The sequence below is a fragment of the Somniosus microcephalus genome, chromosome 5 (genome assembly GCF_052327205.1).
Source record: "Somniosus microcephalus isolate GS21.2 chromosome 5, FLI_Smic_1.0, whole genome shotgun sequence".
In the NCBI taxonomy this organism is placed as follows: domain Eukaryota; kingdom Metazoa; phylum Chordata; class Chondrichthyes; order Squaliformes; family Somniosidae; genus Somniosus; species Somniosus microcephalus.
In genome coordinates this window covers 274,744,167-274,866,439 of record NC_140991.1, presented here as the reverse complement: position 1 = coordinate 274,866,439, position 122,273 = coordinate 274,744,167, and the positions used below count along the sequence as shown (strand labels likewise).

General features: G+C 44.7%; 1 protein-coding gene and 1 long non-coding RNA gene across 4 annotated transcripts; one reads left to right on the top strand and one right to left on the bottom strand.

Moving 5' to 3' along the window:
* Nucleotides 1-4,006: 4,006 nt before the first annotated feature.
* Nucleotides 4,007-102,603, bottom strand: LOC147117741 (acidic amino acid decarboxylase GADL1-like). Of its 3 annotated transcripts, XM_085988982.1 has the most exons (15): nt 102,346-102,603; nt 85,596-85,762; nt 84,026-84,152; nt 76,355-76,445; nt 68,371-68,477; nt 61,706-61,821; nt 59,548-59,627; nt 53,716-53,770; nt 50,729-50,845; nt 49,756-49,820; nt 46,784-46,865; nt 42,204-42,403; nt 23,309-23,363; nt 21,468-21,557; nt 4,007-8,862 (listed from the first exon to the last, which is right to left on the bottom strand). In XM_085988982.1, exons 1-15 carry the CDS (start codon nt 102,407-102,409, stop codon nt 8,689-8,691), a joined length of 1,590 nt encoding a protein of 529 aa, XP_085845108.1. In that variant the 5' UTR covers nt 102,410-102,603; the 3' UTR covers nt 4,007-8,688. The 3 variants fall into 3 exon arrangements, with proteins under 3 accessions (XP_085845108.1, XP_085845109.1, XP_085845110.1); XM_085988983.1 differs by lacking the exons at nt 85,596-85,762; nt 102,346-102,603 and adding an exon at nt 80,513-80,658 and having other exon boundaries at nt 84,026-84,142; XM_085988984.1 differs by lacking the exons at nt 85,596-85,762; nt 102,346-102,603 and adding an exon at nt 80,513-80,618 and having other exon boundaries at nt 84,026-84,087.
* Nucleotides 9,104-17,899, top strand: LOC147117742 (uncharacterized). The gene is made up of 2 exons (XR_015078525.1): nt 9,104-14,248; nt 14,784-17,899. It is a non-coding gene; the product is annotated as an uncharacterized LOC147117742 (long non-coding RNA).
* Nucleotides 102,604-122,273: the final 19,670 nt, after the last annotated feature.

Below are 122,273 nucleotides of genomic sequence, written 5' to 3'. Positions count from 1 at the left end.
ACCTGCAACAAGATTTTCATTTATTTACAGTAGCGTGTTTAACAGAAACATATCCCAAGGTGCTGTATAGTTGGGTGTAAGGCCACCAGCAGCAACAAGAGGGAGATATGACCATAATCCCCGTCAAAGAATTACATTTTAAGGAGGCTTCAAAAGGTGGGCAAATGATGCAGCAAGACATAAGGGTTTAGGGAGGGAGTTCCACAGTGCTGGGGGCAGACCGAACGATGGTAGAGCAGAAAAAGGGGGAGAATGTACAGTGAGCCGAGTTGGAAGAACAGAGGGTGTGCATGGGTTGGAGGAGGCAGCAGAGATAGAGTCAGGTGAGATCATGGAGAACATAAGAATGTAAGAAATAAGAGCAGGAGTAGGCCATTCGGCCCCTCGAACCTGCTCCGCCATTCAATAAGATCACAGCTGATCTTCTACCTCATCTCCACTTTCCTGCTCTATCTCCATATCCATTGAATCCCTTAATACCCCAAAATCTATCGATCTCTGTGTTGAATATACTCAACGACTGAGCCTCCACAGCCCTCTGCGGTAGAGAATTCCAAAGGTTCACCACCCTCTGAGTGAAGAAATTTCTCTTCACCTCAGTCCTAAATGGCTGACCCCTTATTCTGAGACTGTGACCCCTGGTTCTGGACTCCCCAGCCAGGGAAAACATCCTCCCTACATCTACCCTGTAAGAATTTTGTATGTTTCAATGAGATCATTGCTCATTCTTCTAAACTCTAGAGAATATAGGCCTAGTCTACTCAATCTCTCCTCACAGGACAATCCCCCTATCCCAGGAACCAGTCTGGTGAACCTTTGTTGCACTCCCTCTATGGCAAGTATATCTTTCCTTAGGTAAGGAGACCAAAACTGTACACAATACTCCAGGTGTGGTCTCACCAGTGCCCTATATAATTGCAGTAAGACCTCTTATACTCAAATTCTCTTGTAATAAAGGCCAACATACCATTTGATTTCCTAATTGCTTGCTGTACCTGCATGTTAACTTTCAGTGATTCGTGTACAAGGACACCTGGGTCTCTGAATATCAACATTTCCCAATCTCTCACCATTTAAAAAATACTCTGCTTTTCTATTTTTCCTACCAAAGTGGATAACTTCACATTTCTCCACATTATATTCCATTTGCCATGTCCTTGCTCACTCACTTAGTCTGTCTATATCCCCTTGAAGCCTCTTTGCATCCTCCTCACAACTTACATTCCCACCTAGCTTTGTATCATCAGCAAACTTACATTTGGTCCCCTCATCCAAATCATTGATGTAGATTGTGAATAGCTGAGGCCCAAGCACTGATCCTTGCGGTACCCCACTAGTTACAGCCTGCCAACCCGAAAATGACCTGTTTATTCCTACTCTCTGTTTTCTGTCCGTTAACCAATCCTCAATCCATGCTAGTACATTACCCCCAATCCCATGAGCCATAATTTTGTTTGATAACCTCTTGTGTGGCACCTTATCGAATGCCTTCTGAAAATCCAAATACACCACATCCACTGGTTACCCCTTATCTATTGTTAGTTACAACCTCAAAAAACTCTAACAGATTCGTCAAACATGATTTCCCTTTCATAAACCTATGTTGACTCTGCCCAATCCTATTATTTTCTAAGTGCTCTGGTACCACGTCCTTAATAAAATATTCTAGCATTTTCCCTACTACTGATGTCAGGCTAGCTGGTCTGTAGTTCCCTGTTTTCTCTCTCCCTCTTTTCTTAAATAGTGGGGTTACATTTGCTACCTTCCAGCCCACGGGAACCATTCTCGAATCAATGGAATTTTGGAAAATGACAACCAATGCATCCACTATCTCTATAGCCACCTCTTTCAAAACTCTAGGATGTAGACCATCAGGTCCAGGGGATTTATTGGCTCAGTCCCATTAATTTCTCCAGTACTATTTTTTTTTACAAATACTAATTTCTTTCAGTTCCTCATTCTCGCCATATCCTTGGTTCTCCACTATTTCCAGGAGGGTTTTTGAGTCTTCTTCCATGAAGACAGACACAAAGGGCTGGATTTTGCCGGCGGTCAGTGAGTGGGTTTGGAGGCGGCTCCGCTGTCAATATCACAAAGATTTACAGTGGGTCGGTATCCCGCTGTAAACCCGCCTCCTTGTCAGTTTCCCAAGTGTCGGGCCTGTCATCCATGAACAGACCCAATACCAAGCGGCAGGTCAGCCAATTGAGATTGTTAGAATCTTATTAAAAGGTAGTTAAGAACCATTTTCCCATGTACTTACCATTTTCCCAGGTTTTCAACGAGGTTCCTGGAGAGTGGCTATCACGTCAGGTAAGTGTGTCAGGTCCTCAACGACTGTGGATTGCTGCGAATAGGTGAAAGCTGCAAAAGTGGTCTAAAACCTACCATTTCACAGCTGTTTACTTCCCAATCTTAGAAGCTGGAGCATTAATGATTTGGAATCCACTTTTGAATTTTATGCACTTTTGAAGTGTTTGGGGTAATCTCTCCATCCACTGTCACCTCCTTGGAACAACCTATCTCAACGTTGGCAAGTTACTTCTGTCATCTCAACCTCACCTGCCATCTATTCCATCAGCATCCTTACAGTGTCCAAGCCATTCCTTTCACACTCATCACTATTGTGAGGGTGGGGGGGACGTTATGTCTCACCATTCACTGGAACTCATTAACACACTTTCAAAGGTGCACACAAATCTGTTCAAGAAGGCAGTGGTGACAATAAGGATTTCAATGCTTGACAACACATTAACAGAAAGTTTACACGAACATTGGCTAAAACAGCCAAGTGCCTACCCTTGTGTGTTGTTAGTTGGTACGATTGGACAAGGATGAGAGTGAGTGTGAGAGGTGGCTAGTGAGATGGGGAAGTGATAATGTAGATAGAGAGGGATGGGTGGAGGTGCAAGGTAAGTTGGTGTAAGGATGTGCAGGAGTAGGGTAGGGAAGGCAGTGATGGGGATGTGATGAGTGGCACAGCAGGATGAGGTTGAGTGTGCCGTTTCATGATCTACTGAGATCATTGAAAGGTTTGCGCCACTGCAGCCTGATCCTCCTGACGACATCCCTGCTTGTGCCCTTCTGTGCAATGTGCAACCAGGCTGCGTTGTGTCCTGGGAGGTGTCTTCTGTCCATGGGAAGGGAAGAGAACCTCCCTGCATGCTGTGACTCCCTCCATAAGCATGTGGAGGGAGTCATGGGAGAGCCTGGGTGCAGCTATGCACCTCAATGCTGCAGAACACTGATAGCACAACTGTCAAAATCAATTTGGACATGGACCCTTTAAGGAAACCAGCTGATGACGCGTCATCAGACCCGCTTCCTATTAATTGGTCAGGAATCTCGCAGGGCGGGCTTAAGAAGCTCAATTAATGTAAAATCTTGTTGGAGGCCGGGATCGAGACAGATGCAAGGTCCTCACACGCCATGGACGTCGCCCGTCACGGACCCGCTGAGGTGGGAAAACCCAGCCCAAAGTATTTGTGAAATTCCCTGCCATTTCCTTTTTCCCCATTATTTCTCCTGTCTCAGTCTGTAAGGGACCCACATTTACTTTCGCTAATCTTTTCCTTTTTACATACCTATAGAAGCTTTTACAGTCTGTTTTTATATCTCTCGCTAGTTTACTCTCATATTCTAGTTTCCTTTTCTTTATCAATTTCTTGGTCCTCCTTTGCTGAATTCTTAAATTCTTCCAATCCTCCCAAGCTTACTGCTCTTTTTGGCAACATTATATGCCTCTTCCTTTGATCTAATACTATCTTTAACTTCTCTAGAAGGAGGAATTTGAAAACGAGGACAAGAATTGGGAAATCGATGTGCTGTGGGATGAGAAACCGATGGCGATTGGTGAGGAATGGACTGCAGACACGGGAGGAGGGACCTTTGCAGGAGATACGTTGCCCAGCTCAGAACGATAGGCATCTCTCAAACCCCAAAGATATAAAACGCGACAATTTCTCTGCACAAAACAGAAGACACGAGTGAATGTGAACTAATTGGATTATTGTTTGATTTTTTATTTCACTGCATTAAATACAGAAAACTTACTTTTTTACGTCGAAACATAACAGTTATCACCTCAAGTCTAATTCAAGTACATTCAGCCCAATAAGTTAAGTGTAAAAAAATCTATTACAGTTACATTTTGATGTCTCGGTTCTACTTTAGATTAAATGGTCAAAAACACCCACAACGCTGCATTATGTAAAATAATGCTGAAACTCCACTGCATATAGGAAAGTCACTGTAAGGTTTCGCTCTTGCCATGTCACTAGAGTAGCTCAGTGTAGTCCGGCATCACATGGCAGACAATTAAAGATTGATACCACTGGTAATAGCACAACGTAACTAGGAGATAAGTAGCACTGCAATACAGGTAACAATCACTTCATAAGCAGCTTGACTTTCAAATGCAGTGTCGTCTACTAGCAAATGTTTGTACTTTTTTCAGTGACTCCATATCAAGTGTAAAAGCAGCACACTACACAACACATACTTGGAGTGTTAGAGAAAAGAAATCAAGTGACCTCGTTTGTTCTGTAAAATTCAACTCTCAGATTTGTTTTTTTTCGGTTGATGATTTTTCAGTTTTATTTGTTACCATAAATGTATTTTTCCCCATTAAACTGAAGGTCAGTAAATTTATTGAAGGTTAGCAACACCACATAAAATTGCTGACCTAATTGGTAGGGAAGGGACTAGGGTTGCCAACTCTGGTTGGACATATTCCTGGAGGTGTCATCACATGACCTCCTGCCTCCAACCGCCCCGCCCCCACCCCCACACTCCTGCCATTGGCTGCCCAACACGCCATACTCGCGGTGCACCACCTTCCCAACCAATTGGAAAGTGAACTGACTCTTCGTTACCCGATTGGATAATTCTTGACTGTCAGTCAAACAGCCTTTATTCCCGTATTTAATATTTTTAGAAATAGTAAACAAAAGTGTTCAAAGAATTTTTAATTTTAAAAACATCGCTTTTTATTGCCTCTATGATTTTTCTCCTGGGTTGCTCGCAGCAGTGCCCTGGAGATTAATCTTTAATTCCTGGAGACTCCAGGGCAATCCTGGAGGGTTGGCAACCCGAGAGGGGGCTGACCAATCACAGACTCTATTGACATGGTGTTGGCTGATGTGGTCCAAACTTTGCTAATTTTCCCAACTTTTTCCAGCATCAAGGACGAAGATTTCCCTGTTTGTTGCTTGTGGCGGAATCATAAACATGTTCTTGGACTTGCATTTACAATTTTAGCTATAAACAGCAATCAATTAAAATCCTCCCGCTCTTCTTAAGAAGCCAAATCAACTGATTTATCGGTAAGTTCTGTCAAAAATGTTGTCAACAAATTCTACCATAAAAGTTACCAATCAATTGTTCTTTTTCCCCCGTTGCCATGGATAAGCGGGCAACCATATTATTACCAATAAACCCTGTGTGCTATTTAACTAGCAGTTATCACAATTTCTCAACAGGATAACAACAAAAGCAATTCAACATGCCTGTCAATAAGGACAGAATAATTTCATGTAAATAGAACCACTGATGGCTGTTAAAGTTCAGAATAAAAACAAATGGACAGTGGAGATTTATACTTCACCAGACGTCTGTATCCCTCTCTCATATTATCTTAGCAGTTTCTGCCCATGGCAAAAAAAAAACCCTCTCTCACTGTTGAAATGTGATTTATTTTTTGGTGGAATGGGTAAAAGAGACTTTAAGAGGATTTTTTTTCTCTCATAAAAGGTCAGAAGAGATGGAATCTAATCTCTCCAGTGCAAATAATCTTGAGCTAGTATTTTAGAGTGAAAAATAATAGGAATGTTAGATCAAGGCTGAGGTACTTAAAGAGATAAAAAAAAATACAAAGAAGTTTGTACCTTGGCATTCTGTAATCAATTATCTGACAAAATCTACACACAAACATTGCAGAACTTTCACCTACAAATTCACCCACTGGCGGTTCTGCTGCTTGTGCTGAAATGAACTTCACTGACTGAATAGTTTGAGGTATAAAAGATAACTTTACTAATTCGTTCCCATTACATTTTCCTGTTAGTATACTGAAATCACATCATACATCTTGACATCCCCATACTGTTTGTTTCTAATGGAAGACTTCCTTGTCCTTAGAACTAATGACCATTGTGGCAACTTCTATTTAATAATAATTTTATATTTGCGACCAACAATTGTGTGTGTGTGTGTTGAAGTATCACATATACACTCCACCCTTATAATGCCATTTCTAAAGAGCCCTGAATGTTGCGGATTAAAGGGAATATCCCATAAGCATGGAATTGAATATCTGTGGGGCAGAGAATCATCGGCCTTATAACAGAGTGTTCTCACGAATGATTTCATACAATAATGGTGAGGTGTATATAACATATTACACATATAAATAAATACACACACACACATTACATGCATGGGTAATATACTGCTTAAATTACCAGGCTGCAAGTAAATACATTCTTCAATTTTTTTCCATTAATTTGTTCGCTGCCACCCCCCAAACCCCCCAAGTCTTTTGCCTTTCCCATCTCCACCGACACCCACACATATCTCCAACGCAGACTACAGTACATTCAACAATTGAACACTCCAGAATACCTTTTTTTTTAAATAAAAAAAGGAACCCCCCTCCACAGAGTATATTGTAATAAATAGAACAAACCCCATGAAAAATAAATGTACTGTTTAAATAAAACAAAGAACTCTTAAAAAAAATAATGCTGAAAGAAAATGTCTACGTGAGATTTTGTCTTTTCTCAGCCAGCCCTATCGTCGCTGGGAAGGCCTTTAACTTCATTCAGGAATAGAAGCCAACCGTAGGAGTAAGATTGCGGGGAAAATTTCCTCATCTTTATCCTGACCCATCGCTGTCCTGACCTGTATACTTATCCGCAGAATTCGATATAATCTCACACCTCTAGAATGATCTTAGCAGATCAAAGTAAGAAATGTATAGCCTAGCACTAGGCCAATAAAAAACAGTTTATATTACACAGATAAAATGACTGTTTTAAAGGAGCTCGGTTGTCTTATGGAAAGGGTGAGCCATCATGGTATAATGATACCTTATTACAGGCAACGCATTTCACTAATAAGAAACAGCATAATCTAGCATAGCAGCGCTCTTAGTCTGGAGTGATCTTTTCAATAAAAAGCTACTTTTGAAAGTTTTGAAATAAAAATTCTAGGTAAAAAGCATGCAGGTCAAAACCTTCAGAAGTCCCATTATTGGAATCTCAGTCAGGCACTTAGATACCTGTACGTTTGGATGACCATCAGCCTGGAGAGGGGTGTTTAGAAACAGAAATTCCAGCCTTGCTGGCCAGAAAGTGTCCCTTTAAGAGATATTTTATATCACTCCTTAAAAATGTACATGTGCAAAGCAAATTGTTTCTCTGTAAAATATCTAGTAAGCTGCAGGGATAACTCCAAGAATTAACTGAAGCGACCTTGCATTTTTGCTTAATGTGACAACTACCTCACTGCTACTATCAGTGCAGTGGCAATATACTATGTGCCATATTAACTACACAAAGCTGTACCTATTTAATATTGCACAGTTGGCGTACTGTAGTAGCCCTAGCTGTCTTCTTCACATAAGGAACGCAAGTTGACAAGCTTATAATTGTTCTTGTGACTGATAACACACATTATGCTAAGCAATAATTTTTACTTTTCTCAAACGCTAAACTGATATTCCGACCAAATGAATGACTGTTTTTTTTCCCGTGCCAGTAATATTTGAGACATATTTGCCTCATCTTCCTTCTTACTGCTGGATGATGGCCCTTGGCCTTGCGTTCTGGTTTTTCCATAAAATAAAGCATAAATTTTGTTCAGATCTCCCATGTATGTTACGTGAGTTGCTTATCTGCACTCTCCCAAACTAGCCACCACTTGGAAAATTTCCACAGTCGGGAAGAACAACAAAATCGACTGTGTTTTCTTGGCCCCACAATTAAATTTATTCCATTGCCAAGTCACAGAGGTAGGATGGGAATTTAGCTTCACAACTAAATAGAAAAGCAAACTAAGTTAAGTACTATTTTGAATTGGAGCCTGGCCACTGTACAGAATTAAAATTTGAAGTCCATAGGACAATGAAAAAAAAAATACTTCAAAATAATTCAAGCTTTTGGAGTTAAGGCCTCATCCTTTCTCCATGACTCAACGCTGGAATTAACTATATTTTGGGTTAAGATGGCTCCAGCAACAAAACAACTGTTTCTGGTAAAGGAGCCGATCAAGGCGGGAGCCATAGAGCTACAGTGAGATGATTTCATAAGCAGTAGGTAAATTCAATAGGTGGTCAGTTTTTCTTTCTAAGTTCAGGCACACACAGGATAGCAAAGATGTACACAAAAATGTCTTCATGGACATTTATACTATAACACGAGCTAACAGTAACTGAATATAAATATAGGTCAGAAATATTTCAGCAAAAGTCCACTAAGCCTCATCATTTGTTCTGCAAAATAAGCATGTATATGTGTTCTGAAGGGCGAAGACTGCTTCATCAAAGTTAATTTTCTTCATGCTAAAATGAGTACAGTACAAGTTAGTTCTGCCCTGTTTTCTAAACTAAACCCTGAACAATTTCAAACTCTTTCTAGTAAACATACTGTAACAGTAAACATATCTTATCATCTACGCCTTAAACCCAAATTACAAGTCCTTCCCCAGGCTGTCGATCTCATTGAGAATAAAGTCCATATCCTCACGGCTGACCAGGGGGCTGATGATGATTTGACGGAAGAAGTTGACTTTGTCGCGATGAGGCTGGTAGCCCACCATCATACTGCCTTTCTTCATCATCCTCTCCTTAATTACTGGTGCAACCTGTAATATTGAAAGAAAGTAAGTACAGTAACAGGCAATATGGTTGAGATCTGCCTTCCCTTATTTTAAAAAATAAGAAATTGGAGTTTTATTTTTTTTAAAGAAGGGAAACATTCATCCCATTATTTTTGGTTTCTTTGCTGAGCAAAGTCAAGGCGCATGAACACAAGGGAGAAGCAGCCCTGAGATTCAGAATCCAAGGAGTGCGGACAGCCCTCTATAGAGAACAGAATGTTGTGACTGCACTTCGAAATCTGTGTTCCCCACCTCCAATAGCAAGTTATATACTTCAACTTGAGAAAAATCTCAGGGTAGTGCTCGAATATTGGGAGCTGGCTTTCCATACATATTACATAGAATTTACAGCACAGAAACAAGCCATTTGCCCCAACTGGTCTATGCTGGTCTTAATGCTCCACACAAGTCTCCTCCAACCCTTCTTCATTTAACCCTATCAGCATATCTTTCTATTCCTTTCTCCCTAATGTACTTATGTAACTGCTCCTTAAATGCATCTATGATATTCTTCTCAACTATTCCCTGTGGCAACGAGTTTCACATTCTAACCACTCTCTGAGTAAAGAAGTTTCTCCTGAATTCCCTACTGGAATTATTAGTGACTATCATGTATTTGCTGTTTATCCAAACCAATCATTTAATCCTTATTTAACAAGCGATCATCAATAGTTTTTTGCAATTCTGTTTTATGGTTGTTACTTGCACCTCCTCCCACTCACTGAAGTGCACAGCAAAATGAATCAAATCAAACGATTACTATGGTATTCCCCTCCGGTGTATTCCAGTTCTGATGAGATGTTACTATGCCATTCTAAGATTAAATAATATAGTAGTCCTATGCTATTCGCAGATAGAACATGGAATTTGTGTGAAAAGTGCAGTGTGATGCGTTAACATACGGTTCTCGGGTTGAAAAACTTATACTATTGCCAGTTATTAAAATTGGGTGACATCACTGTGCTGTTTACAGGTGGAATGATGGCCCAGTGTGACACCAGTGTGTTGTTTACTGTGCACAGACAGAGTACCAGACCAGTAAGTACATTGAGAACAGGGATGGAATATGTGGATGAGATTTGATTAATTGTACATGGAGTGGTTATCTGGGAAGGAATGTATGAATGGGATTTGATTAAATGTACATGGAGGTTTTTTTTGCGTTCATGGGATGTGGGCATCACTGGCAAGGCCAGCATTATTGCCTATCCCTAATTGCCCTTGAGAAGATGGTGGTGAGCTGCCTTCTTGAAACGCTTCAGTCCACGTGGTGAAAGTACTCCCACAGTGCTGTTCGGGAGGGAGTTCCAGGATTTTGACCCAGCGACAATGAAGGAACGGTGATATATTTCCAAGTTAGGATGGTGTGTGACTTGGAGGAGAACTTGGAGGTGATAGTGTTCCCATGCACCTGGTGCCCTGGTCCTTCTAGGTAGTAGAGGTCGCGGGTTTGAGAGGTGCTGTCGGAGAAGCCTTGGTGAGTTGCTGCAGTGCTTCTTGTAGATGGTACACACTGCAGCCACGGTACGCCGGTGGTGGAGGGAGTGAATGTTTAAGGTGGTGGATGGGGTGCCAATCAAGCGGGCTGCTTCGTGCTGGATGGTGTCGAGCTTCTTGAGTGTTGTTGGAGCTGCCGTCACCCAGGTAAGTGGAGAGTATTCGGTCACACTCCTGACTTGTGCCTTATAGATGGTGGAAAGGCTTTGGGGAGTCAGGAGGTAAGACATTCGCCGCAGAATACCTAGCCTCTGACCTGCTCTTGTGGCCACAGTATGTGGCTGATCCAGTTAAGTTTCTGGTCAATGGTGACCCCCTGGATGTTGATGGTGGGGGATTCGGTGATGGTAATTCCGTTGAATGTCAAGGGCGGTGGTTAGGCTCTTGCTTGTTGGAGATAATCATTGCCTGGCACTTGTGTGGCACAAATGTTACTTGCCAATTATCAGCCCAAGCCTGAATGCCGTCCAGGTTTTGATGCATGCGGGCACAGACTGCTTCATTATCTGAGGAGTTGCGAATGGAACTGAACACTACGCATTCATCAGTGAGCATCCCTGTTTCTGACCCTATGCTGGAGGGAAGGTCATTGATGAAGCAGCTGAAGATGGCTGGGCCTAGGACACTGCCCTGAGGAACTCCTGCAGCGATGTCCTGGGGCTGAGATGATTAGCCTCCAACAACCACAACCATCTTTCTTTGTGCTAGGTATGACTCCAGCTAGTGGAGAGTATTCCCCTGATTCCCATTGTCTTCAATTTTACTAGGGCTCCTTAATGCCACACTCGGTCAAATGCTGCCTTGATGTCAAGGGCAGTCACTCTCACCTAACCTCTGGAATTCAGCTCTTTTGTCCATGTTTGGACCAAGGCTGTAATGACGTCGGCAGCTGAGTGGTCCTGGCGGAACCCAAACTGGGCATCGGTGAGCAGGTTATTGGTGAGCAAGTGCCATTTGAAAGCACCGTCAGCGACACCTTCCAAAACTTTGCTGATTGAGAGTAGACTGATGGGGCAGTAATTGGCCAGATTGGATTTGTCCTGTTTTTTGTGGACAGGACATATCTGAGCAGTATTCCACATTGTCGGGAAGATGCCAATGTTGTAGCTGCACTGGAACAGCTTGGCTAGAGGCGTGACTAGTTCTGGAGCGTAAGTCAGCCAGGATGCTGTCGGGCCCCATAGCCTTTGCTGTATCCATTGCGCTCAGCCGTTTCTTGATATCACGTGGAGTGAATCAAATTGGCTGAAGTCTGGCTTCTGTGATGGTGGGGGCCTCAGGAGGAGGCTGAGTGGTTAACTGGGAAGGAGTATATGGATGAGATTTAATTAATTATACACGGACTGGTTATCTGGGAAGGAGTATATGGATAGGATTTGCTTAATTGTACATGAAATTGATCTAGCCAATGCTGTGTAATGGATTTATTAGAGAAATTATGCACAGTTGGATTGAAGCGTATTAACGCAGGGGTCTACATTTATTACTCTGCGATTTGGTGATAATAAATTTCAGTACTCTTAAACCTTTCCAGTAATTTGTACTGCACTTTTGTCTATGCCTCATCTTTTAACAATGCAAGTTTGCAACATTCCTCCAAGCTAAAGGTTAGAATTCCCAGAGCACAGCTCACACATGGACTGAACATTCACATTCACAATGTCACAAACAGTGAAATAAGCCACATGCAAAGTAACCAGGGACAATTTAACAAGCATAATTACTCATCGGTCCTTTTACCACCTAGAAGGTGACACCATATTAGCAACACTCCACACACTGAACGTAACAACTGTCCATCTTTTTAAAGTACTTAACCCTGATAGAAATGGAGATTTTCCATATCATTAGAATCCAACCCGAAGCCCGGCATTAAATTAGTTCCAGAATACGTTCCAAAGCTCGCAGTAACATCCGCCGCTGGTGGCGAATTACAGTCACATTTGGGCAGATTTGAACTGCTGCGCTGATTGTACGACATCCCAACGGGTCGTATAACAATGCCAGATGTTATTACTGTTATGCGAGCTTTATTCTGAAGGCCAAGATTCTCTAGCTCTCTCTCTGGCAAAACAAAATACACCCAAACAAAATTTTCTTTTACTGTTTAAAAGTTGTTCTAGGATTCTTTACTTAAACCAATATTATAATATGACTGCTCATGATTGGGTAGGAATGCGTTTTAATAAATAAGAATGGGCTTGAAGTGTTCAAGCAGACTTTATAGTCTTAATTTTTTTCCAGTAAATGTGAAAAGGCTGTGTTAGCAATAAATTATGTTTCTTTAACCCAAGGGTGGTCTCTGTACAAAGCAACTTCGTGTCTTCAGGCAAACAAGTCACTGGAGTCTTGGATCTCATCCTGAGGAGCTGGAACATGGAATACGGTCAGACATAACTGCTGGTGCAGATAAGCACGTATGCACACAGTGCAATGTGTAACCCACAGTGTGATGCGGATTTTGTCAGCTGTGCTTCATATTGTGCAGTTACTGGTCTCAAATTTGTTATGTAGCTTTCAGCCTTGCGATTCCTACTTTTGAATAATTTTGGATCAAAATCAATGATTTAAAATGACTGTTATAATCATACAATTAAAAAAAAATAGAAAATAGGAGACCGTTTTATCAAGTCCTGTGTTGTGTTATCATAAAGACTCTAATTATTATTCCAGTTTAGGATCAATGGCAGCCTTGTCCAACATCATAAGTTCAAAGAACATGGAAAGAAGATAAACTGACTTGAAACGTAGGTTTCAACCAAGAACCATAGGGAAATAGAAGATGTTCAAGAAGGTGAAGGGGCAGAAGATAGCATCAGTTGATTTAGCTTGATGCAGCTGGTCAAAACATTTGAGTTACTCAATTTCGTGGAAGAACAACAACAAGAACAGACAGCACTATCAAAGTTCAAGTATTTGGACATTGCCAATGTCGGGATGTCAATATTCGAGACTCTGATTGGGATACGTGTCCTGCTCCTGACACAATAGGTTGCATCTCTAACGAAGATATTACTGCAGCTCAGAAAGATCCAGGAACATATTGTTTGGGTCAGTCTAATATTCACAATAGGATTTTCGTCCACTGCCTACTGATCTTCATTAGGCTGTAGAGTGATCAAAGGGAAGGATGAGAAGACAAACAGGAACTTCTTATTCCATGATATGAAGAGACTATCTACAGCAAACAAGTCTAGGTGAGGGAACCTAGTGGAAAACTGGGGGAGTTCTCCAACCATACAAAAATATCGGAGAACATCCAAGAACCAAATCTCCTGAAAGTCCACACCAAATCCGAGTGGAAACTCAATCTTGACAAGAACTTCTGAACCACATATAGCAACAAGTATGTGAATGATGGTAGGTGCTCAAAAGCCTAACCTGACCCAAATATTAGCAGTAATATCTTCAGATTCTCAACACAAGATGGCAGGCAGCCTTCTACTGAGCCATAATTTGTTTCTTGGATCTACCTCTCTAAGTCAGTTGGTCTTGTGACTTTCACTGGAAGAGGCAAATTTCTTTTTAAAGTAATGGCCAGACCAAAATGTGGATCCAGGTCATACACCACTAAAAGCTAGACTGTTATTTTCCACTATGACAATAAGAAAGTGCGCTGCATCATCTCTTGAAAATACTTTGGAGACCAAAGGAAGCCCAGTTCTGCCAAGGGTGCTGAGAAAGAGAGCAAGCTGCAGAGTCTTCTCTTGATGGAGGAGAGAGACCCTGACCATAGATATCCCTCTCAAAGGACACACCAGTAGCTCAGTCTGAATGCTGGGATGGTGAATGTTTCCAGTACCAAGAGAGTGAAGGCACCCTGGGCCTTGGTGCCAAACCCAGGGACTCCCTCGTGGTGAAATATCTAATAAAGGTAATATTGGGGAAATTCTCCAAGCTTTAAGATTTTGGTATTATAAAAGTTCTCTCCCTACCTCACTACTATTTCCACCCTCTGTCTGTTCACCTGTCTCTCCCTCCACACCCCTTCTTTCTTTGTCTCTTCCTTCCCCTACGCACCCCCCCCTCCGTCCCCCACAATGTTGCAAGCTGATGTAGGAGGGAGCAGGACCTGAGCAGGAAGGAAGTTGTAATGGGGAGGGGACTGGGTGGGAGAGAGGGGATTAAACATAGTAAAGCCTGCGGCCTGTAAATTAAATTAAATAAGTTATCAAAGTCTAAAAAGAAATCCTAATGATGTATTCCAATCATATAGCTAGAGGTTAGCTATTACTTACGATGGGCACATACCAAAACCATGTCTGTAAGCTGAGCATTACTTAAACATAACCTTAATTCTCATTTGACAGGTTTATTTCTGAATGAATGCCTTGAAACAGATGTACATGACAAATCTGAATAGGCAGGTATATACTATTTTTTATATATACATATTTTTTCAAAACTAGGTAAGAATGGTTTGTTTAAAAACCTGCGGGTTAAAGTCAGATGCCATTCACATCAAGAAATTGCCTCCTTGGATTCAGATACAAGTGAGAGTTGCTGGATCTTCAATGCTGGTGTCTCTGCTGTTTCTATGCCAACAACCCCAAGGGAAGCTGGAATGGTTCCCAGAGTTAAATAACGTGCTGAGGTTTGCATTATGTACTGCTAGATTGTGTGTTTGCAAGTACCTACATGTAGGTAATACATCTGCCAGATAATATAAAGTTATGAAAAGCTATGGCTGTGTGGACAGTTTCCTGTTTCTGATTAGTATTTTATTTGTCTCTGAAGTTTGTAATGTTTTGACTATGTACAATTTATGTCTTTCTGACACATGTATGCGTTTATTATTATTAAGTACTGAAAGAAGGGGGTAAAAATCCATTATTTGCTGGAGTGTGAGATCTCACGGTGAGCACCATAAGTTAGGTGCTTTTCCTCACCCTTCAACTCCAATTACTTTGGTGCTGCAATTTGCTGGAAAAAGGGCATCTGGGGCCTCCTGAACGACAGGACCAACAGTCTATCTCTTTAACCAATTAAATTTAAGGATAGAGAAAGAAACAGAGCGAGCGACGGAGAAGGAAATATGGCAAATTAGAGTCAAATTAGATACAGATAGAGAAATAAAAAGAGGGAAAGAAAGATTGGATTAAGAGAGAGAGAAAAGAGACAGAAAGGAAAATAAGATTTAAAAAAAAATATTACATTTTAAAAACCTATAGGAACAATTTACTACCTGCAGGAGTGAGAATCTAGTTTCAATTGTTCCCTTTCTGGGCCTCTAAGGTTGAGTGCCATAAATCACCCCATTAACAGGGTCCTTATGAAATGAAATACCAGCCCTAACTTTCTGCGGCGAGTTTAATTCGTATTTACAGCGCAAATCCAACAATTTCTTGACACCTAAGGGGAGGTTGATGGCGAGCTCCGGTTTTCACGAGGCAAACGGCAGATCGTCCAGCAACTTGGGGCGATTCGCAACTCGCAGTGTATCTCTTCCTCGTCACAAACTGCTGGTGCACTAATAACGGCGGGTGCCATGAACTCACCATTATTTTTCCAGCAAATTCCGGGCCACAGGCAACACTGAATATTAATGGGGACACTGGCACCTTGATGGGATGATTTCCGACAGACTAAACTGCAGATAAAGCCAGGACTAACATGTTTAAAAACCCCACTATAACCCATCAAGTAATCTGCTCCATTGTGAAATTTTGCAAATCAAGTTTGTGTTAACACTTTTTAATAATTGTTTTAGTGGCACACATGATTGTGAATGCAATGTTAATCTCATATTAACAAGCTTGTCTTTCCACTCTCTTCATTATAATAAACCTAGTCAATTGCTCAAGATGGCAAGATTCTTTTATTGGGCCTTCAGTTTGCTTTTATTTTCAACCGTCTTTCTCACAGATTACAAAGTGAGGTTGGTTGGAAATCCACCGTGAGGTAGGGCCCCACAAACAGCAGAGTGATCTGTTTTTTATTGATGTAGTTTGAGAGATAAATATTGGTCAGGACACCGTGGAGAACTACCCTGTTCTTCTTCAAAATAGTGCCATGGGATCTTTTATGTCCACCTGAGGGGGCAAACGAGGCCTTGGTTAACGTCTCATTCGATAGGTGGCACTTCTGACAATGCTGCACTCCCTCAGTGCTGGAGTGTCAGCCTGGATTGTGTGCTCAAGTCCCTGCAGTAGGACTTCAACCCATGATGCAGAGGTGAGTCAGAGGGTTGTGGGTTCAAGCCTCATTCTAGGAAAGAACAAGTCCAAAGGACATAAGAATTTTTTTTTAAATGCATTAAGCGAGAAAGGCCATTTGGTCAATCAATCTCACTCTTTCCGTAGACCAAATACATCTCAGGATTTCTACCTGACTAATTACGTCAGGTTGCCATGACGAACGGCACAGGATCACTCCTCACAATTACGAGATATAAACATTTATAAAGGAAATGTCAGCCATGGCACAGTTGGTAGCAACTCGTCTCTGAGTCAGTAGATCGTGGGTTCAAGTCCCACTCCACAGACTTGAGCACATAATATTGGCTGACACCCGGTGCAGTACTGAGGGAGAGAAATGCTGTCTTTCAGGTGGGCGTAGAAGATCCCATGGCACTATTCGAAGAAGGGCAGGGGAGTTCTCTCTGGTTTCCTGGCCAGTATTTATCCTTCAAACAACATTACTGAAAAAATAACCAAAGGTATTAAGGGATATGGGGCAAAGGCGGGTATATGGAGTTAGATCACAGATCAGCCAAGATCTCATTGAATGGAGGAACATGCTCGTGGGGCTAAATGGCCTACTCCTGTTCCTAAAAATAGATTATCTGTTCATTATCACATTGCTGTTTGTGGGAGCTTGCGGTGCGCATTTTGGCTGCCCATTTCCCACACTGCAACAGTGACTTCACTTCAAAAGTACTTCATTGGCTGTAAAGCAATTTGAGATGTCCTGAGGTCATGAAAGGCGCTATATAAATGCAAGTTCTTTCTTTCTGTCTGTGTAACATAAAATGAGGAGGCACTTTACACTTTGCTCCAGAGGTTCTTTGCCCCAGAGTACCTGCCCCTTTGTTTTAACACAATTATTTTGAGGTGCGTGACTATGACGACAGTGCTTTAGTAGTATTGAATGGGTTACGAAATGGCCACAATTGAATTTGCTTCGAGTTTAATTCATGGTAGGTTTAAGTAGAAGAGTTGTATGTGGATAGCAAAAAGAAAACTTGTTTTTAACTATCTGTCTATATTTTAAAAAAATTAAGAAATAACAATTGCTTTTAAAAAATAAAATTACATTTTCAGTTGCTAATTAAAGAGTCTTTAAATCTAGCAGTGGTGCTGCATAATCTGCTGTTACTTAAAGAGTGCGGTTTAATGCAGTCCCAAAAGTTAAGTCTCTTCCCTCAAACTTTAAAAGAGGCACTCTCTTCATTATAGGGAGGGCAAGGAGGTAGAATAGCTGCATGGCATAACTGTGTGTTCACACAGCACAAACTGTAGTAAGTGTTGAACATGTTTTAATCCTTAACTAGCAATTCCCAATTAAAGCACCTTCTTATGTGTCAGTGTGTATTACTCTTGTGCTTTATTTCAGGTATACATGTGGCACGTACAATACACTATCTGCGTACTGTGTGCACAAATCTATTTCCCCGTGTTTCCCACTGCTGCCTCTTGCTTACTGGACCGCGTTCCCTGGGATGTAATGTGCCTTTCAAGTCTTAAGTATGGGGTTGTAAAGCTTAAGTTAATTACTGGACATTTGAAAGCTCAGTAACCGTTTGCTTTTGGTTGCTAAAATCCTCATTAAACTTTGAAAAAAAGTACTATTATTAACTAAAATTGGCACTTGCATATTTCAAAGGAACAGATGAAAAGCATTTTAGGAGATTGTTTATGGTAGTACTTTATTTTCTCAGAAGTTTCCTTCCCCCCCCCCACCCCCCATATCTTCCTGGTTCCACCCACCCAGCCAGATGACAAGAGGTCTAGAATGGATGCATAAACGCGAGTTCCAATCTCCTCCACTCTCCCGAGGTAATGGTGGCACAACTGATTGACTGGCGTGTCTGCAGCTCGGGAAGGATAGAAAGATCTTGCACTTATACAGCACCTTTCATGAGCTCAGGATGTCCCAAAGCACTTTACAGCCAATGAAGTACTTTTGAAGTGTAGTCACTGTTGTAATAGAGGATTAAAAGGAAATGCTTCCAATTGAACTCGACAAACTTTCCACCAGCTCTTTCCTTGTCCCACACTGATCGTTGTGATGTCACCATGAAGAGCTGCTTTTTTATATATAAAAGGAGCGCTGTCCCTACGCAGTGTTTGGCAAACACTCTAACACGACGACATAATTTGCATTAACAACAACAACTTGGCCCAAGGTGCTTCACAGGAGCATTACCGAACAAAATTTAGCACAGAGCCACATAAGGAGATATTAGGACAGATGACCAAAATCCTTTAGGTCAGTTTAAGGTAGATTTTAAGGAGTGTCTTAAAGGAGGACAGCGAGGTGGGGAGGCAGAGAGGTTTAAACAAGGAATTCCAAAGCTTAGGACCTAGGCAGTTGAAAGAGCGCCTGCCAATGGTTGAGCGATTAAAATCGGGGATGCACAAGAGGTCAAAATTGGAGGAGCGCAGAGATCTCGGAGGGATGTAGGGTTGAAGGACATTACAGAGATAGGGTGGGACGAGGCCATGGGGGGATTTGAAAACAAGGATGAGAATTTTAAAACTGAGGCGATGCCGGACCGGGAGCCACTGTAGGTCAGCGAGCACATGGATGATGGGTGAATGGGATTTGGTGCGAGTTAGGATACGGGCAGCAGAGTTTTGGATGAGCTCAAGTTTATGGAGGGTGGAAGATTAAAACACATTATCGCATCTCCCGTGCAGGACATCCCTGCGACAAATATCACACACACAGCTGCCCTGCCTCTCCTCCCTCCCCGGACAAATTTTTAAAAAAGGTTTGTTGAAAAGCCTACAACAGGGAGGGATATCAGTCGTAGATTCATTTTGTGCCAACAAAGGACTGTTAGTGCCATCTGCTGGTAGCAGGAAAGCCTGTCATGATGTAGCGTTGGGGCCAGATTAATCAAGAGTAGTCAGTTCGGAGGGGGAGGAGGGGTGGGGGCGGGAGGTGGTCCTCATTGCTAAAGAGCAACAGAGAGTGACTGAGGACATAGAAGGGGTATGGAGCCATCTCTGGAAGTCCTCCAAATCTCCCAAAATTTCTGGGATGCCTCCAAATTTCCCCATCAGTCTCCCAGCTTCCAATTGCCTTTTTCCAGGCCACCATCCTAGATGGGTTGATTTTTTTCCAGCCACTGGATTGGTAGCTGCAATCGTGTCCACTGCTTCTTAGTCAATAATTGGAGACAGCGGCGGTCTACTGAATTCTGTCAGCCACATTTTTTTTGAAGTGTTCGAAGAAAAGACAAAGAACTTGTATTTCACAACCTCAGGATGTCCCAAAGCGCTTTACAGCCAATGAAGTACTTTTGAAGTGTAGTCACTGTTGTAATGTAGGAAACGCAGCAGCCAATTTGCGCACAGCAAGCTCGCACAATCAGAAACGTGAGGTAGGCGGGGGTGAGAGTGAGGTGGAGCGGGGGTGAGATGGCGTGCGAGTGAGGTGGGGCGAGTGATGTGCGGCGAGAGTGAGGTGCGGCGGGGGGGGGGAGGTGCGCCGGAGGGGAGGCGGGGCGGGAGTAAAGTGGGTGGGAGTGAGGTGAAGCAGGGGTGAGGTGGAGTGGGGGTGAGGTGCGCCGGATTTGAGGTGGGGCAGGGGTAAGGTGCAGCGGGGTAAGGTGCGCCAGGTGTGAGGTGGGGCGGGGGGAGGTGGGGCGGGGCAGCGGTGAGGTGGAGCAGGAGCTGTTTAATTTGGTTAAAAATAACTGTCCGTTGGTTCGAGTGGCATTTATTAAATTAATGGAGTGCAGCTGATGGTAGATGTATGGTACTCCATCCCTTGACACCACTGTGCAGTATAAATGACCAGAACCCAGAGAGCCAATGGCATTAGAGGCCGAGGTATTGGTGAGACCAGCAAGCTCTTGTCTTGTCGCCAGGTAAAAGCAGGGGGTCTAATTCCTTCCCTATTAGCAGTCACCAGGTCTGATTGGAATAGGCAGCTGGAGGAAAAGGGGCATGTGGAGGTCATGGGTCACTCCCCAGGGACCAATCTATACAACATCAAGGAGCTATTAGTCTGGGAGATCAAAGAGAGACCTGGAGCAGTGGTCAAAGGCAGCCTGGCTTTACATCTGTTATATGATCTGCATGTCTTTATAAATATTATAGAACTACAATGAATTTGCTGCCCCCTAGTTGATTTGTTTTACCTAGGCCCTTTATTTATAATTCTGAACTTAAAATCAAATTTTACAGGCATGGAAAGGGAGGGTTAATGGCTCATGAGACAGAGCGCGTAGCAAATCCTGACGTGTGGGATGCCCACCCGCCTTGTGTGCATCACGTTGTTTTACCGATTACATTGTCCCGCTGAAGCCAAGAAAAGCATTTGACACCTTAACTAGGTTCCTGAAGGTTTCATCAGATGACCTCCGGTCTCCAACCATCCTGCCCAGTCAAACAGTCTTTTTTCCCCCCCATCTCCAATATTTTTATAACTAATAAACAGAAGTGTTCAAAGAAAATGGAAACAAAAACAATGGCAGTAACTTTGGCTTTGGGCAAGACTGTAAAACAGGCAATATCAGATCAGCCACCCATTATGCATCTGTCGCGATTTTCGTTCCTGTCGACTTCACTATCGCCCAAAGTCCAAATTACCCACAATAGATTTACAACATGAAAAAGTGGAAAAAGTCAGCCATTCACTGAAAGCTAATTTCTCAATTACACCAAGCACCATTCATCCCATGACGACGTCACATGCAGTCACTTCAGCGATGAGTTCTGAAGTGATTTAAACCATAAAGTTTGTTTTGCGAGTAAACCAAAAATCAGCTCTGCCAATCAATTTTTCTAAAGACACCGTCCCTTTAACAGTCCAGTCTCACCTGAGATTACGCCAATCTCGGATGGTATTTCTGATATATATAAAACCAGGTTTAAGTATCACTAAGGTCTACGGCGACCTTTCGATTCGTAGCCACTCACCATGTGAAGCTTCTTCCAGAAATCCTGGTCCTCAGGCACGTCTCTAAGGCTGGGTGGTATGTACCAAAAGCAGACGTTTGTGTACTCCGGCTAGGGATACAACAAGATGTGCACGAAATTATTACCTCACTCAGCAACAAATAATAATTGGACACATCATTCAAGAGGTTTTTGAAACCACACATAAGAAACAGATATTCGACTCTGAAATTCCCGATGTTATGCGCCAATCATTGAAGGGGCAGGGGACCTTTTGAGAGGTCACTTTAACTTTGGTCCATGATGTAAAATGGGCGAAGCTGAATTAGCCTCCCATTATACAGTCAATGGAAAGGAACATCAGGCATGGTGTATAATGGGCGGTCAGTTTGATATCGCCCGTTTTAGGGTTGCCAACTTGGTTGGATGTATATCTGGAGATTTCATCATATGATCTCCTGCAAGTCAAGCTGCCTTTTTCCTAACTCCAATCTTTTGATGACTAATAAACAAAAGTGTTCAAAAGGAAATGAAACAGAAACACAATTTTTTTAATGATTTTTCTCCTGGGTTGCTCACTACTCTCTGAGGAAAGAAGAACTGCCTAACATCCAGTCTGTTCCTACTGTTGCATAGTTTAAACTCTGGTCCTCCCCAATCAATTAACCTGGAATAATCTATCAATAGGCATGCTTTCCAGCCCTTTCATTATTTTATAAACCTCGATCGGGTCGCCTCTAAGTCTGCGCTGCTCTAAAGTAAATAGACCCAGCTCCTTAAACCTCTACTGAGCCGGCTGCTCGCCTCAATTTCAGGCTGCCTTCTGATACTAGATGGTATAACAAGGTGCAGAGAATAGGAACGGGGACAGATATCTAACTCTGAGAATCACTGGGAGGTGTGGGGGAGATGAGGTACAGGCCTGTTTTGGGTCATTCAAATGTCATGAACTTTTGGCTCTTTGGCGAATGGAAAACCCAGCCTGTAAGTGAATCAGAGACACAGACTTTTGTCTACTGCTAAGAAAGACAGAAAACAGTAAAAGGTAAACTGGAACAGCAACAAACCACAAACTTTGGTCTGCTGTTAAGAAAACAGCAGAAAATAGACACAGAACAGGAAACTTATTTACCCAGAGAGTGGTGAGAATGTGGAACTCGCTACCACAGGGAGTAGTTGAGGCAAAGAGTACGGACACATTTAAAGGGAAGCTAGATAAGCATATGAGGGAGAAGGGAATAGAGGGTTATGCTGTTGGAGTTAGATGAGGGAGAAGGGAATAGAGGGTTATGCTGTTGGAGTTAGATGAGGGAGAAGGGAATAGAGGGTTATGCTGTTGGAGTTAGATGAGGAAGGATGGCAGGAGGCTCGAGTGGAGTATAAACAGCAGCATGGATTTGTTGTGTTCTGTATTCTATGTAATTCTATGAAAGGTCGGGACTTTGGATACGGCAACAGAAAGTAACGATGACAGAGGAGCCCCTTTTATAGGAGTCGGAAACCAGAAGGCAAAACCTCAAAAAACTGTATAAAAGAGAGGGAGCAGAGGCAACATGAAGAAGACAAGGAAGAATCGATTCGGTAGACACTCCTGGCCCTCCCCAGAACAACAGTCTGGTCAATCTGCGTTCTGAACCGTGTTCCCAGTTGTGAGTATTATTTAGAGCCGTTGTTTATCGTTGTTCGACAATCGAATAAAGTGTTTAGTAATCTTTTTACCAATTTCTGCGGTTGTTGTCTCCACTCAAGGTTAGACCCAGTAAGGTTATGTCCCTAAACATAGGGACAAATTAATAATCATCCCACAGGGACGATCTCCACAGGAGAAGTCAAAGGTCAAAGATTTGCATAACATTGCTTACCTCCAAAATCAGCCTGTATTCCTTCTTCTTCTTCTTAATTTCATCAGCCAAATACCTGCAATTAGAATCAAACACTGTTTTGTTCCATGGGTACCAAGTTATAACCATCAATGTATTTCCACTTTTAAAAATTGTCCCAAACCATACATCACGGCAAGCTCGACAAGCCAAATACCAGGTCTAATGCTGTCTCTGTGAGTAGAGTCACCAATGTATTGTACTTGATTTGCAAGGCAGAAATTCTTAAGAGTTATAGGCAGCCTGTATGTTCCAATCCATTCTAATCCAGTACACGTCTTTCCTTAGTCACCACTGTTCCAGGCTGGTAAGTGGTACATGAAGATTTATTGAAAACAGTGTGAGAACTATTACCATTTAGATTAAATTAGGGCAAAATGACATGCGCCTTAGATATATAGACTTACAACCACTGCACTGGTACAGGTCTTATCGTGTTATTCCCAATACCCGCTGTGGTTATTAAAGCTAGCATATTTTTTTTAATGACCATGCAGAGGCAGACGTGACCTGTGAAATGAACTCTGCCATGCCAATTGCATTACTGCTTTCCCTTCTGTATCAAACTATGGAGTAGGGTCTTGTAGGGCTCCTTTCAAACTGTCCTGGAAGCAACCTGCACAAATGTATTGCAGGCACCAGTACAGATGGAAGAACTTTACTGTTGCAGGAGGGATCAGTCAAACCAAGCCTGAACCAGGGGAATGGCATCTATGATATGACATATAATAATGCCTAGTGGTAAGAGTGGTATTAAGAAAGAACTTGCATTTATATAGCGCATTTCATGGCCTTACGACATCCCAAAGCACTTTACATTCAATGAAGTACTTTTTGATGTGTAGTCACTGTTGTAATGTAGGAAACAAGGCAGCCAATTTGCGCAAGCAAGCTCCCACAAACAGCAATGTGATAATGACCAGATAATCTATTTTAGCGATGTTGGTTGAGGGATAAATATTGGCCAGGACACCACGGAGAACTCCCCTGCTCTTCTTCAAAATTGTGCCACAAGAACTTTTGCGCCCACCTGAGAGGGCAGTCGGAGCCGCGATTTAGCGTCTCATCCGAAAGACGCCACCTCCAACAACGCAGCACTCCCTCAGTACCGCACTGGAGCGTCAGCCTTTTCTGCTCAAGTCCCTGGAGTGGAGCTTGAACCCACAACCTTCTGACTCCAAGGCGAGAGGGCTACCACTGAGCTACAGCTGACACCTATCCTACCTGTGCCAGATGAACTACCAGTTTTGATATGGGTACCTTATTATCTATACATAGAAACATAGAAGATAGGAGCAGGAGTAGGCCATTCGGCCCCTCGAGCCTGCTCCGCCATTCAATGTGATCATGGCTGATCATCCAATTTCAGTACCCGGTCCCTGCTTTCTCCCATACCCCTGGATCCCTTTAGCCTTAAGATATATATCCAACTCCTTCTTGAATATATTTAATGAATTGGCTTCTACTGCCTTCTGTGGTAGAGAATTTCACAGGTTCACCACTCTCTGGGTGAAGAAATTCCTTCTCATTTCTGTCCTAAATGGCCTACCCCTTATCCTTAGACTGTGACCCCTGGTTCTGGACTCCTCGACCATTGGGAACATCCTTCCTGCATCTAGTCTGTCCAGTCCTGTCAGAATTTTATAAGTTTCAATGAGATCCCCTCTCATTCTTCTAAACTCCAGCGAGTACAAGCCCAATCGTCCCAATCTCTCCTCATACTTCATTCCTGCCATCCCAGGTATCAGCCTGGTGAATCTTCGCTGAACTCCTTCCATGGCAAGAACATCCTTCCTCAGATAAGGCGACCAAAACTGCACACAATACTCAAGATGTGGTCTCACCAAGGCCCTGTACAACTGCAGCAAGACATCCTCTCGTTACGAAGGCCAACATACCATTTGCCTTCTTAACCACCTGCTGCACCTGCATGCTTACCTTCAGCGACTGGTGCACAAGGACACCCAGGTCTCGTTGCACTTCTCCTTCTCCCAATCTATTGCCATTCAGATAATAATCTGCCTTCCTGTTTTTGCCACCAAAGTGGATAACCTCACATTTATCCACGTTATATTGCATCTGCCATGCTTTTTCCCAATCACCCAACCTGTCCAAATCATACTGGAGTTTCTCGGCATCCTCCTCACAGCACACACGCCCACCCAGCTTTGTGTCATCTGCAAATTTGGAGATATTGGCCTAGAAATTCATTAAGGCGCTGCCAGCTTTGCGCCCAGTTAACGCCTAAAGGGTGATTTTGCGCCAAAAATGAGTTTGCGCAGACATTCAGTGCAGCGGTATTGGCGGCGGTAGCCGTTAGCGCTGCGCCGGCACCGATGACGTCATCGGTGTGCGCAGTGCCCCGGTTCCGCCCCGAAACCGCGCCGATCCCCATATTTAGTTGCGGCCGCCTCCTCCGAAGCGGCCGCAAACAGCGACCAGAAAACGAGGCCGTCCTGCTGCCTTAGTGGGGCGCTTTAAAGCGGAAGGTGCGGCCGGCCGCTTTTGCGGCGGCCGCCTGCCCGCACCTCCTTCCCCGGCCTCCTCCACCCACCCCCCCCCGCCGCGGCATTGCCGGCTGCTTTCCGCGAGCCTGGCACTTCTCCGTGGTGCCGGGCTCATTTGCCGGCACTATCCAGCGGCGATCTCCCTGTTGCAGGCAGCTCCCCCTTAAGAGAAGGAGGAGGCCTGCAGTACCGCAGCCTGCCGCTGCGCAGCGCCTGGCGCAGCGGCGCCAAGAGCGCTGATATTCAGTGTCAGCACACCAAGCGGAGGCGGGCACACCCTGGTATAGCGCCCGCTTCCGAATTGGGGCGCTAACAATGACTATCTGACGATCGCTATAGGCTTCCCGCCCAGCGCTAACTTTTGGGCACTAGCCAGCTGGCGGGGCCATAGTGAATTTCTAGGCCATTACATCTAGTTCCCTTATCTAGATCATTAATATATATCGTGAATAGCTGGGGTTCAAGGACCGATCCCTGCGGTACCCCACTAGTCTCTGCCTGCCACTCGGAAAAAGACCCGTTTATTCCAACTCTTTGCTTTCTGTCTCCCAACCAGTTCTCTATCCAAGTCAATACCTTGCCCCCAATCCCATGTGCCTTAACTTTACACGCTAATCTCTTATGCGGGACCTTGTCAAAAGCCTTCTGAAAGTCCACTGGTTCTCCCTTATCTATTTTACCAGTTACATCCTCAAAAAATTCCAGTAGATTAGTCAGGCATGATTTACCTTTTGTAAATCCATGTTGACTTTGTCCGATCCTGTCACTGTTTTCCAAGTGCTCTGCTATTACATCTTTTATAATGGACTCTAGCATTTTCCCCACTACCGATGTCAAGCTTACCAGTCTGTAATTCCCTGTTTTTTCTCTCTACCACCTTTTTTGAACAGTGGGGTAACATTAGCTACCCTCCAATCCATGGGTACTGTTCCAGATTCCATCGAATGTTGGAAGATGATCAGCAATGCATCTACTATTTCTAGGGCCACTTCCTTAAGTACCCTAGGATGTAGATTATCAGGCCCTGGGGATTTATCCGCCTTCAATCCCATCAATTTCCCTAACACCATTTCCCTACAAATACTGATTTATTTCAGTTCCTCCCTTTCATCAGACCCTATGTTCCCCGACATCTCTGGGAGGTTATTTGTGTCCTCCTTTGTGAAGACAGAACCAAAATATGTATTTAATTGGTCTGCCATTTCTTTGTTCCCCATTATAAATTCCCCTGATTCTGACTGCAAGGGACCTACGCTTGACTTCACCAATCTTTTTCTCTTCACATATCTATAAAAGCTTTTACAGTCAGTTTTTATGTTCCCTGCAAGCTTACTCTCATATTCAATTTTCCCCTTCTTAATTAATCCCTTTGTCCTCCTTTGTTGAATCCTAAACTGCTCCCAATCCTCAGGTTTACTGCTTTTTCTGGCCAATTTATATGTCCTCTCCTTGGATCTTATGCTATCCCTAATTTCCCTTGTTAGCCACGGTTGAGTCACCTTTTTTGTTTTATTTTTATGCCAAACTAGGATGAACAAATTCTGTAGTTCATCCATGCAGTCTGTACAGCCTGAAATCAAACAATATGCTCCCTCCACCACCCCATGCTCTTACCAATTCTATTGCAATCAGATCGGTGTCTGTTGGTCTCTGGACTGTGAGCTCTTTTCACAGCTCACAGCTGCCACCTGTCAAGAATATGTGCTGCTCCTGTCAGTTATCGCTGAGCCAGATTTCAACCCATGATTCTGAGCTTGTGTACAGAATAAGTAAGACTCCATCGATCAGTGTCAGGGTCCAAGTGATGTATATTACATTAATATGCTTAAAGGGGTCAAAGAGGAATTTCCCAGATTTTTTTTCACTTATTGGCCTGGGTATCTATCTGTTTTTTCATCTCTCCCAGGAGATTTCATGGCTCGGGGTTGGTAAAGAGTGTCTGTATCATGGTGCATAAGGCACCTCGGCCTAGAAATTCAGTATAGCCACTTTTGGGGCGGTAAAGTCGGGCGGGCGCTAAAGTTAGCGCCCGCCGGAAAGTGGAGGCCACTTCGCCGAAATTCAGTAGCTTTGGCCAAGGAGTTTGGGCGAGCGCTGAAACTGGCGTTGCACTCCTATCTTTAGGCGCTAAGCCGGCGGTGCGGACTGATAACGCCGAGGCCGGGCGCAGCGCAGGTGCGATCATGTTTTGATTGACAGCAGACACCCTGACGCCGGCCAGCTCTTAAAGGGGGAAGGGTCGACTTTGTCTGCAGCCACGCCCTGGATAGTGGAGCCCTGCAGCTAGGCCTGAACACTGCTGGTGGACCCAAATAGCGCCTGAAGCCATGCAGAAGGCCCGTGAACGAGCGCAGCGCTTCTCAGAGCATGCTTTGAGGGTGCTGCTTAGGGGGTTGGAAAAGAACAGAGAGATCTTGTGCCCGGACAGTGGCAAGAAGGCTCCCAGGAGGCAGTACAGGAGAGCCTGGAGGGAAATCGCCCTGAGGGTGTCAGCCAACAGCGATGTCCCCAGGACTGCTGACCAATGCCGCAAGAAGTTCAACGACCTCAGTCGGTTGGTCAGGGTGAGTACCCTTTCCAGTGTCCTCCTCATCCTTGCATGTGCACCTCACATTATGGGCAAAGGGACCTCAAAGACCTAATGGCCAGCCCTCCTCCCGCAGCTATGGCACTGGCATGATCATCAATAGCACTCTCTGCACTTAACACACTGGCCAAGCTATTCGACCATGGGAGGCAGTGCACACAACAACAGGGCACCACACTGTACTTAGAGGCCGTCCTTTCTCTTGCAGGCCAAGCTGGCGCGGAATTTGAAGAGCCAGACTGTCACCGGGGGAGGCCGTCCCCAGTTCCAGCAGCTCAGTCAGCTGGAGGAGAGCGTGGCTTGACTCGTGCGTGGCCGGGTGACTGGCCCCGTTGCTATTGGAGATGCCGACCCTGTGCTGGGACCCAATGGTAAGGACATGACCGTTTGGACCTCTCTGGTTCCCCTTGCGCTTCAGATCTACATCCTTTGCCACTGTCCCACCAATGCGCATAATGGCACTACTCATGCCTCCCTCGCTGACGCCCTGTCCTCACTCTAAAGCTACTCTTGTGCCTTCCTGCTTTCAGCTGGTGAGGAGGAGGTCCCTGAAGCTGAGAGTGCCAGTCCCTCGGAAGAGGAGGACGACGAGGACCAAAAGGAAGGCGGCACATCGGGGGAACCCTCATCCGCGCCAGGGGATGGCAATGGAGGGGACACGTCTTGCCTGGAGGAGAGCCAGGGGGAAGTGTTGCAGGGGGGTGTAGCTCCTGGGCCCAGTGGCGTCCAGGCACGCGGGAAGGGTCGGGCAGCACGGCTGCCTTCTCCCCAGAGGGGGGAAGTGTTGCAGAGGAGGGCAGTTGCTGGGCCCAGTGGCGTCCAGGCACGCGGGAAGGGTCGGGCAGCTCGGCGGCCTTCTCCCCAGAGGGAGAGTCCGCCCTCCAGTCCGGAGACGGTCCTCGCCCAGGAGGTGCGCCTCCTTGATGAAATGTCCGCAGCCTCGGAGCGGCGCCACAACGAGTTCATGGGGGTTGTGGGACAGTTGCCTCAGGCCATTGAGTCCCTGGCTCATAGTGTGGCCAATTTCGGGGACTCACAGGCCAGGGGTGTCGAGCAACTCGTGGCAGCACAGGCCAGGGGTGTCGAGCAACTCGCGGCAGCACAGGCCAGGGGTGTCGACCAACTCGCGGCAGCACAGGACGCGAGTCGCGAGTTCATGAGTGGTGCCGTCCAGACACTGGCTGATCTGATGCGGGCACAGACCAGGGCAGTTCGCGCACTCACTTCTGCCACACTCGCTGTGTCACGGAAGCATCGCCAGGGCACCCAGCGGTCTGGCCTTCACCAGATTGCTGCGCTTGCTGCAGTGCCAGGCCGGCCGAGTGCCAGTGTCTCTGGCGACCAGCAAGCGCCTGGCATCAGCCAGCTTGCCCCCATTGCTGCAGCTGCCACTGCCACTCCCCCAGCCAAGGTGCGACGAGCTGCTGGAGAGACTGATGCTGGCCAGCCACAGCTGCAGCAGTCAGCAGCCGGCCCCTCCAGGGCCGGACCTCGTCTAGGCCGACCCCCAAGGGCATCTGCTGTCACGCATTGTGCCCCTCAGGAGCCTTCCCCCAGCCTTGCAACACCCACAGGGCCCAGGTTGAGGCGGAGCAACAGGTCGGGCAGGGGCCGGAGAAGCCTGCACAAGGACTCGCCCTCTCGGCACACCAAGTAGAGTGTGTTGCCAACTGTTTTTTTTATATGGGGGTGTTTGTGTTCTGGAGGGGGGGGGGGCTTATTTTGGTAAGGCCGAAGATGAAGGCAAATGTTTTTTTATATGGGGGTGTTTGTGTTCTGGAGGGGGGGGGCTTATTTTGGTAAGGCCGAGGATGAAGGCCAATTGGAAGGACAATTTTTGTTATTCCTCCCCAGGTTGTGGGAGTGAGATATGTTTTTGACTGTTTTTTGGGGGTCTTGTCTGTTTTTCTGTTTCATGTGGGAAGGGCCCGGAGTTTGTTAAATAAAGCTTTTTATTTTTTCAGCTTGTCCAGGTGTCATGTTTCAAGTGGTTGTTGCGTTAACCGGCTGAGGGCTTGCGGAGCGGCTGCATTCAGGTGCGTTCATTGCCACAAGCCATTCCCTGACAGGGGGCCTAGAAGTGTCGTTCAATAAGCCACCGGCGGACGGCCCTTGGACCTTGTGGCTCCCTCCTGGACTGGTACTCCTCCTCCTCCTCATGGTCCTCCTGCTCGTCCTCCTGAGGTGGTGGTCCAACGCGAGGTGGCAGTGCCTGAGTCCTGCGGATAGCCAGGTTGTGCAGCATGCAGCAAACGACGACGAACTGGGAGACTCTATCCGGCGAATACTGTAGAGATCCGCCGGAACGATCCAGGCAGCGGAACCGTTGCTTGAGGACGCCAATCGTTTGCTCTATGATGTTCCTTGTGGCTTGATTGCTTTCGTTGTATGCCTCCTCCGCAGGGGTCCTGGGCGCGCGGAGCGGGGTCATGAGCCATGTACACAAAGGGTAGCCCTTGTCCCCAATAAGCCATCCCCTTGGTGGAGGCTGTGCCTGGAACATGTCAGCCACAGTAGTCTGGCGCAGGATAAATGCATCGTGGCTGCTTCCTGGAAAGCGGGCATTGACAGCTAGGATGCGCTGCCTGTGGTCACACACCAGCTGTACATTGAGGGAATGGTAGCCCTTCCGGTTGCGGTAATCCTCGGCATTGTCGATAGGTGCCCGCATAGCCACATGCGTGCAGTCAATGGCGCCCTGCACCATGGGGAAGTCGGCGATCCTGGCAAATCCGACTGCACGCTGCTCCTGCCTCTCTAGGGTCATGGGGAAGGAGATGAATTGGTGTCTCCTTGCGAAAAGGGCATCGGTGACCTGCCGGATGCAGCGATGCACGGCGAACTGGGAGATGTTCGCTATGTCCCCAGCAGCGGCTTGGAAGGAGCCGCTTGCATAAAAGTTCAGAGCCACCGTGACCTTCACTTCCACCGACAGAGACGTCCTGCACATCAGCTGTGGATGCAGATCTCTGTGAAGCAGCTGGCAGATCTCTGCAACCACCTCCCTTCTGAAGCGCAGCCTCTTAACACAATGCGCGGCAGTCATGGTGAGATAGGACACCTGCTGCCGGTATTCCCTGAGTGGGTAAGGCCTACGTTGCCAACGCCTGATGGCCCCTCTGCGTCTAGGCATGGCTGGCCCTCTTACACAGCGTCTGCGAGCCCTTCGCACATAATGCTGGAACTGAGGGTTGGAACCCCATGCAGCCCCCATAATAAACTTGCAAACAGTGAAATCACAATGAGTCTAATTTCCAAGCTCTGGCCAGAATCCAAAAATACCTCTCCTATGTTGTCCCAAATCAGTAAGGTCTGTTCCTTGGTCTCTGTCCAGAAATCCAAAGCACTAAAGTCATGGCAGCAAAATGGCTGGCCTTTATAGTTCAGTCTAAGTGCCCTTTAATTAGCGCTCCCCGAGGCCCGCAGGGCCTCTGCTGCGTTCCAGTTCACAGTTCTTAACAGCGCCACGCCCACATTGGGCGGGCGCCACTGAATTTCCGGTTTGGGGCGCACAAACAACGTTGCACGACGAAATGACGTCATAAGCTGCGCGCGCAGCTGAGCGGGCGCAAACACTTTGCGCCGGCGCTAAATGTCAACTGAAGTTGGGCGTAGGCGCAGTTCGGACTGCGCCCGGGCGCTAAGTGCCTAGCGCTGGAAATCTACCCCTCTTAAGGCGTTAACGGCTGGCGAACGCTACTGAATTTCTAGGCCCTCCACTATATGGGACAGGCCGGATGGACCAGTTGGTCACTTCCTGTCTGACATTTTTACATGATCCTGTTGAAAGTTATTCCGATTGCAATAGTCCGTTTACTGCTTACTATACTTCAGGGAGTTTGGGAGCTGGCTCATCACCTATTCACCCAAGTCACTCTGTAGTTGCAAAATATCCTGTTGACCAATTCAGTGACAATGTTTCCTTCTAGAGGTTATAACCATCAGGAAAGACCGAACAGGCTGGGGCTCTTTTCTCTAGAAAACAGAAGGTTGAGAGGCGACCTGATAGAGGTCTTTAAAATTTTGAAGGGGTTTGCTAGGGTAGACAGAGAAGATGTTTGTGGAGGAGTCCAAAACTAGGGGCCATATAAGATGGTCACCAACAAATCCAATAGGAAATTCAGGAGAAATTTCTTTACCCAGAGATTGGTTAGAATGTGGAACCTGCTACCACATGAAGTAGTTGAGGCAAATAGCATAGATGCCTTTAAGGGGAATCTAGCTAAGTGCATGTGGAAGAAAGAGATAGAAGATAGAGTCAGATCAAGTAAGGTGGGAGGAGGCTCGTGTGGAGCATAAACATCAACATAGACCAGTTGGGCCGAATGGCCTGTTTCTGTGTTGTAAATTCTATGTAAGATAACTGCGCAAATTTTACGGTACAATGGCATAAAGAGCCTTCATCTCTCAACTGTATCTGGAAAAACACTTGCCAAGTTAGTTCTTGAAAATCTGTAGAGCAGTATTGGTAATTTGTATTTTACAAAGTACCACCAAATCCTGGAAACTAATCACTAAACTGATCGACAAATCATGTTTGTGGCTGACATTAGTCATTAGATTTGCTGGTTTTTATCCAAGTTGGGAAATTCCAGAACATTCTGAAATTCATTTGTAAATCTTTTGATGATGATAGTGATTATACCGACCTGATCTCAATTCTTCATATTGCTCAACAAGACTTCATTAAAAAGCGTTGGCCCAAACCTGTTTCTGCTTATTTATAAATGTACGGCTCAATGATATAAAACTATATTGAAACACAGCATCATTCGACTTCTTGCGATATTGTTGTAATGTAGGTGAGCCATAACTCTTTTGGCTTTTCTCCCTGCCCAAAGGACAAAGGGGGGAAAATTCGGTTGCTTTGCGCCTCCCGTTAGCGCCCGCAGATCGAGACGCCAGTCGAGTATACAACGCCCCGGACCGGATATTGTGTGGCGCCCCCTGCCTTACCGCCTGCCGCTAGCAACAACAGGCTGAGGAGAGCGTTTTGCAGTCAGAAAGGGACTGGGGGAGCACTATTTAAAGGCGACCGCTTCCTGCCTTTTTTTCCGGCGACATTTTTGCACCACGCATTCTGAGTGAGAGAGAGAGACTTCTGGAGAGATTCAATGCTGTGTGAAGGAGTTTTGGGTACTGAGCAGCACTTTGCAGATTCATTTTGATTTGACCTTCCTTGCATCGATTTAGAAGAGACTGTGGGGGCTGCACTCTGAGCTTTTTCCCTCGGCCTCTCCATTGTTCTTTCCAACAGATTTGATGTACAGGTCTCGCCAGGCCGAGATTCAAGGCTGCAATGAGCAGGGTGTGGATGGAGAGCAAGATCGACCCTCCCCTTTAAGAACTGGCCGGCGCCAGTGTGTCTGTGTTCCATTGCTGACTGACATCACATGAGCTTCGTCAGTGCTCTGAGGTAGCACCTCGCTCCTTGGTGTTAGCGCCTTAAGAGAGGTGTGTAGCGTCTGATTTAGCGCTCCAATCACCTCCAGGGGCGATAGAAGCCAAGTCTGCAGTCGGAGGCGATAATTAGCGCCAGGCGCTAAACTTTGCGCCCGGCCGATAATTGCACCCCAAGCGGGGCAATACCGAATTTCTCCCCCAAAATATTTGCTAAACACTTTCTTGAAAACAGTGCCCCTTTAAAGGTCATAGCCACTTAAATTCGAGTCTTGGGCCCTAAAATGTCTGAGCACTAGCAGGATGGAATGGAAGATTTCCACTTGGGAGGGGGCAGGGGCAAGAATTTGGGATGGAACATGGTTCTACCAGGACTCTACCCCATATCCGGAGGCTCTTTAAATTTCAATGGGGAGGGGGCAGAGCTTGTGTGTGAATCTTTCAAACTCAGGCCAGCTGAGAGACTTGGGCAGGCTCCAAACCTTTGGCAGGGAAAGACAATCAATCTGGGATGGTCTCGCCACCATCAGAGCAGCATGGTTCCACTCTGACCAGCAGTCTAGGGCGGGCATCACTGAAGCACTCTTGTACATGCAATGCGAATAACTCCCCCCACAGCCCCCCCCCCCCCATTTCCGCCCTCAGACCCCTCCGTTTGCAGTGGGGAGGTCTGGATCTTTGGGCACAAGCAGATGGAAGTTCAGCTGATGGAGTGGAACTGCAGAACCTTTGCGTTTCATCAGAAAGCGTGGGCAGTGCACTTAATAAAAGAAAAACCACCAACCATCAACTAAATTGCTAAAACCTTAGCAGTTTGATGCCTGGACCCTGCAAGTACAATCTGTACAATATTTTATCAGTGTTTCTTTATGGGGGTGGGGGGAAATCGATTTATTTTGATTGCATCTTTCCTGGGGATTGATAGAACTGCCATTTGGGAATTAAAACTTCTACTAGCCAGGTTATCTCAACATGTATTTAGTGTAGCACTGCAGCACTGATCTCATGTAACTGGGGCCACGGAGTTCAGCACCTACTCTGCTGGGCAAAGGCAGATTTTAGCTTTAAGCAGTCTGTCCGACACCTCCCACAGAGTGGCCTTTTAGGTTTCGTGCTTCAAGGAAGAGATCCCAAACCCAGTGATCCTCCGCAAGGCTGAAAGAAGCGGACAATCTCCTAAGAGTGCAGTCCAAACTATGCCGACTGGAAAATGGCCCAGTCTCGCATATATCCCGCGCTGTATCGCGGGAACTGTCATTAACAATTACCCGACAGAGGGTTTGGCACCTTAGCAGCCACATACAGCTAAAAGCAAATCCCCAGAGACCAAAAGCATTAAGTCATCAGATCAATCTGTTGTGTGGAAAAAAAGGGACGACAGCAAGAAAAATGGCCATCTTGCTTTAACTGTTTGAAGATAATGGTAGCAAACAAGAGTTGTGCTTATTTTGTAATGATGCCTCAAGAAGTGTTATGGGAATGTGATTTATGTCATCGTGTCCTATACTTGTAACGAAACAGGAGTAGGTTTGTCATCATTAATGTCATGTTCATGAGGGAGAAAGGAACAGAACGATATGCTGATGGGGCGAGATGAAGTAGGGTGGGAGGAGGCTTGTGCGGAGCATAAACACCAGCATAGACCAGTTGGGCCGAATGGCCTGTTTCTGTGTTGTAAATTCTATGTAATATCTAATTCTCTCTGTATTGCATATTTGGCTGAATCTTAAAGATGAAGACACAATGGCCTAGAAATTCGATAAGGTCCGAGGACGGGCGGTGAAACGCGGGCCGAGATTTGCTTGCGCCAGTAAAAAGATCGCAGGGGGCACCATTATCTTGGTGCTGCCTGCTGATTTGAATGATTTCAGCAAACAGCCGAGCAACCAACGCGCTGTTTCAGGCTGTGCACTCAGCACGAGGACCAATGCCGCGTCCCTGGAGCGAGGATGCCTTTTCTTAAAGTAAGGCTGTCATTTTAGAAAGCAGTCTCGAGCCCTTAAAGGGGAACTTACTTTTAAAAAAAAATTTGAAATCATGTAAAAAAAAGGCAGTCTCTAGCCCTTAAAGCTCAACTGCCTTCTGAAAAAAACCCGTTAAAAATCATTCCAAACTAGGCAGTCTTCAGCTCCTAAAGCTGAACTGCCTTCTGCATGTAAAAAATGATAAGTGCTTCAGCACTAACACGAATGGCTCAACAGGCCAGTGAAAGAGCACCCAGGGTCTCGCATGCAGCACTCCAGCTTTGTGCAGGGGGTCAAAAGTGGAAGAGAGGTCCTTTACCCACAGGGGGCCAGGAGGCCCTCCAGAATGAAGGATGTGGGACCAGATCGCCGAGGCTGTCACTGCCAGCAGTGCCGCCCCCATAACCTGGCTCCAGTGCCCAAAGGAGTTTCATGGCCTCAGACCAGTAGTCAAGGTCAGTGAGTGCATCATCAAAAGCCGTCTCCTGCCAGCTGCCGTACTAGCCTCACACACTGCTCAATGCATGACTCCGCCCCCAACCATCACTCACCGACCAACAATCTCTACCAAACAAGAGGCACTCCTCGCATTCCTAGCTTCACCTCACCCCCCTTGGAAGAGATGATTGGCAGGGGCGGGGCTGAAAGAATATAAGATGCTGGTATCCTCATACGTTATCCTCCTTCTCACATCCCACTTCCCCCTCATCCCACAATATCTTCTGATGTACAAGCTGCACATGGTGTAAGCATGCATCGCTTGCTTTCCTGCCCTCCCCTCACCACAAACATACTCTTGTGCCTTCCTCATTTCAGACACTCAAGAAATCCAGTCTGCCCAGCCAGTGGTTCACCAAGCAGAGGGAGAGGAGAGCGAAGAAGAAAAAGAAATACCGTCACTCGATTTCACACTCCCAGCCACCAGCTCCTTGAGGTCGTCCTGCAAGGCCATCTGCAGTGTCCCCCACTGAAAGTCAGCAGCACTTCCACCAGCCATGCTGCAGCCACTGGGGTAGCACTGCATGATATCACTAGGATAGGCAAAGGCAGATGCAAAACAGTCACTAAGGGAATACACAAGGGTGATTAGTTGATTCCTTGATGTCATATTGGATGCATATATGGATAAAGTTGCATTGGAAAGTTTGCTTTGTGGTGGCTTTTATTTCAGCATTGTGACCAAGAGGACGCTGTGATGGTCAGTAACAGATGGAAGGTAAGTGTAGGACTAATGTTGAAAGGGGAATTGGGGTTGTGGTCACTGGTACTGCAGGCGGATGATTCGATCCCGGATATCCCGGCCAGAAAGGGGCTGTCTGAGTTGCAACCTTCCGTCTGATTCCTCCTCTTTGGCATCTTCCTCTTGCCTCTGTGCAGCTTGTTCCCCTTTGCTGCCTCTGCTTCATCTCCATGTGCCCCCCAGCACTGTGAGCCAGTGGTCTTCTCAGGGGCAAAATACTGTGGATGCTGGAAATCTGAAATGCTGGAAATACTCAGCAGGTCAAGCAGTATCTTGACCTGAAACGCTAACTCTGTTTCTCTCTCCACAGATGCTGCCTGACCTGCTGAGTATTTCTAACATTTTTTGTCTTCCCAGAGGCCTTCATTTACCATCCAAAGCCTTGCAAGCGTCCAGCAGCACCCCTGCACACTTTAACAACTTTTTAAATGTATTGCACCAAGCCACTGCTTCAATAAGATATTTAAAAAATCTCCTAAAGCTAAAATCGAAACTTACCTGAAAGATGTTATGTGTCCCTTTAAGAAGTGCTGACAGCATCTCTGCAGTACTGCTGCAGGCACGTTCTTCCTAACCATGGTCAGGAGAGTGTGTTATGGTGTGCAGCGATGTCCAAAATCACAGCCATCTGTCAAATCAGGCGTTGCACGCCGATTGACATCACGATCTGCATATTTGCATTTGAGAGGCCAGCGCTGGCAACGGCAGCGCTATCGACCTCTCCAATATGGCAGCCGCCGTGTCCCACGCCAGAAGCGGGCGGAAGCGAGGTGGCCGCCTTTTTGGAAGAAATATGGCGTTAACATTCGGCAGTAAGGTATGACATTTCCCGGCCAATGTATTTCACACCCTTCCTTCAGCCATCTGGATTCCGCCAGGCTATTGCACAGTGAGATTCTGGTTTGCAGTTAAGGTGTCCATTTAAGGGCATCCCTGTTCAGTCTACGGTGGCAATGAACTGATTTATCAAAGTCAGTAACTACAGCAGATTCTGTGGTGTCAGTAGAACAAGACCTGTGGTGTCTAATAAAGAAATACTAGGGATGAGCTGGACAGTCACATTTCGAGTAACATTTTCTCTGATTTGAACTTCAGGGCACACCTCAAAATGGCACTAGCTCAATGAAAGAAAGAAGAAAGGCTTGCAATTATATAGCACCTGTCGCGACCACCGGATGTCTCAAAGCACTTTACAGCCAATGAAGTACTTTTGGAGTGGAGTCACTGTTGTAATGTGGGAAACGCAGCAGCAATGTGATAATGACCAGATACAGGAAACTTTCGTTTAACCGGAGGTTAAATGTCCGGAAAGCTCTATCTACCGGCAAAATTCAGGAGCCGTTTCCTATAAGTTTTTTTACTTCTCGTTGCTTTTTTTTCCCCCAGTCAGGCTCTGCAAGGTCTAGCTGAAGCTGTTGCTTAGCTAGAGACGCTTTTAAGCTGCGGTCGACTGTTTTGAAGCTAAGCAACAGGGTTTGTTGATTCACACGGAGCTCAAAAGCTCCGTATGTTTTAACATTAGCGCTGGTTTCTACGGCAGTTTTGATGGTACGGCACCAGCTCGGTCCCGTCAGTGCCGGATACCAGAAAGTTTCCTGTAATCTGTTTTTGTTCTGTTGATTGAGGGATAAATATTGGCCAGGACACCGGGGATAACTCCCCTGCTCTTCTTCGAAATAGTGCCTTGGGATCAGATTACAGGCACAGACTTCACCCTCTTTAATCTTTCATAACTCAAATTATACATCACTGAGACTGCAGTTTCTGATCAATTTAAAAGATGAGGGAGCCGGGAGTTAGCTAGTAAAAAACATGTTTGACAGATATTTAGAAGCACTCAAAGCAAAAAGCAAAGGCTTGCAAATGCTGGAAATCTGTAATAAAAAAGAGAAAGTTCTGGAGAGAAGCAGCAGGTGGGTCAGCACCTGTAAACAGTAAAGACAAGTTGTGATGTTACGGGTGTGCAACCCATCATCAAACGGACATCTGATCCCTTAGCCTTCAGTCCGATCACGTCCAAAACATTATACACTGCTTTCTCTCTCTTTACAGAGGCTGACTGCCATGCTGCGTATTCCCATTATTTTCTGCTTTTATTTAGATATAAGCCCTTGTTCTAATGGGCAGCCACGTACTGAAACTTAGGACGCGAATTTGCTGACGCTCAGAGGTTGGCTTTGGAGGCAGGTCTGCTGTCAAAATAGCAAAGATTGACAGCAGGTAGGAAACCCGCTGTCAACCCGCTTCCACACGAGTCTCCCAGGTGTCGGGCCTGTCAGCGGAGAACTGACCCAACACCAAGCGGCAGGGGATACAATTGAGCTCATTAAATGGCTTGAGGGTTGGGTGGAGGTGCAAGGCAAGTTGGTGTGAGTAAAGATGTGCAGGAGAAGGGTATGGAAGGCAGAGTGATGGGGATGTGTTGAGTGGCACAGCAGGGTGAGTTTGAGTGTGGCTTTGCAGTAACATTTCGTGATCCACTGAGATCATTGAAAAGTTTGCGCCACTGCAGCCTGATCCTCCTGATAACATCCCGGCTTGTGCCCTCCTGTGCAATGTGCAACCAGGCTGCGTTGATCTCCTGGGGAAGTCTCTTCCGCCCTTGGAAGGGAAGAGAACGTCCCTGCGTGCTGTGACTCACAGTAATACAGCGGGACCACAGTAATACAGGGGGACCACAGTAATACAGGGGGACCACAGTAATACAGGGGGACCACAGTAATACAGGGGGACCACAGTAATACAGGGGGACCACAGTAATACAGCGGGACCACAGTAATACAGGGGGACCACAGTAATACAGGGGGACCACAGTAATACAGGGGGACCACAGTAATACAGCGGGACCACAGTAATACAGGGGGACCACAGTAATACAGCGGGACCACAGTAATACAGGGGGACCACAGTAATACAGCGGGACCACAGTAATACAGGGGGACCACAGTAATACAGGGGGACCACAGTAATACAGGGGGACCACAGTAATACAGCGGGACCACAGTAATACAGGGGGACCACAGTAATACAGCGGGACCACAGTAATACAGGGGGACCACAGTAATACAGCGGGACCACAGTAATACAGGGGGACCACAGTAATACAGGGGGACCACAGTAATACAGCGGGACCACAGTAATACAGCGGGACCACAGTAATACAGGGGGACCACAGTAATACAGCGGGACCACAGTAATACAGCGGGACCACAGTAATACAGCGGGACCACAGTAATACAGGGGGACCACAGTAATACAGGGGGACCACAGTAATACAGCGGGACCACAGTAATACAGGGGGACCACAGTAATACAGGGGGACCACAGTAATACAGGGGGACCACAGTAATACAGGGGGACCACAGTAATACAGGGGGACCACAGTAATACAGGGGGACCACAGTAATACAGGGGGACCACAGTAATACAGCGGGACCACAGTAATACAGCGGGACCACAGTAATACAGGGGGACCACAGTAATACAGCGGGACCACAGTAATACAGCGGGACCACAGTAATACAGCGGGACCACAGTAATACAGCGGGACCACAGTAATACAGCGGGACCACAGTAATACAGGGGGACCACAGTAATACAGCGGGACCACAGTAATACAGGGGGACCACAGTAATACAGCGGGACCACAGTAATACAGGGGGACCACAGTAATACAGCGGGACCACAGTAATACAGCGGGACCACAGTAATACAGGGGGACCACAGTAATACAGGGGGACCACAGTAATACAGCGGGACCACAGTAATACAGGGGGACCACAGTAATACAGCGGGACCACAGTAATACAGCGGGACCACAGTAATACAGGGGGACCACAGTAATACAGGGGGACCACAGTAATACAGGGGGACCACAGTAATACAGCGGGACCACAGTAATACAGGGGGACCACAGTAATACAGCGGGACCACAGTAATACAGGGGGACCACAGTAATACAGGGGGACCACAGTAATACAGCGGGACCACAGTAATACAGCGGGACCACAGTAATACAGCGGGACCACAGTAATACAGCGGGACCACAGTAATACAGCGGGACCACAGTAATACAGGGGGACCACAGTAATACAGGGGGACCACAGTAATACAGCGGGACCACAGTAATACAGCGGGACCACAGTAATACAGGGGGACCACAGTAATACAGGGGGACCACAGTAATACAGGGGGACCACAGTAATACAGCGGGACCACAGTAATACAGCGGGACCACAGTAATACAGCGGGACCACAGGAGCTTGCAGCTGGTACAAAGATATGCATTCGTGAAATTTAATGGCTAGAGTTTTGTCACACCTAATGCAAAGAAACCAGTCCCCTCCATTCATTGGTTGGTTTTACTGGGTACTCCTCCACTTTTGTCGTCTTGTGTTTTTAATTCCTATTTTTTTCTGCTTACATGGTCTTACAACATCTTGTCCTTATCCATATTTGACTTATAGGCTCGTTCTCTCTTTAACATGAGCACTATTGTCTACTTGTACCCATTGATTAGCAATAACCATTGTTGTTTTGCAAAGTACTAGTCCCTTCCATCTCCGAATCCAGTTCCAATTACGGATATATTTTGCACCCTGTATGGGATGGACTGTATGAAAGGGTGGTGGAAGCAGATTCAATGGTAACTTTCAAAAGGGAACTGGGTAAATACCTGAAAAGGAAAAATTTGCAGGGCTGTGGGGTAAGAGCAGGGGAGTGGGACTAATTGGATAGCTCTTTCAAAGAGCCGGCACAGGCATGATGGACCGAATGGCCTCCTTCTGTGCTGTATGATTCTATGAAGAGGTCTAAGTATTGTTTTAGGTTTCATATTTACATAGTAAGACTACATATATTAGACTTTCCTACATTTATCTGTGAGAATGGTTCAAAGGATACACTCAGTGCAATGACTCGTGCAGAATTAGAGAGTATTGGGCTCAGCTGAGATGTCCCTTACCCCGATGCTCCCTACCCCCTCACCCAATCTAAGCTGGCACAGGCACGATGGGCCGAACGGTCTCCTTCTGTGCTGTATGATTTTAGGTACAGATGTTCTTCCTGTATAAGCTCTTTCAAGTTTGGCAGGATGCCACAACAAGGACATGAATCAGCAATGCCATTTCAGTCAAACATGTTACTGTCGAGACTCAGCTAGTCATGGTTAATGTCCTACCTGGCAGATGCAAAAGCTCGGTTGACTCTCTCCTCCAGTCCGCTTGATCCAACAGCTTTCCATGTCAACCAGAATTTGAAAGAATCAGCCCTCCGGCTGCACTGGATCGACTTGTCACCTTTATCATAATCAACGTTGTAGAACTTATCCTGTTGGAAGAGGTAGATAGCCTGACCAGCGTGGCATCTGTCTATCAAGCCCTGAAAAGGAGAAGCCAGAGATGAATAAATATATGTGATACTGATGACACTATTGAAAAGGTCAACGCACTTGAAAATACACCAAGCTTTTTAGTAATTCAAGAGTTTGTTGGTGCTCTCCTGACACTCTAGGTAGCACTGGTGTTCCCTTTATAACTTCCACTGGCAAAATCCCCAGTTCTACGCTTGCTTCTAGAGTATGAATCCTTCTAGCTTCTCCCCAGTCCTATTGGTTTCCATGGTCCACTTATGGACCGCAGGGCAGATAATTTCCTCATCAAGCCTTTACCAGTTCTGTTCTAAACCATTCACTGCAGGCAAGTGCTGAGCCTCTGCATCTCTCAGTATCTCCTAAAGCAACACAGCCGAGATTGAGAACTCAACAGAATGTTGCCCATTCTGTGGTGACAACATTTGGTGCTCCCATCTCTTGGATTCTCAGCACATTATCAAATTTAGGCAGAGACTTCATAAATGTTTTATTTTTGTTCAATTTAAAGAGAAATGCTCTATCCATATCTTCAAGCTTGTCTTCTCATGCCATAACCTATCTTCTCAGATCCCTGCCAATGATCTACTGTAACAGAGTGAAGAAAGAGCGGTCAGGAGATCCCTTCTCAAGCTTATCTTAGTTGTTTGACTAGGCTCCATAAAATGCCACCAGTGACTGGGTGGCACAGTACAGTATCACTTCACCTCTGCAACCCTGGTTAGAATTCATACCAGGCTGATAGGATTAAAGTCTCCTCGCCTTGCTGGCTGTAAGGGTCCTTTAAGAAATGAGTTGGGGCAATCTCAATTCACTTTACAACTTCATGCACATTGCTGCCTACAATTCAGCACATATTGGGACTAAAGAACAATCTCAGTCAGGGAAGTATGGATATTGGGGAAAAACCTCATTTAGTAGGCATTCTACTCTGAGGCGGGGTTTAAAGTACGCTGTTAGGCAAAGAGTAAAGGAGCCGTACTCTGCATCTATGTGTGACTTGGAAGCATTCTAGGTTTGCACTAGATACAAAAAAGAGAGAGCATTCCATTTCCCCAGGATTGACAGCTCCAGAGTGATGATCACAAATAAAATCATCAGAAGGCAGACATTGATGTGATGGATTATACTACAAACCCAGGAGAGTGCTGGATGGGGAAATAAAAGAAAAATATATCAGACACGCCAACCCCACCGGCTCATAAATCAAGAGACAAACTCTTAAAAATCAGGAGATTTGGTATAAAAATTATGAGATGCTATCTTCTTCAAAACGCTCTTTTCAGCCGCTCCACTCTCGGCCTCGTCTTTTCAATCCACTAGTACAGGGGTGCTCAAATAATTTGCTTCTGAGGCCCCCTCCCATGTTATGAAAATTCCACAGGCCCCCCTGTAACACAACACAAGTGTGTTTTCTGTATAAAAAGTTATATACATTTAAATATATATATTTATTATTATTGTTTTATTTAATATGAAACTTGTTGCTGGTGCTGAGCAACAATTCTGCCAAGACGTGGAGGTATCTTAGAAAAGCACACGCGCATGTCATGGTCAATGTTCATCCTGGCTCGGTATGTACTGTCCCTCTAAATAAAAGATGGCTGCAGCTGCCAGCCATTCTGGGATGGCTAACTTGTAAGGTGCTTTTAATTTGTTCCTGCCTCAGGAGATTCACCTATATGTCCCACTCTTCCGCCCTTTAATATTTCTATCGGATATTGACCCCAGTGTGAGATGCAATTGAACAGAGAGTGCAAACACCTGCTCTTTCTGCACTTGAGAAAGAATAAAGTGTCAGTTGGCGGGACTGGTTAGAAGCACGAGGCCCTGGCGGGACTCCGGGCTGAGTTATGATGAGTGTCCGCTCCGAGTGGTAAAATCCTGAAGAAAATCCCGACTCTGACATTCCTCACTTGATCAAACAACTGATGCATATAAATTGCACTGCTGTTAACAGGTCCACTTTACTTAATGAACTAGGTGCTTAGAGCAACTTGGTACATTCATGTACCTCATTATAAGGAATAGAAGCTTCATCTGTAGAAACCATTACAACTGTCAAAAAAATGCCAAAAAAAGGGTTGTAATTTTGACTTTGGGTGACAGTGTACAACAGGCGATATCAATTAACCGCCCAGTATACATCTCTCTCAAAGTCAAGCAGACACTATTTTCATGAAGCCATGCAGTGAGAAAATTGCTGACTTGTCAATGGAAATCGGGGAGAGATGTATAACGGGTGGCTGATCCGATATTTCCCGTTTTACACTATCGGCCAAAGTCAAAATTGCCAACACTCGGCCATTTCCCTGTGAAGTCACACAACCACTCTCAGAACAGCACCGAGTTCTGATGATTGCAAAACTGCCTCAGGCTGTTGCCAGTGATGCACTGTTCTAGGCACTGTCTGATGCAGTGCGTTCACAGACTGTCTCTTGACTGCTGAGATCTGGAACTGCATCCACTCCAGGAAAGAAAGTTTCCTTCCTCTGATGGCTCTAAGTTCTAAAGGACTTAACATGGAACGAGTTTGAAGGGAGCCCTAGTTCCTAGTGGGCAAACATCAATAGCACAAAATTGCACTAAAATTCAGGAGGCGGTCTCACTCAGACAGCACAAGTATGTCGACTGTAGGAAATGGAAAGGTCAAATTGATCTAAAAGGTGACATTCCTCAAAGGTTGGTGGTTAAGCTGTGGCAACATCTGGGTTGCGTTTATTTGCTGAGTGCAAAATATAAAGTTTGAGGGGAGCTCAATTCCTTCATTTGGCATCGCTGTGGTTGTTGCCATGTCTAATGTTTTTCTGCCACTGCAAAAAGACATCTTTAAAAATTGTTTGTACTTGCTTTTACCTTCATTCACCTCAGGCAGAGTAGCACCCCTGCAACCCGCTCCTCTCTTCCCCACATTGCCATAAGATGTCAGCCGTGGCTCAGTAGGTAGCACTTTTACCTCCGAGTCAGCGGGTTGTGGGATCATGTCCCACTCCACAGACTTGACCACAAAAATCCAGGCTGTCACTCCCAGTGCAGTACTGAGGGAGTGCTAAACTGTCAGAGGTGCCGTCTTTCGGATGAGACATTAAACCGAGGCCTCGTCAGCCCTCTTAGGTGGATGTAAAAGATCCCATGGCACTATTTTGAAGAAGAGCAGGGAAGTTCTCCCTGGTGTCCTGGCCAATATTTATCGCTCAATCTAAAGATCACTAAAAAACAGATTGTCTGGTCCTTATCATGTTGCTATTTATGGGAGCTTGCTGTGCACAAATTGGCTGCCGCGTTTCCCTACATTACAACACACGCCTTCTGGGAGGAATTGCTGGATAAGGGATCAGGAGCACAAACTTGATCTTTTCCTTCCTAGCAGAAGGGGTGAACTATCTTTACATGAAGTCAACAATATGGCTCTGATCAGTTGAACCTTGAAGCAAATTTGGAGTACAGGAAACTCTGGTTTATCCAGAGGTTGTATGTCCGGAAACCTCGATCTACCGGCAGAAATCAGGAGCCGTTTTGTTAGGTTTTTTTCTTCTCGTGGCTTTTTTTTCAACAGTCAGGCTCTGCAAAGTCTCTCTGAAGCTGTTGCTAAGCTACAGAGACGCTTCTAAGGTACGGCCGACTGTTTAGAAGCTGTTGCTAAGCAACAGTGTTTGTTGCCAGATACGGAGCTGCAAATCTCCGTATGCTTCAACATTAACGCTGGTATGTCCGGCAGTTTTGATAGATCGGCAACAGCTCGGTCCCGTCGGTGCCGGATATCACAAAGTTTCCTGTAAGCAGTTCCAGAATTTCCCAACATCTGGGGTGCAGATGAAGTAGGAGAACCCAACACATGCCGGTGATCAGTGATTAGGTTCCGTGATTTGTTGACACTGTGTGAATGCAATCAGTAACTTGGACCAATTTCCAGCACTGGTCTGTACAAATTCTCCAATCTTGGTAACTAAACAGTGAAAGCATCACATTACCATTGCAGAAATGCAGTGAACTAGCTGTTAAAGTACCAAAACTAGTGGACAAACAAATCAACAACTTTTTCGCTTGCCTAGCTTCATGTAAATAGTGTGTGCTTGACTGGCTCTGGTGGGAATACCCTGAATGCTGACATCAGTTCTTTCTCTGCAAAACTAGTTGAAAAATTCTCATTGGTTCCAGTAACCAAATGTTTAATACGGTCACTTCACACAAGTGTGTGAAAATGAGTAAGAACAGTCCCGTAAATCCCTACACATGTGTCCCACGCTGAAGAAAGTTGACACTTTCGAAAGGATTTGACAAGTAGAGGCATGTGTCAGCTCATTAAAATTTCCTTTTGGGCTGGATTGAGTTCTAATTGTTTTCCTTCAGCCTCAGTGTCTGATTGACTGCAAGCAATAATGAATACTCACTGTGTTGTCCTTCAGAAGAAAAGCGCAGCACTGGATACCAGCCATCAGCATCTTGTGTGGATTCCAGGCAACCGAGTCAGCCCTGAAGAAGAAGAATAAACAGGTAGTGTGCCATTCAAATAGAGGGAATATTCAAAAACTGCTCTTACTGTGTAATGACTAGAAAGGGCCAGAACCATCTGAAATGGATGAGGCGTCATCTCATTGTTAGTCAGTGGCTCACGGTCCAGCAACACCTCGATATTAAAATTCTCATTTTTGTTCTCAAATCCCTCCATGGCCTCGCGCCCCTCCCTATCTTTGTAACCTCCTCCAGCCCTACAACCCTCCGAGAACTCTGCGCTCCTCCAATTCTGCCCTCTTTCGCATCCCCAATTTTCAGCGACCACCATTGGCGGCTGCGTCTTCAACTACCTAGGCCCTACGCTTTGGAATTCCCTCCCTAAACCTCTCCGCCTCGCTCTCCTTCCTTTAAGACACTCCTTAAAACCTACCCCATTAACCAAACGGTCCCAATATGTCCTTATGTGACTCAATGTCAAATTTTGTTTGATAACGCTCCTGCGAAGCACCTTGGGGTGTTTTACTACGTTAAAGGTGCTATATAAATGCAAGTTGTTGTTATGAGGAGAAACAAGTTAAATTGGGGCTTTTAGTAGAAGAAGGTTAAGAGGAGATCCAAACTTAGAGAGGTTTTGATGAAGTAAATCGGGAAAAACTCTCTCTGCTGACGAGTGAGTTGGTTAGTAGAGGGCATAAATTTAAGATCAACACCAAAAAATGAAAGGTCAGAATTTTTTTTTTTTTTTTTATACAGAGGGTTGTTGGAATGCCCTACCAGATACGTTCAGAGAAGCAGTAGCTTTTAAATAGGAAGCGAATAAGTACTTGAAAAATATGGCCATGGAGAAAGGCCAAGGGAATGGGGCTAGGTGGAGAGCTCTTTCAGCGAGTCGGCACCGGCTGTAAAGTTCTATGATTCTAGTAAATTGCCCCTCTAAAATACAATGGCGAGGCCTAACATTATAAAAACTAGTGACATAAAAAAGTGTGAGGAATCAAAGGCGGTGAAATTCCACTTTGTTGGGGGCGCAAACAGGGGCATTATACATCCCGCCTGATTTTCCAGATGCAGCTGCATTTCTGTCAAAGCTGGTGGTAAAAAGGAGTATGGCATTGTTTCTGCACTGCAGGATGATCTTGGAGTAGCAAGCGATTTTGGCCAAAAAACAAGACAGCCTGGACTTGAGAAAACCCTGTCACCGGACAGTCAGGGTAGTAGATCACCAAGTACCTTAAAACTTACAATCCACTGATTTGAGGTGGCGAAGGTGGTTGTTGTACCAGAGAAAGTGGTGGATGTGGAAGGCCATCCAGAATCTGATGGGCCCAAAACGTGAGGGTGGTGGAGGTAAGGCAGTTGTAGAGGAGATCAATGGAGGTGTCACCATCACCGTGAGTGACAGCCCAGAAGAAAAGGCAGTCAGGTTTAGAGAGGGCACTAGAGAGCGAGTGGGCAGAAGGTTTTTGTTTGTGGGTGGAAAGTGGCAATGAAGGGACTGGGTGTTGTCAGGAGGATGTGTAGGAGATATGGATTTGAAGAGGTGGCTGAAGAGAGCTCTGTCAATGATAAGAGACCTCAAAGGTATCAAAGCCACATGTGATGATGAGATTGGGGGGGTGGCCATGTATAGGTGGGGCAGTCGATGTGGAGGGAAAGGTTGAGAAAGGAGAGCAGGGCAAGGAAGTCAACGCAGGTGAGGGAGAGTGAACAGGTGAAGATTAAAGTCACTGAGGATGAAGAATCGCTTAGTGTAGAGGCTGTGGTGGGCTGGAGGGAGGAAATTTCAGTGAAGAATGTGCATAGGAAGGTGGTTAGATGAGAAGGATCTTAAAAGGACAATAAGAACATAAGAAATTGGAGCAGGAGTAGGCCATACGGCCCCTCGACCCTGCTCCGCAATTCATTAAGATCATGGCTGATCTTCTACCTCAACTCCGCTTTCCCGCCCTGTCCCCATATCCCTCGATTCCCTTAGTGTCCAAAAACCTAGCGATCTCTGTCTTGAATATAACTCAACAACTGAGAATCCACAGTCCTCTGGGGTACAGAATTCCAAAGATTCATGAACCTCTGAGGGAAGAAATTTTTCCTCGTCTCAGTCCTAAATGGCCGACCCCTTATCGTGAGACTATGACCCCTAGTTCTAGACTCTTCAGCCAGGGGAAACAGCCGCTCAGCATCTACCCTGTCGAGCCCTCTAAGAATTTTATACATTTCAATGAGATCACCTCTCATTCTTCCAAACTCCAGAGAGTATAGGCCCATTCTACTCAATCTCTCCTCATAGGACAGCCCTCTCATCCCAGGAATCAATCTAGTGAACCTTCGTTGCAGTGTTCGAGTTCTCCTGACAACACCCAGCCCCTCATGCGACTTTCCACCCAGAGTGCAGAGATGAAGTGGAAAGAAGCCAGTTAGGGAGATAGATCCTGAGATGCCATCTTGATACAATTCTAATACCATATCGTTTATTGAACTGACAAACGCTGCAAGTATATATAAAATACAATACTTTTTAATCATGAATGCAAACATGTTGAGTTTGGAAGGGTGGGGAGGGCCAAATTTAATCTGTTCGTTCTAATCACCTCACAATTTACCAAAACCTGAGAAGCAAATTGTGCTCAGTTTACCAAAGTTCTTGTCAGAAGAAACTGAGGCAGGTCATAGAGTTACTGCTGAAACTGTTGTGTCTGCATGTGTGTACATGTGCGTGGAGTGGGGGGGAGGGGGACCTCCCAAACTGATTAGTAATTCCTGTTTTGGTACTTTGCAGAAAACAGTAGAAGGGGCGGTTAAAAGTGAAAGTTCTCACACTTACAGGCAAGAACTCCTACAGTGCTGTTTTGCATGTTACAGAGATCAGTTATAACTTTTAGTCGTGACGAGATACCCATGTTGCATTTACCTGTGGATACCATTCAGAAGAGAACGATGTTTTCTGGATATCAAAGCACTGCCTCCCCATGATGCCTGGAGAAAAACAATGAAAGATATACACCGCATTATAAGATGAACACTACATTACAAGACATACACTACATTATAAGATGTTCAACAATGTTAAAGGTGCAGAGGGATCAAGAGAGGTTACAGCCTTGAACTCACTCCCATGTATCTGTTAGTGTTTTTATGAGTCCACGGATAGATACATGCTCTAATGTTTAAAAATAAACTTTGAGCTATTGATATGTGTCATTATTGTTTAAGATGTTGCAACTGTTATAAAAATGAATTCCTTTTGTTAAGAATATCAACACTTCAAAGCAAATCCACCTGCTAATGGTGGCCTCTAGGATGTATTTTCCATATCCGTTCACTCCAATATATTTACCAAGACCCACTTGTGGGTTGTCAGACTCATTTGTGGGCTGTCAGACTCAGGTGGGTTGCAAGTATTTTCTACGCTGGTCAGGCTTTCACAAGCAGTGAAAAAATACATAACTGAAAGTTGCAGGTATCCTACTTTTTCTGAAATAAATTCAGTTTTGCAGGAAATAAATGGGGTCAAGTCTAACCTCATAAGCATGTAAGGGAGATCAGGGTTGGAAAAGGCCAGTCTACCAAACCCATTCCCTCCGCTTTGGTTAAGGAACACTAATAAGTTCCTTCGCATACTTCTCCTGAAATAAAAATCAAGTAGCGCAATTAACATCTGTGCAGCCCCCAATGCTCCTTCCCGACGGAATCTACCTCTCGCACAACAGCTTCTCCCTCTTTCCTCTCTTTCCCCACAGCCTCACGCATTTTGTAGCCCGAACCTTTGGGGATCACATGAGTAGCATAATGGGAAATGGCACATCTTTATCATCCTTATGGAAACAGCCCACGTGCGGTTTGTAGATCTCCTAACCATCAGTTCAAATACATTGGACACTCACATCAACGTGGAACCAGATCCCATGTGCTTCACAGATGTCTGCAATCTCATTCAGAGGGTCAAACGCTCCCAGTACCGTGGTTCCTGCAGTGGCGATAATGATAAAAGGCAAAGCCCCCTGTGGAGTGACCGCAAGAAAAAGAGCATTCATTCCAGATGTTAGCTGCGATAGGCCAAAGAGAAAAGAAAGCCTTGCATTTACATAGATCCTTATAATGGCCCTTAAATTCCACTGGGATTCTCCTCGGTCTTCCGCCATAACTCTGGCAGTAGTCCGGCGGAGATCCAGGTTACCAGGTTATGCCAGGTCTCTGCCGTTTCCCCATAGGCTCCGCCATCCCCTGTCGGCATTACGATGTGGAGTAGGGGAGGACTCTTGCGGAACTTCCGGGCCAATGTCTCTTCTCAGCATCTCAAAAGCACTTCACATATAGGCCCAGAAATTCGGGTCGCCACGGGTGAGTACGCATGGGGTACTCACCCGTAAGCCCAATGGAAGTGCCGGTTTCATGCATGCACTGCGCATGCGCGGGAAACCGGCACTTCCGTTCCCCTGAAAGAAGGGGTTCAGAGGTGGAACGCGTGCGCAGGAGAGGCAGCGCGTGCGCATCGAACTTACGTTTTTTTTGCAGGTTTTCCCAGGAGGGTAAGTCTCCAGCAGTTCCACTTTTAAAAAGCAGGCGCAAGGCCTGCTTTTTACAAGGTAAGTGGTGAATTAATTAAAATTAAAACATTTTTTCCACAGGTTTATTATTTTTAAATACTTTAAAGAAAGGTAAGTTTATTTTTAGCCCCGTTAGAAAATGTAATTAATTTTTTCAAAAATTTAAATTATTGTTTAAAATAGTTATTTCATGTAATTTATAGTTTATTTTAAAAATGTGATTTAAAAAAAAAATTATTTGAAGATTTAGTGCTGTTTTGGGGCTTATAGTATTTATAGGTTTGACAGCTCTTCCTGTCAAACTTATGAATGAAGCATTCCCTGCTACCATTGGCTCTCCATGGCCCACGTGATCCCAGGGGACGCATCGAACTAACTGCGCCCCGGGATACGCAAGCACTGCGCGCCGGCATTGGAGGAGGCCCAGGATCGGAATCCCACGTGGGCCCACAGCACAATGGCCGGTGCGCAAGGTAAGTGCAGGTCGGGGGCTTGCACCCGCGGGAAGCCCCCGACCCGAATTTCTGGGCCATTATGAATTACTTTGAACTGCATTGGTCCTTCATGCGTAGGCAAGTGCAGCAACAATTTTGCGCACAGCAAGGTCCCCCCAAAAAAGCATCGAGATGAATCACAATATAAACATTTATAATGCTACCTGTACCAGCCAACCATGGGCACTTTAAAAAGCAGGCATAGCTTGTCGGAAGAAAAATACAACAATTTGCCACCAGGACCAAGAATTTCCCGAGCCGCTTCCACTCCGCTGCTGTAACTTTGCCGGAAGTGCATCGTAAACCCTAAATCATCTGTAGTGGCTTATCAGGGGTGAACTTCACAAGCCCGCACTCTCCACATGAGCTCCGGGCCAGAAATGCAAATTCATAAAATGACTCCTATAATGAAAATTAATCTTATCCTCATTTTTTTTTATATTGAAATTCTTCTTTGTTTAGGTTCTTGTCCAGGTCACATAAGTATGTCACAAGATTTGAATATGGAAAAGCTAATCGGCATACTGAAACATTTCAGAAATATTTTCCTGATACTTTTCGTAAACCTGAGCCACTGCCACCGCTGTAGGACTTCCTCTCCCCCGGGTTCTCACACTGAAACATAGCCAGATAGGAGCGCCTGGAAGCACATTACACAGCTCCAGTGAGCGCAGCAATTGGTTACGGTGCCTGGATCCATCGGCGCTAGTTTTAGTGTTTCTGGGCAGACATTAGATGTAGGGAATTTAACTGATGATCAAACTGTTTAAGAAAAAAAGATAAGAACAGGTTTTGAGGTGGGCAGGCAGGTGTCTCTGTATAGATCTCTCACGTCAGGTGATGAATCATAGAAGCTGACAGCACAGAAGGAGGCCCTTCATGCCTGTGCTGGCTCTTTGAAAGAGCTATCCAATTAGTCCCACTCCCCTGCTCTTTCCCCAACAGCCCTGCATTTTTTTTCCTTTTCAGGTATATATCCAATTCCCTTTTAAAAGTTACTATTGACTGGGCTTCCAACGCCCTTTCTGGCAGTGCAGTTCAGATGCTAACAACACACGGCGTAAAAAAAAATTCTCATCTCCCCTCTGCTTCTTTTGATGGTAGAGGTTTTTCCAACAAAGGCACCAGCAGAAACCTTCACTCCCGCCCAATCAGGATTTCCCCCTTCTCATTGCCATAATTTCAATTATGTAAATAAATGTTTAGCCTGGGAGACATAAGGGATTGCAACATATGTATTTCTACTGTTCCAAAATGCTGCTCCACTGCTCATTCCTGAAGGGTAAGATCCAAGTTGATCCTTCTTACAGGCGCTTCATGACTGTTACAGGAACATAGGATCAGGAGCAGGCCATTCAGCCCCTCGAACCTGATTCAATTAGATCATGGTTGATCTGTATCTTAAACTCCATCTAACTGCCCTGGTTCCGTAAACCGTGATGCCCTTAACTAACAAAAATCTGTCAATCTCAGTTTGAAATTTTCAATTGATCTAGCCTCAACAGCTTTTTGGGGCACAGAGTTCCAGATTTCCACTACCCTGTGTGTGAAGACAGCTTTATCAAAAGCTTTTTCTCAGGCTGCAAAATAGTTTCAGTGTAAAATAGTTTCGCTTCATAACAACATTAAATTGTAGTGCAAGTACAAATTTAGCACCTAACCGGAGGTCCAGATTTACAAGACTACTCTGGACTGCTTTAGTGTGAATACATCTTCAGTAGTTTCTTGCTAATAAATTCCACACAAACACACTCCTCCTCCCCTTCAAAAGAAACATTCAGCAATTTGCAAGCGATGGCACGATTTCCATTAAATCCCTAAGACACTCACTTCTTTCTTGGCTCTTTGGATTTCTTTCTTCAGCTCTTCCGGTATCATCTTCCCTCTGAAAAAACAAAGATTACTTAGTTCAGGCAATGGTAGCATCAGTGCGAAAATGGTTTCACTTCACAACAACAACAAATTATATTTATATAGCATCTTTAACGTAGTATAATGTCCCAAGCCACTTCACAGGAGTGTTACCAAACAAAATTTGACACCGAGCCACGTAAGGAGATATCAAAGAGTTAGGTTGTAAGTAGCGTCTTAAAGGAGGAGAGAGAGGTAGGGAGGCAGAGTGGTTTAAGGAGGGAATTTCAGAGCTTAGGGCCTTAGGCAGCTGAAGGCACGGCCGCCAATGGTGGATCACTAAAAATTGGTAATGCGCAAGAGGCCAGAATTGGAGGAGCACAGAGATCTCGGAAGTTTGTAGGAGAAGGTTACAAGCAGTCTCTCGATCTCATGCGTGAGGAAATACAGCCCACACCAGTCTATGGATGCGAATGGACTCCCTGTTAATACCAACCATTTAATGAAAGCTTACACTCAGATACGCCTCCTCCCCAAGTTAATTCTCCACTTATTACACATTATATATGAGGTTTTGCTTTAACAAGAATACTTGGATAATTTTCTCAGTACATCAGTTGAGAGGCCTCTGCCATATTAAACCCCCAATAGTTGTTAAACACCAACCAGTTACCGAATGGCAAAACGAGATTTGTCTGGAGTGCATGATCCCATTTAAAACTTTACTTGTTCACTTTTTTTTTTAAGTTCTTGTTATCATTGCAAAATATGTAATATTTTAGCGTACATTTTCTCAGAACATGTAGTTTTTTTTTAAATTCTCTCCTTTTTGCAATTTTTCTCTCTGTGTCTGCATGAGCTAACTTTATCAAGGGCTCCTCACTCTGCTATAAAAAAATACCAGAAACCTAAGCATGAAGAAGTTGGGCTTCTCCTATTGTGCAAGAGTGAAAGTGAGAGAGAGAGAGAGAGAGATTGAGTGTGCATATTTGTTTTTGGGAAGTGAGGTACATAAAAGGTTCAAACTAGGACAGGTTTAACTGTGGCGCAGCATTAGCTTAAGGGGATGGGTTTATTTATCGTATAAACAGGCTCTTAATTTGATCTCATTAAATATCAATCTGTGCTCTTTTTGACCAAGTCACCATATCAGGAATTATTGCTCTTTCTGATGCATGGGTGGATTATTTGCGAATACTTTGCTTTAAAACTTGAACAAATAGTATAGACCACAAAGACCAAAAGTGGAAGGGGAGAAAATATCTTTACTTTTAATAAAAGGAAAAATAATAGAGGGGATGGGTTTCACCTTCTGATACTTTTTTCTGCTTGTGAGCTGATGCCTGAGCTCCTGCTCGGCCTGGCAATGCACTCAATTTGTTACGAAGAGATGATCAGAATTGGTTGCGGTTAAATAAGCAATGGGGATAAAAGTGGATTTAATTTCTCATATGACTGACTTTCAGAGTTGCACACCACCATCAAGAGGCAGAAACAAAGACCCAGCAAGAAATGCAGGAGATGCTGCTCCTGTCGGGCAATGCTGTCACCAGAAATACCTTTGTGCCCATGAAGTCATTAGCGTCTGATGCGTAACATAAGATATACGGCACAGAAACAGGCCTTTCGGCCCAACCCATCCATGCTGGCGTTTATGCGCCACACGAGCCTCCTCCTGTCTTTCCTTATCTAAATCTATCAGCATAACCTCTATTCCCTTCTCCCTCATATGCTTGTCTAGCCTCCCCTTAAATGCATCTATACTATTCACTTCAACCACTCCCTGTGGTAGCAAGTTCCACATTCTCACCACTCTTTGGGTAAAGACATTTCTTCTGAATTCCCTATTAGATTTCTTGGTGACTATCTTATATTGATGGCCTCTATTTATGCTCTTCCCCACAAGTGGAAACAGTCTCCCTGTATCCACTCTATCAAAATTATTCATAATTTTAAAGACCTCTATTAGGTCACCCCTCAGCCACTAGTAAGTATGTGCACAAATTGATAGCAGCTCCCAGAGTACAATGGTAAGACTACTGGGACTAAATAGGACTGCCAACCCATTCCATTTTATATTTTTATTGCTGGGAGAAAGATAGCAACGTAACAATAGTTTCAGACAGGAGAAGACTTTCGGCCCATCTAGCTCACCCAGCCATAGTGTTCCCGTGGTGCACTTCTAGTAACCCTGAGGGACATTTGATGACAAGAACCTGTCTAGTTCCAACTTGAAACCCATTAAACTTTCTTGGTCCACCAAGTCCACATATTTACCACCCATCTCACATGCATTTGCATGTCATTTACACCGCAGCACTTCCTTCGGGCACGGTCAGCTGTAGCCACCAGAAAAAACACAGAGGAAGTTCAGGCACAGTATTCTTCAGGAGCAGAATGGGGAGGGAATGGTTCAGCGACTATTTTTCTTCTGTGTTGCACCCATTTTCGGGAGTTATTTGGGATCAGGGCAGAGGAAAATCTACCCTTCTGTCACTCTCTACCTCTCTCTGTATCTCTGTCTGTTTCTAGCTCTCTCTCTTTCTATCTCTCTCTTCTTCTCCCTCTCTTTCTATCTCTAACTCCTTCTCACTGCCTCTTGTGTTTTTCTTTTCTATTTCTGGACTCAAATCCCCAATCATGGAAATCTGCTCGGAGGAGCATTATCTTCCTGCAGAAGTGTTGTGATAGTGAGGGAAACAGCTGCACGTTATTTTGATCCAGTAGACAACACATACAAATGAACTATGGAGCATTTCATATTTAAAACATCAGGGGGGAAAAATTCGGTTGCTTTGCGCCTCCCGTTAGCGTGGGGCGCAAAGCAACTAGCGCCCAGGCGTGGCGATGTTTGCGCCGCTCGCAAAATTGACCAGTTTGCGGCGGCGCTAAACACTACCGCCACGATCTCCTGTGCCCACAGATCATGACGTCAGTCAAGCGTGCAACGCCCCAGTAGCGGCCTGGACCACATATTGAGTGGCGCCCCCTGCCTTACCGCCTGCCGCTAGCAACGACAGGTTGAGGGGAGCATTTTGCAGTCGGGAAGGGACTGGGGGAAGAGCTATTTAAAGGCAACCGCTTCCTGCCTTTTTTTGTCGGCGATATTTTTGCACCACGCATTCTGAGAGAGAGAGAGAGAGAGAGAGAGAGAGAGACTGAGACTTCTGGAGAGATTCAACGCTGTGTGAAGGAGTTTTGGGTACTGAGCAGTACTTTGCAGGTTCATTTTGATTTGACCTTCCTTGCATCGATTTAGAAGAGACTATGGGGGCAGCACATCTTTCCCTGGGTCTCTTCATTGTTCTTTCCAGCAGATTTGATGTACAGGTCTCTCCAGGCCGAGATTCAAGATTGCAATGAGCAGGGTGTGGATGGAGAGCAAGATCGACCCTCCCCTTTAAGAAGTAGCCAGCGCCAGTGTGTCTGTGTTCCATTGCTGACTGACATCACATGAGCTTCGCCAGCGCTCTGAGGTAGCGCCTCGCTCCTCTGCGTTAGTGCCTTGAGAGAGGTGTGTAGCGCCTGATTTAGCGCTTCATTCACCTCCAGGGGCGATAGAAGCCAAGTTTGCCGTTGGAGGCGATAATTAGCGCCAAGCACTAAACTTTGCGCCCGGCTGATAATTGCGCGCCAAACGGGACGATACCGAATTTCTACCCCCAGGCAATTATAAACAGACCAAAAAAGAAAGTTTTTGTCAAACATGTTTGGGAGAAAAACCCTGCTCCTTTGCTGTCATACTACTGCTGAGCTGTAACTCTTCCTAGCTACAAAATGAAATGATTTCCTATTCGTTAACACCATTTCCAAGAAGCACTTGCACGCTTGGCAGCCTGCAGCCCTGTAGCTGTGTCCAAGTCAACGCTGTAGAAGTGGAGCCAGGCCAATCCAAAATCAACTTAACACCTTCTGAGGGCGCAATTGAGTCATTTCAAGCTTACCTACTGCAAGGAGATGAGAGCAAGAAGATGAAGGCTTGGAACACAATCATTACCACACCGAATAGGTCTTTTCAAAAGCTTTAGACAAGTCTTATCCCATGAACACTGAAAGACCATCTCAAATTCTCTGTTACACACCCTCTGTTGCAGTGATGGGTCAGATAGTTCAAAGGTTACAACGTCACAAACACACCTGTGTCTCTTTTTTTGTCACTAATGGTGGTTCAGGCAGTTTTGCACCTGGAATGGGTTTTCCATTCCAAAGGTGTTACCATTTCCAAACAATGCAACAACAAAAAAATACTTGCTCACTACTCCACTTCTACAGCGTTGACTTGGGCACAGCTCTGTGCTTTATTTTCAGATTTTTGGGGGGCTTAAGAAGGTTTGTAAATCACAGACATTCAGCAAAATAGGTTTAAGCCTTTTTATTCAGAACCTGTGTTAAAACAGTCATAAGTGTAGTTAGGTCAGCAGCCAAGTGAATGATGAGGACTGCTAGAGACATTTTACAGAGTAACGCAAAATATAATTGAAGGCAGTAACTTCAATAGTTTACTAATGGGCACGATCCTATTTTCCCCAAGTGTTCTAAGCCATGGTGACTTTTTGTACTGTTGTAATGCAGGGAATGCAGCAGCCAATTTGCGCACAGCAAGGTCCCACAAACAGCAATGAGATAATGACCAGATCAACTGTTTTAGTGACGTTGGCTAAGGGTTAAATATTGGCCTAGAACTCCCCTGCTCTCCTTCGAATAGTGCCATGGGATCGTTTATGTCCACCTGAGAGGGCAGACAGGGCCTTGGTTTAACGTCTGTGTTACTGCACTGGGAGTGTCAGCTCAAGTCTCTGGAGTGGAACTTGAACCCAGAACCTTCTGACTCAGCGATGAGACTGGCACCTCTGAGCCGTGGCTAGCACTGAAATATAAAAGTGCCTGGCCTAACTTATAGGCTCTTTTATTTGCCAGAAACATATGGTAAGTGTAGTATGCCTGGGAGGAACAGGTGACTTTGGACCTATGGTTCTGCTCTGGGGGGGTTTTCCTCACCTCATGTCTGGGTCTGTTGTAGACTGATCGCTAGAGATTGATTGCCGTGATTAGTCAATAACTCCATTATCGTTGTATCATGTGACTAACAGGTTGGTAGAAGGCCAACTAGATGGAGCATGAAATAACAACAGAGAATGCTGGAAAAACTCAGCAGGCCAGGCAACATCCGTGGAGAGAAAATAGAGTCAACGTTTCGGGTCAAACCCTTTGTCAAGACTGAAAAAGCACAGGAAATGAAATAGATTAAGAGGCCGGGCTGGGAGAGAACAAAAGAGAAGTGAAGAGACATTAAGAGGTATTCAAAATGAGACGAGATGGTGATAGGACTAGTGGAGACAAAAGACGGCTCTAGATTAGGTGTGAAATGCGCTGGCAGAATGGGAGACAGCTGCCATGTGGGAGAGAAAAAAAGGGGGGGGGAAATGGGCCAAAACAAAGGTGTGGATAAAAAATAAGTAAAAATGTAATGTGGGGCCGAGGTTATGATCTGAAATTGTTGAACTCGATGGAGCGTGATCTTTTTTCATCTAGCAATTCCTCTGTTCCCATGTAAAAGACTAAACTGGGAGCAAGAGTCGCACTTCATTTCCAAACATGCGAGAGGGGTTGAAATTTTACGACGCGTTCTCAGATGTACGGTTTGAACGAATGTATTGCCGATGTTAGGAGTGCCCATGTTTAATCAGGAAACTCATTATCATGGAAGATATTGGCCTTGTTATTGGGTAGTGGACCAAGAATGCTGGGTGCCATCAGCTGCTACTAGCACAAGCAATTTGCTCTCTCACTAAACACTGTTGTTTCTCCTACCTTTTGTCAGCTTTCACCACATAGACATTGCGGGTGCCGATTCCAAGGAAGGCAGCAGCTTTCTTCACAGAGTAGTGGCACTACGGAACAAAGAGACCGCTTAAATAACTTTAATCAGCCTGGGCTGCATCATATTGCTTTTTAGAGACACAACTAAATGACTTAGACCGTTATTCTCTTCCTTACTATGGGAAAATCTTGTTCTATCCAAAAAGTCCAAAGAAAATAATGCAACCAAGCTTGGGTGAGGTTTAAAAAAGGTGCTGGAAATCTGAAGAAAATGTCGTGTGCAAGTCTGTCAGCACCTTTAAAGAGAAAAAGACAGGTTAGCTTAGAAACAGGATTAGGCCATTCAGTCCCTCGAGCCATTCAATTAGATCATGGCTGATCTACACCTCAACTCTATTTACCTGCCTTTTGCTCCATATCCCTTGATACCCTTACCCAACAAAAATCTACCAATCTCAGTCTTAAAAACTCAGATTGTCCTAGCAACCACAGCCTTTTAGGGGTGGGGGAAAAGAGTGTTCCACATTTCTACTATCCTTTGTGTGAAGAAGTGCTTCCTGATTTTACTCCTGAATGACCTAGCTCGAATCTTAAGATTCTATTCTCTTGTTCTGGATTCCCCCACCAGAGGAAATCGTTCTTCCAACGTTTCAAGTAGGGGCCCTTTACCAGAGCTGCCTCTACCTGAAACGTTAAACTATCCTTTCTTTTTTCCAGACGCTCACTGAGATCCTGTGCATTTATAATGTTCCCTTTCCTTGTTTTGGCTGCTACAGGAATGGTTTTTATCAATAGCAAATACGCACCCAACAATAGCATTCCACACAGGATAATAATATAAAAGAATTCAAGAAGCAAGCTAGGTTTTTGTTTTGCACAGCAGTTGGAATAACAGTAAGATGCAGGGGAGGGAACAATAACAAGGTCATGGAAAAATTCTCACAGTCTCTTTCTCTGAACTAATTCTTTCCCAGGGTCTCAGAACTGTGGAATTCCTTATCTCCCTCAGTCTTCCCATCCTCCCACAAATTACAAGCTCGTAAAAACCCAAGCATCACCTAACAACTACTTCTTAATTTATCTCCTCCTCTATCCTCCTCTTTGCAACCTTGGTGATGTCAAGGCCATGGAAACAGTACAGAAGAGATTCAAGGGATGATACCGGGGATGAGAGGCTTTAGTTATGAGGAGTGACTAGAAAAACTGGGTCCCTTTTCACTGGAACAGAGAGTTTAAGAGGAGGTCTGATGGAGGTGTTCAAAATTATGAGGGATTTTCATAAGATAAATTGGGAAAAACTATTTCTGCTAGTTGGCAATAAGAGGGCATAAATTTAGAATCATCATCAAAAGGATGATGGGAGCGGTTAGGAGATTTTTTTGTTGTTAAGAGGTGGAATGCCCTACAAGTAACAATAGTGGAAGCAGAATCCATAATAGCTTTCAAAAGGGAAGTGGATAAATATTTGAAGAAGAAAAATTTTAATTGGCATATGTGAAAAAGCTAGAGGAGTGAGGCTAAGTGACTCTTTCAGAGAGCCGACACAGGCACGATGAGACGAATACTTCTCTGCTGTAAAATTCTATGATTCCAAGTATAATGCTTTTGAGGCCTTGTTCCTTCGCCTAGGTTTCTTAGTAAGAAAGTATTTTTCTCCCATTGTATTAATATACGTACGCCTGAGCTTTGCACTGAGCGGCAAGGTTATCACAGGACTTGTGAGTGATTGTTATCTCATGACGGAAGTTAAATAATTTCCTGTGCTGTTGTCAGGCACAGGATCACTTCCATATTGATACCCTGTCTTTTTTCCTTTATGTTTGGAGGGTTTCCATCTATATGAGATCGATAGGTTTTTTTTGGGTAAGGATATCAAGGATATGAAGCAAAGGCGGCCATGATCTAATTGAATGGCAGAAGAGACTGGAGGGGCTGAATGGTCTACTCCTGTTCCTATTGTTCCAATGTTCCTAGTTCAGATCCACCCCCACCCCCCAATAAAACTTGAACCCGTTCGCCATTCCAGCGGGCTTAATCCAATAAACTGCAGTAAGTGCCTCCAATCTTCCTAGAACACTAAAGCCAACATAACCCATCAAGACCTCTGAACATAGACCATTTAGTCAAATTCTAATATGCCGCCACGTACCTCCTCAGATGTGAACATCGCCATAGGGGGTGCACCTGAAAGACCAGTCTCCTTTAACTCTGGACAGCACTTGTACCGGGCTAGATTTACAGCATACATGTTGGAAACAGAGCCGCCTGTTTAGAGTGGAGAACATGCAAAGTCATTATTTGGCTGGCAAATGTTAAGAGGTAAAAAGTTGGAAGAATAAGCACTGTTTCAATCACAGCAGCATGCTTGCATTTGTTGTGGTTGGTAGAAGGCTCAGGGGAACCTCTGTCACCCTGGGCTGACCAGCTTTACTTCTCTTCAGCTCACAAGCAGTACAACAACAACTTGCTTTATGTAGCGCCTTTAACGTAGTAAAATGTCCCAAGGTGCTTCACAGGAGCATTATCAAACAAAATTTGACACTGAGCCACATAGGGAGATATTAGGGTAGATGACCAAAAGGTTGGTCAAAGAGGTAGGTTTTAAGGAGCGCCTTAAAGGAGGAAAGAGAGGTAGAGAGGGAATTCCAGAGCTTAGGGCCTTGGCAGCTGCAGGCACGGCCACCAATGGTGGAGCGATTAAAATCAGGGATACTCAAGAAGCCAGAATTAGAGGAGCGCAGAGATCTCGGAGGGTTGTAGTGCTGGAGGAGATTACAGAGATAATACAGAATAACATAATTATACATTAAAATTTTAAAAAGTGAAACTCGTTACCTCAAGGTTTTGTTTCTATTCTTTCTGTCCTTTCTCCCTATTTTAACTTGTGCTCTTTTTTCTCTAACCAAAGTGCCTGATTCATTTTTTGTTTGCCTGATCTCAGCGTCAATTTTGGCATTGGGAGTGTGTTTTTTTAAAGACATTTTCATTGGCTAAAAACTAACGTTAAAGGACAATCAAAGGCCCGAGAATTAACACAGTTGGTGCGACCAGGTAAATCATTAATATAAAAAATCACCTCCAATCCCCGAAGTGCTGCCGGTGAGAAGTACAATCGCCTTCTCAGCCTGATGCCATTGAATGAATAATCTTTCCCATGGCACTTGCCTATTTAATAAGAGTCACTGTGCTTCAGAAGTAATTCACTGCATGAAGCGCTTTGAGACATTTCGATTATACGGTGCTGTATAAATGCAAGTATTATTCATTACTATTATTAATAATGGTGAATACATACAGGAGTGTGAAAGTCCAGAAAAGAGTGGACCTATTTTCATTAAAATTCTCTCATCCTATCAGCTGAATTGATTACAGACTTTAGTCAAGTCAAATTCTTGTAAGTACTAAAATTCTTTTAGATGTGGGATCGTAAGCCAATTGGGTAAAATTTGACATCAGTTAGTAGCAGTGAGAAAAAAGGACCAATAACAGCAGAAGACAGACTCATATCAATGGTCAAATGGAAAATCCCATTCCCTAACGAAGGGAAATAGGGGCTTGTATTTATCTATAATATATTACAAATCTTACATCTGCATATACCTCCTGCCAACTGTTCCATTATACATTCCTATTTCTACATTTATAATTGAAACTGCCCATGTAAGCTTGCCACACTGTAATTACACGCTCCTGCCAGTGGAAGTACTGCATTGATAGGAGAGTAGAATTACAGCGTGACGAGTTTACATAGGCAGTTTCCATTATAATGACATAGAATTTACAGCACAGAAACAGGCCATTCAGCCCAACTGTGTTTATGCTCCACACGAGCCTCCCACCCTACTTCATCTCACACTATCTGCATATCCTTCTATTCCTTTGTCCCTCATGTACTTATCTAGCTTCTCCTTAAATGCATCTATGCTATTCACCTCAACTACTCCATATGGCAGCAAGTTTGACATTATAACCCCTGCCCTTTTACCCCACTTCACCTGACAATTGCACTTGGACTTGAGTCCTCATGTGCAGTGTCACAGAAGTTTGATTTGTATAATATAATGAATAAAATAACAGTAGAAAGTATGGTTAAAGGCACGGTATACTTCCTGGCTTGAGTAAAGTCCATGAACTGCTCAAGCTTTGTTCTTATAGTTTTTGATCTCCCTTAAGCGTGCCTATTTTGTTTGGAATTGTGACCCTAATAATGCGACAATTTGGAAGATATTGCTGTGTGGTCTAGCTAGGATCAGCTGTTCATTTCTAGTGTAGTGTAGATGATGAAGGAGTTTGAGAGTAGGATGAAGCAGATGTCAGCTTGATAATACAAGGGAGAGTCAGGCTGAATTTAAAAAGTACAGAGGAGAAGTGAAAAAGGAAATAAGAGAAGCAGAGAGACAGAATGAGAATAGATTGTCGGCTAACAAAGGGGAATCGAAAGGTCTTCTATAGGCATATTAACAGTAAAAGGGTTGTCAGAGGAGCGGTGGAGCCGATTAGGGACCAAAATGGAGAACGATTGGTGGAGCCAGAAGGCATGGCTGAGGTACTAAATGTGTACTTTGCATCTTTCCTTTTTACCAAGGAAAAGGACTTTGCCAAAGCTATGGTAAACAAGGGCGTTGCTGGGATACTGGATGAGATAAAAATAGATAAAGAGGAGGTACTAGACAGGCTGGTGGTAATTAAAGTGAAAGTCACCCAGTCCGGATGGGATGCACCATAGGTTGCTGAAGGAAGTAAGGGTCGAAATTGCGGCGGTGCTGGCCACAATCTTCCAATCCTCCTTAGACACAGGGGTAGTGCCAAAGGACTGGAGGATTGCAAATGTTACACCCTTGTTCAAAAAAGGAGAGAAGGATAAACCTGGCAATTACAGGCTAGTCAGTTTAACGTCAGTTGTGGGGAAGCTTTTGGAAACAATAATCTGGAAGAAAATTAACAGCCACTTGGACAAGCATGGATTAATAAAGGAGAGCCAACAGGGATTTCTTACGGGCAAATTGTGTTTGACTAACTTGACTGTTTTTTGATGAGGTAACAGAGAGGGTGGATGAGGGCAGTGCAGTTGATGTTGTGTATATGGACTTTCAAAAGTTGTTTGATAAAGTACCACATACTAGGCTTGTTAGCAAAATTGATGCCTATGGGATAAAAGGGGCAGTAGCAGTATGGACACAAAATTGGCTAAGGGATAGAAAGCAGAGAGTTGTGGTGAATGGCTATTTTTCAGACTGGAGGGAGGCATATCAAAAACAGCAGTGGTCCTAGTGGCGTTCCCCAAGGTTCAGTACTAGGACCACTGCTCTTTTTGATATACATTAAAGACTTGGACTTGGGGGTACAGGACACAATTTCAAAATCTGCAGATGACACAAAACTTGGAAGTGTAGTAAACAGTGAGGAAGATAGTAATAGACTTCAAGAAGACATCGACAGACTGGTGGAATGGGCGGACACATGGCAGATGAAATTCAATGCAGAGAAGTGTGAGGTGATGCATTTTGGTGGGAAGAATGAGGAGAGACCATACACACTAAATGGTACAATTTTAAAGGGGGTGCAAGAACAGAGAGACCTGGGGGTGTTTGTGCACAAATCTTTCAAGGTGGCAGGACAGGTTAACAAAGCAGTTAATAAAGCAAATGGGATCCTGGGCTTTATAAATAGAGGCATAGGGCTCGAATTTCATCGGGCCATTGAGGCGAGATTGGAGGCGTGTGGGGGGGTTAAAAAAAACAAAAAAAACCCGCAAAATCTGGGGGTACGAACCCATCCTGCCCCCAACCCGCCTCCATGGCCCGTTTCCCAGGAGGCGGGTACCCGACCTGTGCTGGGAGCCGCCTCCCTGAGGCGGGCAGGGGATTAGTGCCAATTAACTGCCTGTTAACAGGTAGTTAACAGGCAGTTTTTAGCCTAATCCCTATTTTTATCCCTGAAATGTGGGCTGCCCGACGGCTCCAAACCACGCCAAGTTAGCGAGGCGGACCGTCGGGCTGAAGGACTTGGAGGGTTCGAGATGTCCGGTGTTCAGGTGAGTGATGGGTGCATGAGTGCAGAGGTAAGTGTGTTTGGTGTGTGTAAAGTGTTTAAAGAAGTTTTACTTACATTTACTTACTAATGCAGGCTTCCTTCCTTCAGGTCTCAGGAGTCCCTCATCGCACCGGCACAGAAAGCAGAATGGCCGCGAGCTGTCAAAAGTTGCAGCATTCAGCTTTCTGTTCTGGAGAGATCTCTAAATCAGCCTGAGAGGAAGGAATTAACTTGGAGTACAGATTGTCAATGTTTGACAGCTTCAAAGAGCTGTCAAATGCTGATATTTCATCTGTCAAAAGCTCTTGACAGATGAAATGTCAATCTGTGACGTCACCTGTTGCCGGGTGGCCCTTAATTGGCCTGCTGAGCCTGCTGGGCGGGCTCAACAAGGTCAATCAAGGGAAAATCGAGTGGGTTGGCCACAACTCGATGGAGGCGGGGCTACAACCCCAAAAGTGGGAGTCACGCCTCCTACTCACCACCATTGATAAAATCCAGCCCATAGAGTACAAAAGCCAGGAAATTATGCTAAAGCTATATAAAACACTAGTTCGGTCCCAGCTTGAGTATTGAGTCCAATTCTGGGCCTCACACTTTAGGAGAAACGTGAAGGCTTTGGAGAGGGTACAGAGGGGATTTACTAGAATGGTTCCAGGGATGAGGGAATACAGTTACGTGGATAGACTAGAGAAGCTGAGGAGTGCAGCGCAGATTCACCAGAATGTTACCAGGGCTCCAAGGTTATAAGGAAATATTACAGAAACTAGGCCTTTACTCCCTAGAATAAAGAAAGTTAAGGGGTGATTTGATTGAGGATTTTGTAAGGAATTGATAAGGTTGAGAGAAACTTTTTCTGCTGGTGGGGGAGTCTAGGACAAGGGGACGTAACCTTAAAATCAGAGCCAGGCCATTCAGGAGAGAAGATAAGAAATACTTCTTCACACAAAGGGTGGTAGAAGTGTGGAACTCTCTCCCACAAAAAGCAGTAGGTGCTCGCTCCATTAATAATTTTAAATCTGAGATTGATAGATTTTTGCTAACCAAGGGTATTAAGGGATATGGAGCTAAGGCGGGTGGATGGAGTTAGGATGCAGTTCAGCCATGATCTCAGTGAATGGCAGATCAGGCTCGAGGGCCTGAATGGCCTACTTCTGTTCCTATGTTCCTGAACAAGAAACACAACTTTTGGAATATAGAAAAGTACAGCGCAAATAAATATCTGGAGCGTTACATCAAATGACGACAGCACGTGGGATGCAAGCATAAAGTTAGAGAGATGGAAAGGTATTCAATTATATTTTCTGAACTATTTCAAGCAGACTACAATAGGAAGTGAAATAGTGTTTTATGGAAGTGAACTCAATGGAAAAATACACACTACAGGATACAGGTGCAGCAGTAAAGGACTGATTAATTACTGACAGTGGAAGAGTCTGTGGTTAATCAGAAGAGAAGAAAATACACAAAGGATTTGGGGAAAGGCTATTTATCATTTCAGTGCAATAGGAGCAGATCAAATCTAAATGCCATAGACAGGACCGGGCAGCGTCAGCGACATCACAGATGAGATCACCAAACAGTAGCGACAGGCGGCAGTAGGAAGGGCAGAAGAGACGAGACGCTTACTATAGAGTGCAGCAGCAAGCATATTGGAGATATGGTGGGAGATGAAGGCAAATTCTTCATTAGATTATGTTTAATACAATGATTTCTTTGAAGGACTGGAACAAATTGTCGCATATGGGCTGATCAAGTGTCCTGTAAGGATGGGAGGTTATAAGCGACCAGGCTCTTCGTGACAAATAGACTGAGCAATTAGCCTTGAACCTGCTTTCATAAGGCCACAACCTCTAATAGGAGTAAATAGGCAAAAACTGAGATCAATTAAAAGCTAATAGCTGTTGATGTTTGGCTTTAGATTCACAGCTGCTTGTAAATCCCTGGCATCTCCCTGAATAAAGGCTATCAAGATCATAATTGACATTTGTTTTTCTTCATACTCCCTTGTAATTCATACTCCATTGTAATTTGTTTTATGGAATATAGGAAAGTACAGGGCCTGAAAAGAGCCTGCAGTTATACGGCTGCTGTCAATCGCTCACTTCCTCGATTATCTAACACATTCTCCTTAAATGTATCCACACTATCAGCCTTCACTGCTTCACTGAATAGATTGGACTCAATCGGGTGTAAGTGGTTGCATTCATAACACTTTCAGTGTAATGGATGTGCTAAACAAGACTTTTATATATGTAAAGATTCATAGATTTCTTCCTAAAAGGATAAGAAACAGGATCCCAATACTGTACTTCCTCTCTCAGCCTGGAGGGCAGAATAACCTCATTCCATAATTCACCAACAGTGGGTCTGGCCTGGCTCTGTGGGTTGGGAATGGTACCACCAATTTTTCCTTCCACTCCTCCTTCTCTCCCTCACCAGATGGAGTACTCTAGTGGTTCAGCAACTTCAAGAGCTATCGGGCTACCTCGGGAGAGAGGGATGATCTGAATTTCAATACAAAATCCCACTACATTAAAGATATACTCATGCAAAGAGCCGGCACAGACACAATGGGCCGAATGGTCTCCTTCTGTGCTGCAAGATTCTACATAACATTACAATAAGCACAACAAATAAAGTTGGCATCTATTTTAAAGACTGCAAATCCAAATAGTCACTGCAAACAATAGTGACCGAATGCCTTGGAAAGGTTAATGGCAGGGAACTTATTTCAGTAGAGTTCAACTAAAGCAAATAATGGAAGGATTTGTTTCTTACCAGGGCTGAAGATACCATCTCCTTGTGTCCAGCCTATAAGCTCCCTCATCTTCTTCAAAACAGCTTCCTCCATGAGCACAAACACCGGTGCAACCTCATACGTGTAGCTGCAGTGGAGATAATGGATAATAAGATAAAACAGAGCAGTAAAAGGAAGAAAGGCTTGCATTTATATAGCGCCTTTCACAACCTCAGGACATCCCAAAGCGTTTTACAGCTAATTAAGTACTTTTGAAGTGTAGTCAGTGTTGTAATGTAGGAAACGTGGCAGCCAATTTGCTCACAGCAAGGTCCCACAAACAGCAATGCGAGAACAGATAATCTGTTTTAGTGATGTTGCTTGGGGGATAAATATTGTCCAGAACACTGGGGCGAACTCCCCTTCTCTTCTTCAAAATACTGTAGTGGGATATTTTACATCCACCCGAGAGGGCAGGTTTAATGTCTCATCCGAAAGACACTACCTCTGACAGTGTAGCACTTCCTCAGTACTGCACTGAAGTGTCAGCCTAGATTTTGTCCTCATGTCTCTGGAGTGGGACTTGAACCCTTCTGGCTCTGAGGCAAGAGTGCTACCACTGACCCATGGCTGACACCAATATACTCAGTAAGGGATAGGACACTTAGGTTCATCAATCTCCTCAACTCACACTGCTACTAACGGTTATGTTGTCTTCTGGTAAAAAATAAATTTAAAACGTCTTGCCCATCATTTTGCCAAGTTTGTAAACACGGGAAAGCGATCCAAGCTGACTGACCCCTTTCACCCCGCTGAACTGACTTCTTTAGAAAGTACTGTACAAGGTGCTGCAGGAATTCATAACAGCTGTTGCAGTGAGTAGTTGCTACTCATGTTCAACCTGGCAAACTTTCAGCAGGGTATTCAGAATGGGATAGTCCCTGCTTATCCAGGACCTGAGCCAGTTTGGGACATCTGATGTAGCAGACTCAATATTGCACACTGGACAATTTGGTTCTGTGCTCATTAATCCTTATCTGATTATCTCCATATTACACCAGTCACTGCGACTGTATTTTATCAGCTGTGCCAAACATAAACCCAACAAAATCGGACTGGATTCCACTCACGTACAACAGCAACAAGAAAGGCAACAAAAAATAAGCCACCTGTGACGGGACCTGCTGCTAGTTCATCACTAAATAGAACGGCAATGCTAATTGCCGTATTGCAACAGTTCCAGATGAATTGACTTCAATTCCAAACACTAGCTTCTTTCACAGCTTGCAGCTGCAACCTGTAAATTAAGATCCGGGGAGTGGAAAAGTGGAAATCTGGCCTTTATCTCACTTTCGTCCCTTTGAAAAATGGGCACGCGAGTGGAACAAGGGTGACATTAAATATCCGCATATAAATATAGATATATTTATAGAAGTAGATATACAAAAGAACTAAAAAAAACAAAACCAGGAATATGGTCACTTCGCTGTACAAATTGTTCACCCAACTCATTCAAAATGAGGCCAGAGGAAAAGAACTCGAGCTTTAAAAATGTATTTAAAAAGATCTTCCTTTTTTCTGAAGACTGAGCAATCAGCAAAATGGTTATTGACTTGACTGAACCTAACAACGGCTTTTGAGGTGCAGCTTGGTTGACCCTGACATTGCCTTGGATCCCTGGGATATGATATTGTTTGCTTGATATGGAAAATTCAGGGCCCAGTGTATTGATTTGTATTTGTGGGTTCAATGACGACACATTCATGAAAGAGAATGACTTTTTATCTAAAGTATGTTCAACTCAGTTAACAGCATTTACAGGAGACACCATCTTAGGGATCCATCTAAAACGAAACCAAAACTAAACTCAACTGCTTGTCTCTCACATGACCTCTGCTGGTCAGGCATAAGTAATCAATGCATGCAAACATGCTGGTAAGGCAGCATAATCAAACAGGCAAATACCATCACTATTTGCTGATATCATTACATCTCCTTTTCTTAAAAGAAAAGTATTTTACTTTTAACTAACAACATGTTTTCTTTGTATTAATCTGCATTTTAACTGTAACACTTAATGAACTTACATTATCATGATCAAGGTTTTTTAACCTTGCTTTGTGTGTTCACATGAAATATGTAAATACACTAGAACTTGAAGAAAGAATAAGATAACATTACTTCCTTCTATAACAATAGTCCTTAAATTTGCTCAATGAGTCTCCCAGGAGGCTTCACGTGTCTTGAGGATTTTCTGATTGATTGTCCTTGAATCTGAGTTGTTGCCTCAGATGATGGTTTCTCAGCTGTGTGATCAGGTTGTTCAACAGTATCAGTCTTTTGACCTGCTGTGTGATCAGGTTGTTCAACAGTATCAGTCTTTTGACTTGCTGTGGCTGGTCCCATGAGAAGATCTCGACGATTTCTTCTCAGAACAGCACCCTCATCTGTCTGAATGGTGTATGATCTTGGTTGAACTTCACTCAGGACAGTTCCCTTCTGAGTCCATGTGTTTGTTTTGTCTTTGAACCTTACTTGGTCACCAGTGTGGAGTTCAGGTAGGTTTTGTGTTCCTCTGTCATAGTAGTACTTTTGCTTTTCTTTCTGTTGCTCTTTGAACTTCCTCACTTTCTCCCTCTCTTTTGTTTTCAGGAGGTTCTCCGGGATGGGTAGGTTTGACCTTAGCCGACGTCCCATAAGGAGTTGGGCTGGTGATTTACCACACTCGAGCAGCGTTGTGCGGTATACAAGCATGCTCTGGTAGAAGTCAGTTCCACTGTCTTTTGCCTTGTACATCAGTCTTTTCACTGTCTGGACCGATTTTTCCACTAGTCCATTGGACTGTGGATAGTGAGGACTTGACGTTGTGTGGACAAAGTCCCACTCTTTGGCAAAGTGTCGGAAACTTGCATTGTAAAACTGGGGTCCGTTGTCTGTGAAGACCTCGCTTGCCACGCCATGTCTGGAGAATATGGCTTTCATACATCTTATCACAGCATCTGCAGTGGTGGTGTACAGTCTACAAACCTCTGGATACAGGGAGTAATAGTCTGTGACTACAAGATAGTCCTTCCCTTGACATACGAATAGGTCAGCGCCTACCTTCTGGTAAGGTCTGTCTGGTGCTGGGTGTGGCTTTAGTGGTTCTACTGGATTGCTTGCTCGATATTTCAGGCATATTGTGCAGTTTGACACCTCATTTGTCACATCTTGGTTCATTCGTGGCCAGTACATCACCTCTCGTGCTCTTTTCTTACACTTTTCGATTCCCAGATGTCCTCCATGGATCCTTTTTAGCATCTCTTTTCTCAGACTCTTTGGGATAACTATTTTACTTCCTTTGTAGATGATGTCTTCGACCACTGATAGTTCCGCCCTGCCGTTCCAGTACTCTGCCATGTCAGGTGAGCAGTCTTGCTTCATGTTGGGCCATCCATCCAAGATGCTTTTTCTCAGTCGTCTCATTGTTTCATCTTTGTTCGTCTCAGTCTTTATGAGCTCCGTTTTTGCATCTGCTATGGGCAGTGCACTTGTGACCATGTCCACATAGGCGTTCACTTTTTCATCCATTTTGGTGTTTGCGGGCTCACTTGGGTCAACAGCTCTGGACAACGTGTCTGCTGTATACATCAGCTTACCCGGTGTGTACGCAACATTCAGTGTATAGCGTTGCAGCCTGATCATCATTCTTTGTATTCTAAGCGGACAGCTATTTAGTGGCTTTTGGAACAATGCAATCAAGGGCTTATGGCCAGTCTCTACACTGATTGCTTGTCCTGCCACAAACTGGTGAAATCTTTCACAGGCGTATGTGATGCTGAGCCGCTCCTTTTCTATTTGAGCATATCGCGTCTCCGCGTCTGTCATTGAGCGCGATGCATATGCAATAGGTTGCCAGTAGTCATATTTTTGCAGAAGAACGGCACCGAGCCCACTCTGTGATGCATCTGATGATATCTTGATGGGTCTCGCTGGGTCATAAAACCTCAGAACTGGTTCCTCTGTGAGCAGTTTCTTTAGCTCGCTCCATGACTTCTCATGCTCATGATTCCATTCCCATTCTATGTTCTTTTCAGTTAGTCTTCTCAGTGGCGCCATCTTTTCTGAGAGGTTGGATATGAATTTACCCATGTAGTTGATCATTCCATTAAACCTCTGCACGTCCTTTTTGCATTGTGGCTTTGGCATATTCTCAATGGCGGACACCTTTCTGGGATCTGGTCTGATGCCCTCACTGCTAAGGATATCTCCCACGAATGTCAGTTCTGTCACCCCGAGCTGGCATTTCTCTCTATTCAGCTTCAGGTTTGTTTTCCTTGTTGCTTCCAGCACTTTTTTCAGTCTCTCGTCATGCTCAGTTCTCGTGGTTCCCCATACTATGATGTCATCCATTGATGTATCAACTCCCTCCAGGTGCTCATAGATCATATGGATAGTTTTGTGATACACTTCAGGAGCTGAGGCAATGCCAAATGGTAACCGTAGGAATCTGTATCTGCCAAATGGACTGTTGAACGTGCACAGTCTTGAACTTGCCTCGTCCAATTTCATCTGCCAAAATCCTGATGATGCATCTAACTTGCTGAAATACTTTGCATTTGCAAACTGTGCCATGATTTCCTCACGTGTAGGAAGCTTGAAGTGCTCTCTCTTTATTGCTCTGTTTAGATCTCTTGGATCCAGGCAAATTCTGAGCTTTCCATTCTTTTTGTCCACAACGACGAGGGAATTCACCCACTCAGTTGGCTCATCTATCTTCTGAATCACGTTCAGGCTTTCCATCCTGTCCAACTCTGCCTTCAGTTGCTTTTGAAGAGCAAACGGAACTTTTCTGCATGGATGTATGACCGTTGGCATACTTTTATCTACTCTGATCGTGTGTTCTCCTGGCAGGCAGCCTAGACCCTTAAATAGGTCGTTGTACTCTTTCATGAGTTCATCATAGACTGTCTCTCCTTCGCTTTCCACAATGAGGACTCTCTTTACCAGGTTCAGTCTCTCACAGGCTTTTAAACCTAGTATGGCTTGCACATCCTTTGGCACCACGATCAATGCTAGCGTGTGCTCTCTGTCCTTGTGTGTTACTTTGACAATGCATCTTCCTTTCACTGGTATATCAGTACCTGAGTATCCTGTCACTTTCATTCCATGTATCTTTGGTCTGGGTCTAATTTTCTTAAAATCAGTCTCTGATATCACATTAACTTGTGCTCCAGCATCCAATTTAAATGGAATGTGTATGTCATTCACTTTTAGTGTCAACATCCAGTCTCTTTCTTCTTTTTTGTTTTCAGACACAACATCTACATTGAACTCCTCTATCTCGCTTTCATCTACTGCATGGACCTTGCTTTGTTGCGCTTGGTTCTTACAGCAACGGGCATAATGGTTGTTTTTGTTGCAACTATTGCATGTTTTACCATATGCTGGACACTTTCTTGGTGGATGCTGTGTACCGCATCGACTACATGACTTTCGATTGTCCCTTTCATTTTCGTTCGCTGGCCACGCCTTTTTCACATTGGCGCTTTTTGTTAAACGGAGTGTGTCCGTTCTTACTCACTGCATCCACGTTGCAGCTACTGTCACTGAACAGCTCCTTTGCCTGCGACTTCACAGTCTCTGTAGCCCTACACAGTGCTATGGCTTTTCCCAGGTCTAGATCTTGCTCTCTTAGCAGTCTTTCCCTTAGACCATTATCTGGAATACCACACACCAGTCTGTCTTTTATCAGCGAGTCTGTCAGTCCCCCAAATTCTCATGTTTTGCTTCGGTTTCTCAGTTCAGTCACATACTGATCAATAGTCTCACCCGTTTTCTGTACACATGTGAAAAATCTGTGCCTCTCAAACGTCACGTTACATTTAGGTATGCAGTAGGCCTCAAACTGTTCCATTATTCTATCTAGCTTCATTTTGTCTCCATCAGCAGCGAATGTGAAGTTATTATACACCTCCAGCACTTCATCACCCACGACATGTAAGAACACTGACGCTTTCATTTTATCACCTTTCTCGTCAGCTCCGATTGCTGATAAAAGCAACTCCAAACGTTGTTTGAATCTCCTCCAATTTTCAGCCACATTACCTGTCAACTGAAGCTTTGCCGGTGGGTGTAAACCTTCCATTTTTTCCACTTTGTTTGCTATTCTCCAATGGTAAGCAACGATGTTCTCTTTTGGTTTGCTAATTTGTGGAGAGCTGATTTAACTTCAGATTTTTTCTCTTCATCTCTTTCAGCCACTTCTGACACCATGTATTGATTTCTTTGTGGGTTCAATGACGAGACATTTATGAAAGAGAATGTCTTTTAATCTAAAGTTTGTTCAACTCTTTTAACAGCCTTACAGGAGACACCATGCAGAAATCCATCTAAAACGAAACTAAAACTAAACTCAACTGCTTGTCTCTCACATGACCTCTGCTGGTCAGGCATAAGTAATCAATACATGCAAACATGCTGGTAAGGCATCATAATCAAACAGGCAAATACCATCACTATTTGCTGATATCATTACACCCAGTACTTCCCAGTCCTGCCCAATAAAAAGCAAAGTAGCCATGAGCACAGAGGAGCTCTGTGTGTCTTCCCCCATCTGGCAGTTATTTCAGTTAGCCTGGGAAAAGCCACATAAAGCTGGTACTGTACTGTGGGTTGCAGTGACGGCTACTCATACGAGCTGGAAAACTGGAACTCATTCTCCCAGGTGTGATAGGCTCTAATCAAACTTCTTGCTCTGCACAACATCTAGACAACATTTAGCCATAATTCACAGACCAGAGGTATCAGGATAAAAAAACCTGGACAGCACCCCTCATTGCTGAAGATATTCAACTGGATGGAGTAAGGGCATCCTTTTTTTTGCCACACTGAACAAGAGCTACCTTTTACAAACTCAACCCGAATCCATGCATCCTTAGCTTCCAACTCACTCACCCTGTGATAAATGTCAGCCCTTGAACAGTAATTATATCCACATGCCTTGCGACTGTCCCGTCACTACAAATTTTCTAACTAAAGATCTCCCCCATTGGTTTATCGTCCAATAGGTGTCTTTTGGGTTGGATGGAGAAGTATATTTAAAGTGCCATCTGTACAAGAGGACAGACCTACTATTATTAACTGCTTGTAAATGTATATTACAGTGCTCAAGTGGAACTGGAAACTCCTGCCATACTGCCAATATGGGTCAGCTCTATTTTGGGAAGTATTCCTGTTGGAAGACAGAAATATAATTGCTAATCTGGGGCACGGGAAATGACCTATACACATGGCTCTCAGAATTCCCAGTGACTATGCAAGAATTACACAGCTATCATGCTTTTCTTGAGAGTGCATAAAGTACCAAGTATTGCAGTTAGTACTTATTGTTCGAGTATTACACTTGGTACACTCTCTCCAATTAACTCAGGCCTATCTTTACGCTCCTACATTGTTCCGTCTTTCTTTTTGACTTATGACTTTTGACTGCACAATGAAAAATTCTCGGAATAAACAAAAAGTAAGAGAAAGCTCCCCAGCTGTGACAATGCTTGATTTAAAATATCTGGGTGCACAATACCATCTCTGGATTTTAGAGTATTTTATTATTTTCATATCTATGTAATCCCAGTGAAGTGATTCAGGTACACGAGGACCTGGCTTACCACAGCGGATTAGAGCACCAATGTGCTGCCACATGCACGGAGTTGTAGGTTTGCACCCATGGCCCCAGTTCATTGAGTTACCAATCTCGGCTCAGGAAGTTGCTGAGCAGAGGGCGGATTGCTCTACAAGGAGAGGGGGAAGTCAGTCGAGTGCTTGTCACAATACAATCCTTGTGCATAACCCAGCTATCGACTTAAGAAGAGCATAGAAGGCAACCTGGCTATGAGCCTCCCACTCTTATTGTTGCTGAATAGTCTGGGGCGGCCAGAAAAAGGGGAGGAGGTAAAATATGAGAGAGAGAAAAAAAGATGGACACATTCAATATTGACTACACAAAAAAGAACTGTGCAATAAAGAAGTGTTAAGAAAATTACTCACAGGCTGGGATTGAGAGCTTCGGTGATAAAGCGGGCAACAAGAGAATAATGATCCATCCCAGCATACAGCTGGTTATAGAATCTTGGATGACCTGCGGGAAACAAAAGCAAAGAATGCTGCTCACAGATTTGTACTCATTGGCTTCTTGCTCCTGTTCACTGCTGATGATGGCCAAAAGAAGAGCAGGTTATTTTAAATATAATGCCTCTAACATTGTACCCAAGGCCTGGAAACATGGAAGAGGCCAGCATGACGTCAAGCTGAGGCGATGGAAAGAAAAGCATGTTATTTTCAATGCAGTGAAAGGTGTTGAGGCTGAGGCCTGTGAGCGAGAAAGAGACCAGTGAGAGATCATGACGCCAGGGCTAAGGTTGCTGGTTGTGTCTCTTTTTAAAATGGCAGGCCTAGGCCGAGGTTTAGTCGGGTCAGGGCCTGTCAGTGCAGCTGTATCCCATTTTTTTCTACAATGATTGGTCAGGAAGAAGAAACTTATTTTTGGTAGAATGTGATTGGTTGGTTTTGGTGATTTTTTTAAAATTCAATTGGCGGACACCCAATTAGAAAGCAAAAAAGAAATACAGACACTTAACCAATCATAGAGAAAATTACAGACACAAAACATTTTATTATAAAGATTGTCTTCAGGTACTTTAGGCAGTGACATTCTTGTGGATTTTCTGAAAGCTTTGATTTATCCAGAATTGTATCTTAGGGACTGATTTAAAAATGCGTACAGGGTTGTTGCTAGGAGCTGTTGTTACTGTCTCTTCAGCTGAGAGTAATAGCTCTTGGAAAATTACAAATTTAAGCCCTAGGCTTCTCAGAGAGGCACAGATCTCTAATACAAAACATTCTGAAGACAGTTTACACAAATGGTACTTATAGCCATGTAAGCTTAATCAGTTTTTTGCAAAATTTGTAATTTTTCATATCTTTATTATGTTACAGACTTTTTTTCCAGTGCTACATTTCTCAGCCAGCGAGAGTTCGAGGTGGTGACCAAAAGGTGGGGCAGCACGGTGGCATAGTGGTTAGCACTGTTGCCTCACAGCGCCAGGGACCCGGGTTCGAATCCGGCTTCGGGTGACTGTCTGTGTGGAGTTTGCACATTCTCCCCGTGTTTGCGTGGGTTTTCTCCGGGTGCTCCGGTTTCCTCCCACAGTCCAAAGATGTGCAGGTTAGGTTGATTGGCTATGATAAATTGACCCTTAGTGTTAGGGGGATTAAATACATGGGGTTACGGGGATAGGGTGGGATATGTGTTGGTGGAGGGGTTACGGGGATCGGGTGGGATATGTGTCGGTGCAGGCTCGATGGGCCGAAATGGCCTCTATCTGCACTGTGGGGTTTCTGTGATTCTGTGAAAAGGATTTACAAACATTATTCCGAGCGATTTGACTGGTTCTCTTTTCATCTTTTTTTTTATTAGTTACTGTTGCTGACTGCTGAATTTTGATTGATAGCTTTTTACAAATTCAGGACTGGTGGTTTTCACTGCTTGCTATTTGCTAAATAGTATCATCCCTGACTATTTGGTTCTGAGGTATTGCTGTTTTAGATGGCCAGATGTATGGAATAGGATCCAAACAAAAGTCATTAATCCTGTGTAAATGAGCTCCTTGAGGAAAGAGCTGGAAAAATAGTTGGTTAAGTAATTCCTATGATAGCACAACTGGGTAAGTGCATCGTGCCTCGTGGTACTGAGCTATACAGAACAGGAAAGTCCCGGGTTTGGTTTGTGCTGATTTAGCCGCTCTCAGCGGTAGTGGGATTGCTACAATTGCCCTCAGTGTCCCTGGTCTAGGGAGGAGTTGGCGGGGGGGGGGGGGGAAAGAAAGGCCAGGATTCCAAGTCTTGATCACGATTCCTACTGGAATGCAGATGAGAACAAGATTGGGGGCCAGCTGTGATGTCTCCTGCCCCCCCCCAAAGTCAGTTAGTCCCCAAGGTCCACTGTGAAGACTCACACATGACGAGTGGTCATTTGGGTCGAGTATTGGAGAGCCGCTACTGCCTGTAACCCAGCTTGATGCAGTGCAGAGAAGATCCACGAGGCTCATCTTCAGTGTCAGGGGTCGGAGTTATGGGGAAAGATTGGAGAGACTTGGGTTTTTCAGCCTAGAAAGGAGGCCCATTGAGAGGTGATTGTTAAGGATACAGAAAAAGTTAACCTAGAAAGTAAATTAAACTGTGAGGATAGAACTAGGGGACACGGGTTCAAAACTAGTAAAAGTTAATTTTTGAACTGGTATCAGGAAATTCTTCTTCATACAATAGGTGGAATAAACTTATGCCACAGTAGTGGAGACAAAAACCCTGAAATCATTTGAGATAAAATTGGAGGCGGCAATGGGGAGATGTTAGGATCTCGGGATGAATGATGGATGGACATATGTAATTATCTTGTGATGGGTTCTCACTTCTAGGACAGCAGGCGAAAGGGTTGAGAAAATGCAAGCAGGAAATATAATTTGGAATGAAAAAATTGATCCACTAGAATCTTCAGCTTAATGCAGAAAGGTCAATATTCTTTAGTGTTTCAGTCGCAGTGCGTAATAAATTATTTAATTATCGTGCATGGATTGCAGGATTAGGTCTATTTTTATCTTTCTCTTATGTTCAGTAAACATCGGCAAGTGGATAGCATCACGCCACTGGTTCCCAGGGCAGCAGATGTTGCTGTCACATCCCATGGGTAATCTGAAGTGAGTGCAGGAACATGCGGCAACCACTGATGGTAATTGCTATATAGCACTCCCAAAGCCAATGTGCTTATTTTTCATTACTTGGCACCAGTCCACACTGCCAGTGCAGGTGGTTCCATGAACCAGCATTGTGGTGCATAAAAGGTGGAAACTTTCCCCCCACTCGCAGATGTTCTCCCTTCTTCTCCTGAAGGCGCTGATTCATGCTGGGATAAGCTTCCATACAGGTTGCTAGCCCTCCAGACTCTCTCAGTCATTTTTCTTCATGTGTGAGTCCCATGAGTGCCAGCTGGCAATTCGACCATAGGATCACAGCCAAGCCTGTCCACACCTCATGAGGGGGTTCAAGGATGCTGATCAAGAGCGGGATTTTGTGCTGGATTTTTCCTCCCTTGCTCAAGGGCACGGAGGTCAATTGAGAGTCCTTACTGGCACCCTGGCTGAGATCAGCTTACTCAGTGCAGACCATTATTTTCTTACAGCACACAGCTGTGCAAACAGACCTTTTTTGAGAAGCATGCAATGACAAATCCATTTTCTTTAATTTGTCAACAATCACATTGGCATCAATGCAAAAAATAACATACAAACAGATTGCAGCACACCCAATAGAGAAAGTGAACAGAGTAACCAAGAGAAGAGTGTCGGGACTGGGTGAAAATAATATGCTAACTCAGATTTGGAGAGATGTGCTCACTACACATCGGTATGCGTGGAACTAAATCCATGGAAGAACCAACACTTCAGGATGGTATTGGTATGTGTGGAACTGAATCCATGGAAGAACCAACACTTCAGGATGGTGTCTGTATGTGTGGAACTGAATCCATGGAAGAACCAACACTTCAGGATGGTGTCTGTATGTGTGGAACTGAATCCTAGGGAGGAACCAACACTTCAGGATGGTGTCTGTATGTGTGGAACTGAATCCATGGAAGAACCAACACTTCAAGATGGTGTTGGTATGTGTGGAACTGAATCCATGGAAGAACCAACACTTCAGGATGGTATTGGTATGTGTGGAACTGAATCCTAGGGAGGAAGCAACACTTCAGGATGGTATTGGTATGTGTGGAACTGAATCCATGGAAGAACCAACACTTCAAGATGGTGTTGGTATGTGTGGAACTGAATCCTAGGGAGGAACCAACACTTCAGGATGGTATTGGTATGTGTGGAACTGAATCCATGGAAGAACCAACACTTCAAGATGGTGTTGGTATGGGTGGAACTGAATCCTAGGGAGGAACCAACACTTCAGGATGGTATTGGTATGTGTGGAACTGAATTCCAGGGAGGAACCAACACTTCAGGATGGTGTTGGTATGTGTGGAACTGAATCCTAAGCAGGAACCAACACTTTCAGGAAGGCAGGGGGAAAAATTCACAGGGGAAAATTTTAAAACAATTTAAATAGCATCAGCACTCAGTAAAATAAGCATATTTTACCCACATGTAGCATGAAACTGAGACGGTTGCTTTCTGGTACTTAATCCTTGGAGCACTTGTGGATAATTTCATTGGAAAATCCCAAGACTCCTTTTGTTGAAAGGGGGGCACTGAACAGATACAAAGGCGGAGGTAAGCATTAGCCCAGTGCTGAAATAAAAATCGATAGAATTTTGAATACTAGGGAATCAAGGGATATGGGGATTGGGCAGGAAAGTGGAGATGAGGTAAATGATCAGCCATGATCTTATTGAATGGCGGAGCAGGCTCGAATGGCCAAATGGCCCACTCCTGCTCTTATTTCTTAGATACTTATGTTCTTATGTACTTATAACTTCAACACCCAAATAAGATTTTTTTTCCTCTCAAAAATACTGAGAATTAAAATGCATTGTATGGCTGGAAGTGTTTCGCTAGGGCTTTAAAATTACATTGGACCATATTAGTCCACAAATACTTTAATACTCCTGCGTGATAGTCTTCTATCCACTATTCTGATGGGGCATCTGTACCATCTATAAAACTGACCTGAAAAACAGGTATACACTCTGCTCCTGGACCTCTGTCTCAGCTGTTCTGTAACCTCCAGCCAGCAGGTATACAATAGAATGACTGCCTCCTCAGAGGTGTGATGCAACCCTTTCTGATGTGCTTACCCTTTTCCTGGCCTCTCAGCTCACCATTGGGGGGGTGGGGGGGGGTGAGGGCAACAGGTGCAAGCAGCTGACACGAGGGTCAATGAGCTAGCAACACCACTGCATTGCTCTAATTTTTCTTTTCATTATTCAGCAGGAGAGCTGGTGTCCAGGAGTATAATAAAGTTGATGTTGAGCATATTTTTTCAATCAGATATGCAAAAAAATTTGTCCTTATGATATGACAATAGCATCTGTTGGACAACAACACTGCCAGCCTGCAGTTACATTCTCCCGTAACCTTGGGAACAATCACCCAACTCTACTGAATGAAAATAAAACTCCCAACGAATGTGGAACATGAAAGGAATCCTAGTGGGATATTAATATTAATTTTCAGATTCGGGTCAGTACAAAAAGAACAGGTTTGTTCCTTCATGCGTAACTGGTTCACGGTTTTTGCACATGCAATCTTCATTACAAGCTCGCCCCTCAGTTACGGACTCGCAAGAGCCAGAATATCAACTACAAAACACAAAGAATTGTTTAGTAAGTCAGGGAAGACACTTTCACAAACTTATTTTAGATTAATTTAAGATTGATAAGGTAGAGCAGTGTGAAAAAGAAAAAAAAATTGAAGTGCATGGGGAGACGGCTGGGGAATGGGACCAAGTGGGTAGCTTGTTCAAAGAGCCAGCTTATGCATGATGGAGTGAATGGCCTCCAGCTGTACTGTGATTCAGTGATGCTATGCTTGATTGGTTGGGTCCAGGGGCACAGCATCATGGTCAAGAATGCATTTGCATCACATTTTCTAACGATCTTTCCAGCTGTGTGCTGCAAGGTCAGCCTCACAGCCAAGCCCGTCATTATCCTCCGGACCCAAAAGGCCTACCTTTGCTAACTGTAGCAAAAAAAACACCTTTTATACATTACTGCCATGTTCATAGAAATGACTGGTAAATGGTGAGAAAAAAGACCACCTTTTTACTTCTTGTTAAGGACTTGTTAAGACCACCTTTCAGTGCAGTATGCCTGTGGCACCATGACTCTGCAACAAGGTACTGCCGCTCTAATGGCCTCAGGTAGGTGTCTCCACACATTGAGGTGAGGTACTCAATATGCTGCACTTCCACTCTGTACCAGCTAGCCCCTCATCAACCTTGACCACCCTTGCTCACCAGTTAGGGGCAGTTAGTGCTCAGGTAAGTTGTGCTCGGTAAACTGTTGGATTCTCCCTGACCAGTGAAGAGAGCAGAGGGGACATTATAAGTACACAAGCACACTTATCCATTTGGGTACTTGATTGAAATGCTTATGCAACTCTCAAATTATATGAATAATGTAATACATAACAGTCGTTCCACACACCCTTCCAATCTCTGCAGTCCCAACACCTTCCTGATTCCCCTCCTAATTAAAGCAGCTACAGCTTCCTATTATACTGTGATTTGTTTCATCCTCCTCTTTGAATCATGCAACATGTATCTGACCACCAGCCAGGTCCTTGGAATAGTTGGGAGCATGTAGACTCTGAATTAACATGTTGCCACACTTGATGCAACCTTTGTAGATTTGGGAGCCATCAAAAATCTGCTGATGTTTCTCCATCACACGGGTTATTAGTACACCTCGGGCCTCAGTGATAAATCAGGATTTTCTTACTTGTCTTTTAGCCATTTTCCCTTAAAACTGCTCAAACCTTTCAATATTTACACTGGCTAAGTATCTCGTTAGCTGCTGCAGAAACATCAAAGGATCATTAGTGCAATTGCAGCTTTGCCGACTAGTTTTTCATTCCCAGCATTCTCAGAAAGCACATTTTGTGAAGTGAATGTTTGCACTTTTTTGTTAGCAGGTATTAGCAGCATTAATGATGATGAAAAACATTCTTCAATAAAAACAGTGTCAGGCCATCAGTGCCCAGAGATAGCCACTTTTTATCCCTGGCTGATTTGTTCCCTCCCCTAATTGTAGTATCTCAGTACAATCAGCTAACTCAGCAACGACCAGGGACTAAACCTGGTCTGTAACTTACCACGAGATGCATTTACCAACAGAACCCATCAGCAAGGGGGCAATGTTACCAATGACTTTAGCTTTTCTGATTTCAAAATTCTTGAAGCCCCCTTGAATTGTCTGTAATGAAGAAAAGACTTTACACTAACCTGGCCACGCGGTGTCCGCCGGCACGCTTGAGTATTTCCGCGACCGGTGGGCGCTGCGGGGACTGGAGTGCATCATCAACCCGGCCAACACAATTTTAATTTGATTTGTTTAAGTTTCATTTGAAGTTTATTTAATTTACAGTCAAATTTGTTTAAAGTACCCACCAAAAAGAGTACACTAACCTGGGGTTGCCAACTCTGGTTGGACATATTCCTGGAGGTGTTATCACATGACCTCCAACTGCCCCGCCCCCACACTCCTGCCATTGGCCGCTCAACATGTCCATACTCGCAGTGCACCACCTTCCCAGCCAATTGGAAAGTGAACACACTCTTCATTACCCAACTGGATGTTTCTTGACTGTCAGTTAAACACCTTTTTTCCCTTCTCTAATATTTTTATAACTAATTAAAAAAGTGTTCAAACAATTTTTTTTTAAAAACACAATGTTTTTGTCGCCCCTATGATTTTTCTCCTGGGTTGCTCGCGGCAGTGTCCTGGAGATTAGTCTTTAATTCCTGGAGACAATCCTGGAGGGTTGGCAATCCTATACCAACCCCAGCCACCCAGTATATGACCCGACCTTCACCCAGGGTGGCCCAATCTGCTTTATTCTTTCCACATTGAAAAAGGATACAGTCCTCTGACACAATTTGGGTCTTTAAATATAAACTGCATGCATTGCGCATACTTTAGAAGGTGCATTACCCTACCTGTTTTCACGCTATACTTTATAACATCCCGACAACGTTGTAGCAGATGGTGATGAGATTCTCCTGTGTCCCTCAATTCCAGATCAAGACGTTTTTTAAGCTCTTCGGGATGCTGCCACTCACAGACCTGGAAGGTATACACAAAGTTAGGGACACCGTGAGCACAGGGAAAGGTCTAATGACAAGACTGAGAGATTTCATTTTGACCTAAGTGTGAAATGAAAATCCAATAACTTACTGCATTGACGTTCATTTTCCCTTTTTAAAAACATTTTGATTTATAATGTCATTTTAAAGTCATACATTCTGTCCTTATATTCATCTAATACTTGTATTATTATTTATAGTTAAACAGCAAACTTAAGGCACTTTGGGAAGCCGAGAAACAGATTTGGTTGCACCATTGGAGTTCCTCGCCACACAGGCTGAGGAACTGGGAGATGTAAAACTGAAGCGCTGCATTGCCACAACTGGTGGAAGGGTGTAATTACAGTGTGACAAGTTTACATAAGTAATTTCCATCATAAATGTGGACATAGAAATTTATAATGGTAAAAGCTGACAGGAAGCGCATGCAGACATATGATTTTTTATTTATTATACAGATTTTGACTTTGTGTAACTTTGTCTAATGCATAATAATGCACAGTAAGAAGTGCTTGCTCCATATTATTACTTTAAAACCATTTCCCCTTCCTGTTGCTTCCAATTCTTCAGACATTAATGTTTTGTTACTTATAATGCATTTAATCAAAAAAGCTGATAGTCATAAAATCCACTAAACAATTGTACATAAATTGTGAAATTATGATTAAAAATGAAAAGTTGATTGCTATTCAAGCAAAGGTGTTGAGAAACTCTTTCCAGCCACATCTTCACAGTAAGACAATAGAATAAAGCTGACAGCTAAAACCTGCAGTATTTAGGAAATCATTTGCATTGAGGTGCTGAAAATAGTTATAACTGTTGTCTTAACATTCATGGGGACTTAACTTATAAAACCTTCAAAAAGAAAATTGGAGGGAAAATATGAGAAATGGAAAATTGCAACCTAGGTATTGTATAGAGGAGTGCTCTTCTGAGATTGGATGATGTAGAGGGAGCCAGCAGGTGCAGAAATAGGAAAGATGTTCCATTTAACAGTACAACAATCCATCATCATGACCAATACTAAATATGACCAACAAGTATGGAAAATAACTTAATAACCCCTCCTTCCTCCATCAGGATATAGTACCATCCAGGAATCTAGTTTCCAAAGAGCTGATTCTGCACAAAGTTATTCAACATTAAATTCAAGAGTAGAAATCCAATGGATAACAAACTATTTTAAGATCAATATATTTTAAGATGGGAGATTTTCAGGTAGGTATCTATTCCCAGGTACAAAGATGTCATCAATGGAAAATTACATTCTTTGTACAGGGCCCTGTAAAGTTTCTGCTCAGTTGCCAAGGTCTTGCCTTTTACAATGCATTTTAACAATATATTGCTGCTGTAACACTGCCTGGCTGGTTATTGCCTTGTGATAAACCTCATTAACAAGCAGTAGAGATCTGTGGGTTTGTACCTTCTCATTGACATCAGTGGCTTTCTTTATGGCATCTTCCATGATGATCGGGAATGCCTCTTCAACAAACTTCTCTCCTGCTTTCGCATCCAGAAGAGGCCCATTCAAGACCACCCCATCCACCAGGATCGCACCCTTCTTAAGATAGTGGTCATTTATCAATTCATCTACATTGAAAAATAACAGGACAGTTTTAGAGCTCAGCAAAATGACATACTGCAGTATATTTGGATCATAAAAGCTACTACATATACTCTGGCTATCATTCAATTGTAAAACCCAAAGGTGCTATCAATAAAACCCTCTCTGTTCGAAATTTTATAAATCTAACAATTAGTAACTGGCTACTACAACTAATACTTACCATGGTAACTGTATTGTAGAATACACACAAGTCAAAAAACTCACTTTTTGACAAGAGAAAAATTTTGATCTGAAGTGATTTTATTGGAAGAAGTAAAAGCTGGAGAACTTGTCCCCACTAGATGTCCCTAGTGCATTTTGCAAATGACATGGTTATCATTTTTATTCTTCTCCCCTGCCCACTTTCTGACTTACTTTTTCTCTTCAGATCTAAATCTGCTGCATAGAGAAAATAGGCAGAGATTCTGATCCAAGCCTTTTGTAGTGCAATTATTAGCACGACCTAACCACTGATGGTGTGAGGAACTGGTTCGGATGAATGTTTCCCCTGCCCCTCTGTGCAGAAGCAGTTGGCCTCCGTCCAGTGCTTCTCCAGAATTTCTACATGTGCTGGCTAATGAACACACAACCGTAATACAAAATTATAATGTTCCATTTTACTAATGATTAGATGAGTGGATGTGTTAAAAAGGCTTCACGGCTGCCATTAGGAGGATTTAGTGAAGTGCAAATGACAATGCATTAATGAGCTCAAGAAATTCAACCTAAAATGCTGCTGAACCAGGAATTTGGTCCAAAATGTGTTTTACATGGCTGATTTTATGAACAGTGGAAGGAAATGGTTTTAAGCATTAACAAAACTAGCAAGGAATTGGAATTAGTTTTGGATTGCTCCAGTAAAGATCTAGCACAGACACACTGGGTCAAGTAGCCTCCACCTGTGCTGTAATCTTCTATCGTTCTTTGGTTGCACCCCAAGTGTGGTTTTAACTTAACGAGTCTGGAGTCTAATTGGTTCCCATCCAGATTTTTCCCAGCATTTGTCACACAGTAACAATAGCGTAAAGTATTCCTAAGATGCAAAAAATGTCACCACCAGATTAAGTAATAAAATATTACATTATTCAAAGTAACATAATAATGCTGACTTATTTTCTTCATCAAATATAACTTCACCCACACATTTTGATACAATATATCCTGTAGCATTTGTGTATGTGTAACCCATCTCTAAGCAAGGAAGAGTGGAGTTCAAATGAAGGAGAGCTGGAATATCTGTTACAGTGATTGAACAAACATATTGACTAATGTAGGTATAAAAATAATACGTACGTCACTTTCACATGTACTTGTGAGACAAATCATCATCTGTGCAATGATGTTTTTCAATCACATTTGATAACAACAACAAGTTGTATTTATAGAACGCCTTTAACATAGTAAAATGTTCCAAGGAACAGGAAATGCTCCGATTCAAATATAGATTCTCCTTATATATACGCTAAATATCTAATCATAGAATCATAGAAATTTACAGCACAGAAGGAGGCCATTTGGCCCATCATGTCCGTGCCGGCCGACAAAGAGCTATCCACCCTAATCCCACTTTCCAGCACTTGGTCCGTAGCCTTGTAGGTTATGGCACTTCAAGCGCATATCCAAGTACTTTTTAAAATGTGATGAGGGTCTCTGTTTCTACCACCCTTTCAGGCAGTGAGTTCCAGACCCCCACCACCCTCTGGGTGAAAAAATTTCTCCTCAAATCCCCTCTAAACCTCCGACCAATTACTTTAAATCTATGCCCCCTGGTTATTGACTTCTCTGCTAGGGGAAATGGGTCCCTCCTATCCACTCTATATAGGCCGCTCATAATTTTATACACCTCAATCAAGTCTTCCCCTCAGCCTCTTCTGTTCCAAAGAAAACAACCCCAGCCTATCCAATCTTACCTCATAACAAATCCATGCTGACTGTCCTTATAGTCACCCTTAGAGAGCGAGTTTGCCTGGAACATGGGCAAGAACTGCAGTAATAGAGGGTTGAAAGTAATCTTAGAAGGTGAAAGACAGGCGGATACAAGAGATGAATTGTGCAGACGTAAGAAATGGAAAAGCAGGAGAGAAGGCAGAGAAACAGAAGGCATCAAAGAAAGAAAAGATGAAATGAAGGAAAATAATAGATAGAAAGAATGTCAGAACAGGGAAAAGTTGTGCACCTGTGCGTATTTGTCTGTGTGGAGATGGAACTTGCTCAGATAAAACAGTCAGTCCCCTTTTACCAAAGTGATCTTCACCTTGATAAGCAATGGCAGGTAGCACGTAGACCAAGAAGTTTGAACACAGGTTGAGAAGAGAAATAAGCCAGTGATCAATGGAGGGACTAAAGGATGCAGACTGCTCTCACTAAACCCAGTTGCTTTTGTTTTAAGCACGCAGTATGTGAATGCAAATGCAATTAAGCGTCTAACAGAATTACAAATACAGTATCAGTTTTAAAAACAGTCACATGAACAAGGTATTAAAGTGAACAATAAAGTAAATTAAGTACATTTAGGGAAGTTACTTAAATTAAGTATGCTTCTAGATCTTTTGAAACTTCTATTCAGGTTCAGCCTGTTTGCAATAATGATTCCTGACAATTAAGGTCTATTATATTATTTTGTGGACAGCCTGATTCAGTGATCCAAAAAAAAAATTGTTGTTTTGTTCTAGTCTTGATATTCAAAACAAGTAAGGAAGTAAGGGAGTCACTTAGATCTACAAATCTGATAAGAGAGAAAGGCTGTATGGGCTTTAGTTTATCAATTACCAGTTTCACATATACAAGATAATTCATTTTAGCATTACTCCAGGTAGTGTTTTTAAGAATTTCCATTTTTTTAAATCTTAGTTTAAAAAAATTAATGACCCTTTCTCAGCCAAAATGACCAAAATTCTAACTCTTCACTGTTTAACAAAGACTTGAAACAAAGGACACCATTAGATTGGTTGACTGATGATAAAGTGGTAAAAATATGTAAAGTAAAGTATGCATGCTGAAGGGGTGTGTTCACTGTAATTTCCTCCCCCTCCCCATTTCCCTCTTCTCCTAAGGTGGCAGCTCGTGCTGGGCTACACAAGTGTTGGCATTCTTTCAGGATGACACCCAAGAGAACATCCTTCATAAGGAAGAAAATTAGATGGCTAGATTGGGTGAGGGGGTAGGGAGCATCGGGGTAAGGGACATCTCAGCTGAGCCCAATACTCTCTCATTCTGCACGAGTCATTGCACTGAGTGTATCCTTTGAACCATTCTCACAGATAAATGTAGGGAAGTCTAATATATGTAGTCTTACTATGTAAATATGAAACCTAAAACAATAGGATCATAGAATCAGATAGCACAGAAGGAGGCCATTCGGCCCATCGTGCCTGTGCCGGTGCTTTGAAAGAGCTATCCAATCAGACCCACTCCCCTGCTCTTACCCCAGAGCCCTGCAAATTTTTCCTTTTCAAGTATATATCCAATGCCCTTTTGAAAGTTACTATTGAATCTTCTTCCACCACCCTTTCAAGCAGTGCGTTCCAGATCATAGCAACTCGCCGCGTTAAAAAGTTCTCCTCATCTCCCCTCTTATCTGCATGGCTAAAATAGACATAATTTGAAAACTAAGTGTATAATGACAGTTAGATACACCGGCAGCAATCAGAAGCAGTGACCATAACCAAGATTCTAAACTACTGTTCTTAGTCCAACACAGCGCTGGTATCAATATCACGGTGTTATAACTGAACACAAAGCATTGGTCAGCCCAACTAAACAGTTGGTTCCGGCACGCTTGATATTAGAATACAACACTGTGACCTGCAGCTCAGTGCACTGCCCCAATGAAGCCGCCTAATCTCAGAAAACTGAAGCTATCAAATTGCGAATCATTAGTGTTACAAATATCAAATAATCTAGGTTTGTATTTGAATGTTAAAATAACAATGTTACTTTCACAATAAATAGGAGCATTTTCGAAGCATAAAGCATAGGAAAGACTGGTTGCATCAAAACAAAATAGGAACAGTGGAGGTAAAATTCGGCTTCAAAAGGGGCAAAAAACAGGCGGTACATCGGCTGCCCATTGTACACCCCACCTGATTTACCTTTCCATTGACTTCAATGGTGTATAATGGGCGGCTGATCCCATACCACCAATTTTGCACCCCCACTTAAGTTGAATTTCACCTCCAGAAAATGTGAATCATGTCACCCTTGGGGAATACTGACCATGGAATGGTCAAGTTCAACATGATCTGGGATTCTGAAATGTCAAGGAACAGGAGCCAGCGTTATAACTTTAAAAGAGCTCACTTCAAAGAAATGAGGGAACAGTTTAAGCAAATTCATTGAAAAGACAGTTTTCAACTAAGCTTCAGTAGAAGACAAGTGGAGAACCTTTAAAGGCAAAATGTTGAGGATGCAGTATAAATTAAATACTGAAGATCAGCAAGCGTATGCTAACCAAGCATAACGGTTAATGGATTAACAAATTAATCAACAGTGAAATCTACAAATCCTACAGAGAGAAGGGCGATGAAGTTCACTGAGATAAATGCAGTAATATGCAGAAATATGTTCAGGGGCTAGTCAGAAGGGTAAAGAGAGACCTGGAAAAAATACAAAGCTGCAGTTCCAAAGCTGAACAGTAAGAAATTCTCTCAGTACAATAACAATCAGAGCGCAGTCAGTGGTGAAATCTCTCAGTACAATAACAATCAGAGCGCAGTCAGTGGTGAAATCTCTCAGTACAATAACAATCAGAGCGCAGTCAGTGGTGAAATTCTCTCAGTACAATAACAATCAGAGCGCAGTCAGTGGTGAAATCTCTCAGTACAATAACAATCAGAGCGCAGTCAGTGGTGAAATCTATAAAAGATGAAAACAGCACTGAAACAGGGAAAATAGTTACTATTCTGAATGCTTGCTCCCTCCAATTATTTACAAGGGAAGATATGAGCAACACACCCTGCCCAGAAGTAGAATTTTTACATAAATGCGATGAAAGTCTTCTCGCTCTAAAAGGGTTGTAAACAAATAATTCCCAGAGTACTAATCGAAACAATGGAGATTCATGCGGCATTGACATACGAGAGCTGTTGGAGAGGTAGTGGTGCATTGGAAACAAGGCAACGTCTTGTTCCTTTTCAAAAAAGATGACAAACTAGACACAGGCAACACAATGGATGTCTGACAAAATGTTGTGTTGTTAAGTTTCCTTTTTTTTTTATAATGCCACGTAAAATGTAATGATTAGCACCACTTCCACATCGTGCCCATTATTGCATCCAAAGGGCCAACTCCCCCTTTCACTTGTTTCATGATGAATATCAATACATGCCGGGACCCATTGGGCGGATTTGGAATGGTTGAATGAGTGGTTGAAGGACTGTTTTAGTGCAAAGGTGGGGGAGAGAGAGGAATTGGTGCTGGTGGTGGGAGCAGATCACGGGGTTTCATTTGTTATGTTTCACACTAGGTGAACCTTCACAATATTAGGGTATCCTGGGCAGCAATGCAAGTGGCTGGTCTGGCGATGGGTGCCCCATCTTCACACTCCTGCTCATCCTCCTCTATGTTCTCCTCATCCGAAGATGAGTGATGGGCCCCTTTGTCCCCTCCACCTGCAAACCTCCCTCCTGTGGGCCTTTCTCCTGTGCATGTGCTGATCCCACCACAGCACGTTGTCACTGCCATGGATGGTGATGGGCCTTCCTCTTCTGATGTGCTGTCAAACACATCCAAGACGCCTCCCATCCTGATCTTGTCAATTTGAAATCCTCCAAGGTTGAAAAAAGCTGTATCCACACGAGCACTGTCTGCCAGGCCCTCTGCCAGAGGGAACTGAGACAGCAGCTGCAATAAGTGAAGTTTTATTCAAATTGGACAATGACAAGTTTAAATACCCACCTGAACTGCTGCTTAAACTCGCCTCGGTTTCCCTTATCAGTTTCCCAAGCCCCGGGAAACCCGTCCTGCTCAAGTAAAGTTTGAAGCCAATTTAAAAACTATTCAAAAGTACCTCATTAACATCTCCTAAGGACGTTAATAGTGCCAATAGTACCCAGCCACATCTAATTAGGAAATCCCCGACTTCGGCGAGTAGGTTTCCAAACATGCTTCCGTTAAACCTAGAAGTGGGCGCGTTGGAGCCGGGTTGCGCACTTGCTCTAAAAGTCAATAATTTTTACCCCCCACCCGCTCCCAACCTACCCATTCTTGGGGGTTAAAATTCCCCCTTGGACTCGGAAACTCAATGCAAATTAGTCAAATTTGCAGAATGTTTGAATGTGTGTCTATGTTTGAATGTCTCCCCTATGTCTCAGTCATCAGAACTGGACAAAGTACTCAAGATGTGGTTTGGTGCACTATACAGTTTGAGGATGGCTTCCTATGACTTGTATTCCAGTGTTTTGGATATATGGTTGAGCATTCTACTGGCTTTGTTGATTACTGCTAACCCAAGAGAGACAATTAATTTGACAAGGCAGCTCAGAAATACAAAATGAGATAGACAAAAATCTATACGTGGGCAGATAATGGCAGATGAAATTTAACGTGAACAAGTATAAAGTACTGCACATCAGAAGGAAAATGGGTGACACACATACTCCATGAATGGTGCTGAAACAGCTAAGGATGGACTTATTAGACTTAACACTCAAACATTGCAGAGCAGTAATCAACAAAGCCAATAGAATGCTCAACCATAGATCCAAAACACTGGAATACAAGTCATAGGAAGCCATCCTCAAACTGTATAGTGCACCAAACCACTTCTTGAGTAGTCAGTTCTGATGACTGAGACTTAGGGGAGACATTCAAGTATAGGGGTGACATTTAAAAATAAAAGGAGACATTCAAGCACGAGAGGCAACTCAAGAAGAACCATGAGGCTGATCCATAGTATTAGAGTCTGAGTTATGAGGAAAGACTGGAATAGACTTGGGCTTTTTGGTTGTGAAACGAGGTGACTGAGAGGTGACCTTGCAGAAGAATATAATATAGTCCAAGTATGGAAAAGGTAAATCTGGAAAATGGCTAAGTTACAGGAGTAGGACAAGAGGACACGTGTTCAAACTAGTAAAAGGCAAATTTAGGACTGATACCAAGAGGTTCTTCTTCACACAAAGAGTGATCAACACTTGGAATGGACTTCTGAGTAGAGGAGACAAAAATTGTGGAGTTATTTAAGAAATAATCAGGTGTCGCAATGGGTCTTTCTGGATGGATGAACAAAGATGGGCCGAATGGCCTTCATCTGCATTTATCTTCTGATATCCTTTGACTTACAGGGTACAACTGTAAAAGAATGATCTAATTTTCATAACTGTGCCTAGTTTGCAGTATAAATGCCTTGAGTTACATTGTTTGTGCAAAAAGGCAGTTTCTTAATTGTATTTACAGCTGTAGATTGTTCAGAGAAAGATTTGTTTCTGTCATTTGAACCTGAAGGTAAAGTAATTTGGGTCGCCTGGCAAGGGGTTGAAAGAAAATGCCAGTTTGTTCTGACCAGTATTTCTTATCTTTGTTGAAATCTATTGCTTTCTGATGGTTTAAAGTAGGCTTGCTGCATAATATGGTATTGAACCATACTCGCAAACACGTCCAATATTTCATCCCTGATCTGTATAGATTTTGTCGATCAATAATCTATCTGCTGTGGTATTGCACACGGAGAGGAGAGTAAAGACAAAGTGTAGCCTTCGGCTGGTGGTATTAAAGGGATGAGGATAATTGGACAAAGGGCCTAGACATAATTCAGCCCCCATTTTAAAATCATACATTCTGTCTTTATTTTTATATCTGCATTATAAATTCCTATGTCAGTTTCTTATGTAAACTTGTCACACTGTAATAACACCCTCCTGCCAACAGCACCTCCACTGGTGGGAGGGTGTAACTACAGTGTGATATGTTTACAAGGGCAGCTTCCATCATAAATGGGAAGAGTTGGTGGATATAATGGGGTAAAAATTCCACATTTATACCAACTGATAGTTACTGACACTTGCTGGAAGTTGTGTGTGGATTCTGTATAAAGGACAACACTGGGCACAGATGAACTGCTGGTTACATTCCCACCTAATATCCACTCTCAGTGCTCATGTGAAGAGCAGTTGCTTGGTGACATGCCAGATAACTACTGTTGCCCATGAAACTGTATCCCATCATAGGCCACATTACTCAGGATGTCTGGGGAAAAGGACAGGGAGCGTAAAGAGGAGAAAACTGAAAGGAAACGATTCATTTCTGGAAGGAACAAAGCTTGCCCTTATACGCTGAAGTCTGAGGCTGCTGGGAGTTGCGATCGTTTCAAACAACAGTTTTTTCTCCTGACTGTGCTGCCTCTGTGAGTTTCCTTTGCGCATCCTATCGAACGCAGATTGTGACAATATTATTTTGTAATTCATTAGGAACCTCAGGGTGATATTAGGAATGGAATTAACTGCCAGGCAGATCAGCAAGGAAGCAAAGGAGCATTACCAGCTTCACAGCTGATACCAGGAGCTTCAATGCCCATAAATAAACATTGCTTTTAATGTATCAAATATTTTGAACCAGTAAAATTCTCAGCATAAAAGTTAATGTATCACTAAATTGTAATTAAGGAATATGACACTAGGACATAATACAGGTACACTATCCCTTATCCGAAAGCCTTGGGACCAGCTGAGTTTCGGTTTTCGGAATTTTTCAGATTTCAGAAGGTATTATTATAAGACTGGGAAATTTGTATTTAATATAAATTTTAAAAGTTCAGGCTACCTCTTGCGACTGTTCCGTGTCTCATTCCCCTTCCTGCTTCTCTGGAAAGCCAGATATCGGCTGACTCCTACTAAGCTGGCCCGCAAATCAGGTCGGGGGTCGGGTCGGGTGGGGGGTGGGGGAGAAAAGAATATCGGACGGGCCGCCGGTTCGGGGATCGGATCGGATCGGGGGGGGGCAGAAAAGAATATCGGACGGGTCGGGTGGGGGAGAAAAGAATATCGGATGGGCCGCGGTTCGGGTCAGGTCGGGTCGGGTGGCGGGGGAGAAAAGAATATCGGACGGGCCGCTGTATTGTTGGGTTCACTCTCCCGGTACCTCCTTCACACTGCCCGGCTCGGCCTGCAATCTCCTACCCAGGAGGGAACTCTGTGACCCTCTGCCCTGCTCAGCGTAAGTCGTGCGCCACTCTGGTCATGTCGTGCGCACGACTTACACTGAACGAAAAAACTTTCGGTTTTTAGAGGTTTTCGGAAGTTCGGATAAAGGATAGTCTACCTGTACAATCCATTGACAAAAACAGACTTTAATCATAAGCTGCTGATGCCCTTTGTCTCAGCCAGTGTTTGATATATATGCCTATTAATGGTGGTTAAGTTAACAAAAAAAATAATTTAAAAAAAATGGTGGTTAAGTTGCTACTTAATAAGAGGTCTAAATGTTTGGTGCCATTCATTTGCTAACAGTACAGTACCCTATTCAATGGGAGGTCTCTTGTTTTGCTCAGCCACTATTTCAATTCCAGCACTTTTCAGCTCACCATGACAGTGAGAGGGGGAAGTCACTGCAACCAGTGAGTGTGCAGAGTCATGTGTTCACAGCAATTGACAAATTGAGCCATCAGACTGTAATGCTCAGCAAGCACAGTCTAATATTGAAACCTCTTGTCCATTGACAAAGCAATGAGTCTTCACACTGACACATCGTAATATTATTAGTAAGAACACACTGTACAATTAGCTCATCGATGTTACTGGAAAGAGTGCAGAATCACACTACAGGAGGCCATAGGTATTTGATTATTTGCAGCTTTAGGCGTCTGGCCTGAGGGAGTAGATTAGGCCTAAAATGGAAAAAAACTGATGAAATAAATAAGGACTGGGTAAAATATCTAGCAAAATCAGATTCCCAAAACCAGCTGAAAATACCCGACTGAACAGGATAGGTTTTCAAAATAAAGACAGGGACAGCAGGGCAGTAGGCATCTCTAAAGAGAACAGGCAGATTTAATGCTTTGAGTGTAGTTCTGACAGAAGCTCTACACCTGTCTTTACTCTTTACAGCTGCTGACTGACCTGTTGTGTATTTCCAGAATTTTTCATCTTTATTTGGGATTTCTAGCATTTGCTGATTTTTTTTCTTTTTATTTATGTTTCCAAAACAGTTTTTTTATTCATTTATTTGCTTCAATCATAGCTACACTATGCCAATTATTGGAAATCCAAAAGACCTGACATATTTGATAGCACTGTTATAAGTCTCACAACAAAGTTCACTACATTTCGAGCTCTTTTAATTATTCAGTGGGTAAATCCACTGCTTGGTGTGGTACTGAACTATACAGACCAGAAACACCCTCGTTTTAAGCCATGGTCTCTCTTTTCTTAGAGCTGGTAGTGAGGACACCACCAGTTGGCTTCAGCACCCCTGTGTCAGGGAGGGAAGAAACAGCCAGGGTCCCTGCTCCTAAATGCTATTCACTGACCCCCTACTAGAAAAGTGAGATTATGCAGACACTGAGTGAAGACAGGGTTGCCCATACTCTGCCTGGTGTGTTTCCGGAGCAGCACAGCCGAGATTAGGAACTCAACTGGGTGGGGAACTGAGGCTCAAATCTGCATTCCTACTCTCTGTGCGCTGCAGTTCGATGTCAAGAATGCTTTGTTATAGGAAGTGCAAATTCTACATTGAAAATATATGCTGAAAATAATATTCAATGCAAGTGTGGAGCAGCCCATGGTTCAAAGTGTCCATCTTGTGAGCCAGAGGAATGAATGGTCTTTCCTGATCCAGTTTTATAAGTTTCATTCAGCTACTAACATTTTATTAGGTAGTCCAACTAACTTCCCATTAAAAACAAGCAAAGCTTGATTTCTACGCCTGCTCTAGTAAGATTCTGGAATTAGCACTCAGTAAGCCAATGTTCAGAGATCGGCTTTTGTTGCTCGATAATGCCCCAGTAGCTTATTCTATAGTGTTAAAGTAAATAAAACGCAAGAGAAATGGGGCACTTAAAGGATGTCAAACATAATAACGAAACAGAAATCAGTTGTTCAAACAGATCTGAAAAACAGACCAGAAACATAACCCCCCCCGCACGCCCCCCCATATGGAAAAAGACCGTGAAAATATCTGGAGTAAATATTCTTGAAATAAATCTAGCAAATTCATATTTTTATTAGCTTGCTGTCTCACAGTTGAATTTGTCTGCCAATCTGAGCATCTGAAGGGCAACAAAGTACTCTAACTTTACTAAATTGGATGAAGGGTCCCAGACCTGAAACGTTAACTCTGTTTCTCTCTCCACAGATGCTGCCTGGCCTGCTGAGTATTTCCAGCATTTTCTGGTGTTATTACTAAATACAGTACTACATTGGTTTTTACTAAGACATAATACTATACAATTGATGGTGTCTCTAGAACGTCCAGTACAAGAAGAATCATAGAATCGTAGATTTTTTTTATTTGTTCATGGGATGTAGGCGTCGCTGGCAAGGCCAGCATTTATTGCCATGCAGCACAGAAGGAGGCCATTCGGCCCATCGTGCCTGTGCCAGCTCTTTGAAAGAGCTATCCAATTAGTCCCGCTCTTTCCCCATAGCCTTGCAATTTTTTTCCCATTTTAAGTACATATCTAATTCCCCTTTGAAAGTTACTATTGAATCTGGTTCCACTACCCTTTCAGGCATAGCATTCCAGATCATAAAACTTGCTGCACAAAATTTAAATTCTCATTTCCCCACTGGTTCTTTTGCCAATTACCTTAAATCCGTGTCCTCCGGTTACCCACCCTCCTGCCAGTGGAAACAGTTTTTCCTTATTTACTCTATCAAAACCCTTCATAATTTTGAACACTTCTAGGAAGTCTCCTCTTAACATTCTCTGCTCTAAGGAGAACAATCCCCACTTCTCTCATCTCTCCACTAGTCCCAGGTTTTTTCAGTTTACATTCAAAGGGATATATAGTAAAGATTTTTGATAACCAAAAGCATGCAAATAAAGTAAAACTAATGGCAACTGAAGATTTTTGCGTCACTGACATATACCTCGGTTCAATTTGGGATTTCTCGGTCGAAACATGTCCATTAAAAGAGGTGTTCCCATGTAGTAAATATCTTGCAAGATGGTTTATTGGGTAGTAAAAAGGGGAGCGCAACAACACAGTTCTTAACATGATTGTGTCATTGTATCTGGAGTGACAAATTTATTCCAGCCTGTAGGAACCACCAAGGCCACAAAAACTAGGACTTTAGCATTTTTTAAAATCCCAAACTGGCTATATAGGAAAATACGTTTAGTGTTGGTATGTCCTGCCAATCATCTAAATAGTCACAAGATAAGACAAAGTAAGGTTTTACCTTATAAAGCAAATTCAGACAAACATAGAAGATATAAATTGGTGGAAATACAAGCTACGTTTAAAGGAAAGTTCCAGAAAAAATCAAATTGAAAATTTAGCAAAGACAAAAAAGATGATTACAAAGACAGAGAAAATGGGAAGATGGGGAGTTGTAGAAGGTGAAGGCAAAAAGAAAAGGTAAGGGAAAACAGCCAATGAGGACAACAGGGCTGGAGAAGGAAAGAGAGATGGTCCAGGCAGATAATCTATGGCACTACAGTGCCAACTCCACAATGCTTCCTACAGGCCTGAAGTCATTTATTTTATTTCAGCTTTAACAAAACATGGAACTTTTTACGAGTGTTGTAAGAGCTGGCATAGCAGCAGTTACAGTGCTCATTGTTCACAGTACCACCCAATGTGGCAGGTAACGTGGAGGTGTTTTCAGAGTAGCTGTTCCAGCAACTGAAACCTACCTGAGAACCCCTCCAACCCCAACCGCTGAGAAAGTTAGCCCCCTTTCATAAACCTAAAGCATCTACATCACCTGACTCTTCCTTGTTAGGTAAGGGTATCAAGGGATTTGGAGCAAATGGGGTTGAGGTGCAGATCAGCCAGGATCTGATTGAATGGGGGAATAGGCTTGAAGGGCTGAATGGCAGCACGGTGGCATAGTGGTTAGCACTGTTGCCTCACAGCGCCAGGGACCCGGGTTCAAATCCGGCCTCGGGTGACTATCTGTGTGGAGTTTGCACATTCTCCCTGTGTTTGCGTGGGTTTTCTCCGGGTGCTCCGGTTTCCTCCCACAGTCCAAAGATGTGCGGGTTAGGTTGATTGGCGATGATAAAAATTGACCCTTAGTGTTAGGGGGGATTAAATACGTGGGGTTACAGGGTTACGGGTATAGGGCTTGGGTGGGATGGCTGTCGGTGTAGGGACAGGGTGCTAGGGTTTGGATGATCAGCCATGATCTCGTTGAATGGCGGAGCAGGGCCGAATGGCCTACTCCTGCTCCTATCTTCTATGTTTCTAGTTCCTATGTTCCTGTCACCATACATGTGCATTGCTCACATCACACAATGCACTGACCACAAAGTCTAGCTCAGAAACATTAAGGGTGCCTTCTCAATATCTTACACTGGATATCTGTTTACAATATCTTACAACTTGGAAGCTTTAAACCATTCTCTTCAAGCATTTAACCCTTTTCAGCTTACAAAACATGTATTTCTTTCACACAATAGTAAAGACGAATTTCAGACAATTTGTCCTGATGCATGTTCTAAAGCAGAACGACGTCTAAATTCACAACGTTCTTCCAATAAAGTTAAAACCTTGCTCCCCTCTCTCGTTTTCTTTTAATAGCGGGTGGGGAGTGCAGAGATTCTGCTGCAGTTCTCAAAGGGTTAAAGTGTGGCACTATCAGTTTGTAATCTGATGTATCAAATTCCTTGACCATGAAAGCCAATATGCTTCCTAATTAGGTCACTCCTAGCCTGTGCAACTCCAAGGAGCACCATGAAAATGTTTAGCAGACTTTATTAGTTTGTTTGCTAAAATAAAATGCAGGGACCTACTCCTTCCACTGCTGGGAAAGTCAAGGCAAAACCTGCCTCTGGAAGCCAATCAGTTTGGCTTGCACCTCATGCATGATAGTGCTCAAATAAACATTAATATTACAGTAAAAGCTACTTAAACATCAGAAATGTCTTTATTATTGTAATATTAGCCCTAAACAAATTAAACACCTAAAACCCAATAAGAACATTTAAACCTGTGCCATCCCTTTTCTTCCTCCCAGTCTCCTCTCTTTTTGTAAATGTTAACTTTAATTTTTATTCTTTTCTACCACTTCTATATTATACCATTTTCCCCAAAATTTCCAATCTTTTCCTTGCGTTTACTTTCGCAACTTTAAAATTGTTTTTTTTTTCTTTTGGTTTTCAAAACTGGATTTAATGACCAGTTCAGCAACTGATGAAAAGTCCAAATTTGATAAGTTGACACAATCATCCCAGAAATGTAACCAAGTCGACCTCTGGCACGAACGCCACAAAGCACTTGCCACCGACAAGTAAATCCACCAGCATCTCCCACAGCCTGACATCACCTAAGTGAGCCATGTGGCACTGTAAGGGTTAAATCATGTTGAAACACATCATGCGTCAGTTCTACATAATGGCACTGTGACACAAATGATGAGTAGTTCAGCTTTCTCAATCCAAAAATGATTCATCAAATATGTTTATAATGACATTGTGCCCTTTCACTAATATTATTAGTTCATGATGATAAATCTTTAGTTTACAAATGCTCACAGAAGTGGAAACTAGAATGAATGCTTGACATTGTTGTCTTTTCAGCAGTTGCCAGCCTTCGGACCTTGAATTTCAAAGCTACCCCCTCCCCCATCATCTGTAAAAGTGTTTGCAAACTCTTTCCCGTTCATTTACAAGATGGCAAAAATTAGCCTGAAATCATGCAATGCATTCAATGTTGTAATGCGCTGCCTGAAAGGGTGGTGAAAGCAGATTCAGTAGCAGCTTTCAAAGAGGGAGTGGTTATCTGCTTGATAAGGAAAACACTTGCAGCGCTCTGGGGAAAGAGCGGGGAGTGAGACTAATTGGGTAGCTCTTTCAAAGAGCCGGCACAGGCACGATGGGCCGAATGGCGGCCTCCTGTGCTGTGAGCTTCAATCTGTGACAACGTGACCACCGCACTTCCGCGTCCCCCAGAAAACGTCTGCCGATTTTTTTCCCCACCAACACAGGGACCGTTTAAGCAATGTGAGCTTTCTAATAGGCAAATGCATGTAAAAGCAAACTGACTGCAGCTCTGCACAGCAGAAGTTTGCAGGGAGTGTGAACGGTAGCAAAATTGGTTAAGAACATGGTTATTAACAAAATTGGAGATCCCCAAAATAAATATTTCCAATTTGCCGGTGTCTATTTCTCTGTTATTTCTAAGAGCTATGGGTTAAAATTATCACGCGGGATGACCTTATGGTTGTTTATTTAATAAATCGCCTCAGCGATATTCTCAAGACTAAGCTCCCGGAGGAGCTGCAAAGTCAAACTGTCCATTTTGAGGGGGGGGGGGGTGGAGTTTGCCAGCAATGAAACACTTCCTTCTGCGAAATTGGAGAACATGAGAAGTGCACTGTAAGGTAATCCAGAAAGCAGAGGCCAATACAGATAGAACAGCCCTCATTCTCATGCGTGGCTTTAAACATTTTTGCAGAAAAGGAATTAGAACGGCACATCCTCTTAAAGGCCTGCCCAGGCTTAGTTAGTGATGCAGCGGGTATTTATAGCGGAGGAAAAGCCGGCTTGGGGGGGGATGATCCAGATTATAGCAAGGTCGGAGCAACAACAAAAAGAAAATTCCATGCGGTAATTTGCAGCAATGTGCCAGACGGTTGCATCAACATAGTTGGGGGGTTTCCATAGCGACAGCGACCCATCTGGCCATTTGAAATTGCTCTCTGGCAGTCGCAATGGAATTATACCCAACTTGGCTCATCTCCACGAGTATATGGGAGGGGGTGGGGTTGGAGATCAGCATCTCGGGGCATGGTGGAGGGGAGCTTCCCATCCCCTCTCCAAGGGCTCGCAGGTAACAAAAAGCACAGACTGGTGGTAGAGAGAAGACTGCAATGTGGGAAAGAAGGAGGGGGGGGGTTGGGACTCTCTCAAAAGAGCAGGCACGATAGGCCGAAGGGCCTGGTGCTGTGCTGCATCATTCGAGGTAAAAGGGAAAGAAATGCACCGATGTTCTGAGGAGACTCCTCATCTGCCCATCGACAACCCCAATGGTTCATTTGCCTTGGAGCCGACACAGCTCTATTTGCGAGTTCAAACACTTTTTAAAAAAAAACACGTTTTCTTACAAGCGCGCTCATCGAAAAATCACCCTCCCCCCCCTCTCATCTTGGAGAGCCGACTTCTCCCTGAAACTTGATAGCGGGGCGAAAAAAAAGGCAGCGGGAATTCAAGTCAGACGCAGTTCTCATGAGAATTCGCGCCTATATTTTTTATATCCAAATAAGTCTCCTTTGGGATATCACATTGTTACTGCACATCGTCAGTGGCATCCCACCAAACTCGCTTTTTGTGCATTAAAAACAATAAATCCAAAAAACTATTTCCCCTCAGAAAAAATCCCCATGACGGACCCCCCTTTGAATCTGTGCTGTGTTGTACTGACACCTGTAACACACACACAAGCTGCAGCATCGCAAGTGAACGTACGTACCCGCATTGGAGCCGCTGTATCCCTGGAGATCCATTATCTCGGCGTTGTTGTTTGTGTCTCCCATCAAAGAAGCTGACTGCTTGCAGTCTCCGTCCTGACTATTTCACTTGATCGCTTACAAGAGGAAATAAAGGGATAGAGAGAGGAAAGGACAGAGAGGTGGGAAAAGGAGGAGGAGAGTCAAAGCAAACGGCAGCGAGGGGCTGACAGCAGCCTTGACGTCAGAATGGGAAACTACAGCTTTGTGAGCGGCTCAGTGGAAAAGTACTGAGACCCACACGTGTGAGTGTGTATTAACAAATATATATAAACCCAGTGGAAAAATACTGAACGCGAGACACTGGTCTGTATACATTACATGTAAATATATATAAACCCAGTGGAAAAATACCGAAACAGAAATACATGTTACATGTAAATATATATATAAACCCAATGGAAAAATACTGGGGTACCTTGTGACCACATAAAACAAATATGTATGTATAAAAAGCTGATGGAAAAGAACTAAGATTGGCACACAAATGTATGTCTACAGGTGTGTCTGTGTATATATAACAAAAATGTATTTGATTAAACCCACTGGCACAGTGCTGAAACATACCCATATTTATCATCTACAAAGATAAAGCTTGTGAGAAAGCACTGAGGCACATCTGTGTCTACACAGGAATATGTATAAACCCAGGGAGAAAGTGCTAGACACACTTATGTCTATTCAAATAAATATATCTATCATATATATATATATATATAAACACAGTACACAACTATCCATACACAATATATATGTAAAGCTTGTGGAAAAGTACATGTGAAAACATAAGCCTAGTGGAAAAGCACTGAGTTACATGAGCCTACATGAAACTGAACCTAGTGGAAGTGTGCTGAACCACAAACCTATCTCAATATGAAAACATAAACCCAGTGGAAAAGTACTGACACACACGTGTGTCTTTACACATCAATATATATATAAACCCAGTGGAAAAGTACTGACACACTCTTGTGTCTTTACACATCAATATATATAAAAACCCAGTGGAAAAGTACTGACACACTCTTGTGTCTTTACACATCAATATATATATAAACCCAGTGGAAAAGTACTGACACACTCTTGTGTCTTTACACATCAATATATATATAAACCCAGTGGAAAAGTACTGACACACACGTGTGTCTTTACACATCAATATATATATAAACCCAGTGGAAAAGTACTGACACACATTTGTGTCTATACACACCAATATATATAAAAACCCAGTGGAAAAGTACTGACACACATTTGTGTCTATACACATCAATATATATACAGTATAAACCCAGTGGAAAAATACTGACACACACTTGTGTCTATACACATCAATATATATAAACCCAGTAGAAAAGTACTGACACACACTTGTGTCTATACACATCAATGGCTAGAAACTCGGCTCCATAGCACCCGATTTTTCAGTGCTACAGGTGGCATTTTGTGTAGAAAGTGGCGTGTGCGCCATTTGCGTACACCCCTGGTGCGGGCTGCGTCGGACGCCATTTTGGTGAGGTGTTAGCGTCGACGCTGGGAGCGTGCACCGGCAGTATGTAGATTAGGCAGATTGTGACGTCGATCAGCGTGCAATGCTGATTTAACGACAGCACTGCCATTTTTGTCCTCACGCTGGAGCTAATGACCTATCTTAACCTCGCACAGCTGAACATGCGTTCAGCAGCAAGGGATCAGCAATCACTCTCAGGTTAGTTGCTGATTAATTTCTACTGGCGCTGTGTAATTATGTAGAAGTGTTTGGTGCTTTCCAGAGTTGTCTAAAGTTGCTGAGGTAACAGGGAGTGGTGCTGCAAGTGGAGAAGGCCTTGGTTCTGAGTTCAAGGGTTCTGGTCAGACCACTTGCTCCCAGTCATGAGTGCTGTAGTTGTCATCCCCCTAGGCCTGAAGCATGAGAGGGAGATGGAGCAGAGGCAGCAAAGAAGAGGACAAGGTGTTCGCAGAGGGAGGAGGAGGAAGGGAATGAACAGGAAGAGGAGGAGCAGGAGGAAGGGAAGAGGCAATCAGCACATGCCGTCTCCAGCCGGGCTGTTCGTGAACGCCTCAGTTGACTACAGTTCTACTGAACACAACTCCAAATCCCTATTGTACAACAGTCACACGCCTTACCATCCCTCTGTTCCAGACCATCACAGCATCCTCTTGGTCACAATATTGAAATAAAAGCCACCACAAAAGAAACATTCCAAACCAACTTTATACATCAATTCATCCACTATTACATAACAAAGTCAACTAATCACCCTTGTGCATTCCTGTAGTGCCTGTCTTCAGTCTGCCTTTGCCTGTCCTCGTGCTCCAACAAAGTGCTACCCCAGTGGCTGCAGCATGGCTGGCGGAAAGCTGCTGGGGGAGAAATTGGGTATAGCCCCGTTTGGGGCGCTAGAATTGGCGCTGTGCAAATTTTATCGCCAGGCGCAACTTATCGCCACCTCAAGCTATATTGGGTTGCTGTGCCCCTAAAGGTGATTGCGGCGTTGATTCAGGCGCTGCACAGGAGTCTTAAGGCGCTAACCCGGCGGCGCTACTCAATATGTCGGCGGCCGGGCACAGCGCAGGTGCTGTCAATAATCGATTACCCCGAGACATGCTGGCGCCAGCCAGCTCTTAAAGGGACAGGTCAATTAGGAGCAGCAGCCACACTCTGCGCCTTGTAGGCCTCAAAATCGGCGCTGTGCTTTCTGTGGCGGTCCAGACTTTGAACATATGGAGAGGGTGAGGCAGAGAGCGGAGCGCTTTACCGATGGGGCATTGGATGCTTTGGTTGGCGAAGTGGAGCGCCGGCGAGCTGTGCTGTACCCCGACAATGGCAGGGGGCCTCATCAGAGTGAGTACCGCAGGGCTTGGAGGGAAGTTTGTCAAAGAGTCACCTCAAGCAGCGTGGTGCCCAGGACTTCTGTGCAATGCAGGAAGAAGTGGGTGTCGGCGGGAGGCGCGAGCGGGAAGCTTGAAAAAGCTTCAGAGATCCAGGTAAGGCCTCAGACCGCGGGTGTCGGTGGGAGGCGCGAGCGGGAAGCTTGAAAAAGCTTCAGAGACCCAGGTAAGGCCTCAGACCGTGGGTGTCGGCGGGAGGCACGAGCGGGAAGCTTGAAAAAGCTTCAGAGACCCAGGTAAGGCCTCAGACTGCGGGTGTCGGCGGGAGGCGCGAGCGGGAAGCTTGAAAAAGCTTCAGAGACCCAGCTAAGGCCTCAGACCGCGGGTGTCGGCGGGAGGCGCGAGCGGGAAGCTTGAAAAAGCTTCAGAGACCCAGCTAAGGCGTACCAATCTCCAGTCTCGGACCTCAGAGGGAAGGAGAGAGGTAAAAAGTAATCCAAGTGTGACGTCACCAGAAAGCGGGTAAGTGATTGGTTGGTGAGTATTTCTCTCTTTTGAAGCTTAAACTCTGTGGTTTATAGTTTCTAAGGTGCGATATTCATCATCTAGAATCGGGGCAGAGGGTATTTAAGAATAATATTAATAAATTTAATTCATTACATAGAATGGGAGATCAGGTGATGTGTTGCTGCTGCAATATGTGGGAGCTGGTGAACACCATTGATGCTCACAGTGATTACATTTGCAGTAAGTGTTGGCTGCTCGAGGAATTCCGGCTCCGTGTTGAAGAGCTGGAGTCCGAGCTTCAAACACTGAGACACATCAGGGAGGGGGAGAGTTACCTGGACTCTGTGTATCAGGAGGTAGTCACACCAATTAGATTAATTAATTCAGATGTAGTCCGTGGCCAGGGTCAGGATGGTGTGACTAGAAGTGAGGCAGGTACGGGGATCCAGGAGGTAGTGTTGGAGGAGCCGCAGCCCTTGCTCTTGTCCAACAGGTTTGAGGCTCTTACTCCCTGTGAGGATGGGAACGGGGACTGCGGGGAGGATGAGCAACCCGGCCACAGCACCGTGGAGCGGGGGGCCATTCAAGTGGGGGGAGATCAAAGAAATGTTGTAGTGGTAGGGGATAGTATCGTTAGGGGAATAGATAGAGTTCTTTGCAGCCGAGAGCGAGAGTCCCGAAGGCTGTGTTGCCTGCCCGGTGCCAGGGTTAAGGATATCTCCTCTGGGCTGGAGAGAAACTTGGAGTGGGAGGGGGAGGATCCAGTTGTCGTGGTCCATGTTGGTACCAACAACATAGCTAGGACAAGGAAGGAGGTTCTGCTGAGGGAGTTTGAGCAGCTAGGGGCCAAATTAAAAAGCAGAACCACAAGGGTAATAATCTCTGGATTACTACCTGAGCCACGTGCAATTTTTGGCTAGGGTAAATAAAATTAGAGAGTTAAATGCGTGGCTCAAAGCCTGGTGTGGGAGAAATGGGTTTTGCTTCCTGGGACACTGGCATCAGTACTGGGACAGGAGAGAGCTGTTCCGTTGGGACGGACTTCACTTGGCCAGTGCTGGGACTAGAGTCCTGGCGAATTGAATAACTAGGGCTGTAGAGAGGGCTTTAAACTAATTAGTGGGGGGGAGGTTTTAAGAGAGCGAAAAATAAAAATGACAGCGAAGAAGGCAATAGAGCAAGGTAGCAGTGGGGGAATTAAAAACCAGAGCGTGTCAGGAAGGGACAGAATGTATAATGATAAAGGTAAAGTAGTAAAAGGGGTAAAAGCAGGAATAAATTGTCAGAAAACATATTTGAAAGTTCTTTATCTGAATGCACGCAGCATTCATAACAAAATTGACGAGTTGACGGTACAAATAACTACACATGGGTATGATCTGGTGGCCATTACGGAAACATGGCTGCAAGATAATCATGACTGGGAACTAAACATACAAGGGTATTTGACAATTAGGAAGGACAGACAGGAAGGAAAGGGAGGTGGGGTTGCTATGTTAATCAAGGATGGAATCACTGCAATAGAAATGATATTGGGTCAAAGGATCAGGATAGTGAAATAGTTTGGGTGGAGATAAGGAATAAGAAGGGGAAAACGTCACTAGTGGGCGTAGTCTATAGGCCTCCTAACAGTTGCAACTCTGTTGGTCGGAGTATAAATCAGGAAATAGTTGGGGCTTGTAATAAGGGAACAGCTATAATCATGGGGGATTTTAACTTTCATATTGACTGGACTAATCAAATTGGGCATGGCAGCCTTGAGGAAGAGGTCATAGAGTGTATTAGGGACGGGTTCCTTGAGCAGTATGTAACTGAACCAACCAGGGGACAGGCAATCTTAGATCTGGTCCTGTGTAATGAAACAGGATTAATAAAAAATGTCCTAGTAAAGGATCCCCTTGGAATGAGTGACCATAATATGGTTGAATTCCAAATTCAGTTTGAGGGTGAGAGAGTTGGATCTCAAACCAGCATACTGAGCTTAAATAAAGGAGACTATGAAGGTATGAGAGTAGAATTGACTAAAGTGGACTGGGAAAACAGATTAAAGTGTAAGATGGTACAAGAGCAGTGGTCTACATTCAAGGAAATATTTCACATCTTTCAAGATAAATATATTCCACTGAGGAAAAAGGGGAGTAAAAGAAAAGACAGCCATCCGTGGCTTAGTAAAGTAATAAAGGATAGTATCCGACTGAAAACAAGGGCATATAAAGTAGCCAAATCTAGTGGGAGGACAGAAGATTGGGAAGCATTTAAAAGCCAGCAAACAATAACTAAAAGATTAATTAAGAAAGGGAAGATAGATTATGAAAGTAAACTAGGAAAAAATATAAAAACAGATAGCAAGAGTTTCTACAGCTATATAAAAAGAAAAAGGGTGGCTAAAGTGAACGTTGGTCCCTTAGAGGATGGGACCGGGAAACTAGTGGTGGGGAACATGGAGATGGCAAAGACGCTGAACAAATATTTTGTATCAGTCTTTACAGTAGAGGACACTAAAAATATCCCAACACTGGATAAACAGGGGGCAATGCGGGGGGAGGAGCTAAAGATGATTAAAATCACTAAGGAGATGGTACTCAGTAAAATAATGGGACTTAAGGCGAATAAATCCCCCGGACCTAATGGCCTACATCCTAGGGTCTTGAGAGAAGTGGCGGTAGGGATTGTGGATGCATTGGTGATTATTTTCCAGAACTCCCTGGACTCAGGAAAGGTCCCGGCAGATTGGAAAACTGCTAATGTAACACCCTTATTTAAGAAGGGAAGTAGACAAAAAGCTGGAAACTATAGACCAGTTAGCCTAACATCTGTGGTTGGCAAAATGTTGGAGTCCATTATTAAGGAAACAGTAAAAGAGCATTTGGATAAACATAATTTAATAGGACAGAGTCAGCATGGTTTTATGAAGGGGAAGTCATGTTTGACAAATTTGCTCGAATTCTTTGAGGATGTAACATACAGGGTGGATAAAGGGGAACCAGTGGATGTAGTGTATTTGGACTTCCAAAAGGCATTTGACAAGGTTCCACACAAAAGATTACTGATCAAGATAAGAAATCACGGAATTGGGGGTAATATACTGGCATGGGTGAAAGATTGGCTATCTAACAGAAAACAAAGAGTTGGGATAAATGGTTCATTCTCGGGCTGGCAATCAGTAACTAGTGGTGTTCTGCAGGGGTCAGTGCTGGGACCCCAACTCTTTACAATCTATATTAACAATTTGGAGGAAGGGACCGAGTGCAACATATCCAAGTTTGCCGACGATACAAAGATGGGAGGGAAAGCAATGAGTGAGGATGACATAAAAAACCTGCAAAAGGACATAGACAGGCTAAGTGAGTGGGCAGAGATTTGGCAGATGCAATATAATGTTGGAAAGTGTGAGGTTATGCACTTTGGCAGAAAAAATCAAAGAGCAAGTTATTATCTAAATGGAGAGAAACTGCAAAGTGCTACAGTACAAAGGGACCTGGGGGTCCTGGTGCATGAAACACAAAAAGTTAGTATGCAGGTGATCAGGAAGGCCAATGGAATCTTGGCTTTTATTGCAAGGGGGATGGTGTATAAAAACAGGGAAGTCTTGCTGCAGTTATACAGGGTATTGGTGAGGCCACACCTGGAATGCTGCGCGCAGTTTTGGTTTCCATATTTAAGAAAAGATATACTTGCTCTCGAGGCGGTTCAGTGAAGGTTCACTCGGTTGATTCCAGAGATGAGGAGGTTGACGTATGAGGAAAGGTTGAGTAGGTTGGGACTCTACTCATTGGAGTTCAGAAGAATGAGAGGCGATCTTGTCGAAACATATAAGATTGTGAGGGGGCTTGATCGGGTGGATGCGGGGAGGATGTTTCCACTGATGGGTGAGACTAGAACTAGGGGGCATAATCTAAGAATAAGGGGCTGCCCTTTCAAAACTGAGATGAGAAACTTCTTCACTCAGAGGGTAGTAAATCTATGGAATTTGCTACCCCAGAGAGCTGTGGAAGCTGCGACATTAAATAAATTTAAAATGGAGATAGACAATTTCCTAGCAGATAAGGGAATTAGGGGTTACGGGGAGAGGGCAGGGAAGTGGACGTGAGTCTAGATTTGGATCAGCCATGATCCTATTGAATGGCGGAGCAGGCCCGAGGGGCCGTATGGCCTACTCCTGCTCCTACTTCTTATGTTCTTATGTTCTTAAGTTCAACGACCTCACTCGGGTCGTTAGGGTGAGTGCCTTTTTCGCCATCTTCTTCATCCCTCCATCTGCACCTGACATTATGGCCAGAGGGTGCGCGAAGCTCCAATGGCCATCTGTCAGCCAGCACCCATGGCCCTTTCTGGAAACACACATGCACATTCAGCTCAATGCATAATGGAAGGGCTATTCTACCATGGGGGGCATGTGATGTCAGCTCAATGCATAATAGAAGGGCTATTCTATCATGGGGGGCATGTGATGTCAGCTCAATGCATAATGGAAGGGCTATTCCAACATGGGGGGCATGTGATGTCAGCTCAGGCCAGCATGTTTCATCACTTCCCGTCCTTTCTCCTGCAGGCCAAGCTGGCCAGGAACCGGAGGGAGCAGCTTCGTACCGGAGGAGACCCTCCTCAGCTGCAGACACTGACGGACCTGGAGGAACGAGTCCACCAGATTGTTGGAGGCCGGATGATTGGTCCTGTCACCACTGGAGCTGCCGACCCCATTGTGCACAGTGATGGTAAGGTCATCACCTTTTTGAACTCTCTCCTTCCACTTATTCCCCCCACCAGCGTGCTTTTTCACTCTGGACCCATGTCAGAGCATTGCAGCACTCATGCATCATTTGCTGCCACCCTGTCCTTTCGCTAAAGCCACTCTTCAACCTCCTTGCTTTCAGATGCTGCATCACCAGCTCGGGAGCTGGGCCCTCAAGCTGCCACTGCCACTGACTCCGGAGGCGACGAGCAGGAGGAAGCCGGACCATCCCTGCCACACTCAGGCGAGCCAGCCCCTCTGCAGACTGAGGAGACTACTTCCCTGGAGGGGAGCGGGGGGGAATGCTCTGAGGAGGAAGCAGTTCCAGGAACCAGCGGGCTGCAGCAACGCAAGGGGGGTAGGGAAGCTCGGGGGGCCGTCTCCCCGGAGGGCGAGTCAGGCCGCGAGTACTGCTGCACAGAGCGCAGAAGAGGTGCGTTCTCTCGCAGAAATGAGTGCCCAGGCTCGGCTCAGGCACACTGAGCTCATGGCTGCAGTGGCAAGGATGCCTGAATCCATCGAGACACTGGCAAGGAGTGTCCAAGACTTCGGGGCAGCACAGGCAAGGAGTGCGCAGGACTTCGGGGCAGCACAGGCAAGGAGTGCGCAGGACTTCGGGGCAGCACTGGAAAGGACTGTCCAGGGCATCGGGACATCACTGGAAAGGACTGTCCACGGCTTCAGGGCAGCACTGGAAAGGACTGTCCAGGGCTTCACCGAAGCACTGGCACCTGCCACGCAAGTGCTGCTGCCACGCAGTCACTCGCTGGTCTCATGCAGACGCATATTGAGGCCATGCGACCAATGACTGCTGCCACCCTCGCTGGATCAGGCGGGATTACCCGGGGCCCTTGCAGCACCACAGCAGGGCATCAATCTGTGGACCAGCCGATTGGTGTGCATGCTGCGGTGCTGCCCCGTCAGAGTGCCAGTCGACCAGGGAGCTGCTGTCCGCTCTCAGGATGTCAGCATTCCTGATGCCACCGCTGGCATGTCTCCACTGCAGCTGCCACCACCTGCAGGACAGACTGCTTCCACCCATGCACAGTTGGAGCAGTCAGCATCCGGGCCCTCCAAGGCCAGAGGTCGTCCAGGACGTCCCTCAGGGGCATCTGCGCTTTCGGACAGCCAGCAGGCCTCCCCCAGCCTTGATGCAGCCACTGGGGTCCCATTACGGAGGAGCTGCAGGGAGGGAAGGGGCCGATCTCACAAGAGAAGTAGATCACCATCAAGGGGGAAAGAGTAGAAGGTGCAGCTGAGACGTCTTATTTGTAGAAATCAAGGCCGTGGATGCTGGTCTGAATGTTAGCAATGTTTTGGATAGTCTCCCGGATGTGCGAGTCACTTATGTGTTAGTGTGTTACTTTTGCTTTCTGTAGCCATTGCTTTGTCATGTTGGAAGGAAGCACATTTTGCAAAATAAACAACTTTTTTTATTTACATTGGCCATGTCTGCTATTTACATTCACTGTCCTTCATAGGCTTTGGGTTATCCGGACGGTTCCATTCCTGCTCTTCGAATGGCTCCAAGCATTCCGTCAGAGGGGCCTAGAAGCGGCTTGTTATCAGCCTCTGACGGACGGCCCTTCCAGTTTGTACCTCCCTCACATCTTGGTACTCCTCCTCCTCCTCCTCCTCCTCCTCCGCTGGTGCTTCAATGGCTGGTGGCATTGGCTGGGTGCGTAGGATGGCGAGGTTATGCAGCATGCAACAGACAACCACGAAGTGGGAGACTCGCTCTGCTGAGTACTGCAAGGCGCCTCCGGAATGGTCGAGACAGCGGAACCGCTGCTTCAGCACACCGATTGTGTGTTCCACAATGTTCCTCGTCGCCTGATGGCTCGCATTGAAGCGCTCTTCAGCAGGAGTGCTGGGCGAATGGAGCGGGGTCATCAGCCATGGGCACAGAGGATAGCCCTTGTCACCGAGAAGCCAGCCTCCTGGGTGAGCCGGGGTCTCGAATAGGTCTGCAACTGAAGTCTGGCGCAGGATGAAGGCGTCATGGCTACTGCCAGGGAACTGCGCATTGACTGCGAGGATCAGCTGTCGGTGGTCACAGACCAGCTGAACATTCAAGGAATGGAACCCCTTGCGGTTGCGGAACTCCTCCGGATTCAAAACAGGTGCCCGCAAAGCCACGTGCGTGCAGTCAATGGCGCCCTGCACCATGGGGAAGTCCGCTATTGCTGCGAAGCCCTCTGCGCGCTCCCGCTGCTTCTCCAGTGTCACAGGGAAGGAGATGTATTGCCGCCTCCTTTTAAATAGGGCATCTGTTACTTGACGGATGCAGCAATGCACCGCAAACTGCGATATGTTGGCGATGTCCCCAGTTGCGGCCTGAAAGGAGCCGCTCGCATAGAAATTCAGGGCAACAGTCATCTTGACAGCCACCGACAGAGAGGTCCTGCACCTTATCTGAGGCTGCAGATCTGGCTGAAGCAGGTGGCACAGCTCAGTCACCACCTCCTTTCTGAAGCACAGCCTTCTAAGACACTGCTTCTCTGACATGTTCAGGTAACAGAACTGCTGTCGGAAAACCCTGGCAGCGTAAGGTCTGGTGTGGCGACGTCTGTTGGCCCTCCTCCGTCTGGCCATTCCTGCCCCTCTCTCCCTGCGTCTCTGTGCCCTTTCCAGATGGTTTAGCAGCAGGACGTTCCCCTCCAATGCAGCCCCCATAATAATAGCGCACAAGAAATTGTTAACGTTGTAAATGCTCACCAGCAGCAAGGTGATGGTCAGAAGGCTGAAGTTCCTCTGGCCAGCGCTGGCTCACTGGTGCAATGGCTCTCAGAGTGCAGCTCAGCAACTCTGTGAAAGTCTCGAGGAAGTTGTGCTCCCAAAATGGCTGCCGCTTTTATACCGGTGCAGTCCCCTTTAAAGAGTGCCCCCCCAGCCCGAGAGCGACTGGGGAACGTTCCAGGTAAGCAGTCCTTATTAGTGCCAGGCGGAACGGAGGGGCGCAACACTGAATTTCCGGTCCGAGGCGCCCAAAAGGCATTGCACACTGAAATGATGTCATGATCTGCCTGCGCCCGCGAGCGGGCGCTAAGGTTTAGCGCCGGCGCAAAATGCCCACTCAATATGGGAGGAGGCGCTGGGTTCACTGCGCCCGGCTGAAAATTGGCTAATGCCCCACTTCTTGGCCTCTTTAGGCGCTAATTGGAGGCGCTGCCAACCGAATTTCTCCCCCGCTGACTTTCAGTGGGGGGACTTCAGATGACCTTGCAGGATGACATCAAATAGCTCTGGGCCTAGAGGGCCTGGCTTTTGACTGCACCACCTCGGCATGGGCGGCTGCAGTCTGTCTGGCCGGTTGACAGGCAACAGCAAGGGCACTGGCGGAGTGGCAGTGGTGGGAGGACAAATGCTGTCATCCTGAGAGAGGACAACAGGTTCATGCTCCACTGAGCCACTGATACTCCCCTGGGGCAGCGCCTCAGCAATCCTAGTAATCTGCTGGAGGACAGATTGCTGGACTGCTGTGACACCCTGCAAGCCCCTTTCCACACTGGTAAATAAAGCCACGATGGCAGCAGCCTGAGCTTGCATGACAGCAGACTGAACTTCCACTGCAGCACTCAGATGTTGGGTCATTTCCGATTGTGCTGCAATGGAAGCTGAGACATCAGCTATCAGACGCTGCATCGTGGTTGGGTCCACAAGTGCACTAATGGAGTGGCCCATCACTTCCATGCTGGAAAGGATGGTGTGGTGTATGTGCCTTTAAGAGCAATTGTGGTGTATGTGCCTTTAAGAGCCCCAGGTGTGCGTAATGCCGGTAATTGCCACTTGGGCTATATAAGCCTGTGTATTGTGTATATCCTTTAGAACCCCCCCAGACTTGCCTAGTAAATACCTATGAACCAACTCCTGTCTTCAGTGTCTTTATCTACACACGGACACTACAGTGGCGACGAAGTGGAAACGGACTTACCTGCAATTCGGCAGCACCTCAAGGACATCGATTCCTCCAGCGTCCAGAAGACTCAAGGAAGTAATAGAAACTGTGGTTTCACCAGCTGGCCAAGCTGGTGGCAGGTACTGCGCTAATCCTTCCTGGGCGTCAGGCTGGGGCTCCAGCGGCGGGCTCTACAGCTGAGACAGGCAGCGAAATCAGAGGCAAGCAATAACGGACTGGGAGGGTGCACTCGGGAGACGGCCGGCGCGGCAAGCAGGTCAACGTTTAGACCTCCGTCGGGAACGAGTCTCCAACAGTGAATAAACGGAAACCACAGTAAAACAGCGTTGTTATCGGTAGCAGCGGCGGGAAAGCGCAGGAAGCGCCATATCGTTGCTACAGAGAGAAAAAAAAAGTGCGGGAAGCGCCATATCTTTTTTGAAATGCCTAAGTCTGGCAATATTGATGCTTTTGATAATGAAACAGAGCCTAACTTTGGCAATATTGATGTTTTTGATAACAAGATAGAGGATTGGACCACATATGTAGAAAGAGTGGAGGTGTTTTGCACCGCAAATGGAATAGAAGATGAAAAAAAAGCTTCAGTGCTTCTGGATCTAATGGGCGCAGAAACATACAAGCTGTTACGCAACTTAATCACTCCAGCCGAACCGATGGACAAGAATTTTGAGGAGATTGTTGATACCCTACACTGCCAATTCGAGGCAGGACTGGCAGATTCTTTGCAAGACAAATTCATCTGCGATCCCCTAAGTGTAGAAACACAAAAAAAGGTATCTTCTGGAAAAGATTTAACACTGGACAAGGCTTTCAGTGCAATAGGAGCGGCAAAGATACAGCAAAGGCCACAGGACTTTGGCACCCATGAAATGACACGGGGTTTCGAGAGATGTTATCGCTGCGGCAGATCCAACCATGACCAGAGGGATTGCTGGTTCAAAGAAAAAGCATGCAGGCGATGCGGAAAGATGGGACACATTCCACGTGTATGCCGATCTGAAAATAAAAAATCCACTAACGGGGAAAGAATCAATAAGGAAAAGCACAGAAAGGTACAAATGATGACGGACAGTAGCTCCAAAGACCAGAATAGCGATAGCGACTCCGGGAACAAGAGACTAAGCTCTCTCAAATTACATAATGTAATTGCCAATGAAGGTTACCAGACCATTTGGGTTACCCTCATAATAGCAGGGTCCCCAGTTAAAATGGAGCTAGATACAGGATCAGCTCTAACCGTAATAAATCGACGAGATTACGAGAGGCTATTTTCGCATATACCTCTAAAAGACACATCCATTATCTTAAAAACATATACGGGGCAGAAAGTATACCCCAAAGGAAAAATAAAGGTGCCTGTGGTATACAACGGCAAAGAAATACAAAAGTTGTATTTATACATTCTACAAGATGGTGGTCCACCGTTGTTGGGACGTGAATGGATAAGGAAGATACGTTTAGACTGGCACTCCATTCAGGCACTGACGGTGACCAGTAAGGAAAAAAACAATGATGACATCATACCTGAACGATTAAAAGACATCTTGGCCAACGCCAAAGAAGTGTTTCAAGAGAAACTAGGAACCTTGAAAGGCATCACCGCCTCAATAAAAGTGGAAGATGCAGCAATTCCAAAATTTTTTAAGGCAAGACCGGTGCCATACGCAATACGTCCGGCAGTCGAGGCAGAGCTGGAGAATTTGGAAAAGGCAGGCGTATTATCCAAAATAGATTGGAGCGAATGGGCAACACCCATCGTTCCAGTCATGAAAAAAGCATTGAAAAATAACTCTGAGGAACAGAGAAAAATTCGCATCTGTGGGGACTTTAAGGTGACTGTAAACCCGGTCCTTCACACGGTACAGTATCCTCTTCCGAGGATAGAAGATATTTTCGCCTCCCTATCCGGAGGAAAACGTTCACAAAAATTGACTTGGCACAGGCATATCTACAGATGCAGGTTGAGGAGACCTCTAAAAAGTATCTCACAATAAACACACACAAAGGCCTGTACCAGTACAATCGACTGGTTTTTGGAGTAGCATCAGCTCCAGCTATCTGGCAAAGAGCTATGGAGCAAGTCCTGCAAGGGATTCCGGGGACTCAGTGTTACCTAGACGACATCCTTATAACAGGAGAAAATGACAACGAGCACCTTGCCAATTTGGAGCAGGTGCTCACTAGGCTGAAAGAACGGGGCCTACGAGCAAATCGCCCCAAGTGCGAATTTTTCCAAAATCAGATATCATATTGTGGCCACATAATTAATAAGGAAGGGTTGCATAAGTCACCTGAAAAAATTGAAGCAGTTATAAAAGCCCCAGCACCTGAAAATGTTTCACAATTGAGGTCATTCCTGGGATTAATAAATTACTATCATAAATTTTTACCGAACTTATCAACTATTCTACACCCTCTTAATGATCTTCTACACACAGGAGTGATTTGGAAATGGAACGAAGACTGTAAACGTGCCTTCCATAAATGTAAAGACTTAATCACATCCGAGAAAGTTTTGGCTCATTACAACCCATCACTACCAATCAGACTGGCGTGCGATGCATCCCCTTACGGCATAGGAGCGGTATTGTCCCATAGATTCCCTGATGGCTCGGAACGGCCGATAGCTTTTGCGTCACGCTCATTGAACTCAGCTGAGCGTAACTATTCCCAGATAGACAGGGAAGCACTCAGCCTGGTATGGGGAGTGAAGAAATTCAACCATTACCTACACGGACAAAAATTTACCTTGCTGACTGACCATCAACCCCTCATCTCCATATTCAACCCTAAGAAAGGTGTCCCCATTATGACGGCACAAAGACTACAGAGGTGGTCCCTTTTTCTAGGGGCACACCAATACAACATTGAATACAAAGGGTCAAAACAGCATGGGAATGCTGACGGTTTATCACGCCTGCCGTTGCCAACGATAGAAGAGGCACCTACAGTAGACCCAGTAGAGATATTCCACTCTACCATAGTGGAATGTCTACCGGTGACAAATTCTGCCATTGAAAGGGAGACCAGAAATGACCCTACTCTCTCACGGGTCTACGATTTAACAATGAAGGGATGGCCAGCACATGGCGAACCACTGTTGCCAGCATTCTCACAAAGAAGAGAACAGCTGTCAGTGTGCCGAGGAACCTTGATGTGTGGATCCAGAGTGGTGATTCCACCCAAACTCCAGGATAAAGTGCTAAAGGAGCTTCACGAGGGGCATCTGGGTGGAGTGAAAATGAAGAACCTAGCTAGGGCGTTTGTATGGTGGCCAGGTATCGATGGAGACATCGAAGACATGACCAAGAGTTGCCTAGGATGCCAGAAGGTCCAAAATGCTCCGCCACAGGCCCCTCTACATCCATGGGAGTGGCCCTCATCTCCCTGGCAAAGGGTGCACATCAACTTTGCTGGTCCATTTATGGACTCAATGTTCTTAATCGCAGTTGATGCACACTCCAAGTGGCCGGAGGTAATAAAGATGTCCTCCACCACCACGGAAAAAACCATCACAGTATTAAGGACCATATTTGCCAGGAATGGGCTGCCGGAACAGATATGTTCTGATAATGGACCGCAATTTGTGTCCGAAGAATTCAGAAAGTTCTTAAAGAACAATGGGGTAAAGCACTACACGTCCGCCCCATACCATCCCGCCACCAATGGCTTGGCTGAAAGGTTTGTCCAAACCTTTAAGAAGGCCATAAAGGCCATGGGTAATGAAGACATAAAACTTCAGCACAAGGTGGATAACTTCTTATTTGCCTATAGGAATGCCACACATATGGTTACAAACCGAACTCCCGCCATGATGTTCTACAATAGAAACCTAAGATGCCGGCTGGATTTGGTCAAGCCCAACATCCGAAGGGACGTGGAGAACCGGCAGTTTCAGGGCATGAATGAAAGGCCAACTAGGGCCTTCCAGATAGGCCAACCGGTTTTGGCCCGGGACTACCGTACCGAGAAATGGCAGCCTGGAACTATCTGCACACGACTCGGACCACTGATGTATACCGTGGACATCGGAGAAAGCATAATAAGGCGCCATGTGGACCAAATCATCAGGTCATCTGAAAAGGGACAACCTACACCACCACGCTATACATCTAACGATGAAGTAGAGATACCCATATCTACCTCCGATCCGGTGATACTGGAACCCGATGAACCCGACACTGGCCTTCAAGCCGAATCAGCCTTGCCAGAAGAACCTACTACACCACCAGAAACTATTACACCCCCAAGGCGTTATCCGGACTGAGTCAGGAAGCCTCCTGAGAGACTAACTTATAATTAATTAATACAGCAATGTATATTATTTTGCATATAACATGTAATTAATAATTACTTAAAATATGATGTACTAGTTAGCTAGAAGGGGAGGAATTGTGGTGTACGTGCCTTTAAGAGCAATTGTGGTGTATGTGCCTTTAAGAGCCCCAGGTGTGCGTAATGCCGGTAATTGCCACTTGGGCTATATAAGCCTGTGTATTGTGTATATCCTTTAGAACCCCCCCAGACTTGCTTAGTAAATACCTATGAACCAACTCCTGTCTTCAGTGTCTTTATCTACACACGGACACTACAGATTGGCTCCAAGCTCTGCGCAAAGCCCTGTGCAAGGTTAGTGCTTTATTCCTTCAAGCTCCTTGACATTGCACTCAGGCTTTCTGGCAGGCCTGCCAATGCACCAAGCATTTGATTGTGCATACCCATCAGCCTTCTTCTGTAGGTTGCCCCATCGAAGTCTTCATCTGAGTCCTCTGCAGCAGAACTCGTGTGCAAACTCGCGATCCGGGGAGCTGAACTTGCGCTACCCTTTCCCCCCTGCAGGCCACTCATGCCCGGGGGTCTTACCACGTGCAGAGTCAGCCTCTAACCTATCCTCTAAAGTAAGTGGAGTGTCAGTATCTGAGCTGGTGGCTGCAACTGTGAAATCGAGTGACGGTGCTGTGTCTTCATCGTCAGTGTCTTTGTGCTTTTCAATTTCCTGCTCCTCCACCAGTGCCTAGCCAGGTGGCAGTTATTGGCTATCTGAAAGGAGAAAGGCACAAGGGTAAGGTTGTGGTGAGGGGAGGGGGGGAAAGCAAGCGAAGCATGCTTACACCATGTGCAACTTGTAAATCAGAAGAGATTGTGAGATGAGGGAGAAGTGGGATGTAAGAAGAAGGATTATGTATGAGGATACCGTTATCTTGTATTGTTTCAGCCCTGCCGCTGGCCACGGGCTCAGCGATGGCCCTCCCAATAATGGCCAGCACCATTTCTTCCATCGGGGGCATGCGATGCAGGCGTGCCTGTCCCCCGTCGATTAGGTCCTGCTGCCTCCGGTTGTGAGCCACCTTGTCCTGCAAGAGAAAGGGAAGTGTGTCAGTGAGTGGGGTGCAATGTGTTTGGGTGATATGCCTGTCATGGTTGAATAGCTGACAGTGCGTGCAAGCAGTCAGATGTGGGTGTGATGCTTGCAGGATTGGTAAGTGTGTGAGGCTGAGGTGAACAACAACAACCTATATTTATATAGCGCCTCTAACATAGTAAAACGTTCCCTGGCACTTCACAGGAGTGTTTTAAAACAAAATATTGACACCGAGCCACATAAGGAGGAATTAGGGCAAATGACCAAAAGCTTGGCCAAAGAAGTAGGTTTTAAGGAGCGTCTTAAAGGAGGAAGGAGAGGTAGAGAGGCAGAGAGGTTTAGGGAAGGAATTCCAGAGCTTAGGGCCTAGGCAGCTGAAGGGACAGCCACCAAAGGTTGAACAATTAAAATCAGGGATGTTCAAGAGGCCAGAATTAGAGGAGCGCAGATACCTCGAGGGGTTGAGGGGTTGGAGGAGATTACAGAGATAGGGGAAGGATGAGGCCATGGAGGGATTTGAAAACAAGGATAATAATTTTAAAATCGAGGCGTTGCTTTACCGGGAGCCAATGTAGGTCAGCGAGCACAGGGGTGATGGGTGAACGGGACTTGGTGCGAGTTAAGACATGGGCAGCTGAGTTCTGGATGACCTCAAGTTTACGTAGGGTTGAACGTGGGAGGTTAGCTAGGAGTGTGTTGGAATAGTCAAGTCTAGAGGTAACAAAGTCATGGATGAGGGTTTCAGCAGCAGCTGAGCTGAGGCAGGCCGGAGACGGGCAATGTTATGGAGATGGAAATAGACGGTCTTTGTTATGGTGCGGATATATGTGGTCATAAGCTCACTTCAGGGGGAAATACAACACCAAGGTTGTGAACAGTCTGGTTCAGCCTCAGACAGATGCTAGGGAGAGGAATGGAGTTGGTGGCTAGGGAACGGAGTTTGCAATGGGGACCAAAGACAATTGGGCTGGATTTTCTCAGCCCCAAGGAGGCAGGTATGGAGGCGGAACTGCTGGGAAAGTTGCAGAATTTGGGGGCGGATGGCAAACCCACCCCCAACCCGTCTCCGTGCCCTCTTGCCAGGGGGCGGGAAGCCACCCGGCCCCAGGTCCCATCTCCTTGGAGACAGGAAGGGATTAAAACCTATTAACTGCCTGTTAACAGGCAGAAAATAGGATTATCCCTATTTTTGGCGCTGAAGTGCGGGCTTCCCGACCTGGGGGAACCCCGCCAGGGTGTAGGAGGCGAAGAGGAGGTCTGCGGGGGTCAGTGGGGTCTGAAGGTGCGATGTAGAGGTGAGTGATGGGTGCAAGTGTAGAGTGGTAAGTATGTGAGGTGAGTGTAAAGTGTTAGAAAATGTTAACTTACCTTTGTTTCTCCCTACAGCTTTCAGCCGCTGTGGAGCCGTAGTCCCCAACATCTCCATTATAGAAATCACAGACTGGCTGTTGGATCTTTTAACCCATCAGCCATCTGATTTCTGCAAATTTGAAAGGTTTGATGAGTCCTGAACACAAGCACTCATCAAACTACACAGAACGTCAGTGTTTGACAGCTTCACAGAGCTGTCAAACTATGACATTTCTTCTTTCAAAAGTTCTTGACAGATGGCACGTCATATGTTGACGTGCTCTGTCACTGACTTCCCCGTAATTGGCCTGCTGAGCCCGGGGAAAATCCCGCTGGTTGGCCAGAAGCTGATGGAGGCGGGATTGAAAGCCGGCAAGCAGCAGTCCCACCTCCAAAAGCTTCCCTTTGAGAAAATCCAGCCCACTGGCTTCAATCTACCCAATATTTAGTCGGAAGAAATTTCTGCCTATCCAGTACTGGATGTCGGGCAAGTAGACTGACAATTTCGAGACAGTGCAGGGGATTAGTGAACATAAGAACATAAGAAATTGGTGCAGGAGTAGGCCATTTGGCCCTTTGAACCTGCTCCGCCATTCAATAAGATCATGGCTGATCTTCTACCTCATCTCCACTTTCCTGCACTATCTCCATATCCCTTGATTCCCTTAATACTCAAAAATCTATCGATCTCTGTTTTGAATATACTCAACGACTGAGCCTCCATAGCCCTCTGGGGTAGAGAATTCCAATGATTCACCACCCTCTGAGTGAAGAAATTTCTCCTCATCTCAGTCCGAAACGGCCGATCCCTTATTCTGAGACTGTGACCCCTGGTTCTAGACACGCCAGCCAGGGGAAACATCCTCCCTGCATCTACCCTGTCAAGCCCTGTAAGAATTTTGTATGTTTCAATGAGATCACCTCTCATTCTTCTAAACTCTAGAGAATATAGGCCTAGTCTTCTCAATCTGTCCCCATAGGATAATCCCCCCATCCCAGGAACCAGTCTGGTGAACCTTCGTTGCACTTCCTCTATGGCAAGTATATCCTTCCTTAGGTAAGGAGATCAAAACTGTACACAATACTCCAGGTGTGGTCTCACCAGGGCTCTATAAAATTGCAGTAAGACATCTTTACTCTTATACTCAAATCCTCTTGTAATAAAGGCCAACATACCATTTGCTTTCCT

Coding starts and splice junctions, on each gene's coding strand:
- LOC147117741 (XM_085988982.1), bottom strand. CDS start 102,409: ATGGGAGACACAAACAACAACGCCGAGATAATGGATCTCCAGGGATAC. Junction 61,822..68,370: donor AGATGGTATCTTCAGCCCTG/GTAAGAAACAAA, acceptor CACTCTAAACAG/GCGGCTCTGTTTCCAACATG. Junction 49,821..50,728: donor GGATCTGGTTCCACGTTGAT/GTGAGTGTCCAA, acceptor GTTTTTCTCCAG/GCATCATGGGGAGGCAGTGC.